This window comes from Phocoena phocoena, chromosome 4, assembly GCF_963924675.1.
Source record: "Phocoena phocoena chromosome 4, mPhoPho1.1, whole genome shotgun sequence".
NCBI lineage: Eukaryota > Metazoa > Chordata > Mammalia > Artiodactyla > Phocoenidae > Phocoena > Phocoena phocoena.
In genome coordinates this window covers 138,780,817-138,924,995 of record NC_089222.1, presented here as the reverse complement: position 1 = coordinate 138,924,995, position 144,179 = coordinate 138,780,817, and the positions used below count along the sequence as shown (strand labels likewise).

Below are 144,179 nucleotides of genomic sequence, written 5' to 3'. Positions count from 1 at the left end.
TGACCTCACCCATGCTGCTGCCACCCGAGGGGCTCTGGTCTCTTTAGCCCCAAGCTCTGGGCTCTGGGCTTTGCAGGGATGCATTTGTGCAAATCCCATTCATCGCACACCCGTCACTTCATGGGTAAGCACAGCATACGTGCCATGATAATCCACACCCAGAGCAGCTCACACGCATGTCCCGTGCAGAACCACTCTGGAATTCCATGAGACACAACTTTCAGAACAGAGCAAAGACTTGAAAACTGGCCTCTTGGATTTACGTCCAATAAAAAACGTCCAGCTCTCCAACCAAGAAGTTTAAGCCTAACTCCCCATTTCACACCTTATCAGCAGCCCCACGTCTGACACACGCCCCCCTGGATTCTTATCTTCGTAACTAGTTCTTAACCTATAGGAAAAGATCACAGCTACAATGCCTATATTTCCATAACAAAAAAAAAAGAAAGAAATTGAGTGATGACACACAGAGTGTTTGTTTGGATTTGTGAATTCATGTGTGTGTAGCAGTTGTACAACTCCGTAACAGTAAGTTGCATTTAGACATTTAACGGATCACCTTAACTGAAAAGAATCAAATTCCACAGAACGAACGCTGTCCTGGAGAAAGTGGGATGTGTGGTTGCCGTAGTAATCGATATCTTCCAGAACGAATCCGTGCTTGGCTAATTACAGCCTTCTATTTTTAAACTCATCTGCATTCTTCTCCCCCCAAGCCCAACATTTCTCACACGACTTCAGCAATAAAATACTATTACTGTTATCCGTACAGACTGTGCTGGTCTCAAAATAACTTGTTTCCAGTCGGCCTCCGCGTGCCATGTGAGGCAAGAGGCCCTTGTTCCCCGCACATGGAAGGCCAAACGGACACCTTTGAATGAGCCCAAATGCTTTACAAAATGGGAATAAAACAGCAGCATGGAATTCCAGGGCTCCAGCTGTCTTGTGAGCACCCGGGGCCCGGGGTCGGGATGCAGCCAGCTGGGCAGCTACCCTACCACTGCCCTGAGCCAAGGCCCAGGCCTCACACTGTCTCATGGGAAGCTCTCTGGTAACAACCACAGAGGTGATGGAACAGAAATACTGATGGTCAGTCCGGAGCCTATGGGACCGTCTCAGGTCATCCCCCGGGCTGTGCCAAGGCCCAGTACCCCTAGCCTGAGAAACGGCTTCTAGCAGCCTTCTACCCTTTGAAAGCCTGGCTGCCTGGGGTCCTGCTAACTCCATCTGAAGACCTGTCCTTCCCAGCAGGGATGTGGTGCTGTGGAAATAGATGAAGACCACCCAGTGACAGCAGGCAAAGGCTCTCGTTTCTTCCCAGCTTGCTATAGCAAGGAAGCTGCATTGGTTTGCTAAGCCTCCTGTAACAAGGCACCCACCACTGAGGGTCTGAAACAGCAGAAATGCGTTCTCTCACGGTTCTAGAGGCCAAGTCTGAGAGCATGGAATCAGAAGAGCCGTGCTCCCTCTGAAGGTGTTAGGGAGAAGGTCCCCAAGCATCTCTCCTGGCTTCCTGTGGCTTGCTGGCAACCTTTGGTGTTCCTTGATTAGTAAATGCACCCCCGGGTCTCGGTGCAGATCTCTACGCAGATCCATTTCCAAACGTCTCTGTTTTCTAAGGACACCAGTCGTATTGTGTTAGGGCCCACCCTGTTCCAGTGTGATGTCCTCTTAACTAATTGCATCTGCAATGATCCTATCTCCAAATAAGGTCACGTTCTGAGCTGCTGAGTGCCAGGTCTACAACATACGAATTTCTGGGAGTTCCCTGGCAGTCCAGTGGTTAGGACTCAGCACTTTCATTGTCGAGGGCCCGGGGTTCAATCCCTGGTCGGGGAACTAAGATCCCGCAAGCCATGCGGCAAGGCAAAAAAAAAAAAAAAAAAAAAAAGTGAATTTCTCGGGGACACAACTCAACCCATAACACTTGCCTCTGGCAGAGACTCAAAGGCAAGCAAAGCAGGAAGTGGGAAAGCTTTAGCGTGAACGAGAGGGGAGGCTTCAGGGGGGCCCTGATGGGAGGCTGCTGGCACAGGGAAGCTGGAAGCAGCTGACTAGAAGTGCGCATCTTATGTGGTTGGTTAAGAAAAGCGCACGTTTAGCTTTCTCTGGCTGGTCCTGAGCTGGAAGTCAGGGCAAAATTTAGAGAAGTTGGCAGTCACTGACCAAGTCCTGGGCGTTTTGGGCCCATAGCCACAGAGGTTCTATTTATATCTACATGGTCTCTCCATGCTATATTCAGTCTCTCAGTGCAAATGACACCTCCTGAGGTTCTCAGGATGCTTCTGGGGCCAGAGTGGGAGGCAGGTGGTCTGGAAGGCCCAGCACTGGAAAGGCTCAGTGCCTACGAGAGCAGACCCACGATGGGCAATCCCACAGGGCAGACCGGCTCAGACCCTTGTCCAGAGAAGAGGCAAAATGCCCAGGGGCCCCATCTGCAACCTTCTCTTTTTATTCCCACAAGGCTGAGCACAGATGTGTACTGAGGAAGTGTACATACTCTGACCCTAGAGCAGCGGTCCTCTGGCTTTTGGGTTTAGCTCCTCCCTTTAAGGACCCCAAAGAGCTTTTGCTGATGTGGAGAATAGCTGTCAATATTCATCACATTAGAACTAAGAGATTTTTAAAACATTAAGCCCATTACATGTTCATGGAAATAACATTTTATGAAAAATAATTATATTTTCATAAAAGAAAAACACTGCAAGAGTGGCATTCTTTTAAATTTTTGCAAATCTCTTAAATGTCAGCTGGAATCTCATGTCCGCTTCTGTGTTCAATCTGTTGGGATATCACACATCATGTGACCTCTGGAAAACCCCACATTACATTCATGAGAATGAACAAAAGCTGATGTGGTAGGATCATCATGAAAAATAGTTTTGACCTTGCAGGCCCTCTGCAGTATCTTGGGGACCCCCCAGGAGTCCCCAGACCACAGCCATAGATTCACACGTGTGGACCAAAGTAGAAATCAGACACGCAGCAAGCCCGGGCACACTGTGATGTGGGAGAGGAGGATTATAACCCACCGTAGTCAAACAGACTCATCTCACAAGTGAGGAAAATGCCCCAAGCCTGAGCAGAAGGTATGAAGTGTAAGACGGGTCAAAGTCAATGACTTCCAGCATCTTCACCTCCCACCTGAAGATGCAAAGTCAAAAAAGCAGAAATGAAAAATGAATAACCCCTCATTGCTTGTTAGTTCCATTTTTCCTCCACTACTTCCAAGATTACAGTTGTCGCTCAGGGTCCAAGGGGGATTGGTTCTAGGACGACACCCCACCCCCAGGATACCAAAACCCGAGGATGCTCAAGTCTCATACAAAACAAAACGGCATGGTATTTGCACGTAACCTACACATATCCTCCCATATACTTTAAATCGGCTCTAGATTACTTATAAAACTGAGTACAACGTAAACGTGATGTAAATAGTTGTAAATACAGCATAAATGCGATGTAAATAGTTGCCGGTGTGTGGCAAATTCAAGTTTTACTTTTTGTAACTTTCTGGAATTTTTTTCCAAATATTTTTGATCTGCGGTTGGTTGAATCCAAGGGTGCAAAACCCTTGGATGCTGCACGTGCAATTAGAAACTGATTGAACTGATGGATGTTGGGGAGCATTCGTGCCCCCACCCTCCCCACCACACACACACACACACACACACACACACACACACACACACACACGAGTCCTTATTAGACCCACCCCAGCCAGGGAACCCAGGCCAGGAGCAGAAGGGCAGTGAGGATGCAGGAGCTCCTCTCTTTTCCAGTCTTCTGCCTCAGCCCCACCCCCTTTCTCTCTAACTGCTCTGGGCTCCTTCCTCCTCCTTCCCCTTCTGACTCTGGCATAGCCTGAATTACACTTTACCATAACATTTAAGATGAAAGAAGTAGCTGGCTAGCCACTTACTAGAGTAGATTAAGACTAGTGGATGGGGCTTCCCTGGTGGCGCAGTGGTTGAGAGACCGCCGGCCGATGCAGGGGACGCGAGTTCATTCCCTGATCCGGGAAGATCCCACATGCCACGTAACGGCTGGGCCCGTGAGCCATGGCCGCTGAGCCTGCACGTCCGGAGCTGTGCTCCGCAACGGGAGAGGCCACAACAGTGAGAGGCCCGCGTACCGTGAAAAAAAAAAAAAAAAAACTAGTGGATGAAAAGGTAAAGAGAAAAAAAAATTAGAACATTTTTGATAAAATGCAGTTGCTGGAATTCTAATCCTTACCTCATACTGTTCCATCCAGTGGAAGAGAGAGGGTCTCTCCTACTGGATTTACAGAACGAGGAGAGACTGCCTCCAAGCCCACCAGCCCCAGGAAGACCTCTTTGCATCTCCTTGCCTCTGACTAGTTTCTGTGTCCTTCCTTGAACTAGTTATTGATGGCCAGAGGCTTGGGATTCCCTGATTGACTTAGGGATCCTTTCCTGGAGCTGGGGATGGGTTTCAACCTCTTCAAATCTTGTGGCTAAGAATGGGGAGGGAAACAAAGGGTTCTGTTCATGAAAGGAGGGGGCTTAAAGAAAAAGAAGACTAACACCCTTCTTTAAAGTGGTTGATTTTATGTAATGTGAATTTTGCTTCATTTTAGTAATAATAATACCTTTATTTTAAGTCTTAATTTTTAACTTTTTTAAATCCCATTTTAAATGTTTATTTCAGCCATTGATTTAATAAGGAGGAGGAACCTGGAAATTCTGATTCCATAAAATGTGATAAAAAAATATGTGCGAATTTTTAAAGAAAATTTAGTGAATCATGTAGTTTCCTTACATTATACTCCAAATGTAAAGAACAACAAATTAAATATGGACACAATGATAGAGAATCAGAGATACTCAGCTCAGTTCTCAAAATGAAGGCTTGAAACTCCAGAAGTCCCCTGCTTGATGGACCTGTATCTACTGAAAAGTAGACGTCCAAGCAGCACTTCTAGCTCTATCCCCAAAGGCACAAAGACAGGCATGATGGAGAAGTTGGGGGAAAGTAAACCATACAAGGACGAAAGAAATTGGAAGTATTGTTTGTTAACCAAAATTTCAGAAACGGGGATCTGATTGAAATAAAGAGGTATTTATTTGGGGTTTCTTAGGATTGCAGCCAGGAGACACGGATTCCAGGGGCACCTGAACTGTGTTCCACAGGACCACAAAATGGAGAAAGCTTGTAAAGGCAAAAACTGCAAGGCCATTGTTAGTTTCATGAGTTGTTTATCAAGAATTATAATGGGAGCTGGCAGGAAGGATTGGTTGGGGTCCAAGGTGGTTACATAGTTATAAGGGAGAACAGCCTTGAGACCACAAGGGTGCAGTTGGCAGGTGTTGTTTTAAAAATGACTGATGGTGTCCTTGAGTTTGGTACAGTTCACAGAAAGTCCAAGTTCCCAGGGGGGCAAGGACGTGTCTGAGACCAGATCCTCATGGCCGCTGACTCCTTTTTGTATGCCTGAGCTATAATTACTCCATTATGACGTCAATCTGTCATCAAGGTCCTATTGCTGCAATACCGTTGCCTAACACACAACCCCAGCACTCTGTATCTTGTCGACCTTTAGAGGTTGTGGCAGGTTGATTGCACTTTGGTGGATCTAGGCTGCAGTGTGGCTTCTGGTCTATTCCCCATGTTCTTTTTATGATAAATAGCAGAGCACCAGAGGCGAGGAAAAGCATACATTCAAGACCTCTGCTTGCAAGGGGTGGAGTCAAGATGGCGGCATGGGAAGACGTGGAGTTTGGATCTCCCCACAACTAGGGCACCTGCCAGATGCTGGTGGGGGACCTCGGTGCCCAAGGAGATGGGAAGAACCCCCAAGCAATCGGGTAGGAGGTCGGGGGACCGAGAGGGGAGGAGAAGTGGAAGTCAGACAGGACTGGCGCCCCTGAGGGGTGGTTGGGTGGGGGGAGGGGTCCCCATGCCTAAAGGGACCCTCGGGGGCTCGGATCAGGGGGTAGCAAGCCTAGCATTTCCCCTGCTCAATCAGTGTGGGAAGTCTTCCCAGCTCTTGAGCGAGGTCCTACACCCTCAGAGGCCCACTCTGGGCCATGTTGGTCCTGGGGGCGTAGGAGAGGAGAGGCAGGCAGGAGGGGCCCTCCAGGACCGGAGGAGTGGGAGAGGAACAGAGGGCATATGCCTCGCCCACTCAAGCCTGGGAAGCCTGGTGGGCTCCCAGGCCGGGTCCCCCCACCCTCGGAGACCAGAGGCACACCTGGGTCCCTTCTGTCGGGTTAAGCCTAAGCCCCAACCCCCACCCCCCCAGGGCCTTTTCCAGCCCTGTGGGTCCTAAGCATAGGCCCAACCCACTGCCTAAACCCCACTCCTCCTAAGCTCCACCCCCTTGCAGCCAAAGCCTTTTCCACCTTTTTTTTCTTTTCTCCTCTTTTTTACTATTGTGGTTCTGTTTTACCTTCCAGTTGTTGTTTCATCTATATTTTTATTTTTATATTCTTTCTAACATATCTGTTAGTTTCCTATCTAATTTTATTTTTTACTCTTTATTATTGTTCTGCTCCTTTTTTTCTTATTTATTTTTTCTTTTTTTTGTTTTGCCACCCTGCACAGCTTGTGGGATATTGGTTCATGAGCCAGGGGTCGGGCTGAAGCTCCTGTGGTGGGAGCTCTGAGTTCAAAACACTGGACCCCAGGGAATATTCATCGGAGTGAGGTCTCCCAGAAGTCCTCATCTTGGCACCAAGAACCAGCTCTACCCAACAGCCTACAAACTCCAGTGCTGGAAGCCTCAAGCCAAACAACCAATAAGACAGGAACACAATCCCACCCATCAAAAAAAAAAAAAAAATGAGACGGCAAAAAAATATGTCACAGATGAAGGAGCAAGGTAAAAACCTAGAAGACCAAATAAATAAAGAGGAAATAGGCAACCTACCTGAAAAGAATTCAGAGTAATGATAGTAAAGGTGATCCAGAATCTCAGAAATAAAATGATGGCACAGATTGAGAAAGTACAAGAAATGTTTAACAAAGATCTAGAAGAACTAAAGAACAAACAAACAGAGATGAACAACACAATAACTGAAATGAAAAATATGCTAGAATGAATCAATAACTGAGGCAGAAGAACGAATAAGTGAGCTGGAAGACAGAATGGTGGAAATAACTGCTGAGGAGCAGAATAAAGAAAAAAGAATGAAAAGAATTGAAGACAATCTCAGAGACCTCTGGGACAACACTAAATGTATCAACATTTGAACTATAGGGGTCCCAGAAGAAGAAGAGAAAAAGAAAGGGTCTGAAAAAATATTTGAAGAGATTATAGTGGAAAAATTCCCTAACATGGGAAAGGAAATACTCACCCAAGTCCAGGAAATGCAGAGAGTCCCATACAGGATAAACCCTAGGAGAAACACACCAAGGCACATATTTATCAAACTAACAAAAATTAAATTCAAAGAAAAAATATTAAAAATATTTCATATTAAAAAATTAAAAGAAAAAATAACATACAAAGGAATCCCCATAAGGTTATCAGCTGATTTTTCAGCAGAAACTCTGCAGGCCAGAAGGGAGTGGCATGATATACTTAAAATGATGAAAGAGAAAAACCTACAACCAAGATTACTCTACCCAGCAAGAATCTCATTCAGATTCAATGGAGAAATCAAAAGCTTTTTCAAACAAGCAAAAGCTAAGAGAATTCAGCACCACCATAACAGCTTTACAACAAATGCTAAAGGAACTTCTCTAGGCAGGAAACACAAGAAAAAAACCCACAAAAACAAAGCCAAAACAATTAAGAAAATGGTAATAGGAACATGCATATCAATAATAACCTTAAATGTAAATGTTAAATGCCCCAAGTAAAACACACAGATTGGCCGAAGAGAAACAAAAACAAGACCCATATATATGCTGTCTACAAGAGACCCACTCCAGACTTAGGGACACATACAGACTGAAAGTGAGGGGATGGAAAAAGATATTCCGTGAAACTGGAAATCAAAAGAAAGCTGGAGTAGCAATACTCATATCGGATAAAATAGACTTTAAAATAAAGACTGTTACAAGAGATAAGGGAGGACACTACATAATGATCAAGGGATCAATCCAAGAAGAAGATATAGCAAGTAGAAATGTTTATGCACCCAACATAGGAGCACCTCAATACATAAGGCAAATGCTAACAACCATGAAAGGGGAAATCGACAGTAACACAATAATGGTAGGGACTTTAACACCCCACTTACACCAATGGACAGATCATCCAAACAGCATATAAATAAGGAAACACAAGCTTTAAATGACACAATAGACCAGATAGATTTAATTGACATTTATAGGACATTCCACCCAAAAGTGGCAAAATATACTTTCTTCTCAAGTGCACACAGAACATTCTCCAGGATAGGTCACATCTTGAGTCACAAATCCAGCCTCGGTAAATTTAAGAAAATTGAAATCGTATCAAGCATCTTTTTTGACCAAAACGCTTTGAGATTGGGAATCAATTACAGGAAAAAATAAACTGTAAAAACCACAAATACATGGAGGCTAAACAGTGTGCTACTAAATAACCAAGAGATCACTGAAGAAATCAAAGAAGAAATTTTAAAAATACATAGAAACAAATGACAATGAAAACACGGCAACTCAAAACTTTTGGGATGCAGCAAAAGCAGTTCTAAGAGGGAATAGCAATTCAGTCTCACCTCAAGAAACAAGAAAAATCTCAAATAAACCATCTAACCCTACACTTAAAGCAACTAGATAAAGAAGAACAAAGAAAACCCAAAACAGTAGAAGGAAAGAAATCATAAAAGTAAGAGCATAAATAAATGAAAGAGAAATGAAGAAAACAATAGCAGAGATCAATAAAACTAAAAGTTGGTTCTTTGAGAAGATAAAATTGATAAACCCTTAGCCAAACTCATCAAGATAAAAAGGGAGAGGACACAAATCAGTAAAATGAGAAATGAAAAAGGAGAAATCAAAACTGACACCGCAGAAATACAAAGGATTATAGGCGACTACTACAAAGAACTATGTGCCAATAAAATGGACAACCATGAAGAAATGGACAAATTCTTGGAAAGGTACAATTTTCCAAGACTGAAACAGGAAGAATTAGAAAATACAAACAGACCTATCACAAGTAATGAAATTGAAACTGTAATTTAAAATCTTCCAACAAACAAAAGTCCAGGACCAGATGGCTTCACAGGCAAATTTTATCAAACATTAAGAGAAGAGCTAACACCCATCCTTCTCAAACTCTTCCAAAATATTGCAGAGGGAGGAACACTCCTAAATTCGTTCTACAAAGCAACCATCACCCTGATACCAAAACCAGAAAAAGATATCACAAAAAAAGAAAATTATAGACCAATATCACTGATGAGCATAGATGCAAAAATCCTGAACAAAATACTAGCAAACAGAATCCAGCAACATATTTAAATGATCGTACAACATGATCAAGTGGGATTTATCCCAGGAATGCAAGGATTCTTCAATATACACAAAACAATCAACGTGATACACCATATTAGCAAATTAAGGAATTAAAAACAACATGATCATCTCAATAGATGCAGAAAGAACTTTTGACAAAATTCAACACCCATTTATGATAAAAAACTCTCCAGAAAGTGGGCATAGAGAGAACCTACCTCAACATAATAAAGGCCATATATGACAAACCCACAGCAAACATCATACTCAATTGTGAAAAACTGAAAACATTTCCACTAAGATCAGGAACAAGACAATGTTGTCCACTCTCTCCACTCTTATTCATCATAGTTTTGGAAGTCCTAGCCATGGCAATCAGAGTAGAAAAAGAAACAAAAGGAATACAAACTGGAAAAGAAGAAGTAAAACTGTCACTGTTTGCAGATGACAGGATACTATACATAGGAAGCCCTAAAGATGCCACCAGAAAACAACTAGAACTAATCAATGAATTTGGTAAGGTTGCAGGACACAAAGTTAATGCACAGAAATCTCTGGCATCCCTATACACTAAGAACAAAAAATCAAAAAGAGAATTTAAGGAAACAATCCCATTTACCATTGCAACAAAAAGAATAAAATACCTAGGAATAAACCTACCTAAGGAGGTGAAAGACTTGTACTCAGAAAACTATAAAACACTGATGAAAGAAATCAAGATGACATAAACAGATGGAGAAATATACCATGTTCTTGGATTGGAAGAATCAATATCGTAAAAATGACTATACTACCCAAAGCAATCTACAGATTCAATGCAATCCCTATCAAACTACTAATGGCATTCTTCAAAGAATTAGAACAAAAAATTTTACACTTTATATAGAAACACAAAACACCCTGAATAGCCAAAGCAATCCTGAGAAAGAAAAATGGAGCTGGAGGAATCAGGCTCCCTAACTTCAAACTATACTAAAAAGCTACAGTAATCAAGACAGTATGGTACTGGCACAAAAACAGGAATATAGATCAATGGTACAGGATAGAAAGCCCAGAGATAAACTTATGCACATATGAGCACCTAATTTACAACAAAGGAGGAAAGAACATACAATGGAGAAAAGGCAGCCTCTTCAATAAGTGGTGCTGGGAAAACTGGACAGCAACATGTGAAAGAATGAAATTAGAACACTACCTACTACCATACACAAAAATAAACTCCAAATGGATTAAAGACCTAAATGTAAGACCAGACACTATAAAACTCTTAGAGGAAAACATAGGAAAAACACCCTTTGACATAAACCACAGCAAAATCTTTTTTGACCCACCTCCTAGAGTAACAGAAATAAAAACAAAAATAAACAAATGGGACCTAATTAAACTTCAAAGCTTTTGCACAACAAAGGAAACCATAAACAAGACCAAAAGACAATGCTTAGGATGGGAGAAAATATTTGCAAATGAAACAACTGACCAAGGATTAATCTCCAAAATATACAAAACAGCTCATGGAGCTCAATATCAAAAAAAAAAAAAAAAAAAAACCCAATTTAAAAATGGGCGGGGGCTTCCCTGGTGGCGCAGTGCTTGCAAGTCTGCCTGCCAATACAGGGGACACAGGTTTATGCCCCAGTCCGGGAAGATCCCACATGCCGCGGAGTGGCTAGGCCCATGAGCCATGGCCTCTGAGCCTGCGTGTCCGGAGCCTGTGCTCCACAACGGGAGAGGTCACAATGGTGAGAGGCCCACGTACCGCAAATAAATAAATAAATAAATGGGCAGAAGACCTAAATAGACATTTCATCAAAGAAGACTTACAGGTGGCCAAGAAGCATATGAAAATACGCTCAGCATCACTAATTATTAGAGAAATGCAAATTAAAACTACAATGAGGGAGGAGGAACCAAGATGGTGGAGTAGAAGGATGTGCTCTCACTCCCTCTTGCAAGAACACCAGAATCACCACTAGCTGCTGGACAATCATAGACAGGAAGACACTGGAACTCACCAAAAAAGATATCCCACATCCAAAGACCAAGGAGAAGCCACAATGAGACGGCAGGAGGGGCACAATCACAGTAAAATCAAATCCCATAACTGCTGGGTGGGTGACTCACTGACTGGAGAACACTTATACCACAGAAGTCCACCCACTGGAGTGAAGGTTCTAAGCCCCACGTCAGGCCTCCCAACCTGGGGGTCTGGCAACGGGAGGAGGAATTCCTAGAGAATCAGACTTTGAAGCCTAGTGGGAATTGATTGCAGGACTTTGACAGGACTCGGGGAAACAGAGACTCCAATCTTAAAGGGCACACACAAAGTAGTGTGCAGATCAGGACCCAGGGGAAGGAGCAGTGACACCAGGGGAGACTGAACCAGACCTACCTGCTAGCGTTGGAGGGTCTCCTGAAGAGTTGGGGGGTGGCTATGGCTCACTGTGGGGACAAGGACACTGGGAGCAGAAGTTCTGGGAAGTACTCCTTGGCATAAGCCCTCCCAGAGTCTGTCATTAGCCCCACCAAAGAGCCCAGGTAGGCTCCAGAGTTGGGTTGCCTCAGGACAAACAACCAACAGGGAGGGAACCCAGCCCCACCCATCAGCAGTCAAGTGGATAAAAATTTTACTGAGCTCTGCCCACCAGAGCAACAGCCACCTCTACCCACCACCAGTCCCTCCCATCAGGAACCTTGCACAAGCCTCTTAGATAGCCTCATCCACCAGAGGGCAGACAGCAGAAGCAAGAAGACTACAATCCTGCAGCCTGTGGAACAAGAACCACATTCACAGAAAGATAGACAAGATGAAAAGGCAGAGGGCTATGTGCCAGATGAAGGAACAAGATAAAACCCCAGAAAAACAACTAAATGAAGTGGAGACAGGCAACCTTCCAGAAAAAGAATTCAGAATAATCATAGTGAAGATGACCCAGGACCTCGGAAAAACAATGGAGGCAAAGATCGAGAAGATGCAATAAATCTTTAACAAAGACCTAGAAGAATTAAAGAACAAACAGAGATGAACAATACAATAACTGAAATGAAAACTACACTAGAAGGAATCAACAGCAGAGTAACTGAGGCAGAAGAACGGATAAGTGACCTGGAAGCCAGAATAGTGGAATTCACTGCTGCAGAACAGAATAAAGAAAAGACAATGAAAAGAAATGAAGACATCCTAAGAGACCTCTGGGACAACATTAAACGCAACAACGTTCGCATTATAGGGGTCCCAGAAAGAGAAGAGAGAGAGAAAGGACCAGAGAAAATAGTTGAAGAGATTATAGAGGAAAACTTCCCTAACATGGGAAAGGAAATAGCCACCCAAGTCCAGGAAGCGCAGCGAGTCCCATATAGGATAAACCCAAGGAGAAACACACTGAGACACATAGTAATCAAATTGGCAAAAATTAAAGACAAAGAAAAATTATTGAAAGCAACAGGGAAAAATGACAAATAATATACAAGGGAACTCCCATGAGGTTAACAGATGATTTCTCAGCAGAAACTCTACAAGCCAGAAGGGAGTGGCATGATATACTTAAAGTGATGAAAGGGAAGAACCTACAACCAAGATTACTCTACGCAGCAAGGGTTCCATTCAGATTCGATGGAGAAATCAAAAGCTTTACAGACAAGCAAAAGCTAAGAGAATGCAGCGCCACCACACCAGCTCTACAACAAATGCTAAAGGAACTTCTCTAGGCAGGAAACACAAGAGAAGAAAAGGACCTACAAAAACAAACCCAAAACAGTTAAGAAAATGGTCATAGGAACATACATATCGATAATTACCTTAAATGTGAATGGATTAAATGCTCCAACCAAAAGACACAGGCTTGCTGAATGGATACAAAAACAAGACCCATCTATATGCTGTCTACAAGAGACCCACTTCAGACCTAGGGACACATTCAGACTGAAAGTGAGGGGATGGAAAAAGATATTCCATGCAAATGGAAATCAAATGATAGCTGCAATAGCAATACTCATGTCAGATTAAATAGACTTTAAAATAAAGAATATTACAAGAGACGAGGAAGGACACTACATAATGATCAAGGGATCAATCCAAGAAGAAGACATAACAATTATAAATGTATATGCACCCAACATAGGAGCACCTCAATACATAAGGCAACTGCTAACAGCTATAAAAGAGGAAATTGACAGTAACACAGTAAGAGTGGGGGACTTTAACACCTCACTTACACCAATGGACAGATCATCCAAAATGAAAATAAATAAGGAAACATAAGCTTTAAATGACACAATAGACCAGATAGATTTAATTGATATTTGTAGGACATTCCATCCAAAAACAGCAGATTACACTTTCTTCTCAAGTGTGCATGGAACATTCTTCAGGATAGATTACATCTTGGGTCACAAATCAAGCCTCAGTACACTTAAAAAAATTGAAATCATATCAAGCATCATTTCTGACCACAACGCTATGAGATTAGAAATGAATTACAGGGAAAAAAACGTAAAAAACACAAACACATGGAGGCTAAACAATACGTTACTAAATAACCAAGTGATCACTGAAGAAATCAAGGAGGAAATCAAAAAATACCTAGAGACAAATGACAATGAAAACACGACGATCCAAAACCTATGGGCTGAAACAAAAGCAGTTCTAAGAGGGAAGTTTATAGCTATACAAGCCTACCTCAAGAAACAAGAAAAATCTCAAATAAACAATCTAACCTTACACCTAAAGGAACTAGAGAAAGAAGAACAAACAAAACCCAAAGTTAGCAGAAGGAAAGAAATCATAAAGATCAGAGCAGAAATAAATGAAATAGAAACAAAGAAAACAATAACAAAGATCAATAAAACTAAAAGCTGGTTCTTTGAGAAGATAAACAAAATTGATAAACCACTAGCCAGACTCATCAAGAAAAAGAGGGAGAGGACTCAAATCAATAAAATTAGAAATGAAAAAGGAGAAGTTACAAGAGACACCGCAGAAATACAAAGCATCCTAAGAGACTACTACAAGCAGCTCTATGCCAATAAAATGGACAATCTGGAAGAAATGGACAAATTCTTAGAAAGGTATAACCTTCCAAGACTGAACCAGGAAGAAATAGAAAATATGGACAGACCAATCACAAGTAATGAAATTGTAACTGTGATTAAAAATCTTCCAACAAGCAAAAGTCCAGGACCAGATGACTTCACAGGTGAATTCTATCAAACATTTAGAGAACAGCTAACACCCACCCTTCTCAAACTCTTCCAAAAATTTTCAGAGGGAGGAACACTCCCAAACTCATTCTATGAGGCCACCATCACCCTGATAAGAAAACCAAAGATACTACAAAAAAAGAAAATTACAGACCAATATCACTGATGAATACAGATGCAAAAATCCTCAACAAAATACTAGCAAACAGAATCCAACAACACATTCAAAGGATCATATACCATGATCAAGTGGGGTTTATCCCAGGGATGCAAGGATTCTTCAATATATGCAAATCAATCAATGTGATACACCATATTAACAAATTGAAGAGTAAAAACCATATGATCATCTCAATAGATGCAGAAAAAGCTTTAGACAAAATTCAACGCCCATTTATGATAAAAACTCTCCAGAAAGTGGGCAGAGAAGGAACCTACCTCAACATAATAAAGGTCATATATGAAAAACCCACAGTAAACATCATTCTCTATGGTGAAAAACTGAAAGCATTTCCTCTGAAATCAGGAACAAGACAAGGATGTCCACTCTCACCACTATTATTCAACATAGTGGAGAAAAGGGAACCCTCTTGCACTGTTGGTGGGAATGTAAATTGATACAGCCACTATGGAGAACAGTATGGAGGTTCCTTAAAATACTAAGAATAGAATTACCATATGATCCAGCAATCCCACTACTGGGCATATACCCAGAGAAAACCATAATTCAAAAAGAAACATGCACCCCAATGTTCATTGCAGCACTATTTACAATATCCTGGTCATGGAAGCAACCTAAATGCCCATCGACAGAAGAATGGATAAAGAAGATGTGGTACATATATACAATGGAATATTACTCAGCCACCAAGAGGAACGAAATTGAGCCATTTGTTGAGACGTGAAGGGACCTAGAGACTGTCATACAGAGTGAAGTAAGTCAGAAAGAGAGAAACAAGTATCATATATTAACGCATGTATGTGGAACCTAGAAAAATGGTACAGATGAACCTGTTTGCAGGGCAGAAGTTGAGACACAGATGTAGAGAACAAACGTATGGACACCAATGGGGGAAAACCACGAGGGGGTGGGGATGGTGGTGTGCTGAATTGGGCGATTGGGATTGACATGTATACACTGATGTGTATAAAATTGATGACTAATAAGAACCTGCTGTATAAAAAAATAAATAAAATTCAAAATTTAAATAAATAAATAAATAAAAACTACAGTGAGGTATCACCTCACACCAGTCAGAATGGCCATCATCAAAAAATCTAGAAACAATAAATGCTGGAGAGGGTGTGGTGAAAAAGGGAATCCTCCTGCACTGTTGGCGGGAATGTAAATTGATACACCCACTGTGGAGAACAGTATGGAGGTTCCTTAAAAAACTAAAAATAGAACTACCACACGACCCAGCAATCCCACTACTGGGCATACACCCTGAGAAAGCCATAATTCAAAAAGAGTCATGTACCACAACGTTCATTGCACCTCTATCTACAATAGCCAGGACATGGAAGCAACCTAAATGTCCATTGACAGATGAATGGATAAAGAAGATGTGGCACATACATACAATGGAATATTACTCAGCCATCAAAAGAAACGAAATTGAGTTATTTGTAGCAAGGTGGATGGAGCTGGTCTGAATGAGGTAAGTCAGAAAGAGAAAAACAAATACCATATGCTAACACATATATATGGAATCTGAAAAAATAAATGATACTGATGAATCTGGTGGCAGGGCAGGAATAAACGAAGACATAGAGAATGGACTTGAGGACACGGTGGGGGTCGGGGAGGGTAAGCTGGGCCGAAGTGAGAGTGGCATGGACTTACATATACTACCAAATGTAAAATAGATAGCTAGTGGGAAGCAGCCGCATAGCACAGGGAGATCATCAGCTCGGTGTTTTGCAATGATCTAGAGGGGTGGGATAGGGAGGATGGTAGGGAGGCTCAAGGGGGAGGGGATATGGTGATATATGTATACATATGGCTGATTCACTTTGGTGTACCACAGAAACTAACACAGCATTGTGAAGCAATTACACTCCAATAAATGTGTATTTAAAAAAAAAAGACCTCTGCTTGTACCACGTTTGCTAACATTCCATTGCCAAAACCAGCCAACCTGGTCAGAGCCGATATCAATGGGTATATCGTGTCCACAGTGACAGGGGGAATTATTGCTCAACAATAATTCACGTGATCAATTTAGGGCGGAGGGGGGACAGTGGCCACCATGAAATTTGTGGAGCAGCATCTTCCAGAAAACACGAAAAATTTGGTGCTTTGATTTAAAGTCTGCAATAGAAAAGACTCATTTTAATGAGTCTTCTAAAATAATAGTATCTTACAAAAATGAAATGTGTTTCTAACTCTGCATTTTGAAATACACATATTAAAATTTATCAAATAGAAATAATGTACTTTTTATAAGAAAAACTCTAAATCAAGTTGATAGGGACAGAGTAAAGGAACAAAGCAGGTGATGAAATAGTTAATCCCACTAGGGGATTGTAAATAGAGAAAAAAGCATGGGAGACCCCTGTAAGTTAATGATCACTCCAGAAAGCAGGTTTGTTTAACCACAAAAACAAGCAGGCTCACTTAGCAACAAAACCGTGCAACAGAAGCATGAGACATGCCCCCAAACAATAAAACAATGGTGGCGTGAGACCCACATCCTGCCCAGTGAGCTCAGTAGTCAACGATTCCTAGGACATGGTCCTCTGGGCACGCTAAAAATAAAAATATAAGGAAAAAGTGGCATTATACTAAAACCTGAGATGATTTACCATTTTTAGCATATACCACCCTTCTGCGAATTTGAAGAGTACCATGATAAGCCCAGTTTGACCACGTAGGGACAAGAAAACTCCCCCACCCAACGTGGAGGAGGAGCTGATGATGAAAGCGTGGCGTCTACTCAAGAATGAGGAAAGGGCTTCCCTGGTGGCGCAGTGGTGGAGAGTCCGCCTGGCAATGCAGGGGACACGGGTTCGTGCCCCGGTCCGGGAAGATCCCACATGCCGCGGAGCAGCTGGGCCCGTGAGCCATGGCCGCTGAGCCTGCGCGTCCGGAGCCTGCGCTCCGCAACGGGAGAGGCCACAACAGTGAGAGGCCTGCGTACCGCAAAAAAAAAAAAAAAAAAAAAGAATGAGGAAGAAGGTGGTCTTCTCCCCCTCCCTGCTTTTCCTTGGATTATAAAACTGTAGCCCACTGTGTTCTGGTCACGGCATCCTCTTTCCCGCCGCTTGTATTTGTCACAAGTGTCCTATACTAATAAACTCTTTCCTTACCTGTCTCTCTGCCTCCCACTGAATTCTTTCTGAACCGAGAGAGGGGAACCTACACTCTTCTAAGTACCGAGATGCGTTCTGTCGGTTTCAAAGTCATCCGACCTCAGGACAAATAGTGAGTAGAGCCCGTCTGCAATTAGTCATTCATTTTCATTCACACCAGAGGGTTACTGGGTGACAGTGTGCCACTCGGGGGCTGGGAGGGGTCCAAGGGGGAAAAGACAGCTCGCCCGAAGCACTCAGAGTCCAGGCGGGGAGGGGAAAAAGGAAAGAAATGTCCATAAATAATTAGAACTTGAGATGAAAAGTGATAAACACTTAGAGAAAATGGTTCCGGGGGTTTAGCAGAGGGGGCGTGTTAATTCCAGATGCTGAATGATAATACTGTGGGTTGTCATGATTGCAAGAAATTCACAGAACTTTCAAACTAGGGAAGATGATGGGTCCAGACTCTTCGTTTGACAGAAAAGGAAACTGAGGCCCAGAGAGATGAAGTGGCCTCTCCAAACTCACGTAGTAAAAGGGCCAGGACTCACCGGGACTCTTCCACTCTGTCTTCTGTAGCTCTGTTTCCACAATCCCCAAACCCATTTTCCTGGCAGCATTTCAATTCTATTCAATGAAAAATTATTCGGCTCAGAGGGTGGCATTTACAAGGTGTGGGGAGAGTCATGAAGAGCAAGCACGTGGTTGAATAAATACCAAGCTGGTCAGAAAATAACAAAGGAAATAGCCAGAAATTTACGGCCTGTGAGTATTTCCCTTACTTTTTTCTGCTGTGTATATTCATCCAGACTCCCTGTTCTTTGACCGAAATACCCAGAAACACACCCATCTTTTTTGGCCCGAGGAGCAGAGATGTTTTCAATGATCCAACGTGTCTCTTGTTCTAAGAGCCCTTAAAGGATGTGAGTTATGAGGCCTTTCCTCCTGCCACGGTTCCTTTAAATTATGCTCGTAGCTTGGCAAAGCACTCTTAACTGCCTGGCCCATTAATCAGGCGGAGCCATAAATTTCTTGCTTCATTGCCCAGTGAAGAATCGTCCTGGAAGATGTTCATGCTGGAGTAGTTCGTGAAGCTCCCGCCAGATCAATGGCCTTGTCGGACCAGGGCCCCCGTGTGCTCTAAGAGAACACAGGACAGCCCCAGAATGCACTCCTGAGGAGTTCCCCAACCTGGGTTGAGCCTCGGTCCTCCTTGGCTGTGTGATCTAGCATCAGCCACTTCATCACTCTGGGCCCCTCATCTGTAAAGCGGGAATTATCTGACTTATCTCCCCGGATTGTTTTGAAGGTTAATGAGATTAAGTGTGTGTACCAGAGGCTATGAGATTAAAAGATTAGAAAATAACAATAGAACATCCTGGAACATAGCACAGGCTTTCCCCAAAGACTCCTTACTCTTGGGTCCAGTTCCGTGGGAGAAGCCCCTCCTTTCTTATCCCACCAACTACCCACAATTTCCCACCCTTGTCATTCAAAATACTGCTGGACCGGGAGCCCCTGCACTGCAATAGCAGAAGAAATAGGCCTGGAATTTGCTGTGGACCAAGCCTATTTTATTCTCTTCCTTTCTCTCTGAAATGCAAAACAGGCAGGACACACACCACTCATCCAAGTTGCCATCCAAGTTGCAAACCCCAGCGTGAGAAGCCCGGTCCTGGTTTCTTAGGGCACCTTCCTGCAGGAGCTCCAGGCCATCCTCACAGCCTGGGGCCACTGGTTTTCCTTTTATAATGCTTTTCCTCCCTTAATTTTGGCCACAGCCCAGGGTTTCTCCTTCCGGGGCACTTCTCAGGGTGAGTCGTCCACGGCTGTGGCATCTTTGCTCCGTTTGATTGTGAAATAGTAACACAAGGATGTCACTCCAGATGTAGAGTGTGTATGAGTTGAGACTTGAAATCTCAGTCCCAGCCACAGCTCCTGATGGGTAACCAACTACAAGAGCTGCCTTCTTCCAGGGAAGGCAATCACATCTATCAGGACGTGTAATTGGCTATTCTACAAGTAGATGGCTGGGGAAAGCAGGGCCAGAATCAGCAGTCATCATGCCCGCAGCCGACAGATTGGGGTTCACTGCATATATAATGTCTGTGCTTTCAGAGCCCCCCAGAACTTGCTTCCCTGCAGGAAGGCTGTGGTGGTCCCTGTACTCTCTGGACATTTGTAGGTCTAGTCTTTGGCCGGAAGCTCTGGATCTCTGAGGAGAGTCCTGGGACAGGATCCGACCCCCAGCATCCAATCTGATACAAAGTCATCCTGGAAAGAGACTCCATAAACGCCCATCTGAAGGTTAAGGTAATTTGGATTCTTAACCCTGCCTCAAAGAAAAGGGTGTGTGGTTTAAAAGAAAAAAAAAAAAGTTTAGTTGAGGTAGATTCATTTGATGTTTTACGTTTGTTGTGTTAGATAATTCTATAATAAATATAAGTAATGTGAAGACTCCCTTCACTTTATTACATGTCTGAAGTCAGTAGTGTGAACGTAATGTCGTTGGCTGTAGACCTTTGACTTCCGCAAATCTTTCTCGGAAACTACTCATAGCCCTATATCTTTTCTCAAGTTAACTCCTGCTTCCTCCCATAATCACTGTATAATTCAGTGGTAATGCTTTGTGAAAAGCATTTTAGGTGCCCCTTGCATCTCAAAGGTGGCCTTGTCAAGGATTGTACATTTGGGAATTAACCCTTCATCTTCTTTTAAATGTGTTAGGTCTGTTCCTTTAGCTTTTATTCCTTTTCTTTTTGTTTTGTTAAGGCAAAATTCACATAACATGGAATGAACAGAGCCTAAGTATACCATTCAACAAGTTTTGACAAATGGATAAACCCGTGTGACTCTAGCCCCAGTAGTAATACAGAGCATTTCCAGCACCACGGAAAGTTTACTCACGTCCTTCCTATTAATCTTTCTGCCCCAGAGAGAACCACGGTTGTGGTTTCTATCAGCATAGACTAGCCTGTCATGTCCTAGAACATCATATATAGGATCAAATAGTGTGTATTCTTTTCCATCTGGCTTGCCTTACTCGACATAATGTTCTTAAATGCTACGGTTTCATATATCAGTAGTTTGTTCTTTTCTGTAGTTGAGTAGTATTCCATCATATAAATACATCACAATCCACTCTCCTGGGGATGGAAATGTAGGTTGTTTTCAGTTTTTAACTTAGAAATAAAGCTGTTATGAAGATCCTTGCACGACTGTTTTAGTGGACATACGTTTTTTTTTTTTTTTTTTTTTTTTTTTTTTTTTTTTTTGTGGTACACGGGCCTCTCACTGTCGTGGCCTCTCCCGTTGCGGAGCACAGGCTCCGGACGCGCAGGCTCAGCGGCCACGGCTCACGGGCCCAGCCGCTCCGCGGCATGTGGGATCTTCCCGGACCGGGGCACGAACCCGTGTCCCCTGCATCGGCAGGCGGACTCTCAACCACTGCGCCACCAGGGAAGCCCTGGACATACGTTTTTATTTCTTCTGGGTAAACAAGTGGAAATGCTTAGTCATAGGGGAGGTGAATGCTTCACTTGACAAGAAACTTCCATTTTCCCAAAGTGATTGTGCCGTTTTATACGCTCATGACAACATATGAGAGTTGTGGTGACTTCATGTCCTGAACGAGCATTTGGTGTTTTGGGTCTTTAATTTTAGCCATTCTCCTGGGGCGTAGGAGTATCTCATTATGATTTTAATTTGCATATTACTGATGAATACTGAACACTTTCTTATGAGCTTATTGGCAATTAATGTGTCCTTTGTGAAGTATATGTTCAAATATCTTGCCCCCTTTTCTTTTTTTTTTTTCTTTTTCTTTTTGGCTGCGTTGGGTCTTTGTTGCTGTGTGCAGGCTTTCTCTAGTTGTGGTGAGCAGAGGCTACTCTTCATTGTGGTGCGCAGGCTTCTCATTGTGGTGGCTTCTCTTGTTGTGGAGCACGGGCTCTAGACTCACAGGCTTCAGCAGTTGTGGCTCGCGGGCTCTAGAGTGCAAGCTCAGTAGTTGTGGCACACGGGTTTAGTTGCTCCGCGGCATGTGGGATCTTCCCCGACCGGGGCTTGAACCTGCGTCCCCTGCACTGGCAGGCGGATTCTTAACCACTGCACCACCAGGGAAGTCCCTGATTGGAATGTTTTAATGACCTTGAATTCCTAGAATAAATCTTAGTTGGTCATGATTACCCTTTTTATATGTTGTTGGATTCTAATAGCCAATATTTTGGTAAGAACTTTTACATCTGTGCTTTAAAGGACAACCTTCTGTAATTTTCCTTTCTTGAAATGTTCTTGCCTGGTTTGATGTCAGGGGATTCCTTGTCCATTTCCCAAACAATTTGCATAAGATGTACATTATTATCTCTTAAATACTTGGTAGAATTGACAAGTGAGCAATCTGGGCCCTGAGTTTCTTTGTGGGAAAAGTTTATAATTACAAATTCAATTTCTTCAACAGATATAGAGTGATTCAGACTTTCTCTTTTTCTTTGACGATTATAAATTTGCTTCATTCAAGAATTTGGCCATGTTAATTAAGTTACTGAATTTATTAGCAGAAAGCTGTTCATATTTCCTTATCCTTTTCATGCCTTTCAAATCTGTAGTGATGCCTCTCTTTTACTCCTGATATTAATAATTTGTGGTTTTTTTCTTCAGTCTTTTGAGGCCTTTATGAATTGTATTCATCTTTTTGTTTTATTTTCTGTACAGTCTCCATTTTTCATTTCACCAATTTCTGCTCACATTGCCTTCTTTCTGCTTTTTTGGATTTAATTTCTTTCTTCACTTTTAGCTTTCTGGATCATTGGTGCTAAACTTTTTCTTCTTATCTAATATATGTACTTAAAGCCGTAAGTTTCCTTCTATGAACTACTTTACCTGAATTTCACAAATTTTAAAATCCTATTTAAAGTATTTTTAAAATAGTTTCTAATTTTATTTTGATTTCTTCTTTAATCCGTGAGTTATTTAAAAGTATGCTGCTCAGCTTTCAAATATTTGGGGACTTTCTAAGTATTTCTTAATTAATCCTACTGAGACCAGAAAGTATTATTTCAATACTTTTTAAAGTGTTGAGTTTTATTCTGTGGTCTATTCTAGTGACTGTTCAATATGTATTTAAAAATAAGAAGTGTTTTGCTTTTGTTAGGTGTAGAATTTTGTTAATGATAAACAGGTTAAGTGGATCAAAAGGATTATTTAAATCTTTTTTACCTTTACTAAAATTTTTTTTTTCTTACGGTACGCGGGCCTCTCACTGCTGCGGCCTCTCCCGTTGCGGAGCACAGGCTCCGGACGCGCAGGCTCAGCGGCCATGGCTCACGGGCCCAGCCGCTCCGCGGCATGTGGGATCTTCCCGGACATTTTACATTTTCTCCTTCCCTTCGTGTCATACTGTTTCAGAAAATTTACATCCACATTTGTTATAAGCCCTACAAGATGTTAATATTGTTACTTTTAATCAAATTGGCTTTCAAAGAAATTAGGAAATGGGGAAAATATTTTATACTTTTCCCATATTCACCATTCTTGTACTTTTCATTTTTGTGTGTTAATTCAAATTTCCTTCAGTACAATTTCCCTTGAGCCTAAAGAATTTTCTTAACATTTCTTGTAGAGCAAGCATGCTGTCTACAAATTTTCCTAACTTTTTTGTTTCTGAATATGAATCATTTCATTTTTTAAAAAAATTTTATTTCTTTATTTTTGGCTGTGTTAGGTCTTCATTTCTGTGCAAGGGCTTTCTCTAGTTGTAGTGAGCGGGTGCCACTCTTCATCACGGTGTGTAGGCCTCTCACTATCGCTGCCTCTCTTGTTGCGGAGCACAGGCTCCAGATGTGCAGGCTCAGTAGCTGTGGCTCACGGGCCCAGTTGTTCCACGGCATGTGCGATCTCCCCAGACCAGGGCTTGAACCCGTGTCCCCTGCATTGGCAGGCAGATTCTCAACCACTGCGCCACGAGGGAAGCCCCATTTTTATTTTTAAAGGCTATTTTCTCTGAAAATGGGACTCTAGATTCACAATTTTGCCTTTTAGCACTTACAAAAAATGTGCCATATGCTGCCTCACATTGTTTCTAATGAGAAGTCAGAATCATTCTTATTGTTCCTGTGTATGTAATATAAGGAGTTTTTCTAGCTACTTTTAATATTTTTCTCTCCATCTTTGAGTTTTAGCAATTTAAATATGGTACACCTAGATGTGGTTTTTCTTTGTGTTTATCCTACTTAGGTTTTGTTGAACTTTTTGGGAGGATATTTCTCATCAAGACTGGAAAATGTGGGGACTTCCCTGGAGGTCCAGTGGTTAGGACTCTGAGCTTCTATTGCAGGAAGCACAGATTCAATTTCCGGTCAAGAAACTAAGATACCACAAGCCGTGTGGCATGGCCAAAATAAACCCTTCATCTTCTATTTCTCTTGCACAATTTTTCCTCTTAGGTATGGAACATATTTTCCTGATTTTTAAAAAATATTTGTATTTGGGCTTTTGTTAATATTTACTTATTTATTTGGCTACACTGGGTCTTAGTTGCAACACATGGGATCTTTAGTTGTGGCACGTGGGATCTTTTTTAGTTGCAGCATGTGGGATCTTTTTTTAGTTGCGGCATGCAGGATCTTTTTTAGTTGCTGCATGCAGGATCTTTTAGTTCAGGCATGCAAACTCTTAGTTGTGGTATGCGGGATCTAGTTCCCTGACTAGGGATCGAACCTGGGCCCCCTGCATTGGGAGCATGGAGCATCTTAGCCACTGGACCACCAGGGAAGTCCCTCCTGCCTTTTTTGGATGCCTCGTAATTTTTTATTGTTTGCTGGATATTGTTCATGTTGTTATTGAGACTCTGAGTTTTATTGTCTCTCTTTAGAATGTGTTGTACTTTGTCTGACTTAGCAGTTAATTACTGGTGAATCATATATCCACCTGGTGGAACCAATAAGACATATCTAGAACACACAAATAACTCTTACAGCTCAGTAATGAGAAAACAAACAACCCAATAAAAAAAAAACACAATATTTTAATAGACACTGCACTAAAGAAGGTACACAAATAACAAGTAAGCACTTGAAAAGTTGTTCCACATCATTAGTCATCAGGGAAGTGAAAATTAAAACCACAATGAGGGACTTCTCTGGCATTCCAGTGGTTAAGACTCCACACTTCCACTTCAGGGGGAATGGGTTCAATCCCTGGTCAGGGAACTAAGATCCCACATGCCACATGGCGCAGCCAAAAACAAACAAACAAAAAAACAATGAAATACTATTATATGCCTAGTAGAATAGCTAAAATCAAAGGACTGGGGCTTCCCTGGTGGCGCAGTGGTTGAGAGTCCGCCTGCCGATGCAGGGGACGCGGGTTCGTGTCCCGGTCCGGGAGGATCCCACATGCTTCGGAGCGGCTGGGCCTGTGGGCCATGGCCGCTGGGCCTGCACGTCCGAAGCCAACAGGAGAGGCCACAACAGTGAGAGGCCCGCGTACCGCAAAAAAAAAAAAAAAAAATCAAAGGACTGAAAATTCCAAACATTAGTGAGGATGTGAAGAAACTGGAACACTCGTATATTGCTGGTGGGAATGTAAAATGGTACTGCCACTTTCGAAAACCACCTGGCAATTTCCTGAAATGTTAAACAAACATTTATCATATGACCTAGTAATTGTACTCCATTTCCTATGAGAAATGAAAATATATGTCCACACAAAGACTTGCACACAAACGTTCACAGCAGCATTCATGATGGCCAAATCCATCAACTGATGAAGCAACAAATAAAATTTGGTATATCTATAAACAGAATACAACTTAGTAATAAAAAAGAATTAACTACTGATATGTGTAACAACATAAATGGACATTAAAACCACTGAAGACATTAAACAACAAAGATATACTGTATAGCACAAGGAATTATACCCATTATCTTGTAATAACCTAAAGTGGAGTATAATCTGCAAAAATACTGAATCACTATGCTGTACACCTGAAATTACACAATATTATAAATCAACTATACTTCCATAAAAAATAGATAAATAAAAGACATATACCAAAATAAAATATAGCTATGTATACACATTTGAAATCACGTTAAAAAAAGAGATACGTCGATCTGAAAAAAAAAAACTTAAGTGGAAGAATCCAGACACATATGTCTCTACAACTATAGAGACAGAAGGAAGACCAATGGTTGCCTGGAATGAAAGTAGGGATGGATCGCAAATGGGCAAGAGGGAACTTTTGAGGGTAATGGAAGTGTTCTAAAAGCTGGATTCTGAACTTACGGACTCATCAAACTAGGCACTTAAAATCAGTGAAATTCATGGTAAAGCCAAATTACACCTAAAAAAAGCTATTAAAATGTATTATGTTGAGTGAAAGAAAATTTAATTAAAAGAAAGTATTCAATATAAACTGTATTATTCTATTATATGAGGTTTCAGAAGAAGTAAAGTTAATCTGTAGTGAAATATCACAACAATAGTTACCTCTGAGTATTGCAGGTGGGGATTGATTAGAAGGGGTAATCAGGGACCTTTCTGGAGTGATGGTGATTTCCATAACTTGACAGATGTTTGGTTACACAGTTATATGCATTTGTCAAATCTCATTAAATATGCATTTAATATTTGTGCATTTCACTCTATATAAATTTTACCTAAAAATAAAGACTATAAATAAATATTGAACGCTAATTAATATTATGCATGTTGCAGCTCCCACGCCTGGCTGTGCATTTGAGGCACCTGGGCCCCCTTCCCCTACAAGAAACGCCAATGCCTGAAGGAAACTCCAAACCATCGTAGGTTTACATTGACTTGTAACCTACCAGAGTCTACCTAACACATAACATCAAATGAAGGAAGGGTTCTTAATACCAAGGATCCTTATTTTTATTGCTCGTCTTAATGTTTTTTCTCCCCCGTCACACTTGACTTATTCCCTCAGTTTGAAACAAGCTCACTATTTATTTGCATTACAATGATTCAAATATTAGAACAAATCCCACAGTCAGTGGGTCCCTTTATGTCATGGTGCTTCCTCCCATTCTTCCCGCGTGGCTGTTATAAATGAACCGTCCATCTTACCATTGACAACATCTGACACTCAGAGACATATGGCAGTAGGCACTAAATCATTGTTTGCTGTACTAAACAAGATCATTACCCTGAAATCATAAACAGCTAATACTTTTGAGTAAGGAAGCAAATAAAAAGCCGATCCCAATGAACTCAGTTTCTCAGTGTCCCCTTTCTAACAGCCTTGTCATTGCTCACCAAACTCCTGAAGCCACGTCTTCACCTTCCCTTCAAAGGCAAACTGGCTGCAAGTCTGGTCTGTGTTGAACCAAAGGCAACAAGTCAATGAGCCTTTGGGAAGGATGCTCGGTCCCCCCAGCACCCTGAGAACAGGGTGGGGAGGTGATGGACTACAGGCTCGACAGGAGAGTACGGTTTAGAGGACCAGAGAGGAGGCCTTTATACACACCTCTGTGTTCACAGTGTACCCAGGACAACACTGATGACGGTAACACTTAGTAAAAATGAGGTCCCACTACCTTGTCCACTGACATGGAAGGGCTTTGTTAACCTTGTTTTGCCTGTTTATTTCTCAGCTTCCCTCCCAGGTACTCAGGATGACAGGACAGAGCCTCAGGCTGCCCGTGAAAACATCCTGCCCGCACGGGGACCCTCAGCCCGTACGCATGAGCAAACCATCCCCACCTACAGCCCCTTCCTGTGCCTTCAGTTTCTCCCCCCTTTTCACCTCCACCCCCCAGTTCTAACTACTCATGACGGGAATGACTCACAGGCCACAGAGGTTGACACAAAATCCTCAATTCTTGCATTTTCTCAAAAGACACCCAGAAACGCATTGGGAGGAAGGGAAATGTACATTCTTGATCATCTACCAGATCACAGATGGCAACACAGAAATCCTAATTTGTTATCTTATAACTGCTTTTCCCTTCTCATCTATCAAGAGAATCTGAAGGTCTGGGCGGCACAGGCTCAGTTTCCCCACCACGCGCTTCAGAACCTACAAGGACACCGCTGCGCCCGTCTCAGTGCCCGGCTGTCACCAAGGCTGCATGGAGGGCGTCAGGAGGGGCAGGGTGGGAGCACCTCGTGTCCTGTGGACTCAGATCTCACCATGCACAGGGGAGCGTCGTGGGAATTTGGCTTCGCTTAAAGACGGCAACCTCTTAACAAGTGTGGTTCCTCGTCCAGCACGACTGAGCGAATGACCCTTGTGCAAAACAGCCACTCCTGAAAGTGACAGGGCTTTTAATTGAGCTCCATTTGTCACCAAATAGCAAACACTCATGTTGCTTGCCATCTGCAAGAAACACCCTTTTGAGCAAACACAAAAATAACCACGCGTTGACCTGAATCCTGGAATTAATTAAACTGGGTCAGATGAACTTTAGATGAGAGATTTACAAATAATGATTATTATAACAATAATAACTAACGATAATCAGAATGTTTTCAGCTCTTTTGGTCACAAGACCCCCTGGGCTACCTCAGTAAAGGGGTTTCCATGCACAGAAACCCTGGACGACAGTAGAGGTGATGGCCAAAGAGCAGCCCCCAGAGGAGCCAGGCGTGGCCTTCCGACCAAGATGGGCAGCAAGTGTCACAGATGATGTGTCTAGGGGCCCCTCAGTCCCTCCTGCGTGGCCTCTGCTGTTCCCGGTGTCACCCTCCACCTGAATCCTCCTCTCCACCTGGAGGCCTGACTCACCTGGAGCTCCCGCTTGTCCACAGCTCTTCTGCCTCGTGACACCTGAATGACTCAACCAGCCTGTCAAAGGGGGAGGTCAAGAGAAACTTGGCAGAAACCCTGAAACAGAAAAACACACGTGACCTTTCGCGCACCGTGACAGCGATATCCACTCACACGTCCCCTGAGAGGCTGTTCTCAAGAGTGAGGTCACCAAGATGAAAACATCATCTGTGCAGAACAGAGAGTACAACCCCTCGCTGCGTGCCTCCAAACCCTCCTGCCAGCGTGATGATCCGAAAACAGGAGTCACTGCCACCCTGTCACGTAAGCCCCTTGGTCTTGCCCCAAACCCCAGTCTGCCTTTCCGTCTCCATCTTCCCCTCAGACTTGAGGCTCCACCAACCTGAGCTACTTGGCCTGCGTGGGCTCCTGTGGCTACTGTAACGTATGACCACAACTTCACTGGCTTTAACAAACACAGGTGGATCATCTTACGGTTCTGGAGGTCAGAAGTCCAAAACGAGACTTCCTTGTCCCCGGAACAAACTCGTTTCTCATTCAAAATCCTCCTGAAGTGTTATATCCTCTGTTACCCACTTTGTTCCTCCTCTGATCCTGTAAATCCTTGAAGCGTGTCCATGTTGTGTTAAAATAACTACGTATGTCAGCCCCTGAGACTGAGAACACGCACGCTCCAGGAAACGTTTTCCACGGGAGCGAACTGCCTTTGTCACGTCTTAAATTCCATCCATAGACGGTGGGCCGTATTTCAGGCTTGTCTGCTCTTCCTCGGATCTCGTGGTCTGTTCCTAGACCCTGATTTGGTTGCAGTGGCTTTACAGAACCTTCTGACATCTGGTAAAGCAAGTCCCTGCAGCCCCTATCACTCTTCCTCATTGTGTCTTTCTTGTCTGTCCTCTCAGGAAATGATTCTCCTATATACATCTTTTTTTTTTTTTTAAACATCTTTATTGGGGTATAATTGCTTTACAATGGTGTGTTAGTTTCTGCTTTATAACAAAGTGAATCAGTTATACATATACATATGTTCCCATATGTCTTCCCTCTTGCATCTCCCTCCTTCCCACTCTCCCTATTCCACCCCTCCAGGCTGTCACAAAGCACCGAGCTAATATCCCTGTGCCTTGCGGCTGCTTCCCCCTAGCTATCTACCTTACTACGTTTGTTAGTGTGTATATGTCCATGACTCGCTCTCCTATATACATCTTAAGGTTGTTTTAACCGATTAAACGCTCTGGGCAAATCGGCGGTTGAGGCAGATGAAAGGAGGGATCGCACTGGGAATTGGGGTTTTGGAGGAGATGGAACTGTTATCCGACAACGGTGGTGGTTACACGTGTGTATACATACATTGAAACTAATCAAACCGTACGCTTATTTTTTTAAAATCTTTGGCCATGCTGTGAGGCATGCAGCATCTTAGTTCCCCGACCAGGGGTAGAACCCACGCCCCCTGCATTGGGAGCACGGAGTCTTTACCGCTGGACCACCAGGGAGGTCCCAAACCCTTTAACTGTATCCATCCATACCCCGGGGCTGTTGCTGAGAGTTTATGCTGAAGGCAGCTAGGACCTTGGCAACTTGGCAAATGAGGGGGCGGTTAGATTGGAACTAAGAAGTTTTGTTTTCGCTCCTTACAAAAGGAAATAAAGGCTTGACCTCAAATTAGTCATTTAGTTCCGTCGGTATGAATTAGTGCTGCTGGCTAGTCACGTCTCCTTGATGGCTGGCAGCAAGTCACCCACGGATGGCTTCCGCGGGTGGCTCAGGGCAGAGTGCCGGCAGGTGAGGCCGCTGGGAGCCCGTGCCCTGGACACACCGCTCGGCGCTTCGCAGAGGTGCCTTCGCTCAGGATGGCGGCCAGCCAGACCCTCTTCTTGCGGGGCCTCTGCAGCACCTCCTGAGGCAGCCGCTAGGGTTCCGAGACGTGGTACCTCCTTTTGCAGGGTGGAATGCAAGCAAATCCTGCCTGGGGAAGTCCCTGTAATCCCCTGAACTGTGCCTGCACGGCGGGGTCTGGATCTCAGCCCTGGCAGGGGCCTGTCTCAGTCCCAGGTGTGGTGCCGGCTCCCCGTGCCTGTTCTTATTTTATTTCTTTTTTTTCTATATTTGGCCCCAGTGCACGGCATGCAGGATCTTAGCTCCCTGACCAGGGCCTGAACCCTCGCTCCCTGCATTCGGAGGGTGGAGTCTTACCCACTGGTCCTCCAGGGAAGTCTCTGTGCCTGTATTCTTTAGCGGCCTCTTATTAGCCAGCTCCCCGGTACTCCTGTTCATACTTCTTTATACTAGGCTTTCCCTGTACAAACTTCTGTGTGGTTTCTGTCTTCTGGATGGACCCTGACTGACACACAGGCTAAGCTAACAATTCCGCAGCAAACGTCAGCTGTCTCATGGAGAAGGAAGGATGCCTGAGAAGGTGGGGTCAAAAGCCCAGAGGAACCGAGGTCCATGGAGATGGCCGACCATGATCCCCAGGCCCCAGTACTCCTGCTGCTAATGTAGACCCCTCCCTATTTAGGGACGACCAATAAGATACTGAGGAAATGACAGAGCGAGGAGATAAGTCATAGAGACTTTGTAGCTTCTACCTAAAGCTCTTGGCATACTGGACTTGGTGGAAGCTAGGTGCTATGTGAGGATGCTATAGGGGTCATACACAGAGATCCCCATGGTGAGGAAATGAAGCTTCTGCATGAATTCAGTGACTACCTAAAGCCTCTTACCAACAGTCTGGAAGGGAGATATCTTGGCAGGAGACCCTCCAGGCCCAGTCAAACCTTCAGATGACTGCAGCCCTGATGGACATCTTGACTACAACCTCAGCTCTAGTGACCCCAAGCGAAACTATCCCACTGCGCTTCTCCCAAATCCCTCACCCAAGGAGACTGTGAGATAATAAATGGTTATTACTTTAAAGCCACTAACTTTGGGGGTAACTTGTTATACAGTATTAAATAATGTATACACATAGTCTCAAAGTATCTCCCATCAAATGCTTATGACTTACAAAGGGAAAGCTAATAACTTTACAGTGGAGAAAACTGAAAAATACCACTTTAACCAAGGGATCAAAGTTAACATCACCAGTAATAAGATATAACAAAAGCCCATGCCTCCTGGTGTGATGTAATGAGAAGAGCACAGTATCACTTCTTGGTATTCTTACCAAAAATGTATAACCCTAATTTAATCACAAAAAAATCAGAAAAGACAAATCCAACAGAAATTCTATAAAATACCGGGGTGGAACTCTTCAGAAGTGTGAAGGTCCTGAAAGACAAAGACTGGGGAATTGTCCTAGAGTATAGGAGACAGAAGGGACATGACAACTAAATGAGACGCGTTATTCTGGTCCCGAAAAACAACGTTAGTGGGACAGCTGATGAAATCTGCATAAGGACTGTAGATCAGTGAATAGTATAGTATCAGTGTTAACCTCCTGACTTTCATAATTGTATTGTGGCTACAGAACATGGTTACTTTAGAGGAAACTGGATGCAAAGTATCCGGGAACCCTCTGCACTATGCTTTTAACGTTTTAATAATCCTGAAATTATTTAAAAATTAAAAGTTAAAACTAAAATTCCTTAAAAATGAAAGTAAGGAGGGCTTCCCTGGTGGTGCAGTGGTTAAGAATCTGCCTGCCAATGCAGGGGACACGGGTTCGAGCCCTGGTCCGGGAAGATCCCACATGCGGCGGAGCAACTAAGCCTGTGAGCCACAACTACTGAGCCTGCACCTCTGGAGCCTGCGCCTCTGGAGCCTGTGCTCCACAACGGGAGAGGCCGTGACAGTGAGAGGCCCGCGCACCGCGATGAAGAGTGGCCTCCGCTCGCCGCAACTGGAGAAAGCCCTCGCACAGAAACAAAGACCCAACACAGCAAAAATAAATAAATAAATTTATTTTTAAAAAAATGAACGTAAGGAATAGTTTCAAATATCAAAAACTAAAGTAATTCACTACCAGTAGACTGCAATTTTAAAAAAACAAAAACTTGGGCTTCCCTGGTGGCGCAGTGGTTGAGAGTCTGCCTGCCGATGCAAGGGACACGGGTTCGTGCCCTGGTCCGGGAGGATCCCACATGCCGCGGGGCGGCTGGGCCCGTGAGCCATGGCCGCTGAGCCTGCGTGTCCGGAGCCTGTTCTCCGCAACGGGAGAGGCCACAACAGTGAGAGGCCCGCGTACCAAAAAAAAAAAACAAAAAAATAAACCTTAAAAGGTGTCCTTCAAGCAGAATGAAAACAATCCTAGTTGGAAGCTCAGAGATGCAGGAAGGAATGAAGAGTATGAAAAAGGGTGAATCTTACTGTGGGTAAATCCTACCGACTGCTGACTTCATAGAAAGCAATAAAATCTACCGTGGGCTAAAAATAGAGTTCAGATATAATAGTCATATCATGTAAATTGAGAAGTATGTACAGTTAAAAATATTCTAAGATCCTTGCATTGTCTAGAAAGAGGGTGAAGTGCTTTAATAATAGTAACCTTAGATAAATGAGTGTCACACTTTTTAATCTCTAGGGTTACCACTAAAAGACAAGTGGAGTGTTGGATAACTTCCAGACTAATGGGGAAAATAGAATGATAATTGAAAAATATACTATCAACCCAAAAGAAGAAGAAAATTACATAGAAATAGAAATCACTGGGGACAAGAAGAGTAGGTAATATAATTCTAAATAATGTATAATTCCAAATATATTCTTACTTATATTAAATCTAACATATAATTAATATGGAATCAATGTACAATTCCAAATACATCAGCAATTATATTAAATCTAAGTGGATTAAAAGTCCAATTAAAAACAAAAAGACTTTCAGAGTGGATAAAAATATGTCCAGTCCGACTCTACGCTGTTGGCAAAAGACAGATAGAAAACAAAAGGATACAGAAAGCCTGAAAGTAAAAGGACAGTAAAAGATCTATTATGCAAACACGAATCCAAAGATAACTGGTACAACTGTACAAATTATAAAGAAAGTCAGGAGTAAGACAAGGAGGCCCACGATGCTTTCTACCACTCCAATAACTGCACTGGAATTATTAGCTAATGTCGTTAGATGAGAGAACAGCAAAATGATAGCCACTGGCAGGAAAATATAAAGCATCCCTGTTTGCAGATGATTTTATTGCATAGTAGAAAAGTACAAGAGTCCATGGACAATATACTAAAAAAAAAAAAAAAATGAGAGAATTTAGTAAGGATATAAAATCAACATTAAAATACCATAAAATAAACGGCCTTCCTATATTCATATAATAACCAATTAGAAGATATAAGGGAAGAGAAAAATCCCACTTACAGTACAAACAGAAAAGGAAAAATACCTCAGCGTAAAATTTAAAAGAATTGTGTAAAACTTTTATGAGAAAATTTTACAACACTCCTGAAGGACACAAAGGTGGATTTAACCAATGAAAAGACAGACCATGTTCTTGGATAAGATGACTCAACATCAAAGGGAACCAATTCTTCCCAAGTCAATTCATCGTTCACAGAATTTTCTTCTGAAATTAGATATATTTATTTGAAAAGTCACATGGAAAAAAATAAACTAGCAAGAATAACCGGGAAAACTGTGAGGAAAAGAGTGATAAATTGGGGGTACTGGTCTGCCAGATACTAAAACGTGCCACAGAACCTCTGCAGTGAAAACAGTGTGCTTGTGGCATATGGGTAGGCTCACACACCATGCAACACGTTAGAAGGTACGAAAGACCCAAGCAATTATGACAGTTAACATATGACAAAGGATACATGTGAAATCTTTAATTAACGGGAGAAACATGGACTTTTTAATAAAAGGTGCTGGAACACCCACATAGCCATTTGGGGAAATACAAAATCGAATCCTTGCCTCACAAGATAACAATAGAATAAATTACAAATGGATCAAAGATTTAAATGTAAAAAATGAAACTATTAAACATATTAGAGTGGGGAAAACTGTTCTATCACCCAAAATATAGAGAACAAACTTCTGGATCTAAGGAGATTTAAGAAACACAACAAGTAAATGCAATGTCTGGACCTTGATTGAATCCTAGTTTGAACAAATCAGCAGTGAAATATATTGGGGGGACAATGGGGAAACTTGACTGTGGACCTGGTGCTAGATATGACAGTAAGGAATTACTGTTAATTTTGCTTGGTCAAGCAGGAAATTGTCATTTTTTTAGAGATGCAAATTACTGAAGTAATTTGGGTGCAATATCACGTTTTCAGCAAAAGAAAAAAAAAGGTAAGTTGAAGTGATTTTTGGCATATTATCATAGAAACTCAAAAAGTCTCTGAATGCTTCTAGTTTGGGAAGCTCATTGCCTTTTTGTCCTTACCGCAGTTAGAAACTATAGCTGGAATTTTGTCATAAAAAATATCATTCTAGAAAATGCCCCAAATGGCACCCAAATCAAACTCTAACCAGTGGACGTTCACATTCAGCTGTGCCTGATGTGGCTTAGTACCTAAGGATTGCCGCGGCCCCGAAGGCCAGCCAGGGCAGCTGCCAGGGGGGGTTGCAAAAGGGAAAGAGGAAATAATTCCTCCCAAGGACACAGAGGCCCAGAAGCCAGATCTGAGGACAGCAAACCAGTGGAATTGTCTGGAAGGAGTCCTGCAGTGGGGCGTGCCCAGAGCTTTCCCAGCCCCCCAGCACTGGGGGCCCAGGGCAGCCCTGGGAAAATGAGCGCTGGGGTGAAGGGGCTGCCCCACTTTCTCAGCTCTGCAGATCTGAGACCAGGCCGCCAGGGAAGTGATGCGCAGACAGTGTTTTCAGGGCCCGCTGGAGATTAGCCCAGGATGCCTGGAGACGGGTCATTCCAGCAGCAGGAGGACTGTGACATCACGCTCCACAGGTCTTGGGGAGAGCTAGGGCTGGGCGTGGACAGGTAAGGGGGGGGCGGGGGCGGAGCTAGGGAGATTCTGTCTTCTCACCACAGTTCCTCTTTCATCCCAAGGCTGCTGTGTCTTGGGAGAACTTGGTCACACAAGAACAAACCCTTGGGCTTCCCTGGCGGCGAAGTGGTTGGGAGTCCGCCTGCCAATGCCTGCCAATGCTAGGGGACGCGGGTTCGTGCCCCGGTCCGGGAAGATCCCACATATCGCAGAGCGGGTGGGCCCGTGAGCTATGGCCGCTGAGCCTGCGCGTCCGGAGCCTGTGCTCTGCAATGGGAGAGGCCACAACAGTGAGAGGCCCGCGTACCGCAAAAAACAAAAACAACAACAAAAACCCTTTCTCTGTGCTGAAAGTTAGTCCGAGAAAGGAGAGAAGATGCAGACTCACCCTTTCCAGGGCAAAAGTCACCACTCTGCTTGACCGGAAGCATCACAGATGGGCAGTTAGCTGGTCCCCTGCAGCCATGGGCCTTTCTAGAAAGACTGAGCCGTCAATGCTCTAGAGGTAGTTTTAAGGTCCAAGAAGTTTCCTTTGACAGTATGTTAACACTTGCTGTCACCTCCCAACCCGAGGTTTATATATCTAATCTTGAAGAGGGTTTATTTTCATCTTATAAAACCCTGATGCTACTCTTGTGACTCTGGTCTATGTGGTGACATTGGGCTTCTGTCCCATGTCTCTCAACGGAAGAGTATCACCTGGGACCCAGATGGGCACACTTCTCAAGCCCAGACTTTTCATCACCACAGATTTTCTGCAATTTAGGCTTATAAAACATATAACCATTTATTAAATACTCAGAGACCCAAAGAAACTTGTCTATTTTTTAAAAATTGTCTTCAGGTTCAAAAAACAAAATTCCCTTGGTGCAATTCTTACCTGTTTTTTTTTGTTTTCCTTCACCCGTTTCCCGGGCTTTGGTTGTGGTCCAGTGCCTGTTCCAGCCTCCTTCAAACCACCTGCACCCCTACCCTGGCCTCTTGATAGCTGGCATGTCACTCCAGCCCCACCCAGGCCTGCTCAGCCTGGATACTGGATGCACAAAGGACACCTTCGATGGCCCCCAGCCCCAAGCTTCCGATCTGTGCAAACGAAACAAAAAGAATCTGCCCCAGGGTGGTATCCACTGTAAAAAACAAAGAATGTTACCTACCATTCAGTTCTACAAGGATTAAGTCCTAGTTCACCCTGAAAGAAATTCAGGACAGAAAACAGGAAGAGGCACTCTGTGCTTTGGAAAAAACATACCCCTCAGACAGTTGGATGTATATCTCAGAAAGAACCCAGATTTAATGAACCCAGATTCTTGCATCTTCCCCTACACAGAAAAGCACTAAAATCATTAACTGAGATACCTACTCCTTGTGACTAGCAGTAGTGTTTTACCAAGATGTGTGCTTGACTGCATGTATTCCTGAGCCAAAAACCATGTATATTCTGGTTCTCCCCCCACCTCTTTGGAGCAGTCCCCTCAGAGCTACTGAGAGGCTGTTTCCGGGGCTATACAGTCCTCAGTCAGATCCTTGAATAAAACTTAACTCATAATTCTTACATTGTGTGTTTTTCCTTCAGTCAACACCATGAATGGAGGTGTAGCACCCCTCTGTTTCCCTAAAGCCAGAGGGGTAGAGGTAGCTGATTCCTCTCTCTGGCCTGAGAATGTTCTGCCAGGTACAAGAGTGAGACATGGTGTCTCTGCATCCGTGATTCTGTGAGCAACTTCCCGCTTCAGGGAGTCCCAAACACACAAACTTCAAAAAGCTTTTGGAAAGAGACTTAACGGGTCCGGCCATATTCTCTTCCTTTCCAGGAAGCACATGCTCCCATTCATTCTTTTACTCCACATGCATCCCGCATCCTGTATTGACTTTACCCCAAGCATTGGAGAGAGAGGAGGAAGGAGAAGCAGGCCCTGCCCTCCAGGTGCTGGCCAGAGAGACATTGTTAACTTTGACACATTGGTCGATGTCTGCGGGTGCACACAGGGGCTGTGGAACACAGGCAGGAGGACCCTGGGTCATGGAGGGAGGGGGCACTGGCAAGGACCAGGAAGGCATCACAGATGATCAGGCTGGGAGCAAAGGCTGATGGAGGCACATTTGAGAGGCTGGTGAAGCTGGAACACAGGAGGCTGCGGCTCAGTGGGGCAGGTGGGTGTCAGCTCTTGAATGAATTTTCTAGAACCTTAAATTACATCCTGGCGGTGATGGGGTAGGATTTTAAATGGAGAAGGTCAATGTTTGTCTGTGAGAATGCTATCAGGTAAGTGATGGACCGGGGGCATAGGAGGCAAGAGACAGAGCTGGAGTCGGGGTGGAGGCTTGGATGGGAGGCTGTTTGGGGTAATGGTGAGTGAACCCGCTCAGTCTGAAAACCTAGGCTTGAAAACTGACTCCAAAATTAATAGCTCTGTGACATTAGGCCAGTTACTGAGCTGCAGGTAACAGTCCTTACCTTCTGGGAAGCTAGAACAACTAATAAGAACTGACAGTTACTAAGCTCTGCTATGTGCCAGGCACAGTTCTAAGATTATTTATAATATAAATGTATTTAATCCCACAATAACCTACAGGGTGGGTAATAGTCTCATCCCATTTTACAGATGAAGAAACTGAGACCCAGAGAAGTTGAGTACCCTGGTCGATCAGAAGCACAGGAGTCTGAGAACTTGTGGTTGGCATCTGAAGTGGGGGCAGTCTTGCGGGACTGAACCCTTTTACATGCAGAATCTGATGCTAACTCCAGGTAGATAGTGTCAGAATTGAATTGAATTGTTGGACACCCGGCTGCAGTCTGCATCAGAAGGAAAAGGTAAACCTTTCAACGCCTTTGTACGGGCAAACTGATGAGTGGAGGTCAGGCATCCGAGGACAGACCTTGTCAGTAGACAAGCTTTGAGCCACAAACTGGTCTATCACTCCCTGCTGCTGGACACGGGGCTGTCCCGTTGGTGGTTCTCTGCATCATGGCCTGGTCCTATACCAACAGACCATGGCCCAAAGACTCTTTGGGGAGCAGAGATTGTTTCTGGGAGTAGGGCCAGAGGGTCCTGGACCTCTGTCCCAAACTTGCCTTTGGGTGTACTCATCTGGAGACTGAATTCACTTACTCTTTCTTTGCTCCATCTATTGTAGGAGAAGGCCGATTTTTATTTATTTATTTATTTTTGGCTGCATTGGTCTTTGTTGCTGCGTGCGGGCTTTCTCTAGTTGCGGCCAGTGGGGTATACTCTTCATTGTGGTGCGCGGGCTTCTCGTTGTGGTGGCTTCTCTTGTTGCAGAGCATGAGCTCTAGGCGTGAGGGCTCAGTAGTTGTGGCTCGTGGGCTCTAGAGCACAGGCTCAGTAGTTGTGGTGCATGGGCTTAGCTGCCCCGCAGCATGTGGGATCTTCCTGGACCAGGGCTTGAACCCATGTCCCCTGCATTGGCAGGTGGATTCTTTAGCACCGCACCACCAGGGAATTCCCAAAGGCAGACTTTTTAAGAGACCAGATATTAAATGTCTTAGGTTTTCTGGGCCAAGAAGCAAAACTCTAGGATATTGTGTAGGAATTTATATAATAAACAAAAAAAATTTAATTGGTGAAAGCCAAATATAATTGAGTATAATTTTTGTGTACTACAGGTCTAGTAATAAGAATAACTTGAATTCTTTGGGGGAGATAACATTTCACTTAATTGAAGTTCAAAGCTAGTGATTAGTATCAAAATTAATTGCATACCTTTATATGCTAATGCTGATTTGTAATGAGATTTTACATATTTCATGTTTGAAAATGTCTTCCCACGGATAGGTACTTCCCAATACTGGTATCAGTCGATGAGCACAAGATTTTTAACTGCACATATTTATCGCCTGAAAGACATTTATAGGGAATTCCCTGGTGGTCCAGTGGTTAGGACTCCACGTTTCCACTGCCGGGGACATGGGTTGGACCCCTGGTTGGGGAACTAAGATCCAACACGTTGCGCGGAGAGGCAAAAAAAAAAAAAAAAGAAAAGAAAAGAAAAGAAAGAAAGAAAGACATTTATAGAATTCTATTAGATTTTTCTCTTGATGTTTGCTTTTTAGCAGATTAATCACTTCAATTGAAGGTTACGTGGAAGCTCCTCAGTTGCAGTTAATGGATTTTGAAATGTGCACATATCTTTTGGGTTTACATTAAGGTCTAAAAATGGCTCCTGGAACTGTAGTGTGAGCTCAGATAATATACCTGCCGCAAACGTGTGTGGGAATGATGGAACTCTTCCTTCTTGTTTCAACTTTTGACAACATGTTAACATTAGTTGTGATCCCAACAACGTTAGTTCTTGTTGAAATGACTTTACCATAGTGTGAATTCCATGTATAAACAGTTTTCCCTTGTGATTTTAGATAGAATTCATTAGGAAACATTATCAATCTGCAGCAAAAGCTAATTTCCAAAGCTGTTCAGCGTTTGACAATAGTGGTTGAGGGCAGTTCTTCTTATTCAGAAAAGCTTCAGTCTTGGTCCTGAGGTCAAAAATTGAAATAAACTTTACGACTACTAAACCACTGAACTGTTGTGTTATAGACCAGGTCAGGACTTTCAGCTACTATTTCTGACAAGAATTCATGGAACTGTTGCCAGGTAAGTCCACAACAGCAACTGAAGTTCACTGTTGACAATATTGGTTCAATAACACATGATTCAAATATTTTCCACAACATACCCAGTGATTTAAATAATACAACAAATAACCCTACACTTTAACACCTTATATTATCACAAGCATGGTAAGTTTGTCCCGTTAATCCCTTTTCTACTCTTCACATATTTTTTCCACCATCAGTTGTAGCACATCTTAGCAGATTCCACTCCAGGTTGTACTCAGTTTCTCAACTTTGAAAATATTTCTGTCTGTAGTTGTTACACCACAGGGTGTGCACAAAGGCTAATTTCCAACTTAGCACAGGCTCCTCAAGTAAGCTAACATACATCAACTCTTGTAAAAAAGAGTCACAGAAAAACACTCAAAATCATTTGCTTTGTGTTTTAATTGACTATTGATGTTACTCCTGTTGTCTGCAAAATTTTGGAGCAACTCTTACCGTCGAAAGGCTGGTAGTTCTAAACAGGCTTACTTTCTCTGGTGCTGTTTCTTCAGCTGCTCCATCGCACACGATTGAAATAACCCACCATAGGTAAGTGGCTTTCCTTGCTTGCCTAATAAATGAGCCAATCAGAAACTGACTTTGGTTGCAGCCTCCTTTTCAATTTTTATTTCTGTGAAGGAATTCTGTGACGAGATGTTCAATTTAAAATTTTCTAATTTTCCTGACCATTGCTTTCTTGTGAGTTAGAAGTCATTTGTTGGACGTTTCGACTGGTAATGCCAACATATATTGTATTCTTTGTAATGTGACAGCTACCGTATCATTGCGTGTTGCCACTTAATTCAGGAACAAAATAACCCATACTCCCATCAAAGCTGTGATATTTGAAATCCACTTTCCCCTTCTCTTGTTTTGACATAATGACCACACGGGTAATAAAAAAATAAATGCGTGGCATGGTAAAATATGCAGCACTGAAAGTAGTGTTGATTGATAACTGTCACTGCCACGTGTAGGGCACCAAACAGCAGGGCAAAATGAGTGCGCCACGCATGCTCTCTGTGGCAACTCCTCAACGCTGCCAGTGTAGCAAAAAGCAACCACAGGCAATATGCAAATTTTAAAATGTGGTGGTGTTCCAATAAGACTTCATTTATGGGTACTGAAATTTAAATTTCATATAATTTCCACAACATGAAATGTTATTCATTTGATGTTTTTCAACCATTTAAAATATAAGAACCATTCTTAGCTGGTCAGGCCATACCAAAGCAGGAGGGTGGCTGTAATTTGCCAACACCTAACCTTTGGTGACAGACAGGAAGCAGAGGCCAAAGTCATCCCTGCTTTTCCGGAGCCTCCTGTTCCTGAGGGGCCCACCGCCCTGGAAATATGTGCTGAGGGCTTGCTGCCAGCCGCATGTGGGCAAACGTGAGTAACGGCAGCAAGGAGCGAGCAAGCTGAAATGCTTCAGAGAGAAGAAAAAAGGGAAGGCTTCCCTGATAATCACTAAAACAGAATGAATCTCCTTATCTTTTCTTCCTTTTACAACTCTATTTTTACCTTTGTTCAGAGAGTCCTCAAGAGCCTCACTTAATCCAGAGGCATGGGCTAGGGGCCTGAACTAACAGTCTGGATTTGCACAATTTGTCTGGACTTGGCGGACAGGTGGGAGAGATAAAAGGGGCCTATGGCTGCCACGTGGCAGAAACAGTCTGGGTGAAGGGCTCCCGACTTTGTCACACGACACCCCAGACACCAGCCTGAAACATCTCCAGGGAAGAGGTGAAGCCGGAAGAAGAATGCTGGACCCTGGAAACCAGAAGGAACAAAAATGACCTTGGGAGAAAGGAAGGGGGACCAGGGACAGCATTTAGAGGAGGAGAAGGGGAAGCAGCAGAGTCTCCGTGTTCACTCTTCAGAGTCTCCCGGGAGCTATTTTAGTTACATGGTTAAATGAAAAGACAATCAGAGACAAACCTGTTCAACATTTCCAGGTTCAGGAAAGCCATGTCTATCGTGGTTCATGAGAACAAGGCAGTCCTTCCAGAATCACTAAGCTTACTCAGCCCACATGCCAAGAGTCTACATGAATTGATGTTAGTCTCACCCATAACTCCGCTTCGGGTGGTCACAGCAGCTGGAGGGATCGTCCGGCGGCAGGTTGTGGTATGTGATCCCAAAAGTCGTCATCGTGGCGGTCAGAGCCTGGCCTGGAAGTTGGAGGCTGTCACTGGTCAGGTGTGGCACCTTGAACAAGCTGCTTCAACTCTTAGGTTTCCTCCAAGGTTTCTCTTAGGTTTTCACCTCACCCAGTGAGGTGCCAGCAAGTGATTCTCACCCTTGCACGTGCATATGAATTACCCACAGCCGTTGTTAATACGCAGGTTCTGAGTAGGTCTGGGCCGGGCCTGAGGATCTGCGCTTCTAACAGGCAGAACGGGCGATGCTGATGCTGCAAGTCCCGACTACGCCAGGTGGCGAGGGCCTAGATGACCTCTGCCCTCGCTAGTCCTAAATCACCGGGAGGCTCAAGGCAGGCGTGGGCTCTTACTTTTCCGACTGTACAGGTTTCTCTGGTGAAAGTGACCAGGCTCTCCTCCCACCTCCCTTTACGTCATCTCAGTCACCATCACCTGCTTAACAGAAGGACCAAAATCTACCACCCCAGGCCTCACCTTCACCCCTTCAACCTGTCCTTTTATATCAAACGATCTACTTGACATGCCCACTTAAATGTCCTGGAAGCCCTTAGCACTCAAAGTCCTGAACTGCAGGGAGACGGTGTAGGAGACCTGCTCTACCTCAAACGCTCCCAATACCAGTGACAGCACGGCTGCCACCAAGCTGCTCAGGCCAACGCCTCCGCTCCTGCTCCCCCCCGCCCCGCCACTCACTTGGTCCGATCCACACCCCAGGCCTGCCAGCTCTCCTTCCTAAGCGGCTCTGGACTCCATCTGCTTAGGAACAGATACCTGCAAGGCCTCTCACTTCCTCATTTCGTCAGGCTCTGAATATACTCTTTCTTTGAGATTCTAGAACATTCCCACCACCACCTGGCTAACTCCCATTCACCCATTAGGCTAGCAGCCTAACCCTCAATTCCTCAGGGAAACCCCCTCCAGTCCCTGGACCAGAAGAGGGTCCCTGTTCACACCCTGACCCTAATAACACTCGGCTCAGCTGGAGTTGAGCCCCACCCCCAGGAACAGTGATGGACTTGGCGTCAGCCCTAGGACGTAGCCAAGTGCCTCGCACATGACAGGTAGTCATGACACATTTCTCTCAGGTAGTCCTCATGTCACCTGCCTCAAGACACACCCCATCCCTCCAGCTAGTAAGACATTTTACTTCAGAGTAGGGCCTTCCATTTATAAATTCTACTTCCAGGGTTAGTACTGATTGCTTCCTTTGATTCGGAGTGTCTTCTGCAGGCAGCAGGGGAGATGTTTCAAGTTCACTCCGGTTTTATCTGACCAGTGAGGGGAGTCACCGCTAGCGCCCCGCTCCTAGTGAAAGCCAGGCAGGGCCCTCACCCACAGAGCAAGCTGAGCTGCGGAGAAGGACCGCAGCTGGTGACTACGGGGGAAGCCGCACGGGACAAGCCCTAACTTGACTCCTCCTGGACCAGTACAGATGTGAAATCATTGCCCTTACACGTGGGCAGGAGGCACCTTCAGAAAAGTGTCCACGGTCTCAGCAGCGCCCACCTCCCCACGCCGGGGGTAGGACCTGGGCGACAGTCGTACTGAGTCAGAGAGTGGCGGTGATGAAGACCGTGTGAGCCCCCCTGCAAACGGCAGAGCATCTCTCAGGTCTGACAGCAGTTTTAGATTCACCCCCATCCTACTCTGATCCGAGGTGTGCAGTCAGCACCAGGTCTCCTGCTGGCCAGGCCCTCACGCCCAAGGCATGTCCAGACGGCAGAGATGTGCCAGCAGGTCAGGGAAAGACGGAGAGCTATTAAGAGGCACAAAAGCAGCCCAGTTTGGTTTACAACAAGAAGGAGGCTGTCCATTGTATGTGAAATTTAGGATCATGGGGAACTCTTGTCTCCCCAAAGCATTTTATCTACCTCAGGGAAACATTTAAATCCATTATTAGATCCTACCTAAGGGAAACATTTAAATCCATTATTAGATCCATCGTGAACTCCATCCAGCTGCAGCCACAGGCCACGTGCTCCTGTGCGGTAACGTCAACCACACACATATGTTCTAACTCGAAGGAACAGACTTTCTGTCTTAAGACATTTTTGTCCTTATGCTTGCTCTGAGGAAAGGAGGATGCCTTAGGAATGAAAAGGGAGTCAAATTACAGGCCCCCAAACTGGTGGAGGTACAGAGTCCTCTAACATATGAACAAAATAAAGAATAAAAACAAAAAAAACCAAGCAGCAGCTAGCTCCTTAAAGCTTTTAACGTGTGGGTTATAACTAAGTTCTGAAAGCTTCCCCAATTATATCGCTGTTTATGAACTTGGGAACTGATTTTTTTACTTATCCTCCTTTCTCCCTAAGTCAAATCTCTGAAGGCTAAAAATGTAACATATGCCTTCAAGTGGGAAAAGGGACGTGGGGAGAGGCCACCGGACACATGACGGCCAGGTTGAGTGACAGTGCTTGTTAAAAAATGGGCCCTTTCCATAGTTAGGCCTCCAAAGAGCTTCCTTTAAGTTACAGAGAAAACTCCTTTATAAAACATTTAATATCACACATTATATCAAAGTCAACTACAAAACACACCACCTCAAAACCCTAAAATAGATGTAGGTACCGTGCAGTAGCAAACTCAAGTAGGAAGGGAATAACGTCCAGTTACAGCCTCCAGAAATGAAAGGAAACTGGAGAATAATCCTGTTTAATCCTTCACAGAGAACACCACTCGGTTTCCCACAGGATGCTTGTTAAATTGATACCGAAGGAGATCCGTTCATACTGTGGACCCAAGCTCTCTGGTTACAGATTATACTTATTGAGCACCGCCTACATTGTGCTGAGATTCTTGTGTACATTATCTCAGTGAAGCTGCGTAAAATCCCAGAGTGGGTACCACAGTTATTCCCATTTTACCAAAAAAAAAAAAAAGGAAAGTGAGGCTTAGAGAAGTAAAACAACTTGCCCAGGATAAGAGCACGGATAGCAAGGACTTGAACCCGATTCTGGAGTTGAAAATTGCGGCCACTGCATTGCGGAGCCCTCCGGAACGTCTGCACGCTCAGACCAGGTGGCCCATGCCCTGGAGAATCCGCCACTGGGCCAACAAAGACCACGCGAGACTGAGGTGTGAAGCAGCACGGCCCAGCCCCATCTCTGGGAAATAAACGTAACACGTGCCATTCCCATGGGACATCTGAGAGCTACCGATAGGTTGTCACACCAACCCCTTCCAAAAGGGAAGATGACAAGAAACAAACTGTGAAAGGTTTACACACTTACATCTGCTATTTTTGCCTTTCTTGGAGGCTTGTTTATAATATTTTATAATGCAGGCTAAGTTGTGAATTTTAATTACCCGTTGATATATATTTAATTATATACACTTCAATAATGAAACTATTTTAAAACGTTCTTCAATTCAGACTCCTGTCCGGTTAGCCAAGCCAATCTCTGGGCCCTCCAAGTCATCCTATGCAAGGGCACAGTCACCGGTAAAGCCACTTAAAAAGCAGAGACCCAGGCCCCACTCCCAACTCTCTGAATCAAAAATTCTGGGAGGGTGATGAGCACATCTGTGATTTTATAAAATCCTACGGGTGAGGCAGACGTGTGGCAGAGTTGAAAGCTCGTTTTAAATTGATGAGCACTGATTTAACGGTTTGGTAAGATCACCTAGGGTTCACCAAACACACCGTTTCTTTTCCCTAGATCTTGCTTACGGATTTGCTGGGCAATTAATGGAGCAGCGCCTGAAGTCAACTACTTCACCCAGCTCAGGATCCCGTGTGTCACGTCACCTCTTCAACAGACGGGGGCTTGCGATGTACGTGAAGACTTTCTCCTTAGGGTCACTATTTCACTATATCGTGCTTTAGACCTTTAAAAACATAAATAATCCTTTGACACCATCAGGAGTCATCTTAGTGTCCAGGGAGGTGACAAGCCCCATCCTCACCCAGCCTGCTATTGCATTCCTATGCAACAGTGAGTCAAGGGTGACTCACAAACTCACCACCCTGGGCTCTATTTTAACCAATTCAACACTCTCCTGGCAAAGCTGCTCCTTGACAGACCTCCCTGGGCCCCAGCCCTGGGCCCAGCTACTCGGCTGGTGGCAATGGCCCTGCCTGAGGAAGAACCGCCACACATCCAGGGCCTGCCCCTCTATCTTACCTTTGGCTCGGAATCCTCCCCCTTTGACTGCAGCTTCAGCTAAAGACCTGAGGCAACTATAGTGATTAATGAGGAAATATTGGGAGTAAAATTTACAAGAATAAAATAAAATTTTACAGAAGTATCTTAAATAAACTGTGGTCTTTAAAACAGACAAATGAATATAATTCCTACATGGCCTTTCTACATGTTGCAACCTGAAAAGTCCTCAAGTATCTTTCTAGATCTGAGAGCACACGGTTGACCACACCCGAGCCTGCAACACCCAAGGGCACCACCTTCACCCGGAACGGGTGTACGCTCACTTACGGCCCACCTCCTCCAACCTTCACCAGGAGCTTTGTCACCCATTTTTCCTGCCGCACATTTAAACTGCGTTTTACCAGCCAACAAGATTCCTACCGCAGTACCTCTGTTCCTTCAGAACCCAGCTGAGACTGGACACTGACATCCAGTTAAGGCACAAGGAAGCGAACTGGAGCTCCATCTTCCCTCCTCGCTGCTCTGAAGCAGCGTCCCCAAGTCCTGCTGCAGGTGGCAGGGAATTCATGACATGCCAAGCCTGAAACTTAAGTCATTCCCACCGCTCTCTTTAATAAAAGGTCATACCCTCAAGGTGTGAAATTATGTAAAAAAACAAAAACCCTGTGTTTTGGGCTTCCCTGGTGGCGCAGTGGTTGAGAGTCCACCTGCCGATGCAGGGGACACGGGTTCATGCCCCGGTCCGGGAAGATCTCACATGCCGTGGAGCGGGTGGGCCCGTGAGCCACGGCCTCTGAGCCTGCACATCCGGAGCCTGTGCTCCGCAACGGGAGAGGCCACAACACTGAGAGGCCCGCGTACTGCAAAACATAAATAAATAAATAAATAAACCCCGTGTTTTCATGTAAAGAAGCTGATACTGAAACCTGTGGGGCTCTACCTAGTTATCTGGTACACATTTAAATCATTGTGTTTTAGTTGGAGAAATACTTTCGTCTTTGAAGATCTAAGGTAAGAAAACTGATGACAAATACCTCGGGCCCTCTCTGTGTTAAGGTGAATGGTATCCCCAAAAATTACGATGCAAGAACACCTTAGCTCTTTTATCATGTTTTCCTGTGAGCAGCTGAAACCAGAGACCTTGGCTGTACATAATGCCAAAGAGAAAGAAAAACGCACAAACCGACAAGACCACTTAACCATCCTAAATGAGTCTTCCACAAAAAAATAACGAGAGCTTTAAACACAGGGATATGTAGGAATTAATACTAGAGTGTGAAAGCCCAGGTGATACCCACAAGATGGTTCTTAGGGGACGGGGAGACAGGTTACTGCTATGCATTATGAGGGATGATGAAGAATACGATAAGCTATGTTCTTAGGGTTTTCTTCTTAGTACTAAAAATTACTTGATGTATGTTTTCACCCTAGGAAACAAGTCTAGGGAAAGAGATCCATGGTTAAGAAAATGAGACCTTCTACTCTGCACTTCCTGACACCAAAGGCTTCCCAATGTCGAGCAATCCCAAGGATTCTAAGAAATCTGAATAGACTCAGTATACCGATCGGTTTTTCTCCTAACCCTAATCTTAAAATTTCAAACCTTTTTTTTCATATATGGCACTAAGACCAAGTTCTGTATCTGGAATGAACCGTCTGATCTGTTAGCTTTGGTCACCACTACAAAAATGGATATAAAAATGAGTACTGAACTTGTATTCTGAGAGCTAACAGAGTAAAGGCAGGCCAAAAGGAAACTGGGGAACTAATCTAGAAGAAATTTAGCATTTACTATCTCATCTTTGTATTGCCTTATTATAAGACTTATTACAACAATAAGTTTAACAACATAGGAGCTGGGAAAGACGATACAGTAGCAAACAGAGTCGTCATCTTGTGGGCCTTATATAATTATTGTAGCCCTAATGATTTTTCACATGTATCAACAGTTCTAATATTCATTAAATAAAAATAAGCCTAAGTTTTTTGGATACTGATTCTGATATACAAAATGTGCCACTTACCTATAAAATGCTCATTACCCTAAGAAAAACACTAAAGGAAGTTTCTTTCATACAGGTGGTAAGTGCACTTTATGTAGACAATCTGAATTTTACAAAATCACATTTAAATTTACAGTAAGTTTTTTGCCTTCTGAAAGCCACCTTAATGTATACTTATGCAGGCTAACTTATAAAAAACAGGAGACTTCAGGTTAGGATTAATTCACTGTGGCAGGAATTCTAGACTTTCTTGTATAAAGTCCCTGATAGGCCCCCATCAAGGATCTGGGGAAAGAAGAACAATATTATTTGTATTTCCTCTTGCTTCCAAGCAGGTCAAATCCTAGAGAAAATCATCTAACTCTCACATCCATCCTAAACATTACGGCCTATGAGCACTTTGAATCAAAGAGAAACTGTGAATATCAAGTAAAGAAACAATTTTAAAAAATCAAAATGGTCTGTTAAACCTCCAATGTTTACTTTCCAAGATTTCTGAAGCCTACGTTGATGCAACTACTGTTTTCCTTTCTACACGTCTGACTAAACTTATAGTCAGTATACCTACCAGACCATTCGTTACCTGGACCAGGTTAATTGCATAGAAAGATTTCGACTATGTTTACATTTTTCTTAAATTAATTTTAAAAAAGCATAGTAAAGAGTCTGAGGACAAATTATTCAACTGTTTATCATACATAAGACCGCATGACTATAATACAAAGGGGAGTTCTTTTTCATTTAACGTTACAATATACACAGCAAGTCCGGACCAGATCTTACAATCTGCACACAGGTATTTAACCTTTTCCATGCTGTTTATGTTTACAATGCACAGAAGTCCTGTAACCAAACCGTGTAGTAAAGCACACAAAACTGGACTGTAACATAACACAGTATGCAGAAGCATTGGATTTTATGACTTCCTTTATGTAAATAGCGGTTTAAAAACTGCTTTCGGTTTTTGGTGCTTGCTAAGATGTGGCAACCAGCACAGAAAATGACCTGACCCATGTATCTTCACCTTATATTCCTAAACAGCAGTAACTACTGAATTCCTTTTGATATTGCTAGACTCAAGATGATGTCCTTTTATTCACTGTAAACTTTATGAACTACTGAGTTCAAAAATCCATCCACAGGCTTGACATTTAATTACAAAATAAATACGGATTTCCTGATTAACAACAAAAAAAATTTTTGTGGTTTATAAAAACTGATATTCCCAAGTTTCCATTCACATAGTTTTAAGCCTTTTTTCTTTTGTCACTGATTACATATAAAAACCTGCTCTTGTTCAGAAAAAATTGATCTAGTCAGCCACATGGAATTGACCCATAAAAAGTAATGTGGTGTTTCTGCTGAGTTGTTTTGAACAGGGTTATCGGCAGAGGTAGATTACTGCTTCTTTTCTAGGCTTCTTTGATTCCGGACAGGTAAATTCCTTAATCTTCATTCTCCCAACTCAACCGCTCAAAAGTTTAACACCATAGAATTGGTCAATTTAAAATGGGAACACAAATTTAGCAACTGCCAGACTGTGTTACATTAAGGCAGCACAATCTCAAAACTAGGCACCTGTTAGACACCAGCCTGTTCCCTTCCGGGTCATGCATGCAAGTTTTGCTTTACTCGTGCTCATAGTTTGGACCTGTTGGTGCAATCAAGGTCTTGCTTTCAAGTTTACAAGTAGGTTAATCAGGAATACAAGAATCAACTGCTGGTTCCACAGCTTCTGGATCCAGTGTCCCTTTACCTTCAGAAGCCTGAACACATTTAGGATGTAACAGCTGTTGTAATCTTGAGTTAGATGTCAATCTATTATGTTCAGTACACAGATTGCTGTAAATGTATTGGCTATGGATTCAACAACAGTTCCAGTTTTGTTTAAGCAATAGTACAGCCATAATTTTCAACTGACATTTAAAAATGGTCTAGTTACACCTTGTGTCAAAGTGCAGAACTGCTACATTATTGGTTACAGACATCTATGTGCTATAAAAACAGCTTTGGTACAATAAATTATCAAAAAAGAAAATAAATTTTTGTAAAATTCACAGCATAATTGTGAGGCAAAAAAGCAGTCACATAAAATTCTGCATTTTTTTAAAAATGTTCAGGATGAACAGAAGACATCTTTGTGCAGAAGAAATGGTGGAGATACCACGTGCCGAGAAAAAGCAAAAGAAAAAGTAAAAAGCAGGAAGGGACACAGCTGTAGCTATTTCCATCAAAGCAAACCACTACTTCTGTGACCTTCAACCAATAAGGAAGTCAACTTTATGACACACGCAAAGTGACCTTGCAATACCTTACAATTAGTGGGTCACAAAAGTCTATTTTAAAAGAAAGGCCTCTTGAATTACCCATTCTCTGTGTTTTCAGCATTAAGGACTGTCTGCAAAAGCATGTCCAAAAGTGATTGCATCTGAAATGGTAGGCTCTTCTAACTTCGAGTCCAAATCCATAAGGCCAAAGGTTATCCCAAAGACCACCACTCAGACCTCCCCAGGACTGGCCACAACTGACCCGTTGATTGCTTCTCAGTGCACCTTGGTTAGGAGACCAGTCACGTTCCATTACTAGCTCACTGTGGCCTCAACAACGGGAGACCCACAGGATCCCAGGCAATTGCTGCTTTGCTCCTCAGTAGGTTCAGACAGGAGAGTTCTGATCCCGCCACTTAGCATGCTTACTGTGCCTTACAAACTCCAATACAACCGTCCCTTCCATACAGCTGAAGGTGATGTTTGTGTGAGCTGGAGGTCCCTCTTCCTTACAGTACTGCATTTCCGTGCCCAAGTGTGTTTAGAGGACTTAAAACCCCAAATATCCCACCCCCCACCCTAAACAAAATGAAAACAAAACAAAAACGGGAAGGAAAAAAGGAAAAACAAAAATGGAAGGAAAAACACCCTCATGGGGCCCTTTAAAATGCAAATTATGTGCAGTGCCTTTTATTTTAAAATTAGTTGGCAAATGATTAAGACCAACATCTGAACAACAACTTCTGTGGAATAGAAAGACAAAAACCCCACTATGACTGGGATGTGGCGAGTTAAAATGGGGGAGGCAAAAAGAGGACACCTCTGAGCTATCCGTGAAGATGGGTTTGGACATGGCTCTTTTAAAAACTTCACTGTCCCTTTGCAATCTTTTCAAGTTAAAAAAAAAAAAAAGTCAGCTTTGCCCTCTTGTAGCGGTTCAGTGTGTTAATCTCCTTCTGATTCAAGCAGCTTTGCACTTTGTTTTTTGGAAAAAAACACCACTTCTATAAAAACACACAAGAAACAAACTCAAGTTTCAATTTAGTCACGAGCTAGCTACAGGACTCTGTTGCACACAAACTCCTGTCATGGGGGACTCTTCTCTATCAGCCCCTTGCCTCATTGTCAGATGTCCTTCAGTCATGTAATGTGCAGGACCTGTATTAGCAGAAAATTGGTATGTTGGATGTCCAGCTATGCCAGTCTCTTGGCGGGGATTGGAGTAGACGGTTAAATTAACGTCCATAGCTCCATTCTGTCCAAAGTCCAAGGTATTAGCAGCCACTGGGCGATTCTGGTAGGCCTGATTGCCTTGATTACCAGTAGAGGAGGAAGATGTAGAGGAAGAAGTAGTTGAGGAAGACAGGGATGTCATGGAGTGGTGACTATGGCCAACCTCCATAGAATCCTGGGTAGAGGAGCTATTTGTTGGAGAATTGTAGACCCTTGGCCTGGTCCGGTTGCCCAAGGCTTGTTGTCCATGGTGGTGGTGGTGATGGTGGTGGTGGTGATGGTGATGGGAACTGTTTCCATGGTGATGATGCAATGCATTCTGTTGAGGGGCTACATGAAAGGTCGTTTCTTGAACAGGATGAGTTTCAACAGTGACTTGTGTAGGAGCTTCAGTGCCTGACCAACCAATGGGAGCAGGAAATTGCTGACGCACCTGTAAGAACAGATTTTAAAACGATTAAGAGTACCATTTCCAAGCTTTAATCTTCGATAAAAAGCTACAACACTAGCATCTACATTAGTTAGAGAGAGGGTTTTGAAACTTTAATGTGTTAGACAGTTCTATAACACAAACTTCCAAATGTGTTCAAGAGTGAAAAATATTTTATTATGAAAGCTTCAATTTTTAGCAAGTTACACCCATACTCATGTATTTTACTCGCCACTTTCTTTCCTTGGGAGCACTGTTTATGCCAGGGGTCAGCAAACTTCTTCTGGAAAGGGCCAGATAGCAAATATTTCTGACAGGTCCAAAAGGCATTCTTTACTTTCCCCCTAAAGCTCCTCCTCTCTCCAATCTTTCCTGTTTTAATAGAACCACTAGTACCCATCTAGCTGCTCAACCATTCCTCCATCCAACCATCAGCAAGTACTACTAAAGCTACCTCCAAAATAGAACCCAAATCTGGCCTCTTTTCTCCATCTCCACCAAGACTGCTCTATCCTAGGTCACTATCATCTCTTGCCTACACTAATGTAACAGCCTCCTAAATCAACTCCCATCTTCCATCTTTGCCTTTTTCCAAACCATTCTCCAAAGAGTAGCAAGAACAGTTTTTTTAAAACACAAATCCAAATTAGGCAAGAAAAAGAAAAGTCATTCACATTGGAAATAAAGAAGTAAAATGGTCACTACCTGCAGATGACGTAACATTACATTATATGGAAAACCCTAAAGACTCCGTAAGAAAACTGTTAGAACTAATAAATGAACTCAATAAGGTTGCAGGATATAAAATCAATACACAAAAATCGACTGCATTTCTATACACTAATAATGAAACAGAAAAAGAAAACAATCCCATGTACAACTGTATCAAAAAGAATAAAATATCAAGAAATAACTTTAACCAAGGAAGTAAAGGACCTGTAGAAGAAGAAGGTCTGGAAGAAGAAGACACAAATAAATGGAAAGATAGTCCATGCTCACAGACTGGAAGAGTGTAAGAATCAATGTTGTTAAAATGTCCCAACTACCCAAAGCAATCTACAGATTCAATGCAATCCCCCACAAAATTCCAACGTCATTTAAAAAAAAAAAAAAAAAAAAAGAATAATCCTAAAATTTGTAATCCACAAAGAAACCCAAATAGCAAAAGCAATCTTGAGAAAGAAGAACAAAGATGGAGGCATCATGCTCCCTGGTATCTAACTATACTACAAAGCTATAGCAATTAAAACAGTATGGTACTGACATAAAAAAAGGCACATAGATCAATGGAATGGAAGAGAGAGCCCAGAAATAAATCTACGCATATATGGTCAATTAATTTATGACAAAGGAACGAAGAATATACAATGGAGAAAGGACAGTCTCTTCAATAAATGGTGTTGGTAAAACTAGACAGCCACATACCAAAGAATGAAACTCAACCACACTATCTTACACAAAACACAAACATTAACTCAAAATGGATTAAAGACTTGAATGCAAGACCTGAAACCATAAAACTCCTAGAAGAAAACATAGGCAGTAACAAGCTCCTTCACAAAGGTCTTGGTGATAATTTTTTGAATCTGACACCAAAGCAAAAGCAACAAAAGCAAAAATAAATAAATGGGATGACAACATACTAAAAAGCTACTGCCCAGTAAAGGAAACCATCAACAAAATGAAAAGGCAACTTACTGAATGGGAGAAAATATTTGTCAATCACATTATCTGATAACAGGCTAATATACAAAATATATAAAGAACTGATAAAACTCAACAGCAAAAATCCAAACAATCTGATTGAAAAATGGGCAGAAGATCTGACTAGACATGTTTCCAAAGAAGACATACAGATGGCCAATAGGTACAGGAAAAGAAGCTCAACATCATGAACCATCAGGGAAATTCAAATCAAAACCACAACGAGATATCACTTCACACCCATGAGAATGGCTATTATCAAAAAGACAACAAATAGCAAGTGTTGGTGAGGATGTGGAAAAAAGGGAACCCTCATGCACTGCTTGGTGGGAATATAAATTAGTGCAGCCACTATGGAAAACAGTATGGAGGAGGTTCTTCAAAAAATTAAAAACAGAACTACCATATGATCCTGCAATTCCACTTCTGGGTATTTATATGAAGAAAACAACAACAGTATCTTGAAAAGATATATGTACCCCCATGTTCATTCACTTCAGCATTATTTACAATAGCCAAAATATGGAAACAACCCAAGTAAGTGCCCACTGATGGATGAATAGATGAAGAAAATAATCCAAAATCCATAAACAATCTGGCCAATGCTCATTTCTCCAACCTTTTCCTCTAGCCATCCTTCCTCTTGCTGCCTAAGTTCCTACTACACAGGATCTTCCTTCTATTCCTCTACCTAGTCAACATCTTTCAGAAGCCTCAGGGTGTTTGTACTTACTGTTCCCTTCTGCCTAGAATGCTCTGATTTCTAATTTCTGCTTGGATGATTCTTTCTCATCATTTCAGTTCCAGAGTCTTCCCTCACCACTCTGGCTAATGCTCCCCCAATTTCTGTGGCAGAGGTTCCAAATTGTCCTCAAAAAACATACTCTTCTTCCTGAGCATAAGGCTGCACTATGCTTACTCCCCAGCCTCCCCTGTACTTAGACATGGCCATATGACTGTTTTAGTCAATGGAATATGAATGAAGGTTCCTATGTTACAGCCAGATCTGGCCCACAAAATACATCCCAAGTCCTTCTGTCTGCCAGATGCAGCAGACAACTAGGCCCTTGGGGATGGGGCAGTCATAAGATGGTAGGAACCCAGGATGTGGGAGAGAGCCAACGCCACTAACCTGAATACCCACTCTGGACTATTACATAAAAAAGAAACTTCACATTCTTTCAGCTACCATATTTTGGGGGGTCTACCTGTTATCAGTTCGGCCTATCTGAATTAATACCTCCCACCCAACAAATCACTACTCTCTATTACATTATCCTGTCTTATTTTCTTTTTAACAGTTAATAGTACTTGAAATTTCTATTCATTTGATTCGTTTTATTTATTTTCTGTGTCACGGCAAAGCCTGTGTCTTTATCACCAGTGGCTAGCACAGATCATTAAGACCACTCACCTAAGGTGGTCTCAGAATCAAAATTCAAGAAAAACTATTGAAAATAATCCAGTAGAAAAATAGGCAGAAAGTTCTCAGAAAATATTAATGGTTCTTAAACTATGAAGCTACTTAAATTCACGGAAAGAAGAAATAAGTGAAATGTAACTATACTCTGTCCAATACCAGGTTTTTCAGTTCAGACTGATCCAAAGGTGATCACACTGACTGCTTCTCCAAACTCTGTTAGTGGGAGGCTAAACTGGTAAAACTATATGGAGAGCAATCTGGCAACAGCTATCAAAATGACAAACCACGTTACTCTTTGACCCAGCAATTTCACATCCAGGAACTCATATCACATATAAACTGCATGTGTGTGGATGATTTATATGTAGGGTTATTTATTACAGCATTATTTGCAGTAGTGAAAAAGATTGGAAATAAGCTAAATGTCCATTAATAGGGAACTACTGCAATGACTTGGAATATCTAAACAATGGAATACTGTGTGACTGTTAAAAACACAACAAAAAGAATGAAAAAGCTCCCCTATATGATACAGAAAGAGCTCCATAATATATATTTTAAAATATATGTAGGGCTTCCCTGGTGGCGCAGTGGTTGAGAGTCCGCCTGCCGATGCAGGGGACACGGGTTCGTGCCCCAGTCCGGGAAGATCCCACATGCCGCAGAGCGGCTGGGCCCGTGAGCCATGGCCACTGAGCCTGCACGTCCAGAGCCTGTGCTCTGCAACGGGAGAGGCCACAACAGTGAGAGCCCCGCGTACAGCAAAAATAAATAAATGAATAAATAAATAAAAATATATGTAAAACATGTTAAAATAAAAAAAACAAGATGTGAAACAGTGTGCACGGTATGCTACCATTTGTGTACAAAGGTTAGGTGAAGGATATACATTTGTATTTGCTTGCATATGTATAAAACATCGCAGAAAGACTACATAAAACTAATAACATTAATTTAGAAACTGGGAGAAAGGGATGGAAGAAGGAAGGTCGTTCTAAAGAATTAGGGAAAGCCTCTGGCCGTGATATTTGAGACCTGAAGGATATATAGTAGTCACCAAAGCAAAGACAGAGGAAAAGCTTATTCCAGGCTGAGCACGGTCAATGTGAGAAATGTGAAAGGGAACATGGTATACAGTCTGAAAAATGAAAAAAAAAAAAAAAATTCCAGGAAGACCAGGATGAATGAAGAGGAGGAAGGATGCCTGGGTAGGAGCCAGATGACAGAAATCACTGAATCCTGTGTAAGAAGTCGCAATTTTTTTTTTAAGTACAAGAGAAAGCCAGAAACTGGTTGAAAGCAGGGGAAAGAGCTGGATCAGACTGCTCTACTGAACATTCACTAGGCTGCAGAGAAGAGAACAGAGGCGAACTGGTGAATGAAACTGGACGCTGGAAGTCCAGTTGGAATAATCTTTATAGCAAGATAAGCTAGAGATGATTGTACCAAGGGGGTGAAGTAGAGAGAACAGACACATATGTAGGATATTCAGAATCCATACTATTTACCATTGGATTCAAGGTGGGGGGTGAGGGAGAGAGGAGTCAAGAATGAACTCCCCAGGTGCCAGGTGTACGACCTGAGCAAATGGGTACATTCAGGGCCACTTGTATTGATACAGATAAAAGGAGATGAGCTTTGGCGGAGGAGAAAATGATGACATCAGTTTATAGGATGCATCTGTAGTGTTATGCTGTAGGGACTTCCAAAACGGTATTTATAGTCAATGATTAGAAATAAAGGTGTGGGGCTCAGGAGTGAAGTCTAGATCAGAAATAAAGACGTAAAGTGACCGACATCGAGATGGTAGCTGCAGTCATTGGTAAGAGCAGGTGAGGTCACTAGGAAGTGTTTAAGGTGAGAGACAGGACACAGACCACCCACGTTTACATGGCCGAGGGGGAGCAGAGAATCCGAAAAGGAGACAGTGAAGGAAGGGGGTGGGCTGGGATGAGGGCCATCCTGTCCGGGAAGGCAGAGGAGAGTGCTACAAAAAGCATGGAGAGGGGCTTCCCTGGTGGCGCAGTGGTGGAGAGTCTGCCAGCCGATGCAGGGGACACGGGGTTTGTGCCCCGGTCCGGGAAAATCCCACATGCCGTGGAGCGGCGGGGCCCATAAGCCATGGCCGCTGAGCCTGCGCGTCCGGAGCCTGAGCTCCGCAACGGGAGAGGCCACAACAGTGAGAGGCCCGCGTACTGCAAAAAAAAAAAAGGCACAGAGAGGCCAGGGCTGTGTCAACGTGAGTGAGGACGAGAGAGAGACAAGTGACTGAGTGTCTGCCGGGCTCCTCAGTAATGACCACTGTGACTCCACAGGAACAGTTTCCTGAGTTGGGAAGCAGCCCAACTGGAGCAGCTGAAGACTTCTTAAAGGGTGAAGTAATAGTAGCAGAAATGTGGGGCGAGGAAGACAAGGGCCAGGGAAAGGTTCTGCTTCAGATGGGGGAGAGCTGGGGATGATCAGGTGCTGACGGGAAGAAGGCGAGCAGAGGACACAGGGGCCAGTGGCTGAGCAGGGCCAAGTCCTGTGCAGGTGGGAGGAGAGGGGCAGGGCCCGAGGTGGCTGACCCCAGGCAGGAGCTGCTGCCCCTGCTGACAAGGGGCGGGAGAAAGGGGACAAGCACACATGGCGGTGGGGCGAGGTGGCTGGTGACACGCAGTGAGGCGCTCCTTTCTGAGGACTGTTCCTTACACAGTGAGGAGTGAGGGAGAGCAGAGAAGGCGAGGCAAAGGTTTCTAGCAAGAGTAGGAGAGGGTGAAGCATTTATTAAAGAGAATGGGAGCACGATGTGATGACCTGAGAAACATGCAAGCTTGCCCAAGTAGATGCTGGTGACTACGAATTAACAGGGGTAACAATGCATCTACAGGTTTGCCTTTCTCCACCAGCACTCAGCTGCCCCAGTCCCAAGAATGGGCAGTGATATTCATCAATGTCCATTTTATTTCTCATTAGATGATATCCTTGCCTCTCACTGTAAACGTCATAATGCAGTACTCAGTATGAATTTACTTATTGTTTTACAAAGAGTATTTAATAAATATTCTGACTACCATCATCTGCTTCACCCCTTAATTAGATCCTCTTTAACAAAACACCTTCAAAACAAAAAATGGAGGTGAAAATCAAACCACAATCTGATTCAGAATCTAGGACTATCAGTGACAGCAGATCACAAGAGGCAGCGGAGTGCAGTAATTAAGATCACGCACCTCGGAAAGTTCCCTAAACCTTGAAGTCACAGTTCCCAAAGTAAAATGAAAATCCAAACAGGGCAAGGCTCAAAATGCTGCCGGAGTAAACAAGATAAACACCTGGAGCAGCTGCTGGTATGCACTCAATAAACGGGAGCTATCTCTAAACACGGAGGGAAAATGTTGCAAGGATGTGTAAGTTAGAATTCCTTACAACCAAGGAAGCTATGAACCTTTTAGAGTAAATGACGTTATCATTCTAAAACCACTTGGCATCCAACACTGGTACGCCTGGGCGCAGTGGAGGGCGTGAATGAAGGGCTGTGTGACCGCTCACCTGGGGACTGTGTGTCTCACAGTCCATGGCCTGGACAGCAGCTGTGAAGTGCCCGCCGCTGTGCCGATGCTGGTGCGTTGGGTCCGACCTGGCTCTCCCACTGTTGCTCGTCCCCGATGACCCACCTGAAGCATCACAACACGGTACAGCTTGTGAGTGTAAAGTTAATTTTGTTCAAGTATATACCCTAAAACTATAACATTAAAACGGGAAGTGAGTCACCAAAACAGTCTATTAACCTGAAGTATACCAGGAAGGCTTCCAATTCTGTGTTCTTTCACATCAACCCCTGAACTGAAATACGACCAAGTTTGGTTAAGTCAGGGGAAAACTCAAGCATGTGAACCAAGTATTTCCATCTTAAAAACAATTTTAAAATTTGGCTAATAAGGAGTATTGTTCCCAAGCAGAATTTATTACACGCATAATTAAGTGTCAGAGCTTTGGGGGAGGTGAATTTTTTTACTAGCCACAAAGAACAGGTTCGGGAAAAATAATTCCTCCCACCCATTAACAAACTTTAAAAAACTTTAAAATAACCCCCACTTTGTAAAGAAAAGAGGAAACATTTCAAAGCCTAATATAATATCAAAAGAACAGACCTGAGCTTGAAGATGTACTGGAGGTGGTGCCCGAAGACTGTGACTGCTCCATGGCAGGACTCGTGGATACGCTATTACTTGTATTTGTACCTTCATCAGCTGTTTTCTTGAAAAAACTGTGCTGCAGGGCATAGTAAGGTTGAATTCGAGTTTTGGGGTCATAATCAAGCATCCTTAAAATGAGGTCTTTGAACTTCAAGTAGTCAGCTACTGTATGACCCGATTCCCCAGCACGACGCCCACCAGGTCCTCCTGTTTCTACTCCGAGAATATTATGAAGTTTGCGGGTTCCTGGTGGTTTATACTCCTAAAGAGAAAAAAGATAAAAAGGCTTTCTCTAAATCTGATGGAATATGTAAAAGCCTACATAATGTCAAATATGCTTACATGTATGATAATGTTGAGGCCTTTATTAAAAAGAATGCTTTATAGTTAGAGCCTCTGTATTTTCACACATACTATTCCGAACACACTGTACTTAGGAGAAATTCAATTTTGAGACCAGAAATGACTATAAAGATCATCTAGCCCAGAGATCAGCAAACTATGGCCTGGCTCAGAGCCTATTTTTATATAGCCTCCACTATGAATGGTTTTCATATTTTTAAAGGTTGTAAAAAAAAAAAAAACCAAGTAAGAATACTCAACAGAAGCCCACAAAGCCGAAACCTTTACTATGGGGTCCTTTACAAAGGAAGTGTGCCAACCAGTGGTTGTGAACCTCTTTTCTGCCCAATACACCTGTGAACTCAGGGGCACTTACTCAGTAACAGTGGCTCATTAAAGCTTTAAAGATCACTCCTAATAAAGAATCATGGGTCTAACCCTACCTGCTCATATGCAGATAAAAGAATCAGAAGTAAATTATTTATGCCTCATTTTATTGATAGAAAATATGTCTAATAATAAATTGCCTCAACATGTGCTGAGATTTTCTGGGAACTCATTTTAACAGATAACAGTATAACCTTTAAAATCCCTATGAATACTGAATTTATTCAGAATAGTATCACTGGATTTTTGCTTCTAGGTACAATGTAGAAATTCGCAAGAGACCATCGCTCTTACTCTAAAATCAAGAACAAGCCAGGCAGGCACACAACAAAATCACTGCTTTTTAAAAACCTATCAGAGAGCTGAGGACTAAAGAAACCAGATTGACTAAATTCTAGAAAATGAAGAGTCTTTCCTAGGAAAGAAGAGACTTATGGTGGGAGAAGGAGCAAATGCCACAAATGTGACTAAGAAGAGTCCAGCCCAACTCCCAAACAACTTCTAACAGCCACGTGTGGCTGGGCCACAGGACGGGACAAGCAGACGACCCAGGGAGGGTCCCCCAGGGCGCTGCAGAGCTGGGTCCAGAGCAGCATTATGGACACAGATCACCCCGAGGCACCAAGAGTTAGCAGCGGGTTGCTGGCTGGGCAACAATGCATAAAAGATCTCTGCAGTTTCCAAACACCGCTTAAAACCTATGAAGACAGTGGAGAATAGAATCTAAGTCAAGCAAACAAACAAAACACAGCCCAGATTCAGCTAAACTACAAATGAAACTGACTCAGTCTCATCACACCAGTAGCCTGACAGAGTAAGCAGCATGCCTCTTTCTAAAGGGAAATAAGATTTACTTCCATCTCAACTGTTCTTAAATACAGCAAGTCCAACATACATATAAAAAATTATAGACACATGAAACAAACAAACAAAAAGGGTCCATAATCAAGTGAAAAAAATAGTAGAAAACTCACATATATAAATGATCCAAATGTTGAAACTGACAGATAGGTATTTTAAAATAACTATGGGGCTTCCCTGGTAGCGCAGTGGTTAAGAAACTGCCTGCCAACGCAGGGGACATGGGTTCGAGCCCTGGTCCAGGAAGATCCCACATGCCGCGGAGCAACTAAGCCCGTGCGCCACAACTACTGAGCCTGCGCTCTAGAGCCCATGAGCCACAACTACTGAGCCCATGTGCCACAGCTACTGAAGCCCGTGTGCCTAGAGCCTGTGCTCCACAACAAGAGAAGCCACTGCAACGAGAAACCCGCACACCACGACAAGGAGTAGCTCCTGCTTGCCACGACCAGAGAAAGCCTGCACGCAGCAACAAAGATCCAACGCAGCCAAAATAAATTAATTAATTTTTTAAAAATAACTATGATAAAAAGAATTTAGTTCAAAAGTTAGGTAACGTGTGGATAGACTGGGGGGGTGTTATTTAAAACTAGTTTTTTTTCTTTTTTTTTTTTTGCAGTATGCAGGCCTCTCACTGTTGTGGCCTCTCCCGTTGCGGAGCACAGGCTCCGGATGCACAGGCTCAGTGGCCATGGCTCACGGGCCCAGCCGCTCCACAGCACGTGGGATCTTCCCGGACCGGGGCACGAACCCGTGTCCCCTGCATCGGCAGGCAGACTCTCAACCACTGCGCCACCAGGGAAGCCCAAAAGTATTTTTTTTTTAAAAAGATAAATTAAGTGAAAACACTAGAACTAAAAGAAATGCAGAGAATCCATTTAATGGTTTTAACAGCAGACTGGGCTCAAGAGAAGAAACGCAATCAGTGAACTAGAAAGACAGAGCAAAGAAATTATCTAAACTAACACACAAAAAGAAAACAAAATGAATAAACCAGAGACCTCTAATAGTAAGCACTATAACATATATTTAATTGAATAATTAGCAGGAGAAGAGAGAGTGAAGCAGAACAAATATTTGAAAGGATGATGTCTGAGCACTTTCAAAAATTGATGTAAGAGATTAATCCACAGATCTAACAAACTCAGCAAACTCCATGGAGAATAAATACAAGGAAAAGTATACGTAAGAACCTAATAGTCAAACTGCTGAAAAATCAAACATTAAAAAAAGCAAAAAAAAAAGAGGTTGAACGAAAAGATCTACAAAATTCATACCAGCTTTTATATGTCATGTTTGAGCGTGTTACCCAAATTGCTTGCTTCTTTACTCTTCTCTTCCACAGAAGATCCCTGTGCTAAAGGCATTTTCCTTCTTCGTTATATCCCCAAGTTCCTTTCTCAGCGTGAGAGCGTGCTAAGCACAGCTTGAGAAGACCTGAGCTTGCTTTCTAGCCCTACCATTCCTTGCTGTGGTCACCAAAGAATTTAATTAACACTCTTGAATCTCAGTTTTTTGATGTGTAAAAATGGAACTGAGAATATCTATTATTACTATCTATCATCATCTTCTTATTGTGAGAATCAAATAAAAACATCTTAAGTTATAATAATAAAAAAAAAAGCATCAAAATCAGCCAGGGGGAAGACAGAGAAATATTTCATAAACAATGCTTAGAAAAACCACTGACTTTTCTTCAGAAACAATGTAATACAGAAAACAATGTCATTAATATATTTAAACAACTAAATTTGTTTAGGTTTACGTAAACCTAAAATTCTATATCAATTTGTAAATTTCCATATCCATGGAAAATATCTTCCCAAAAATGAAGGTGAATAAAGATATTTTCAGATAAACAACTGCTGAGAGAATTCATCAGCAGAAGTTATTCACTATAAAATAAAAAGTTAAAGGAAGTTCTTCAAGCTGAAGGAACATAATACAAGATTGAAGTCAGGAACTGCAAAAGGAAATGAAAAATTCTATGGGTAAAAAGAAAAGAACTTTTTTTTTCTTTTGGGCTTGCAGGATCTTAGTTCCCCAACCAGGGACTGAACTCGGGGCCGCAGTAGTGAAAGTTCCAAGTCCTAACCACTGGACCACCAGGGAATTCCCAAAAAGAACTTTTTATTTTCTTTATTTTTTATGTACTTTTAAATCTCTTTTAAAAATCATTTTTAATTTAAGTAGTCAATGTGTTGTGAGGGTTATAACATATGTGTAAGTGATATATGATGACAAGAGACAGAAGGACTTAGATAAAAGCACGTGGTTATCACACGGTTTATAAAGTGATATAACATTTTGTTAAGTTCAACTGGTAAGTTAAAGATGCATATAGTAAAAGCAACACTAAAAATTACACACAGAAGAACAGCTAAACAGTCACTTAAGAAAAGGTGAAATAAAATACCAAAAAGTACTCAACTCAAAAGAAGGCAGTAAAGAAGGAACAGGGAACAAAGAACAGATAAAACAAATAGAATACAAATAAGACAAAAGTCTAAAACTCAAACCCCTGAATAATTAAATAGGTTAAATATTCATTGTGAAAGGAAGATACTATTTGACTAGATTAAAAAGGATGACTCAACTACATTTTGTATACAGAAATCATATTTCACATACAAAAGTATGAACAGGTTTACTACAGTAAAAGGGTAAAAAAACCACTATAAAAATGTTAAGAATTAAAAAGCTGGTATAGCTAGCGTAATATTAGACAAAGTAGACTCAAAGACAAAAATATTATTAGAGATAAAGAGGAATATTTCATGGTAATGAAAGACTGAATTTATCACCAAGTCCTAAAAATACTAAATAGGTATACCTATTAAGAGAGCTTCAAAAAACATAAAGCAACTAAAGGAGATGAAGACAAATCCAGTATCATCACTAAAAATGAACACTCCTCTCAGTTATTGATAAAACAAATATACACAGACAGACACAAAGTAAGGATGTAAAGACTCTCCAAGAAAGATAAGGCCAACAGGCCCATGAAAAGATGCTCAACATCGCTGATTATTAGAGAAACGCAAATCAAAACTACAACGAGGTATCACCTCACACCAGTCAGAATGGCCATTATGGAAAAGTCTATAAATAATAAATGCTGGAGAGGGTGTGGTGAAAAGGGAACCCTCCTGCACTGTTGGTGGGAATGTAAATCGGTACAACCACTATGGAGAACAGTACGGAGGTTCCTTAAAAACTAAAAATAGAGTTACCATATGATCCTGCAATCTGACTCCTGGACATATATCCAGAGAAAACTAATTCGGAAAGATACAAGCACCCCGATGTTCACTGCAGGACTATTTATTGGGTTGGCCAAAAAGTTCGTTCGCGTTTTCCCATAACATCTTGCAGAAAAACCCGAACTTGTTGGCCAACCCAATACAATAGCCAATACATGGAAGCAACCTAAATGTCCACCGACAGATGAGTGGATAAAGAAGACGTGGGGTGTATGTGTATATATATAGCGAAATATTACTCAGCCATAGAAAAGAATGAAATAATGCCATCTGCAGCAACATGGATGGACCTAGAGATCATCATACTAAGTGAAATAAGCCAAACAAAGAAAAATAGATCACTTATATGTGGAATCTAAAAAAAAAAAAGGAAAAGAAAAGAAAGATGCAAATGAACTTACTTTCAGAACAGAAACAGACCTACAGACATAGAAAACAAATTTATGGTTACCAAAGGGGAAAGGGATGGGAGGGATAAATTAGGAGTTTGGGATTAACATATACACACTAGTATATATAAAACAGATAACCAACAGGGACATACAGGGACATACTAGATATTTTGCAATAACCTAGAAGGGAAAAGAATCTGAAAAAGAATATATATATGTATGTATAACTGAATTACTATGCTGTACATCTGAAACTAATACAACATTGTAAATCAACTACATATACTTCAATTTAAAAAAAACTTTTAAAGGAGAGTATCTTCATAAACTTGAGGAAGGTAAAGATTTCTTAGAATACAAAAAACACTATTCATTAAAAAAAAGATTAAATTTCCTGCTCATTAAAAACTACTACTAAGAAAAGAAATAGGCGAGCTGCAGTCTGAGAATACTGACATACATGTGACAAAGGACTTATATCCATTACATGTTAAAAAAAAGGAACTCCTACAGCTCAACAATTAAACATCCCAATAACAAACAGGCAAAAGACTGGAAAGATTATCACAAAAAAAGAAGATACATGAATGGCTAATGAGCACATGAAAAGGTGGTCACTATCATCAGTCATGGGGAAATGCAAATGAAAACCACTATATATACCCACTAGAATGGCTAAAATCAAGAAGACCAACCACATCAAATGGTGAGGATGTCATGCAACTGCAACTCTCATACCTGTGGGGATGCAAAATGATAAAACTGTGGGAAACTGTTTGCTCTTTTCTTATGAAGGTAAACACACACACACCCTATAATCTGGTAATTCTACTTCTAAGTAGTGAACCCAGAGAAATGAAAATTTAAGTGTACAAAAGTTGATACAAGAATGTTCCCAGTAGCCTTATTCATAATAGTCCTAAACTGGAAACAACCCAAACATCCACTGACAGGTAAATATAAATACAGTATTTCCATTCAATGAAATACTATGAAGCAATAAGAGGGAGTAACTTCTGAGACACAATATGGATGAATCTCCAAAAACAATGTCTGTTAAGTGAAAGAAACAAAGTAACAAATACTATACAGATCCCATTTACATGAATTTTTCCTATGAATAGTCAAAACTAACCTATGATGACAGAAATCAGAAACTGAGGGTGAGATGAGAGAAAAGGATATAAGAGGTGGTGGAAGTACTTACTCTATGCCTTGTTTTAGGTAGTGGATATATACTGTTGTATTTAAAAGTTAAAAAGTTAGGACACTTGAAATACTCATCTTACTGTATATAAATTATACTTCAACAAAACAGTATCATTTATACTCTTAATTCTTCATCCCCCTTCCCCACCAAAGGAAAAAAATAGATAGTAGGTATGGATTTCGTTACTAGGAAGCTAAAATGGGCCCTTGAAACATAAAATGAGAAATTAAAAATAAAATCACTAAGGAAATAAAGCAAACAAATATACCCAATGATAGTGCATGCACACCTGTTTATACTTATGGTTAAAATCCCTAGTGCATTGTTACAATGTAACCATTTGGTTATGGATTTGATTTTTTTGTTGCTGAAAATTTATTTCTATTCAAAGAGAAGTAATTATCTTACACTTTAAAAAATAAAGTTTCTTAAGTCAGCTGCTTAATTGCAGCTAAAGAAAACCTCAAATAATCTATGGTTAATTAATATGTATTAAATGTGGGTCAAGATACTCACTTTCAATTTTAAAGGAAAAGATTTAACTACTCTTTTCTGAAATGTCCCCCCTAAACAATTTAAAATAATTATACCTGAATTTTGGAGAAATGATAGGTTACAACTCATTGTGACTTAACTGTGGTTTTATAAGGCAGAGATTAGGGAAATGGAATGAGATGAATGTTTCATTTAGAAAAAGGAAAAAAAACAGCAGCAGAAGAAGAAAAAAAAAACTTCAAAGTGGAAAAAGAAGTGGTAGCCTGTACTGCAGAGAGATAAAAACATAAAGAAGGCTTCACATCCTCCATGCTAATGAAAATCAACTGGTAGGAGCAACCTTGAATGCTGCAGAAGCTAAGGACTCCTAGGCTGTGTTTTGGTTCAATGGGAAAAGGGGCCATGACTGATAAAGGTATGTGGACAAAGGCAAAAGGATTCAGGATGTCTGCTTGGTATTTTCCATCCCTTCCTTATGGGGAGTAGGCATAATTTAGCTGCCAGATATTACAATGCCTGGAACTTCAGAGAATAAGGCAAAATGCAGTAAGTTACAAATCAGTTGTGAAAGATAGTTTTATATATATTATTTTTTTTAATATTCTTAAAAAGAAAACCCATTTGATATTAATAGTTAAGACTCCATAGCTGAAGGTGAATTACAGCACATAAGCGTCATCTTCAGTTCACTGGAAATGACACCTGGTGGCAGCATCGCTAAAACGCAAGGGCAAAATAAAAAGTGGAGCAAAAATAAAATCTAAGTGTTGAAAATGCAAAAACTACAATCACAAGGTGTCTGGTATATGTATCACATACAATCACAGATTTATAGATTATTTTCATCTTATACTAGAAACAAGCTAGATTACAAAACATATGATTATTTTCAGATATATAAAAGATGGAAATCAAGATGCAAAACTGTTATCATTTACTCTATTAATAAACTGACACAGTTTAGGTCTCTTAAAAAAGTTCTCAGATAAAAGAAAATTACTAAAACGTACCTAACGTGTTTAAAAACCTCACTTAAATTTTAAAGATTTTGGAGATGTGAAACTCCTGTTACCCAAGCTAGGAATCTGAAATCTATCAAAGGACCATTTAGTCAGTTCATATTCTTGTCACAAACTGCTTAAGTCAAGAATCCTTTTCTCTCATCTGAACTTAAAAAAAAAAAAAAAAAAGCCATTTACTGCAATTATGACTTCCACTGTTCACAGCTGCAGTATTGTTAACTGTGTGACTTCACTACGTACTCAAACTATGAGAAACAAAGGTCAAACTTACTAATTCTACTGTGGAAACAAGGCATGGTGATTTGATCAGCTACCTCAAAAGGCAGACATACAGTTTCAAAATGAAGCCTTAAAGAGCACTAAGCAAACACTGGTCCATACAGATAGTTCAGGTCAAACTCTATAAGCAACTTATGAAGAAAATATATACCTAAGTTATCAATGGAACTACTGTTAATAACTGACTTCAGCAACACTGATTTCAAGTAAATACAAAATGCGCTATATAAAGACAGCTCAGTAAAAGAAATAACATAGGCTCAAAAAAATTATTTCCCTATTTTACCCGTTTTCCATCTTTGGTCTTCTTTAAGTTCCAAGTGCCATCTGGCAACTTCTCAAAGAACTTTCTTGCTTTTGGTGCTTGGTCAAGAATATGAGCAGGTGGAATACCCAGAACTTCCACTATTTTATTCATCTGATCTACCTGTATTAAAAATAAAAACAAAACACCTGTAATTTCTACTGTAGGACACCCTATCTGTGTTCATCCATCCATTCATTCATTCATAAATTAGAAATAAATAAATCGAGCATCTCCTGTGTGCTGGGCACTCCTCGGGGCAGTAAGCATAGAATAATGAACAAAAGAGATAAAGTCCCTGCCCTCCTTGAGCCCCACACTCCACAGAGGGGAGGGCACACAATGAAGCAAACACGTACCTCCGTGGGATGGCAGGTGGTCATGGATACAATGGAGAGTAAGGAAATGACTGGAGGGAGTTTTAAAGTTTAAGTTTTGGGAGAATTTTAGTTAAATAATCACACACAGAGAAAAAAAAACCCAAAGGCTTAAAAGTGTGGACCCAATAAAAGTATTTTTTAAGTGCAGTTTGATTCACTCAAATACTGAGTCTACTATATGCTGGAATCCATGCCCACTAGAACACAGCAATAAACAAAACAAAAATCCCTGCCCCGGAGTTTGTGTTGTAGAGGAGGAGATCACCAAGAAGCAAATACATAATAAGCAAATACATACCAGGTGGCCACTAAGAACCATGGAGAAAATTAAAAGGGGATGGAGAGTGAGAAGGGCACTGCAACTTAAAATAGGGTGTCACGAAAGGCTTCCCCAGGAAGGTGACGTGAGAGCAAAAACATGAAGGCCGCAAGGGCAGGAGCAAGAGCACTCCAGGCACTGAGCAAAGAATGAACGTAAGGGCCCTGGTACAAGCCTGCGGTTCCTTCGTAGGGACCTGAGAGAGCTGTGTGTGCTGGGCCGGGAGACGGCGGGGGCGGGGCGGGGCAGGACAGCAGGGAGAGGTGGAGAGAGAACAGGAGGCAGAGGGAGTAAGGGATCTTCAAGCTACTCAAAAGGACTCTGGCTTTCACCATGAGTGAGATGGAAGCCACTGAAGTTTCAGATGCTCCTAATATTGTTTAAGCCCATGAAGAAGGTACTATTACCTTTATATTATTTATTATTAAAAGAAAACTAAAGACACACTTATGGCAGCTCTGCCAAAGAGTAGCTCACTGGCTAGAGTGAAGTGAATTAAAAGGAAGGAGGAAGGGACACGTTTCTGGCACTATTTATTGACAGTTGTATAACCCAGTTCAAGTCATGAAATTTCATTAATCTTTCTTTTCTCACGTATAAATGAATGGACTGATCACGATCTGCAATGGTTAACTTTTCTTTAAAAAACAAAACACAACAGGATCCCACAAGCAAATAGTTTTAAAACCAATGAAAGCCCATTCCTGACTGTAAGAGAGCTTGGCCTCCCTCTCCCTTGCCCTCCCTCCTCCCAGGCACTGCCTCTGACCTTCAAAAATCTTCTACGAACACAGAATAAACACCTGTGGACTCGCTCTGAAATTCTATAGTCCTAATTTACCCTGAATTATTCAGATCAAATATTCATCAACCCTACTAGTCATCATTCACTTTAATTTCAAATCATACTCTCAAAATTTACAGTCACGTTTACACTGTTTTTAGGGTGGTCCTCATTTCTTCATTATCATCTTTTTCTGTTCTTATACTTAAAATCTGTAAAATTTATACCAAAATACTTAACATTTTCTAATCTAATTTACTGCTCTCCTCCACTGGCAGATTGAAAGATCTCGCTTCCCGTCTCACAATTCTAAACTCACCGTTACATAATTGAAAAAAAAATTTAAATGGATAAAATAAGTTCAAAACTGACCTAACACTTGAATGATTAAAGTTGGTAAATAGACATCTTTTCCTAAAAACAACTTTCAGATTATACTGTCAGAGACTGAAAACAAAAACAGAATTTTTAAAGCGATCCATCATATACCTCATTGGCTCCACTGAACAGAGGTTCTCCAGTGTGCATTTCAACCAAAATACACCCAAGGGACCACATGTCGATAGCAAGGTCATAAGGCATTCCCAGTAGCACCTCTGGAGACCGATAAAAGCGACTCTGAATATATTGGTATATCTGAAATATATTTCAAAATAGTATTAATTCCAAAACAAGTTTTGTTTAACTGTGGTCAACAATGAATTAAGAACACAAGTCTAATATTAACAGCAAAAAATAACTGGGTTATTAGAGTTCCATTTACTGATTTCAACATTAGATTATGAATACCGTTTAAAGAACTAAACGTTTCAAGGGAGTGGTAAATCTGACTGTGAAATGAAAAAAAAAAAAAAAATATATATATATATATATATATATATAAAAATAATTCAAGCCCTTTCATTTAGTTCAATCCTAACCGGTAACCAAGATATATCTTAAACAATTATGCCTTATTAGAAGAAAATAGTATTGAGAACAATTTATCTCCCTATTAATTATTCTTTCCTGCTATGGCTGGTACTTGGTTTACCATTAATTTAACAGCTAAATTGTAGCTAAATTAACCTGAAAGACTTTTTTCAGGTTAATTCAAAGCATTAAGAAAGACTCAAACTCAGTACAATGTAATTGAAATTTCAGACATCTGTACTGTACTAGTCTCACAGATAAATCTAGAAACACTGCCACATAAAGATTCAATTGGGAGTCGTTTCTGACTAATCACTTCTCTACCCTATCTCCTCCATCTCATTCTAAGACTTCTTAGAAAAAGAAATCTTGAAATGGACCATTTTCGATGAAATAATCTGAGATGTCTTCAGAGACCAATTCATCTTCACCTGGCCATTTAAAATTTATATCTAGAAATACTACAAAAGCAAAGATAGCTTTACTTAAAAAAGGGAGAGAAACAAACAAAATCCTCCCACCCAAACTCCCTAACTTAACAATCAAACAAGGCAGCCAGCAGCATGGAGCCGCTTCTCACGAAAGCTTCTGTGACCTCCACAACTCCAGCCAAATCTGAGAACCATCCCATGCCTCCACTAGCAGGTCAGCTCAACCTTAAGGCCTGTTCAGAGTGAAGAAAGCCTAACTGAAAGGGACCAGGAAGAAGTATTACATTTCCAAGTTTTTATAAGCCAATGGCATCGTGAAGCCCCAAAGACTCCCTACTACTGAGACTTATTTCCCAGCTTAGGAAAGGAAGTTTGTCACCTACCTATCCAGCTGCTTAAAGCAGTAGTTGGGTTATCTATAAGCCTGTGTGTGCCAGGATCGCCTGAGAAACTTTTTTTGAAACATACTTGCCCTGCCACCTTCTAACACTGAGCCAGCAGACCTAGAATAGGGCCACTGCATGTCTGTTTTGGAAATGACTTCCCATGGGATTCTGATACACTCACATAGTTAAAAAACTCACTGAGCTAGAGGTATAGCTGTTTCACTTTGGCTGGAGAGAGATAGTAGTGCTTGATATCAGGGCGGCATATATGATTTGGTTTAAATAGGAAAAAATTTTACAAGTCTAAAATCTATTCAAATGACTCTCAAGATGGGCACATATTTTCCATTTACAATATACTTGATCCCTATTAACAACTATGAGCATCTTTTGATTTTCAGAGGCATCCGAAACTGCAAACTTTGCTTCCTATTCCTTCCATTTTTAAAAAGTATTTCAATGTAGCATTGCTACATAAGATAATTTTCAGAAAATAACAAAAAGACAATCTTGTTAACTGACCATAAACCTTCATGATTAAATTAACCTACTGTATTTAAAAGCTGGAATAAAGTTGGATAGGAAATTTCACTAATTTGGAAAAACAAGAAATGGAAAGCCAATATGAAACAGGAATATCTCCATGTTAGTTTTTACCTTTTTTTTTTTTTTAAGAAATGCAGTTTCAATACTTAAAAGTAAATAGGAACAACATTTTAAATGAATAAAGTATTATCAAATGGTGACCCTAGTTGGTTTCAAGAAGAGAACATCCTATAACTTCTATTTTATATGCAAAACACTGTTAGAGTAGCTTTCGTAATGCTAGAAAGATCTGTAGGAAAAATTTGCTTTCCTAAAATCAGCTAAACCTAAATCTACTTACTGCTATGGATATGTCTGTTTTTAGCACTCTAAAGAAAACTAGTTCGGCGTCATAATTTATAAAACAAAAAAAAAGATTTAAACTTATTTATCAAAACAATTATGTCTATCAACCTAGTAATTTACACTGTATCACTGTGTGTAATGTAAAATTACCTGCATTTTTTTTTACCCATCAGCTTTTGAGGAAAAACATTTATCTCGACCTATATTTAGAGAAATATTTTACAGCAAGGAGTCAATGTTCTATTATTGGAATTTCCCCAAATTTATACTAAAGACCTCTATTTGGGAAATATAGTTACAACAAATCACCTAATATTTAATATATCCATCCCCTCTTTTCTCTTAGACTTTTAGTATACACATAATTTTTTAAGTTAAACTTTAAAAAACGAATACCTTCTAATTCAAAGTTTACTATTGGCATTTTAAAAGGTATTTCCCAAAATAGGTATCAACACAAGGTGATTCAAGTGCTGCATTTTAAAGAGAACCATCCTGTAATTACCTCCAAATTGTATACAGATTAATAACATTTCAAGTATCTACTTACACTCTTTTAACCTAATTCTAATTTTAATTCACAAGTCCTAATTTTAATTCACAAGTCCTGAAATATACTTACCCTCTGCCCCAACTGACAAGAACTGCCAAAGTCAACAATCTTGATTGCACTGCGTTTGGGGTTACAAAGAAGGATATTCTCAGGTTTTAGGTCACAGTGAATGATACTAAGTTCTGGAGTCGCAAGGAAAAGCAGTGCAGTGCACATTTGCTGTGCAAACTTTCGTGTTAGGTTCAAAGAGACACCTCGAAAATTGGTGTTCCTCAACAAGTCATAGAGGTTGTAGGACAGCATTTCAAAAACTAAACAGAGGTGGTTTCGAAACATAAAGTGGCGTTTTAAATGCACTGAAAGAGAAAAAAGTTTCATTTTAAATTATACATACCAATAAAATGAGAATAACATGCACATGAACTCTCCAACAATCTGTCACATGACAATGTCAAATGCAGAGTGAAAATCAAGTTAAAATCCGGAGATCAGCGTTCTGCACTAAACAGCACACTCTTCAATCAGTTAAGAGTATCTAAATTGTTCATCTGCTGAATTAACATATTCGTGCATAGAGTCTGCCAATATGCAATATAATGCAAGAAGTACCACCAAGATGCCTTGCTTAAAAAAATAAGTCAGGTATGAAAACGCAAGTAGCAAACTGACAAAGAGTACTGAGAATACTTTGATAATTTTAACGTCACTGGTAAGAGAAAACACGTTGTACTCCCTGAAAGCCCTACCTCACAACTTCATCTAAGCTCCATCCGCTGGGATGTCCAGCTTGTGACGATGCTGTACTTGGCAGCCCTCTCTGGGAAGGCTTTGATACACACACACAATCTGCTTTGCTGAGCCTTAGATTTCACTAGTAATGTTCTGAAACAATTGTCAAAGGAAGACAGATTTTTTTTTCTTTTGGGCAAATACAGCAAAGGCTCGAAAATCACATTGTAAGGTACTAGAGTTCATAATCAAGGCATCTGATTATGTTCATCAAACTGGTACATGGGACATCCTGTCCAAGACTGAAGGTTTGGGAAAACTTCAAAATAAAGCTCAATCACAAGAAATTGTGAGTAGGCTTATGAATGGGGAAAGTCTAATAGAATACATTACTTGGTATCACTACTGATCCTCTAAAAAGGCTTAATAGTCGCCAAACTGTTTCGAAAAGTTGTGCTTTACGTATTAACACTACTGACTTCACATCAGATGAAGTCATTCAATAAAGAACTGCCCTTCAGTATAAAAATTCTTACACACACCAAACTGAGCACCTATAACTCAACTGGAACGACATAAAACAACCATTTGTCAAGGCTACCTTCATTTTGGTCTTTTAGTATCATTTAAAACAGAGGTTTCTCTACAGAGTTATCTGGAATAACTAGGACAGTATTCAATGTCTGGTCCCTGAGAAAAGGGATACATTGTGTTGTCCTGGTAGGAGCCCTGAACTGTCTCCCTGGAAGCAGTGCATGTCAATATAGCTTTTAGATCATTCCTGATACACGTGATCTAAAATTACGATAAATAAATAATACTACATGGCTCTATAGGAGTCCATAGTACAACTCAACTCTCACCAACAGTTACGTAAGAATGTATAACATCTGCTCTTAATCACTGAGTTCATAGGTTTAAAATTAAGAACATAGCTCCATGTGACATAAGACACCCCAGAGACATGGTCCAAACAAGAGTTCTGACCTGGTTAAGCAGCAGCCGCAAAAGGAATGCAAAAGGTAACTGATGTCAGAATTCAAACGTGATTATGACAATCCCTCTAAGAAGCTGTGATTAGAATGTTCTTCCAAAGGAAGATCAATCCACTCAATTCCACTAATTCATCATTCATTTACTAAGTATCTATAATGTGCTGAGCACTAAAGACACTGTCAAAGAAAGCTCAAACACAAGTATATACATTCAGTTTTTTTAAACTGAACTCTGGGGAGAACAGATGGTTGGCAAGACTTTGCTCTACACTTAAACTGAATGTTCTTTTAACTAGACCGTGGCAGGTACCAAATAATCCAGATAAGAAATTATGCTATGTGGTAAAAAAAAGTAAGAGTTTTTAGAAGTTCAAAGACTTAAAAGACTATACAACTCATGAGACTAAATTATATTGATCAAATCACTTCAAAATTAAGTTATTTACGTTATAAAAGAGCAATACAACTTCCAGACACCTTAAATTTAATGTACCAACTCTACTGCCATGGCTGTGTCTAAATCTAAAGTTCTTTTTGCTTGTTTTCCAATATAGAAACTCAGTTTCTTAAGACACTGTGCATGAATTCACCTTCTTCCTAAATAAGAACCTTTAAAAACAAAAAAAACTCATCCAAAAGAATATCTGTAATAACTGATGCAATTAATCATTAAAGTCAGTTTATCAGAAACAAAAATGACAGCCATTATTATAACATAACCAAGTAGCTAACATTGCGTGTTTTCTTTCAACAAGGCAGAAATAAATTGTTGTAGTAATGCTATCAACGTTTTCTCTACTACTTAAGCAAAAATTCAAAATAAAACAAGAGTGAGAAAGAAGAAAAAGGGAGGTATGTTTAGAGACTGTAAGTCAAGCATCCTTAGAATGTCCTTCTTGGCCTCCTAAGCCCCTTGAATGGAAATGTGCTCACCTTACACTAAGTTGTAACTGAAAGTAAACAGCAAACATGCAGTAAGTGTGAAAAGACTTGAAATACAAATGTTATTACTGTGGGTTATATCAGATATCTACAGAGAAGGCACTAAGGAAGAAAAATTAATAGTATAAGCTCATTTTATTGCAACAATGAGGAATGAAGGGTGTTTCATAAATGAAATTTAATATGAATATGTGAACCTTACACCTTTAAACATCAATTTTTTTTGTTTCTGTTATTTTGAGGGGACTAAAGAACCATAATGCCCTCCCCTCATTTTTTTTTTAAATAAATTTATTTATTTTTGGCTGTGTTAGGTTCTTCGTTGCTGCGCGCCAGATTTTTCTCTAGTTGTGGAGAGGAGGGGCCACCCTTTGTTGCGATGCACGGGCTTCTCATTACCGTGGCTTCTCTTGCTGCGGAGCACGGGCCCTAGGCACACATGCTTCAGCAGTTGCAGCATGCGGGCTCAGGAGCTGTGACTCACGGGCTCTAGAGCACAGGCTCAGTAGTTGTGGCGCACGGGCTTAGTTGCTCCACGGCATGTGGGATCTTCCCGGACCAGGGCTTGAACCCGGGTCCCCTGCATCGGCAGGCGGACTCTCAACCACTGTGCCATCAGGGAAGCCCTCTCCTCATTTCTTAAAAAGGAGTTTGCTAATAAAACTTAACCTCATATGTTTTTCAGGTAAAGTCAGCATTTCTGAAGGTGAGCTGCTAATACATGCCTATAAAAAGTCTGTAGTTAGTTGATCCTAAGGTCTCTATCCTGAAATTGACATCATGTTGTTTTTAGAGTTGGCAGCAATTTGTTTCTTGGTGGCACATAAAATTATGGTGTCTTAGATCTGATTAAGAATAGTATTAAAGGCTTCCCTGGTGGCGCAGTGGTTAAGAATCCGCCTGCCAATGCAGGGGACACGGGTTCGAGCCCTGGTCCGGGAAGATCCCACATGCCGCGGGGCAACTGGGCCCGTGAGCCACAACTACTGAGCCTGCGCGTCTGGAGCCTGCGCTCCACAACGAGAGGCCGCGACAGTGAGAGGCCCGCGCACCGCGATGAAGAGTGGGCCCTGCTCGCTGCAACTAGCGAAAGCCCTCGCATAGAAACGAAGACCCAACACAGCCAAAAATAAATAAATAAATAAATGTTTAAAAAAAAAAAAAAAAAAGAATAGTATTAAAGAGTGTATAATCAGAAGATGTTTTATCCATATATCAATTGGCCCTAGCCTTAACTATTTTCATAATCCTTCTGTCTCCTCTTTTTGTATTCAGAAGAAACACCATACGACGATGAAATAAACACAAGCTCTGGAGTCAGGCGGAGGTAGGTTCAGACCCTAGCTCCAAGAGCCCTGGGACCTTGGGTATGTTACTCTTTGTACAAACTACCTGTAATATAAGGATTTACCACCTTCCTTTCAGGACTGCTATGATTACAGATGATGGAAGAAAACCACAAGGAATATGGTAGGAGTTCAAGAAATGTTGGCTATTATTTCTTGAGGAAGAACCTGAGATCTTGGCTCAGACATTCCAAAAATGGTTCTGTAACCATTAACAACATATTAGCTCACTTCTAATTTCTGAGCTATATTAGAAATGGTTAAAGTTAACACAAAGTGGACTCTCTATATAAACATGCACCATTAAAGCAAACAAATGACACTTGTAAGTTTGAAAAACAAAAAAAAACCAACAAAAAACAAAAAGACACTATTCTCATTTGTTTTTATACAATATACCACCTAGAATGCATGTCACCAAAGATGTAAAATATTACTGCCAGATCAAGTAACGTGTATAAACCTATGCCCTCCAACAGAAATAACTGAATTTTTACCCAATCACTTTAAGATAAAATCAACATATATTCATACAAAAATAACTCAAATTTGTGGTCTGGGTTAGGGCACACTGCTTTCTTTGCCTGTCTGTTTGTTTACCTATGTAGTATTTCATTTCAGTGTCATGTTTGTTCATGAGCTCAAGAAGTCGCACTTCTATCTGGGCTTGATTCAGAAAAGCCTTCTTGTTCTTTATTATTTTAATGGCGACCCATTCTTGCTCCACACGATCATACGCCTTTACAACCTAAAAGAGAAAAAAGACAGATGATATCTATTTCATTAATGAACAATTTAACAACAGTTTACAGTTCAGCTTAATTGTACATTTATCTAATTCCCCTTTTTCTGACTTTCCTAATTAAAAGAGATCCTATTCGTTTCCATTCAACAGCATCCATTTACTACTTTATTGTCACTTTAAGTCATTTTTCAAATGGATTTCTTCTGCATCCTTACAGTATTTCTAAACATCCACAAAATAGATAACTTTCTTAAAATCAGATTAACTATTTTCCTCCTTCAGAAATAAATTATGAATCTTGACAAGTGCTTTGGGGTTTTTTACCTTTCTTACTAAATAACATTATAAAACAATTCTTCTAACTATTCTTTTAGTAAGAGAAAAACCTGGTTTAAATCCCAAGCATATGTGTGAGATACTTAAAAGGTTCTAAGTCATCTGAAAAATGTAGATAACTTTCTAAATGTGACTTAGATTTTCACAGATAAAAACTTAGGCATATACCAGAAGAATTCGTTTACAGTTATTCAATTAAAAAAATACCAAAAACAAATAACCAGGAAAAAAGTTTTAAAATGCCATAATTAGGGGATTTTGAGTTTTAAAATGAGAAGGAAACTGAAACATTCATGTGCAAATCACCATGCACACCTCTCAATTAAAATTTTACTCATTTAAAACAAGTTTCACACTATTAATAAATTTATACAAAAATTAGGAAATACACAGATAAAACTATATCTCTACAAATCAGAAACTGCTATAAGTGATTAAATATTATATTTATAATATTACAAATAGTCTGAATAGATAATAGTTTTAGATACATCTTCTAGCATATTCAGAAAGTACAGAGATGCAGGTAGAACTCCAAGTGATTCCAATGTGTTGGCTGAGTACCACTGGATTAGAGGAAGAGAATGGAACGCATGGTCCAAGATCACATCAGTCAAGGTTACTGTCAATCATAGATCATAAATCGTTCAGCTGAAATCAAACTTGGAATGAAATGTGCAGTATCTCTGGTTTCACCCAATTCTAAAAAGTACTACCTATTGTCTTTTAAATCAGAGGCGACCCATGTAAACATCTGACCAAGTGCTTCTGATATTCTTCTGTTTCACTGACCATATTGACTGTACCAAGAGTTGCAGTTCAGTGCCCAGATCCTAACGGTCTCCAGGACAAAGGCCACTAACATGGACTCAACTATTTACTGACCTAGCAAATAGTTAACTTGCTCAATGCTAAAGCAATGATTTGCAACCCTGAATATCACACATTCAGTAGGGTATTTTCAAAAATACCCATGCCCAGAATCCAGTCACAGAGATTCTGATTTAATTGCTTGGAGCCTAAGTATCCATCCTCCCCTCCCCACCCCACCCCACCCCCAATCCCCAAAGCTCCCTGGAAACTTTCAAAGTGCAATCAGGATTGATGACCACTGGCTTAAGAAATGAAGGAGCTGCTTCTTTGACAAAGACAAGGCAGAGGATTTGGAGGATGGCTTTGACAAGGCAGAGGATTTAGAGGATGTCTGACCAAGTCGGTAAGGAAGACTTTATCTGGTGAGTGACAGGTCCTGACCCTGAATACACCTCAGCCTAGGAGAAAGGCATCAGTCAGTCTGATCTGGTAAAATGGATTTTGATGTCAAATAGGCCTATGTTTTCACAGGTTTACTATGCTGACTTGCTCTTAGGAATCAGAGTATGAGAAAATTAAAGGGGAGGGGGAAAGATCACGGTGAGCTCAAAGACTGAGTATTTAAGGAAAACTAATTTTAGAGAACAGGCCGTACAGCCACAGTTTTCATGGTGGACATCACAGAAGTTTGAAAAGTGTCCTGTTGAGAGCAACTGCCTAAACGCTGGTGTAATTCTGAAGGTGGACATGACAATCACTCTATCCAGGGTGTTCACGGCCTTACTTAAAAGGTAGAGGCCTCAGAAATGCCTTTCCTTAAAAAGCTCTCAAAGAGAAGCAGAAGCTGCTTCTGACAAAAAGTAATCCTTTCTTAAAGAGGGACTCCCCACACACTGAGAATCCCCTGACTCAGGAGAAAAAGAGGTTACAAATCAAGGGGAAAGGCCCTGAATTACGTATAATTACAAAAATTCTGTGAAATCATGGACAGGGGCAAATGTATTATACATGGGACACCAGGGCCTGGTAGAGCCACACCAGAGTCAGGGGTCTTCTAAGAAGCTTGTTCATATTTCCCTATAGGTTTAATAGCTTGATCTGTCTGGGTCTAGAGCTGTAGCTGCTACTGGCCTGTAGTATACTTTTTGTCCTAAGCATGATTAGACTGACACATGATGAATTTTTCCTCACAGGTTGAAAAGAGGCATGCTTTGCTTTCACTCAGGGCAGGAACAGGTAAGTAAGAGTGTATGCAGGTTCCACAGTTTTAGACAAACCAAAAACAACCTCCAAAATCCAAAGTATTGTCCAAGTCAAAAGAAGTATTTGGATTAGAAGTTATTATAGTAACTGACTTGCTGCACAAAAGCTACGAGGCAAAGGAGGCTGGGATTAACAGTAAATCATACCTTAAACAAAAAGGCTCTGTGACTTGATGAGATAAGATAGGGAGATTTACACATGGGAACAGCTGGGGGATCCACTGCCAGAGAAAAGCTTTTTAAAAGTGCAAGGAAGAAGGTCTGACAGCTCTTAGTCTGGGCACAGCTGATGTAAGAGGCTAATGTAGTTAGCGTTTGTGCTTTGTATTGGGATAGGGTGGGCAAGTGAGGAGAAGAGAGCTGTGGGTGGAGAGAAGAGGCTAGGAACGAACAAAAAACCAGGTCCACTGGAGTTCCTCCTTCACTCTTCCGGAAGCGGCCTGAACGACCCCACCCATCGGAACAATGCCAATCACAATATTAGCAACGCTGATGTCATGAGGACTTAAGAGGAGACCCTGGAGACCCTCTGCCCATTTAGAGGCCTGACGGAGCTAGAAGAGGAGCTGAGGAAAAACTTAGGGCACAGCCCCTGGTGTCCCAAGTCTCCAAAGAAGTGAGAGGACATGTGCTGTGCCAGCTGAAAATGGTAATTTTGTTCTCTGTGAGGAGGAGTATCCGACAGGAAGGTAATTATCTCTCTCATACATAACGACGAACCATCCAGAGACTAAAAACCCCACATGAAAGAGGCAATACTGTCTATTAGTGATTAAAATCAACCACTTAGTATTAGTAAAATAAATACTTGATAGCTATAGAAAGTTTTTTTTTAAAAAGTCTAATGGAGTTTTTATAGCTGATGCAGTTTTCTTACCTTTACAGAAAACTATAATAACCCAAATACTTACATATCCGTTGTTTAGATCTATTTACAAATATTAAAAGTGTACTACTGAGAAAAGGCTATAGTAACATGATTCACTAAGAAGTTCTTTCTAATTTATGAAATTCAGCATCTTCCATTAAATTACCTGTCCAAAGGAACCTTTGCCTATCAAGGAGTCAATTTCGTAACGATCCATCCACTTTTCTCCGTTTTTTACAATATAATCATAGTTATCATCATCATAACCATCATTGTAAACCTTCCGCTCCTTCTTATGACTAGAATCGTCTCCCTGGCCCTGCTGGTGTCTTCGCTTCTTTTTTGCATAGTAAACCTGAAATGAGAAAATAGTGTTAGCTGTGCAAAAATTACTGGGGACGGGGAGCAGTGAGGGCACCATATGTCGAGTACATACAAGACACATCTGCTATCAGTAGGAAACTGATGAATTTTTATTCTTTATAACACACACAAAAATGAAATAAATAATTTTCTATAGTTGCTACTGGAGTTACAGAATAACACTGATATGTAACAAATGAAAAATATCTACAGTAAAATTCACTTTAGAATTACATTGTTTATACATTTTTTAAATAGGAGATGTTACATGACCACGCCAAAGTCTCCCACTCAAGAAGAGTAACAGGACCTGATTCATATTTATTTTCTAAACTAAGGTATAATTTATATACAGTGAGATGGTATAGATCTTAGAGAAATGCAAATCAAAACCACAATGAGGTATCACCTCCCACCATCATCAAAATGGCCATCATCAGAAAATCTACAAACAGCAAATGCTGGAGAGGGTGTGGAGAAAAGGGAACCCTCTTGCACCGTTGGTGGGAATGTAAACTGATACAGCCACTATGGAGGACAGTATGTAGGTTCCTTAAAAAACTAAAAATAGAACTACCATATGACCCAGCAATCCCACTACTGGGCATATACCCAGAGAAAACCATAATTCAAAAAGACACATGCACCCCAATGTTCATTGCAGCACTCTTTGCAATAGCCAGGTCATGGAAGCAACCTAAATGCCCATCGACAGACAAATGGATAAAGATGACGTGGCACATATATACAATGGAATATTACTCAGCCATAAAAAGGAACGAAGTTGGGTCATTTGTAGGGACGTGGATGGACCTAGAGACTGTCACGCAGAGTGAAGAAAGTCAGAAAGAGAAAGACTAATACTGTATATTAACGCGTATTTGTGGAACCTAGAAAAATGGTACAGATGAACCAGTTTGCAGGGCAGAAACAGACACAGATGTAGAGAACAAACGTATGGACACCAAGGGGGGAAGTGGCGGCGGGTGGGGGTGGGGGTGGTGGGATGAATTGGGCTATTGGGACTGACAATGTATACACTGATGTGTATAAAATGGATGACTAATAAGAACCTGCTGTATAAAAAAATTAATTAAATCTAAAATTCAAAAAAAAGAGAGTGTATAATATGAAGGACTTTGGGGAAAATGTATATGCTGATGTAATCAACATATGCTAAACGAAATAAAGAACATTTTCATCCTCCTTATATTCGAGTTCCCTCATGCCCCCTTCTAGTCAATCCCAATTTTATATTTGATCCTAGAGCAAAAGATTTTAAAAATGAAAGTTTAAATGTATAATATATGAACTGATGTTTTGCTAATATAAAAAGGGCCTCTGAGACATGCCTAGTTCTTAAGCCTGTAATAACATATTAATGAAAAACAGCCATGTCCCTCCCCCGCCGACTAAAGGCCGTAAACCTTGTGGTTGGTCACAGATTCAGTTATTTTCCTTGTATCTGTTTTTCTCATAAAATAGTTTCTAAGACTAGTAAAAAATAACAGGTGGACTAGGCAACAGTCCAGGTAACCGGTACCTAAGTTTCAGGAAATTATAAGTTACACTGCACAGAGCAACGTCGGAAAAACTAGTTTACAAGGTGGCAAAACAGTTAGAAACAAGCTTAACAAAGCTACTGTTAACAGCTTAACAATTTATCAGATATTAACAAACGGACATTCATCAGTTGTTAACAACAATTTATCAGATATTTTCAGATGACCGAAAGCTAGTTTGGAACATCTTTTATAACATATAAATTGTATACAAAATCCAACTTAGAAATGCTCCTCATCGAGTTCACTTCAATTTTATCCTGCCACATTGCCACAATAATATAATACTGGCATTAAAACAGCATCAAACTGCTATAAAATTTATACACACATAAGAACATCTTTTTAGTTAAATGGCTCTAAAGCTGGTAGAAGGTAAGTCTTTAACGTGAAAGGATGTAAGGCCCCATTGGAAGAGGAAAGAAAGCACAGGGGGTCCACCCTCCTCCAAAAAAGCTCATTTAATAATTCATTACAGAGCTAGAGTTGGGATTAGAAGCAAGTAACAACCAAGCCAAAGGTCTAAAACACAAGAAAAATAAGTTTTGAAAGTCAAGTTGAAAGGTGAGTAATTCAAAGGGCTGTCCATGTTTTTTATCCTACTTACTTCCACCAAAAAGGCTTTCAGATATCTTACAATGAAAAAGATACAGATAAAAGAACACACATTAATTTAAAAAGAAAACTTTAAACCACATAAATATAGATAGATCAGACAGACTAGAGCAAATGCCTGTTAACTGGGCATTAAATACATCTCAGAGCTTCCTGACATCCATGGTAAAAGTAGAAACAGATATGTAAAAATTTAAGCAAAATTCTGTAACATTTTCATACTTTTATATTATCATTATTACCTTCCTTTCCCCTTAAGTTTTGGAGATGAGATTATTAAAAAATGACAACTCAGCATATATTAAATATAACTTTAAAAAGAGGGGAAGTTAGCCACAATTATCTTAACTCCTTGCAGTCCTTGTTAATATATCTTGTTTTACACAATTATAATTTTATTATCTATAAATCACTAACTTACCAGTCTTCATGATAATCATCAATACGACAATCCCTGGGAGTTAAAAATAATTTTAGTATGCTTAAATATGCTACAAAATAACTTTATTCCCTTGCTCTATTGCAAAATAGATGCTGTTATAACAAATCAATAGTCTTACCTCATTAATATGCTTATATGTTTTGATCAAGTCAACAGAAAGTTTTCTCAGGGGAGCAGTAGCTGGATCACGGAAGGTTTGGGGCATCCGCCTCTGTAACATGACAATATCAGGCATCACCTTAAATAGACAGAAAAGACTAGCACTTTAACTATACTGTACTGGTATGAATTCCCTCTTCTGTAACCTGTGTATACGTATTTAAAAAAGAAAAAAAAAAGACATCTACGTTAGAATAGTACACATGCTCTCTTGGTCATATCTCTTTCATCCGGAATCCACTGAAGACAACCACTGGAACAAATAAACCGAATTAGAAGATAATATGCCCAGTTACCAAGGCTTCAATTTTGTTCCCCAAATTCAACAAGAGGAATACAGATACACCCCTGGTCCAGGAGACATGCATGATGCTGCCCAAGAGGGCTTCTCCACCATACAGTTAGCCTAAGGAAAAACTTCTTCTAAATTATTCCTAAAGCCTGACCTGGTTCACAACAGGCAGATGAAGACTAACCCACCTTTCAGCTTCCTAACACGGGAGTTTAAGACCCAGTTGGCACCACGAAGCAAGCTGCTCATGGAGCAGAGATGGAGCTTGGTGCTGCAGAACTGCAGCTCCTAACAACCCCAGACCCTGCCCTCTGACCAGCACCTGTAAGCGAGGCTGAAATCTTCACTCACTTCTTTAACATGACTGAGTAAAACATGCCCTCCACCTTAACACATCCGACCTCACCCTCCACGTTCCCTGTGCCCCCAGCCAGCAGCACTTTTCAGCACCTGACGTACTGGTATACATTTACTCATTTACTGGTTTTAGTTTTTTCTCCTTCTCCTTCCACTACAAGGAAAACTCCATATGGGGCAGGGATTCTTTTCTTCAATGTTGTATTCCCTTTGCCTAAAACATAGCAGGCATAGTGCCTGAAACACAGTAGGTACTTAATAAGTATTTGTTGAATAAACAAGTGAAGCCATAATACCGATATCCCTACCTATGATTACACTAGGAGCTGACCACAAATAAGTTCCAGAGAACACCTTAAAGCTAATGAAACTTTCTTTTAAAAAACTCATTTCAACCATACTCCCACCCCAAAACTAACCCATGTCTCCTTCATCGTTCAATAAGCAGTCAGGGTTCAACTGTGAGCTTCCTGCTAGACGGGGGATAAAGCAGGAAACACAAACGTCCTCCAAACATAAATACGCCCAGGAATGCTGCAACTAGCACACTAATGATCCTGGATGGCTGTTCTCGCCCCACTCCTCAAGCCTCAGCAAAGGAGTTCCCAGAGGGGCTTCTTGCAACCAACAGATCCTCAAAACCAATTAATGACATCAAGGTACCTTCGGTCACTACGCTAGTCATCCTTGGGCTCCTGTCTAGCTCTCCTGCAGACATTTACACCAGCAAAACAACTGAGCCAGAAGCCCCTGATGCAGCCCCTTCCAAAGGCACCGTGGTCAGTCAATCTGAGGGGCAGAGAGACAGAAAAGACATCATACTAAGGCCTCACAGAAATGTCTGAAGTCTTGGGAAAATTAACCAAGTTAACCCACAGTAACAAAAAAAGAAGACAGAAGGGTTGTAAGGACAGAACAGAAAAGAATCCCCATCCCTGTGGTATGAAAAGATGGTGTTACCTAGTTACAGTTACCTAGCTGTACTCTCTCTCCCTCTCTTTGTTCTATGAAAGAAGTGGAAATTTGAGCCAAATTTGAGGATTATAACCTGGGAATAGTAACTCAGCTCCGAGAACTGTTCCGACCCTGCACTTTCTCTTAAACTGGTATTAACATTAGTTTCTTCTGAATCTATACTCAAACTCTAAAAAGTTGTTATCCGGATGGCAAATTCACTGAATTACTGAATTAAGTTAATAATTATTACCTCTTCCCATGATCCTCTCCTTCTTAAAGTTCCAAATAAGGTTTAAGGGAAAGAAAAACCTTCAATGATTATAACTATTTGTCTGAAAATATAGTAAGACTTAATAATATCACCTGAATTAATTTATTAAATATATAGTTTTATTTTTCTAAATATGAACAGGTACAGTTAGGTTCACAGAATATTTGGTTCTTATACCTGTCCTTGGAGACTTAATTTAATGAACAGACAATATCAGTAATAAGCATGTCAAATACTTTTATGTGAATGAATGCTATAAGCATTTAAGGTAATGAAAGAGGTTTCTCTTAATGTATTTCCTTTTTTTATTTTTTAAGACCCTGACCGTCTTCAAGCAGGTAACGTACCTGGCAAGACCATTCTTGGACTATTGGAGTGTAGCCTCACCGTGAGGTTTCACGAAACCTGAACCAGTGAAATACTTGTTTACCTTTGCCACAAGAGTTGACAGAAGGTATAACTACTGCTAGAAACAACTGAATTACTTAAGTAGTTAATAATAAAATAATAATTATAGCAGCAAATATTTGCTATACACTATGCTTTGAGTATGCAGATTTTTACTCTCTCATGTAATCCTCTCAACAATCTCATGAGAATAAGTAACGTTAAGTTCCTGTCACTATTTTACAAATGAGAAATCTGAGTCTCTGATGTAAAGTTACTTGACCAAGGTCTTAGAGCCAGTAAATAACAGAGATGAGAACTGAGGCAGTCTCCCACCTAAGCCTATGATCTGAACCACAGCACTGGGCCAGGAGCTCCCTGTTAATTTTAGGTCTCTCGTCTATCCTCTCGTTGAATCATTTTTAGGCTATTTGTTGGACAAAATAATTGAGTCATGCATAATAAACACCAATAAAATAAACATATGCATTTATTACAATTAATTATGTTCAAAACTGTAAATATGCTTTTTTAACTTGCCCACTTACAATTCCACTGGTATTTCAAACATTGGAAAAAATGTGACTAGTGCCTACATCTTTCCATGAGTAATTATGCTCGCTTAAAACACCAAAATCCCACAATCAAAAAAAAAATTAAATGTACATAGGACATGCATGAAATTGGATATGAATGTAATTTTGCCTAACAATCTTTTTCTGCACTCAATATATGAGTGTGTGCTATGGCCTTGGCATGTCACACAATATTGCTAACCTCTTCCACAATTAGCCAAGCTACCTAAAAGGCCAAATCAATTAGCTAATTCTAAATACATTACTTTTCTTATATTCTTCTGGCAACAGAAGTTACTATTTCAGGGGCATCTGTATATATAAACCAGATGAATTCCACCCACAAAAAACTGGCCTTTAGATCAGGCTGTATTTCAGTGCTTCAAATAGTGCCTTGTGCAGGCTAGGCACTCAAAATATATGGAAAGAACAAATTAATTTCGACAAACTAAACAACTCTTCCTTCACAAACTTTCATTGTGATTTCATGTTAGGCAACCAAACTTTCTGTTTTTCATTATTGTGGTGCCATAAGCACCAGTCCAGAATTAGAAAATTAACTTGTCCAAATACACACTCAGTGACAAATCTATATACTAAGACTCAAGCTAGCCCTAAGCATTTGACACTTTGTCCACTTCCAACTTCTTATGGTCACACAGTCAGGAGAACGTAACATAGCAAGCTCCCTCCTTCCCTTGCGCAGCCGGGCAGAAGTCCCACAGCGTTCAGAGGACCCAGGGGCTCCCTGAGCCACTGCAGGTAGCCAGTCCCACCACGGCCTCCACACCGCCCCCAACGCCCTTGCTGAAAAGGCAAAGTTGTTGAGCTATTCTCCTGCCACCTCAGCCTTAAGGCTCCGGGAGCCAAAAAAAAGTCACATCCCCAACGCTCCTATCTCTTGACCTTTCTGTGTGATGATGACACAGATCACAAAGCCAAAAAAAAAAAAAAAAAAGGCAGTAGTTCACACCTCCTGCTTAGAGAAGTTACAAGAGCTAAAACAATCTTTTTTTCTTGAAAAGATTCCATAGTGTTAAGTACCAGGACTTTATTTAAAAATTGTTTTCTAGTTTAATAATACCTATTCCACCCATTTTATTTATGTTTACCTCATATTTTCATATATACAGTGGAGAATGAGAAACACCATGTCCTGCCATTCTTACTATTTTGAGAGCTATTAATAAAGTTGAATAGCATATGTAACACATATCCAGAGTACATAGCTTAAGAACCATGAAAGGTACTGTGAAAACTGTTAACAGCCCAGAGAGACTCAGCATTCTGAACATCAATCATACTTTTCTACATTTGCTTTTACTTCATTTATCTTTTGAACAAAACTGTATTTAAACTCACATGAAACACACACAAGAAAGATTAACTACCAGAAATAAAACGTTATCTCCTTTCAATTTACTTGTACAATAAACCTTACGTAAAAGGCACTGGATAGGATGATTATGGAAACTGAATAATGAAATTACAGAAGTTTAGAGCTAGAGAGTACTCTTCTGGAGGGTCTAGTCTAAGGTCTCAATCTTACATTCAAGGAACAGAGAGAAGGGTCCATGTGACCTGACTCAAGTCACACACCAGATCATGAGTCAAGACCTGGAGCCCATGTCTTATGACTGGCAGACCACGCCACATCAGTGCACAGTTTCAGTGCTTCACACTTCAGTTATAAGTAAGCTTTTAATCTGACTGCCTTATTAAGGTTCCAAAATTTCTGGAGTTTGGCAGAAGTATCTGGCTGAATACTATTACTTAAAAGACAGTCTTTTTACATCATATGAATCTTTTAAAATATTTTACAGCTTACAATGGAAATACTAAGTAACTTATCTTTTATTTGAAAATAACCCTCAAATAAGATGTTAGCTGTATCTAAAAATAGGTACTTTGTTAACTAAATTACCTACGACAATAATACAAACATAAAATAACTTGAGAGGACTGGATTTTTTTCCCTAGCCCTCCTTAGATGCCAGGTGTTACAACTGAAAAAGCACTGTATCTAAGAAGAAAGAAGCCTGGGCTGGGCCCCAGAGTCTACTGCCTACATACTTAGAGAAGTCACAAATGGGAGCTCAATCCCTTCAGCTGTAAAAACAGACTAAAAACAGACACCCTACCTGATAGGCTGCTTTTGAACAAGCGGGAAAATGAATCCAAACATACTTTGTTTCTTAAAAGTACAGTGCAAAGACTGTGCTATTACTACTTTTTGGATGTCCAGAGAATTTTCTTCTGGTACACAATTAAACACTTTCCAATTCTGACCAACTGCTCCAATTCTCAAACATACAACTTCTCCATTTACTGCATAAAACAAATTCTTATGTCCTGTCATAATTTATCTTACTATTTAACTGTGAATGTTATTCACATGCTATATAATTTTATAAATGTAAAGTCAGTTCAACTATTCACAAGATCTTATTATAACATATACAAGGGTGTCCTCAAATAATGATGTTACTTAACTGTAGCCAACAGCTCATTAAAACCAGGTATTACTGAATTAGAGAAAACACATTTCCTTCAAATAATCCAGTATAAGAAATACTTTGAAATTTTCTGTTTTTGTTCATATTGAAAGACCTAAACAGTGACAAACCAAATTCCTGAATACATGGAAAAACAGCCATTTTCAGCACTCATCACACACAGTCTCAGTGGAGAAAGAAACTTTACCACAACTATAGCTAGTAAAAAAAAAAAAAAAACTCCCGAAATCAAAAATCAACATGGTGGACGCAGTTAAATTCAGGAAGATATTAAAAATACACACATACACACATGCATATGTGTATGTACATCAAGAGATTTCAGCATTTATTCACTTTACACTATCCGTCTTACGGAAAACTGCTGAATCTCCAGTCTGAATATTAGAATGAGCAGCATGATTGATTTACATTTTTTTCTTTTTAATTTTAAGGAGTTTCATATTTATTTTTATAAATGTGTACTAAAGTAGTTTATAACAGTGTAGAATCACCTCTTTAAGTTTCCTATAATGGAATCCGACTTGTTTTCCTATAACTTATATTTTTCTACTTAACCGCCTTCCCATAAAAATAAGGTTTAAGTTCTTTTATTTTAACTAATATTCTTTAGAAGTAACTTTTCCCCCATCGCAGAATGAGAGAATGTGGTTATGTTTATAAGTGTTTTTCTAATTAAAGTGAAATACATAGAAAAAACCAAAAAAACCAACAAACTCTTAAACGCAAACTCCTTAATATCATATTCCGTCAACCCGGAATCCCATGTGACATGTAAACTGAAAACCATTAAGGCATTCTGCCTATTTACTACTTTACCATTTTAATGAATAAATTACCATCCCAACAAATCATTTCTGATATGTCATAAACTTACCTGGTTAGTTAGAGGCTGCTGAATCTGGTCAGAATAAGATAAGGCAGAAACCTGTTGGTCACTTATGTTTGGCTGGCGACGGTCACTGTACTGATGTGAATGGGGCATCTGTCCAGCCATCTGAAGGCCAGCAGCATGGAATGAAAATGACGGTGCAAGCCGAACAGATGAAGGTTTGCATGCTGAAGTCTCTCCTCCTACGAGAAGATAATAAGTGAGGTTTATAGGATGCATTCATATCCCAATGTTTGTATCTTTTGACTTATCTGATAGTTCTTTAAATAAGGACTTTAGGATGTTCAATAATATTAAAAACCTTTAAAACTGCAAACACGGGTATGACACTCAACACAACTGTTGTACAATAAACAGTATAAAATATAATAGTGATTTAAATGAATATCTACAAGTCTGTTTTAAGAGAAAATCTTAAGTAAATCTTTTTGTAAAGCAATGGAAACAACCTTTCATACTTATTTTTACATGAGATTTGCATCAATTGAGAACCACAAGTTGCAAAAGTAATCTCTGAATTCCTGTAAAGGGCCTGTTCAGTGGATCAGCTCTTCAAAAATCAATTCAAAGGAAAACTGCCAAGATGCCGCTTTGTCAGGTGTATGGCAATCAACAGCCCTAGCATCCCCCAAACCAGGTGAAAAATGTGTCCTAATGGTGCTCACCACTGACACAGGTAATTAAAAGTTGAGCGCACAATACATGGAAACAAATTCACAGGCTGTATTCCTCTGGACTCTTCTGACACAGTCCTAAGAGAGCCTAGACCAGGCAAGCTTGCCACAAAAACAAACAATCAATTATTATCCCACAGGAAGGCTGGGACCATGGTCATGATTTTCATAGTAGAAATGGAAAATTAACATTTTGGTCCTAAAAGTATTTGGTAGCTAGCTAATAAAAGTTAATTTTTCTTTAGGAAAAGAAAAAGGCTTTTCTTCTTACATTCAACCAAATCTGCAAATTTGCAATCACAGACTAAAGCCAGAAAACAAAGCACAAAACCCTGGTCAACCAACACTGGCCCAGAATACATGTGCCCGTCTTCCTGAGTAAACCAGCAAACTCTCACCACACAACACACTACACTGTTCAGCACGAGAGTAATTTTTCTAAAGTCAGCTTGTTTTGAAACACACAACGGCGCTGGCCCCAAAGTGAAGACCACAGATTCCTAGCCAGGCTGCTGTAGTTTGAAATTTCAGCTTCACGCTTACCAGCTGTGTGGCCTTGCACACCTAATTTCCTGATAATGATAATAATATCTACCTCAAACAGCTGTGGTGAAGGTTAAGTGCTTTAATACATGTAAAGTTCTCAGAACGGCTCCGGCAATTAGTAGATGGCTTAATATCAACTGCAATTACTGCACGGTACAGTAGATGGGGAAGGAAGATGGGGCGAGTACCCTTCTTCTGGAGCATACAATCTCTACCTGAATGTTGCACAGATTCTGCACACTAAAGAGAACAAAGCTCAATTCCCCCCCAAAAATATAAGTTCCACTTCTATATCCTACACAGCAAACGCCACTACGCCACTGTCTTCTACCCAGTCAACCAGAATCAAAGCTCTGAGAGTCACGTTCGAGTTCGTTTCCTCCACAGACGGCCTTGTGCAAATGGAAGCCCAATCTCACTGATTCTACTTCCCATAGAACGCTCAGTCTCCTCTTTTCATTTCCATAACCCCATGCCTCACTTAGATGGCTAAAATAGATTCCTAACAGATCTCTCTCTCTTTACTTTGCCCATGTGCAACTCCGCATTTCTTCAATAAGATGGCTAGAGTGACCTTTCTAAGGCGCAAATCTCAAGTCTTCACCCCCTACTTAGCGTTGTTTTTAGACCTTAGCTTCTATCTCCCTCCATTACAGCGTGCAGTCCTTACTGACCCAGAGTATATGATTCATAAATATCTGCTGGATAAGTACAATGTTCCTACGATGATAGATGGGATAACTTCTCTAAACATTTCATTATTCATAATTTAAAAATACATTCAGTTAATCCAATTCCATAGAGCGACTTTGTTCAGTGAAAAAAAAATGTATCCTAAGGAAATAATAAATGATGTGCACAAAAATAGTAAGGGAAGAATGTTTATTTTGGTATTGTTTACAACAGCAAAAAATTGGAAACCTGTCAAATAACTGTGTGTGTGTGTGTGTGTGAAATCTGCATGTTAAAAACACAAAAGACTGGGAAGGAATATAAATATAAATGTATATGAAAAGAATTGGGGTCCTTGATCTATAAATAACTTTTATAAATAAATAGTAAAAAGACTAAGGCTCTGAATGGCAAACGACTTAACCATTCTGGGTCCTAGTTTCCCTACCTATAGCAGAGGTATTATTACACTAACCCTGTTCCTTTCGGATTGTTATAAAGTTTAAACGAGATACCACAAGTTGACATGCAGAATAGAACCTGGTACATAACATGCACTTTTTAAAAAATACAAGCTTCTGTTTCTATCATCAATGTCATTATTACATATTGTGTTTAAACTTATTTGTTATAATACATAGAAAAAAGTCATTAGTATATAGCTTAATTATCATCAATTGAACCTGTGGGACAAGAAAAATAAAACTTGCCATCATTCCAGAAACCCCGCACCACTACTCTACGACGCCTCCCGATCAATACCTAACTCCCTCATCCCTAAAAGTCACTAGTATCTTGACCTCCAAAAACAGATTCGTTTTAACTTTATATAAATGAATTTGTTTGCTTAATGTTAGGCTTATGAGCTGTAGCTTGTTCATCATCATTACTTTATCCACCCTACTTTTGATTGACATGGGATTATTTCCAGTTCAGAGCTATTACGCATACTGCCACTAGGAAGATTCTTAAGTGATTTTCAGTATATACAGAGATGCTGTTCTGTTGGTTTTTTTCCAGTTTTTTGTTTAATCAACCTATTTCTTCCCTAGTAGTTTATGAAAATTCCCTGTGCTCCATTCCTTCGCTGACACTTGGAACCATCAGTATTTCTAATTTCAGCCACTGCAGTAGGTGTGTACTCCACTGTGATTTTAATGTGTATTTTCCTCGTGACTATGAGCATCTTTTCATTTATCAGCCACTTGGGTATCCACTTAGGTGAAATGCCCATTCAGACTGTTTTTCAATTTTTCTATCAACAGTCTTTTTCTTACAAATATCTAAAGCCAAAAACAATTAGATTTTTTAACATATTTTGGATATAAGCCCCTTATTGGTTATAGATGGTTTACACTGTTACTCTCTTAATGGTATTTCTTAAATTAACTAATTTATTTTATTTATTTTTTGGCTGTGTTGGGTCTTTGTTGCTGTGCACGGGCTTTCTCTAGTTGCAGCAAGCGGGGGCTACTCTTCATTGCGGTGCATGGGCTTCTCATTGCGGTGGCTCCTCTTGTTGCAGAGCATGGGCTTCAGCAGTTGTGGCTCACGGGCTCAGTAGTTGTGGCTCGTGGGCTTAGTTGCTCTGCAGCATGTGGGATCTTCCCGGACCAGGGCTCAAACCCATGTCCTCTGCATTGGCAGGTGGATTCTTAACCACTGCACCACCAGGGAAGTCCCTTAATGGTATTTTTTGATGAACACAATCTCTTAATGTTACCAACTTTTGGTTTAAAATTAGTACTTTTGGTGTCTCTGTTTAAGAAATCTTTCCTTTATACCAAAGTCATGAAGAAATTCTATGTTATCTTCCAGAAGTTGGGTTTTACCATTCACATCTAAAGATGGGCAGTGCTCTTGGATCTGATTTGTGTTTCCGATAGCAATCAAGTTTCATTTCCCCCCAAAATAGACATCCAGTTAACCCAGAACCAATTATTAAAAGGAAAGTTTCCCCAATGCCCTGTAATGTCAACTTTATCAAAAATCACATACTCATACATACTTGGATCTGTTTTCGGATTCTTTATTCTCTTATGCTGGATAAAGACTTACCTAGATTTCTTACATCTTTGTGTAAGAACCAAATATTGTCTAAATTATGAGAGCTTCAGAAAAGCTCTCATGAAAAGCTCTCATGTAGTAAAGAATTTTTTTCTTCTACAAGAATGTTTTGGCTATTCTTAGCCCTCTTTGTGTCTATGTTTTAGAATTAGCTCATCAAATTCACCAAGACAAACGCATGCTGGGATTTTGGTTGAAACTGCATTGTCTGGAACAGCGCTGTCCAACAGAAAGTTCTGCAATGATGGATTTATCTGCACTGTCTAGTAAGTAGCTACTAGCACAACCAGGCACTTGAACAGTCTTCTTTTTCCCCCTTCCCAATCTTTATTCTTCACTTTGCCTTATTCTACTTGCTGCCACCTTCAGTACAGCGGTGATTAGAGGAGGAGGTACAGGTTCTGCTGTCTCACACCCAATCTCAGAAGGAAAGCTTTCTGTGTTTCTCCAGTATTGTGGTTGCTCTAGGTATATAACTGATAACCACTCCCAGGTTAACGAAGTTCCCTTCTAGCCCCAGTGTGCTAAAACCTTTTTCTCATGAACTGATGCTGAATTTTATTAAATGCTTTTTCTGAACTCCACTGAAATGACATGCGTTTTCTTATTTATTTAGTTAATGTGGTGAAATACACTGATTGGTCTATGAATGTTAAATCAACTGCGGCATTCCTGGAATACAATTTGGTCATGATTATCCGTTTGTAGTAAATTCACTGGTGACATCATCTGGATGTGCAGCTTTCCTTGTGGGTAGGTTTTTCAATTAAATTTCTTAACTATGACTATTCAGATTTTACATTTTCTGGTGCGTCTATTTTGGTAGGCTATATGTTTCCAATACTATGTTTACTTTGTCTAAATTTCAAATGCATCGTTATCAACTTCCTCATAATACCCTCTCTTATAAGCTTTTCGATCAATGTAGACATAACTGTAGTGACAGCCCCTTCACCCAAGATTGGTTAAAAAGTCCTTCTCTTTTCTTCTTTGTGATCAGTCTAATCAAAGGTTTATTAATTTTATTAAGTATTCCTCTTTTACTTGTATTTTCTATTTCTGTACTTATCTTACTCCATCGGTTAGCCAGAGAGGTATATTAAAAATCTCCCATTTAGGTCATGTACTGCATTACATAAATTGAAAGTTTTTATACCTTCCTGATGAATAAGACCTTTTATCATTAAAAACTGCCCCTGTTTGTTTCCAATAATGCTTTTCACCTTGTCTGACATTAGCATGACTACACCAAGCCTACCTCTTAATCTTCGCATGGTATGTCTTTTGTTCATCCTTTTACTTTCAACCTTTGTTTCCTTATATTTTAGGTTTGTTTCTTGTTAAACAGTATGTAGTTGGGTTTAATTCATGTATGAACACTAATAACCTTTCTATACTTATTCCAACTGTTTTATGTTCCTTTCTTACCTTCTGCTGGATTAAACTTTATATGCCCTCCTTGCACGCAGATTATTTTTTTTAAGTTATCTTATACATTACAATATGGATTATATATCCTTGACTCACCAAAATCTAATTACTCCTTTAATTTGTATACTATTGTTGACTTGCGTATGTACACATACACACACACACACACACCACAAACACACAATCACAAGACAGTGACTAATCATCCAGCACCAGTAGAATCAGACTCAAGAATACATTTTGGGTGACGGATCAATAACTTTTTGATATCCAGACAGCCATGAAAGAAATACAATGAACTGGATAGCTGCTGCTTGATTATTACTGTTACAACTATCCTCCTAAAATACTTGTTTCATTTTCTGAATCTAGATCTAGTCAATTACATGCACTAAATTCAACAAGCACTCACTGAGGGGTAACTAAGGCATTGTTTTGTGGGGGTGACAATGCCACCCAAGATCTGTAACAGTGAGTCTCAAACTTTAACGTGCTTACAAATTGCCTTTGAATCTTGTTAAAACTGCAGACTGACTCAGTAGATCTAGAGTAGGGCTTGAGAGTCTAACAAGCCACCAAATGATGCCAATGCTGCTTTGAATAACATAAAAAAATTTAACTGCTCATCTTAAGAAAGCTACCTTCCAACTAATGCAAGTAGCACAGAGTCCAAAAACAGGCTATATTCTGACTACACAATACACCGTAAGGCTTTTCCCCCCACATTTTGGGGTTTGTAGGTTGTTTTTCTTTTAAAGACTAAAACACATTCCCATCCTAAGAGTGGTATGGTAGGTGACAAAGAATCTGATTTTCCTTTAAAATTTGCTGCAGGTAATCTAAATGTGGGTCAACAAGAAACAACTATGTTTTTCACTTGTGGGATGTTTTTTGGCTGCACTGGGTCTTCACTGCTGAGCGTGGGCTTTCTCTAGTTGCGGCGAGCGGGGGCTACTCTTTGTCGCGGTGCACAGGCTTCTCATTGCGGTGGCTTCTTTTGTTGCGGAGAACGGGGTCTAGGCGCGTGAGCTTCAGTAGTCCAGACACAGAGGCTCAGTAGTTGTGGCGCATGGGCTTAGTTGCTCCGTGGCCTGTAGGATCTTCCAGGACCAGGGCTCGAACCTGTGTCCCCTGCATCGGCAGGCAGATTCTTAACCACTGCGCCACCAGGGAAATCCCTGTGGGATTTTTTTTTTAAAGCTATTTACAATACCATCTGTTTACTATAAAATCTATTATAATCACTTAGTAACACTACCAGTTACTTAGCGAAGTGAAAGGAAGATTAAGCTTCTAGCACTAAGGCCTGGTGTATAGGTGGTGTCTGCCACATGCTCACTGCCTCCTTTCTTAGCTCAACTGCTGCGTGTGAAATCCAGAAAGAGACTCAAGTTTAGTTTCCTCCCACAATGCCAGAAAGTATTTAAGGTATTCACTCATTCATTCCTCTCCTATAATAAGACTCCAAGAAGACAAACTAATATGGGAATTTCTTGTCAACTTGATTTTATAATTAAGCAAATCACCATGGTTTTTATTCTTTCTAAAGTTTCCATCTTCCTTTTTTTTTTTTTTTTTTTTTGCAGTACAAGGGCCTCATGCCGTTGTGGCCTCTCCCATTGCGGAGCACAGGCTCCGGACGCGCTGGCTCAGCAGCCACGGCTCATGGGCCCAGCCGCTCCGCGGCATGTGGGATCTTCCCGGACCAGGGCACGAACCCGTGTCCCCTGCATCGGCAGGCAGACTCTCAACCACTGCGCCACCAGGGAAGCTCCCATCTTCCTTTTTAAATCTGAATGTTAATGAGGAAACAGACTCAGTTCATCCTATAACAGAGACGATGATAAAGAATTAGGCTGAACTATATGAAATTGCTGATATTAGACCTCCTTTGGCCTACAAAACAGCAATTACATATGGTTTAACCTGTATCTGCCATATTATATATAACCCTTATTCAACTAAATTAAAAATATTTTAGCCCAAGAATGTATCATAAATACATGTTGCAATAGCAGATATTTTAATTTAATGATAAACTTATAAAACTTAATTCAAAATTATTTTTTTTAAATATCTTTATTGGAGTATAATTGCTTTACAATGGTGTGTTAGTTTCTGCTTCAAAATCATTTCTTGGAGTTCAACTCCAATGTAATATTTTAAATTGCTGCCAAATAGTATAAAAGGCAAGTTGGAGAAGAGAAAAGGATGCATGTAAGGTCCTGTCTTCATTTTTTATATCCTTCTGAACTCTATGGATCTTTTAAACCATAAGCATATCTTCATAAATTTTAAAAGTTCATAAAAATGTTGGTAAATAGTTTACTTAAAAATGAAGCAGCGGGCTTCCTTGGTGGCGCAGTGGTTGAGAATCTGCCTGCCAATGCAGGGGACACGGGTTCGAGCACTGGTCTGGGAAGATCCCACATGCCGCGGAGCAACTGGGCCCGTGAGCCACTACTACTGAGCCTGCGTGTCTGGAGCCTGCGCTCTGCAACGAGAGGCTGCGACAGTGAGAGGCCCACGCACCGCAATGAAGAGTGGTCCCCGCTTGCTGCAACTGGAGAAAGCCCTCGCGCAGAAACGAAGACCCAACACAGCCAAAAATAACTAAATAATAAATAAATGAATAAATTTTTTAAAATGAAGCAGCTTCCTCACTATGTTCTAAACTTTAACAACTAGAGACCATAACACTAGTAGAGATTAGCATTGATTCTAGAGAGAAACATTCCATGAACAGATCTCAGAGACTGAGAGACGGCAAGACAGAGGCAGAAGTAGACACAGAGGAAATACCAAACAGAAAAGCCTGGGAGAAGACCCTGAGTGAAAATAACAATCATTTATCTCTGATATAAGACCCACATGTAGCGTCACTTGTAACTAACTTGAATTTTTTTTTTATTAATATACTGATAGGAGACCATCCTTGTGACAGTATTAATCCACATTAGATTTTAAAGAGACAGAACAATATTAAAGAACAAAGAAAAATGAGAATAATTCAAGTTAATTAAAACTAAGACATTCAAATGCAGAAACTTTTACGAAGCCAAGTTTCTGAGACAGAATCCCCTAAGAAATGACAGAAAGGCAACCAAGCTTAAGTGGGAAGAAACCTCCAAGGTCCCTAGCAACAATATATACCCATAGCAAAAGAGAAGAAAAACGTTAAAGGAGTAGCCAGTTGCACTTTTAATGATGGCTGGCAAGAAAAATACAAATTAAGAGGGTAACTGAATGGAAGTCCACGAGTAAGATATCATTAGTACTAAGAACAGTGCCTGGGACGTGGCCTGCATTCAATAAATACTTGTTCGGTGAAAGAATGAACTGAATCCATCAGGAATATTTAGAAGGTGAAGAAATGGTTCAAAAAGGGAGGGAGAAAGCTGAAGGGGGTAAGGATGAAAGAAGTATTTTTAAAATGCCACAGTGGTTAAGAATCCGCCTGCCAATGCAGGGGACATGGGTTTGAGCCCTGGTCCGGGAAGATCCCACATGCCGCGGAGCGGCTATGCCCGTGCGCCACAACTACTGAGCCTGCGCTCTAGAGCCCGCGTGCCGCAACTACTGAAGCCCGTGCACCTACAGCCTGTGCTCTGTAACAAGAGAAGCCACCACAGTGAGAAGCCCGCACACCACAACGAAGAGTAGCCCCCGCTCGCTGCAACTAGAGAAAGCCCGCACGCAGCAACAAAGACTCAACACAGCCATAAATAAAAATATAAATATATAAATAAATAAATAAAATCGGGGCTCATGAGCCAGAAGTAAAGAACAGTCTAATCACAGCACAGGCTACATCTATTGCTGACAGTCAATTTCTCTTACTCACTTTTATATCCCAAGCACATGACAGTGCCTGCCTCCACAGGTGTTAAATAAATATACATTAAGGTGAAACTATGTTATGATTCTATAAATTATCTAATTTTAAAAACAAATGAACTGATTTCTTATTACCCTCTAGTTAGTGGCCAATATGTATCACCACAGAATGCATGTGTACATGTGTACACACACACACACACACACACACACACACACACACACACACTTTAACCTAATAGCCAAAACAGCATATTCAATTGTCTACAAACAGGATGAAGTTGCTCATATAAGACCTAAACAAATGCTCGGTTTATCAATATGAGATGTTAAGTAAATCTGTGCATTAAATTGTTAAAAGTAACAATGGTATAGGAATAAAAATATTTCTCTTTAAAGCCTATAACATCAGACTTCCACTTCTGACCATTTTAGAGCACCTGGTACCGAACTACCTCACTCACAACAAACCACTACGAAGCTAGTCAAAACAGATGAAATGACTGTTTTCAGACACTGGACAACAGGCCGCACAGAACAGCTTCTTCGTGTGCCTAGTGATCACCGAGAGAAGGGAAACAAACTCGGTGAGCCCCATAGCCACCCTGGCTTTCCATCTGGAGACAATTTCCAGAGTGCAGTGCAGGGAGGGGCCCAGACAGAACACAGGGGTCTTACTGAACTGAGGAGACAGAGATGAGAGTTCGAGGCTGCTGAGCTAGCTGGAGTCTGTGGGGCAGGCAGTAGAAATAAGCGAGTTGCGCAGAGAAGGAGCTCCATCCATCTGTACCCGGGGATGCCCTTGACCGTGTGGCCCAATACTAAGCTGCATAACCGTCAGGTGAAGGTCCGCGAGGCCACGCAAAGAGCAACAGCAGGGAGCTGAAAGCTGAACAACTACTAGAACTCGCCCCGGACTGGGAGACAGTTAAGTGTTCTAATCACTTAGGGTGGAGAAACCGCGACAAACATCACAGACATTCAACAGAGACCCCAGAAAATCCACACTTTAGGAGGAAAGCTATACTGGCCCTATAAAAGGCAGCCTTCCACTTGTAACAGAGACTGAAACAAACCTCAAAGGATCAAGATGACCAACAAGTAAGCTAACAGCCCACCAGGACAGAATTCAACACTTCTTAAAAGGAGGGCAACAAAACCCAGTTGCTCAACAGCCTAGCATTCTTAACGCCCATATCCAGTCAAAAATCACTAGGCACACAAAGAAGCAGGAAAAGGAGATCTGTATTCAGGAAGAAAATACCTCATTAATAGACCCAGAAATGACAGAAATAGTGAAATGAGCAGACAAAAAATAGATTAGAAATCTTTTAAAATATAAAGGAAATTACGGACAAAATAAAAGAACAAACAGCAAATCTTAACAGATAAATGGAAAACATAAATAGGAACCAAAAAGAAATTCTAGAAATGAAAAATAATTGAAGTGAAAAATTCACTAAATGGACTAAATAGGAGACTAGACACTGTGGAAGGGGGGGAAAAATCAGCCAATTTAAAAACAAAGAAACAGGGCTTCCCTGGTGGTGCAGTGGTTAAGAATCCACCTGCCAATGCAGGGGACACGGGTTCGAGCCCTGGTCCGGGAAGATCCCACATGCCGCGGAGCAACTAAGCCGGTACGCCACAACTGCTGAGCCTGCGCTCTAGAGCCCGCGAGCCACAACTACAGAGCTCGTGTGCCACAACTACTGAAGCCCACATGCCTAGAGTACAAGACACTATAACTTAAGGATGCATGTGGTAAGCCCTCAAGCAACCACTGAGAAAGACTGGATGGATGGATGGATGGATGGACAGATGGACGGATTATCCTCAACTAGATCACAGAAAATCTTAATTAACCCTAAGTAAGACAGTAAACGGTCCTTTACCCTTTCAGTTACTAACGGCAAACCAAATTCTTATAGCTGAAGTAAAATGTCAAGCACTTATTTTTAATAATAGCATCTGGAACACAAAAAGGATTAAAATAATCACTCAAGAGACAGCTGCCAGACTCTATAATTATTATACTGTACATAGTATATATAATACATAATATGGGTAAATTTATATTTCTCTCAATATTCTAAAATTATAAAATATGTTTAAATAGAAAAAAATAAATAAAACAGATAATACTACCTGGTTATTTTATGGGTTATCAGCAGCTATGAAAAAATTCCAAGTGGAAAAAAAGAAATCCCTTTTTTCTTATACTGTCCATTAAATTAAAATGTTTAATCAGTCATAAGCCCATCTAAATAAAAAATTTCCCCCTTTAGTAGGAAACAAGGTGCCAAGCAGCCTTTGAGCCCTTAATTTTTAGGAATGGGGGGGTGGGGCTGAAACAAAAGACAAGTAAACATACACAATTTCCGTAGAGAAATTTTAGAAGCGAGATTAAACCTTTCAAGGGATCAATTCCAACCACTTGAAGAAAATGAAGATCAGTGATTTTCTTCCTTGGCCTGGTAGCTACTTAGTGACTGATATGGATGAGAAGCCAGTCCACCTCCCAGTGCAATAATGTTACTGAAACGGACACTCCCCCTGCCCTCCTCCAGCTTTGTACACTACTGAATCCCTAGGACTTAGAACAGTGCTCAACATTCAGTAGACATGCTGTAACTGCTGCCTAACCAATCACTGTACAGTACAGAACGAGCACAGACATTTACAAATTTATAAATATGAATCTGCCATTAGGAGAAGATTTAGAAATGCCAACACAAAAGATTACTATGTTACAATAAATCAAGCATACAAGCTGCTGAATTTTAGGTATGATTAACTGGTAACTGATTGTAAATGACTTCAACAAAACTTTTCTAAAACTTAAAACTAAAATTTTACTGGAAAAATTACATGCTAAAGAAAGCAACACACTTAACACAGCAACCAAAATAATGGCCACTTGAACAAAATGTTCACAAACACGCTTTTGAGGCAAATTAAGTTTGAGGGAAATACGATTAAAAAAACGGTTTATCTTCATGATGGTAGCTGCATGATCCTTGTTGGCTCATAACTGTTTCAAAGTTGTATAGCCTCTAACCCATCCACCCAACCCTACTCCAGTCCTTTTGGGAAACAAAAAGCAAACTTGTTTCTGATGGTTTAATTTTAGATGCTGTTTCACCGGACAGCCCTGCAGAGGGACAGAAAAAAGATGCCTTCTGAACGAGCAAAATCCAGCTCTCAACACAAGGGAACAGCAATGAGACAACAGCTGCTGCAGCAGCCTTTTCCGGCAATATCAGTGTCTCAGTACAGAAACAGTGTCACCTATAAATATAGGACCTAATTTACATAAATTTCTTTCTAGCCATAGTATGAGAATAACATGATTTATTCAACAGGTAACTAATCAGGCTAAAGGAGACCAAGATTCGAAAAAAAGAAAAAAATCTACTACCACTGTGAGAATAAAAGTATTTTCAAGAATCTAGAAGATCTACACAGGACAGTGCTGGTTGCTCTACCAGGCATCCAGGTTAATAACAAAGAAAATGAGCAAATAACTGGGGTCCTGACTAGAATGCTTGTATAAATGCTAAACGCTTGTTTAACTGAAGGATTCACATGTTCACTGCAGTCATCTGGCCTTCAGTAAGTTTAACTTTCATAAATAAATAACGATACCGAAAGTATTACAAAAATGATGTAAGTCATTCAAACTGACAAACTATACTGGTTAAAATCAAGAAACAATTCTTTCAAGCAAGCTAAGGAACTATCATCATTCAATTAGACGGTAAGCCAGATCTGAGAGTCTAGCGTGCCTTTCAACGAGAAGGGACGACAGTGATCATGTAGCTCAAGGCTATCAGACAGCTGTCCCTCATACTAGTATTTGTCAGATGACACATACCCTTATTTATGGTTTAGCAAATACAATCACCTGAGACAGGGTTAGCGGTAGTTGACAACGCATGAAACAGTTAAAGTCAGCCTAACCAGCAGTAACGTGACATGTGCATTCAATGAACGCCACTTCCTATTTTCAGTCGGAAGATGGGGGTTTTCATTCACCTCCTCTCAGGTCAGAGTCATCTGTGGGACAGTTAAGGAAAAGCACTGGAACCATCCAGATGGGATAACTGTAGATCTCAAGCTGCTCATAACCACCTTTGTGAAGCTCTGCTTTCCGTATCTCAGATTCCTCTGTAACAGGCAAATTTAGCATATTCATTTACAAAACAGGTAAAATGAGAAATACACCAGGAAAGTTCAAGCTTGCTACATAGAAATACACTGAACTAGGATTTAAGACTTCCTCTCGCTTGCTGTAACACCTGCATAAATGCAGCATGGTAACAAATAAGTCAGTTTCCTCATACATGAAATGAGATGGTTCATCATCTTGTCCAGTCACATAAACACAAAGTATTCCTTCCTTTGTAAAATGCCATGGATTTGAAATGTTACACAGATCATTGCCAGAGGAAAGGAAAGGTTGTGCTCAAAAGTCTCTGTTTAGAGCTTAAACGACACATTTTAATAAATGGTGGTTAGATTCTAATTTATTTCCTTTTTAAAAAAATCTATACAAAAACATAGTAAAATACTATTTATCTAAAAAAAACTTTAAATGTTTTATATATACATATATATACACACACATAAAGTATATACACGTATATACATACACACACACATAATGTATGAATATGTTCATACATATAAAACCTGAATTACCCAAAGATGCTCCCTCCCCAACCCCATTCCAGGATTTTTCTTCAGATCTCTTGAACCACGACTTTGCTAGGGCCCATAAACACTACAGTTGCCTTCCAGAAACCTGGAAGTACAAAAGGAAGAGAAACCACATATTACAACACAACTAAAAGCTAAAATATTATGAAGCTATTAAAAAGCTGAACACTGCCTGCTTAGCTGCCTTCCCCTCCAGGAAGAAGAATCAGAACACAGAGAGAGGCCGCTAGGAATACAACACAGGCGGAAATGTCACCTACCACAGGCTGCCATCACTTCAGCTATGCCACAACCATGCCACTTTAACAAGTGTCTGGAGATGCTACTAAGTTTCAGGCACATAAAGTTTCTTTGGAAAGAAAGTTGCCCCATACGTTCCCTCATCTTTGCCTCTGCCTTCTCCCAAAGCAGGCACAGCAACAGCAGCTGAGAAAGAAAAAAACACTTTTAAAACTCTCTCCTTCTCTGATCCCAGGTGGAAAAGAGGAGAACATACACATAACTCCTCTCCTCACTCTTTTTTCGTTCTAGCTAGACAGCTGTTAAACATACAAGATATTTTTAAATCTAGTTAAGTGCTTAGTTGGGTACCTATATTGAATTGCAGCATAACACTTAAAATTATCCAATGAGGCAATCATTTGGCTTTGTGATTCCAATTAGAACACTGTATATATACAGGGATTTTCCATTACAAAATGCCCCAAAGGCAAGATATTTATCTGACCAGAGACACTTTAAAAGTTAAGTACTGAGCAAACTGTTAACTGTTCACAGAGGTTATAAAATGTAATAATATTTTTAAAAGGAACACTTCATTAAAACTATATTTATGTAGCAAATAAATACATCATTTTAGAGCTCATCATTAGTTTTCCGTCTTCCATTTCTACTGTGCAAAAGTGTTTAAAATCTGCATCTGAGTTCCATGCCAAATGAAAACAGTCTGGAAAATGTTACTGTCCAAAGTGTTATACAATATCCTTAAATATATAAAGCTCTCTAACGATACAATTAAAAACACTAAGATCTGCCCCCACACCCCAAAAAAAGGCAAAAGATGCAATTCTCACAAACCAATAATAAGCATATGGGAAAACTTCCAAACCCACTGGAAGTCAAAAAGTAAGTCGACAGGTAAATAACAATGAGATTTCATTATTTACCTCTCAAACAAGCACATTTTTCTAAACCAAAGAGAATACCCTCAGTAGTAATAGTAAGAATAAAGCAGGTTTGTATGACCCTTTACCAGAATGCTCTGTCAATAGTTTTTCACAACTAAAGAAAAAGTAATAAAAGTAAAAAATAGTAACAACATTCATTAAACCCTTCTTCCATGCCAAGTTTGGTTCCAGTATGCCTCATATCCACAAAAGCTCCAAGAATTAGGTGGCATCATTACAGCATCTGTTACACTTTACATAGAAAGAAACTGAAGTCCAGCAGCTGCACAGGGGCCCTAAATGTGGTGGCCCCATGCTCATGGCTGGTCAGTGGTAACACAACCCAGGCTCTGCACAGTCCACTCTCCTCACCAGGGGACGCCTCAAAGATAGAAAGAGTGGGAAAGTGCTCAAGAGACACGAGAAACACCTCCTACAAGACGAGACTGCTAGGTCTTCCCTTGCAAGGAGTGAAGATAAACTGAACTAGCAGGGAAAAGAGATTGAGGCTGAGAAAGAGCACCCTGCTTGAGAATGTCCTTCCCAAGCACAACCTGCTTGAATTCAAGTGAAAATAAATGCAGCACGGATGCATCCAAATGGATGGCTGTGGCCAGAAGAGAGGGGAATTTAAAAAGGAATCTAGGAAAAACAGATAAACTTCACATCAAGCTTTACAAAAGTACCTTCCTAAAAAAGCCAGTTCTCAGTCTCCATGAATCTTGTGAAGAGCTCACGAAAATGTCCTGTGGAAAAAGACAAGACCGGGAAGTGGGCCACAGTCCAGACCGACCTTCACCTGCAGCCTCACCCTGTGCAGGCCCTCCCTCGGGCTCCAGCCCCAGCTCTCCCAGGCGCACCCTCCGCTCCCTCCTTACTCCGCTACTTTGCCCGACCAACTCCCACTTCTCTTCCAGACAGCGGTGCAAATGTCACTTCAAGTTTGGCTGGAGAACATAGACAGAGGAGTAGGTTACAGATAGAAAGGCAGGCTGGACCAAAGAGTCTTTCTGCCAGGATAAGAGATTTGGATTTTGTAAAATAGGTAAGAGGGTGCCAGAGAAAGGGTGCCAGGAGTGACACCACTCCAGCTGTGTTTTCAACTATAGAAACACACACTCTGGAGTGTCTGGATTCAATTTTGCCACTTACTACCTAGCTACTGAGTGACTGGATAATTCAATCTCTGCCTCCCTTTCCATCTGCAGAATGGGTTAATAACAGTGCTTGAACCTCAAGACTATTATGAAAGTTAAAGACAATGTTTTAAACCAGGGGTCCCTAACCACCAGGCCACGGACCATTATCGGTCCGCAGCCTGTTAGGAACAGGGCCGCACGGCCGCGGGTGAGCGGCAGGCCAGCGAGCAAAGCTTCATCTGCCTCTCCCCATCGCTGCATTACCACCTGAACCATGTCCCCCGCATCCGTGGAAAAACTGTCTTCCACGAAATCGGTCCCTAGTGCCAAAAAGGTTGGGGACTGCTGTTTTAAACAATATCTGGCACATGGTAAGTGCTCAATAGATGTTCTATTATTTAAGCTTATCATAATTGATGTGTAATACGGATTGAAACAGAGAGAAACCTCAAGCAGAGATCAATTAGGGGCTTATTTCAACAGTCCGAGCAAAGGACTGTGAGAGGCTTTACGAGATTAATGTTGGAGAAAAAAAAGGAGGATGTATGAAGAGACACCACGGGATAGAAATGACAGGACTTAAAAACTTGTTTAAAGATGGAAGATGAGAGACAAGCTAGTTTCAAAAATGGCTCAGTGGTTTTGAGCCTAGGAGACTTAGGAAACAGTGGTGACAACGAGAAAGTCTGAAAAGGGCACTAGGTTGAATGAACACATGTTCTTAAATGTAATGACTTGGTCAAAGACTGCTTCCTAGTACATCTCAGCAGTTTTCATGCTATCAAGCACATGACAGTTAAACCTTTATTGAGAATAGAAAGGAGAAAAGGGTACAAAAACAATAAAAGGAGAAGGAAAAGAGTGTGGCAGAGAAAAACAAAAATTGGCCTGGGGAGGAGAAGCCCACAGTGCTGGTCCAAATTCAGAGGTTAACTACGTGACATTGGGGAAAACATGCCACCTGTACCAACAGCCCTACCCCGTCACATACCCTACTGCGTCACATACAGAGGAAGTATCACCATCTATTTGGGGCTTCTTCAAAATATACACATCACCCTCCTTTCTTCCCCATCTCTGAAGCATTTTCCTAGAAAGCCTCTGTTTTGACAGGTGTTAACCTGCTCTGGATGCTTGGGCAGAAAAAAGGTTGAACACCCATGAACAACCATCTCCCCTGTCACTTCCAGCCTTGACATCATCATATTTGCCTGAGCATACCTCCGTCAGGAATATACGACTGTCCCCAAAGCAAGAAGAGTTCACATTTCCCAATCGGACCACGACTACAGGTGTGCCTTGTTCTACTGTGCTTCACTTTATTGAACTTCGCAAATATTGTGATTTTTACAAACTGAAGGTTTGTGGCAACCCCGAGTCAAGCAAGTCTATCGGCACCATTTTTCCAACAGCATTTGCTCACTTCATGTCTCTGTGTCACATTTTCGTAATTCTTGCAATATTCCGAACTTTTTCATTATTACTACGTTTGTTATGGTGATGTGTGATCAGTGATCTCTGATGTTACTATTGTAATTGGGGTTTTTTTGGAATTTTTTAAATCAAGGTATGTACTTTTTTAAAAGACATAATGCTATTATTGAACACTTAACAGACGACGGTATAGTGTAAACATAACTTTTATATGCACTGAGAAACCAAAAACTTCATGTGATTCACTTTATTGTGGTGGCCTGGAATCGAACCCACAGTATCTCTGAGGTGTGCCTGAGCATATCTATCTAAATATATGGGAGGTGTCCATCACGATATAGTCAAAAGCCTACTTCCAATCTTCAATACCAGTTTCTTGTCCTCATTGGATTTCCTTTAAAGTCACCTAGGTTTCCCAGAGCACACAATCTTAACTTCTAAACTGTTTTAAAGGCAACATTTTTTGAATGACCGTATGACACTATAACTGGATATATTATCCCAAGTAACAGTAAGATTAAAAACTTTTTAAATTAGAAGAGTTGATGTTTTCCATTAATTCTACGGGTATATTCACGATTTCTACTTATTACAATACTTTAAAAAATGATCTTCAAAAGTTTTATTTACAACATCAACACCTGAAAACATGAGATCATGACCTTAAAAATCTGTGTTAAATTTCTCTGCCTCACTTTGAACAGATTCGTTACCTCAAACGATCTCCATAAGCATCCCAAACTACTGAAAGCAGTTCCCCATGCTTACACATCATCCTCAAACAGACCTGTATTATTCAAATAAAGTAATGAACAGTAATAGTATACCCCCTAACAGAAGAGACAATACAAAAGACTGTTTAAGAACTCAAGTATGTAAGGACTGAGGAATAATTTGGGGGAAATAACCTTATTTTATATTCAGACATGTACAATGCAGATAAATATAATCACAATGCTAAAAACTAGATTTGATTAATTTTAACACAGAAAATACTTCTTTTTCTAGTCGAATGACATCAAAGAAAGAATGTCGATACATGTCAATAACACTTCTTCCCACTTCCCACGTGAAAAGATGTTTTTCTTTTCCTTTCTTTTTTTGTTTGTGTGTTTGTTTGTTTTGTGGTACGCGGGCCTCTCACTGTTGCGGCCTCTCCCGTTGCGGAGCACAGGCTCCGGACGCGCAGGCTCAGCGGCCATGGCTCACGGAACCAGCCGCTCCGCGGCATGTGGGATCCTCCCGGACCGGGGCACGAACCCACGTCCCCTGCATCGGCAGGCGGACTCTCAACCACTGTGCCACCAGGGAAGCCCTCCTTTCTTTTTTTAATTAAAAAAAATTTTAATTGAGGTATAATTGACATACAGCATTATATTAGTTTCAGGCGTACAACATAATGATTCAATTTTTTTAAGTCATTAGGGAAACCACTTTTAAGATTTTTTAAAATAACTCTCAACTATCTAATATCTAAAATGAGGGGAAGAAATAGCTATAACACAATTCCAATTAGAAATTTATGCTAAACAAACTGGATTTGGGTTTCCTAAAATATAACTGAAGAACATACCTCTTCAAAAGAGGTAAGATAGCAGAACATCTCTCATCCTTCCTACCTGGGCTGCTAGACCCCATTTCCAACCACCTCCTCAGGGGCCTTCCTCCAGGGAACTTCCTCCATCAAACTGCCCCTCTATTATCATCTACCTCTCCCTTCCAGTTCTGTCAAACATATAAATATGCTCTATTTCCTTACTGTTAAAACCAAATCCTTCCTGGATTCTACATGCCCCCTTAACCACCAATCTATCTTCTAATTCATTCATTCAACAAATATTTACTGAGCGGGCTTCCCTGGTGGCGCAGTGGTTTAGAGTCCGCCTGCCGATGCAGGGGACGCAGGTTCATGCCCCAGTCCAGGAGGATCCCACATGCCACGGAGCGGCTGGGCCCGTGAGCCATGGCCGCTGAGCCTGAGCATCCAGAGCCTGTGCTCTGCAATGGGAGAGGCCACAACAGTGAGAGGCCCGCATACCGCAAAAAAAAAAAAAAAAAAAAAAAAAAAATTTACTGAGCCCCTACTATGCTCTAGACCTAAGCTGTCCAATATGGCAGCCACTAATCACAGGTAGGGCTACTCAGTGCTTGAAATGCATCTGGCTGGAACTGAGATGGGCTCTAAATGTACAACAAATGTAAAACATACAAGATTTCAAGGACTTAGTACAAAATAACAGAATGTAAACTCTCTCAATAATTTTTAACTTTAAAATAGTATTTTTAAATAAATAATATATATTGGGTAAATAATAATAATATTGGGTAAAATAAAATATATTACCAAAATTAATGTTGATTCTTTTTTCTATTTTTTAAACTGTGACTCCTAGAAAGTTAAATTACGTAGGTGGCTTACATTATATTCTATTGGACAGTGCTGTTCTAGATAAAGTTCTCAGCATTAAGGCCAAAAATGTGAAGATGAAGGGCAAAGTCTCTGTCTTCCTGGAGTTTGTATTTTATTGCTGGTGGGGGGAGGGCAGGATCCCTGAGACAATAAGTGAACTTGATAATATCAGAAAAAATGTCCAATTAGTGTTCTGAAGAAAATAAGACAAGGAAAAGAGAAACTGGGTGTGGAGGGGAGCTGTGTCTTCTCTTCACTTCCCATCCCTCACAACAGAGAAAAAAGGCAGCCAGGTTTCAAACCCCTCTAGTACAAACTCAAACAGACTGGCAGTGGCCGTCTGGAGCGCATACTGTTACAGATTCCAAGGCTAACTTGAACCTCGGTTTAGAAAGCACGGCATGCTGTGTCTGCCCAGGCTGGAGCAGAGAGGAATGCCAAGTGCAACCCACTTCTATAAACTGCATCCCCCCTTTCCATCCACTCAAGCTAGAGACCACAGAGCCTTATTCACTGTCTCATTTCCCCCCCTCCCTGTGCACGCACATGCGCGCGCGCGCGCACACACACACACACACACACACACACACACACACTCACACAATCCAACTACATTCTATGACTTTGGCCTAGGAATGTCTCACAAATCCATCTGCTTATTTCTGTACTCTTCGTCAAGATCTCAATTCAGAAGAAAGGGTTGAGGAGTCTACAGTACCTGCACCTTCTCCCCACTGCTGTCAAAGTTTGCTTCCTTAAAAGTTTCAAGATCCCCAACACCTTGCGACATTCAGAGCTTCCAGGTTTAAGTGTTTACAGCTCTCATCTCATTGCCCACCATTCCCTCCATCCTGTCCCCCCATCACACATCTTTTCTCTCAGGTGCACTGACAGTGTCTGAGCAGAAGTTTTCCCTCTATCTAGAATACACCCTTTTCTTTTTTCTGCTCCTAGAAATCTTGAACTAAAACTTCAAAACCCAGATGTAATGTCATCTTCTCTTAGAAACCTTCCCAGAATCTTACAGTGAGCTGCTCCCTGCTCCATTTCTTTTCCTACTATTCTGCTGTTAGCACAGCAAGCATGTTCTGTGCGGGAGTAATCAGCATGCCCTCACAGTTAGCACCCTTGAGGGAAGGACTGGTCTTATTTGTTCACGTATTCTCAAAAATACAACAATGCAAAGGCTTAAAGCAGACACTTTAATAAATGAATGAGTGAATGAAGCAGAGAGAGATACAGGAATCCCCTGCCCACAACCCTCTAATCTGGATAAGGGACTCCTCACGAGCTGCCATCCCACCCTAACTGCATTGGAATGATTTCTGTGCTCATCCACTGAACTACGAGAAGGCCAGGATGTCTCTCTCACTCACCTCTTTTAAGCCAGCACATAAAGGCACTCAATAAATATTTTATTCAGTGAGTGAGTGGATGAACCAATATTAACAGGCATCAAGTTCCCAACCTCAATTTATAAAGGGGGCACCTGCAACCCAGAGTTTTAACGACTTGTCCAAAAAGGTCAGTGGCAAAATCAAGACTGGAACAGTCTCCTATATTACACCAAAATATGGGACATTTTCTCCTGATGAAAAGGTGCTAAAGTAGGGGTTTGTCACTTTTTGGTCACTTGGTCTCTGGACACCCACCACGGTTTGTGGGAATCACAGAAGACAAAGAAAGCCATGCCTCCTACTGTAAAAGCTGAACAGTAACAAAACTTTGCTCTTCCTCACTCCTTGGTAACTAGGGCTTCGCTAGCAACCCAAGTTTGAACAGTCAGAGCGAGCATCTTGAGGAGTCACTTCTGAAGATGCACCAACAGTGAGAGCACACTCACTGTGGGGACGGGACAGACAAAGCTCACGCGGCGACTGACTGCAAGGTGCCAGGAGAGGCATCCTGTGGCCTGACCTGGCTGTGTCCTCTGCTGCCGGCCACTTTGGTTCCTACTTATTTTTCCAGCACAGTCTCCAGCTTTCCAATCAATTCTGCGAGCTAACTTATAGCCTTCCATTAAATTCATTTTCTTCCCAAATTAGGAAAGGATGAGTTTTTCTGCATCCAAGAACCCTGTCACACATAAAGGAACAATGAAGGACAATCACCCAAAATGGGGGGGGGGGGGGGGGGCCCCGCCATGTGGGGGAAGTAATTTAGCAGAATCATGGGGGGATGAGAAAAGGAACAATGAAAGAAAAAATTACACAGACTAAATCAAGGTCTTGCTGGTCATATTTATGGTGGCTGCATTTGCCACGTGGACAAGACTACTAATCGGTAACTAAAGGTACTTTTTTTTTCCTTACTGAGGCAACTAGTCATTTCCCAGCTTCTCTTGCAGCAATCATGGCCCTGTGACTAACCTCTGACCAATGGAATGTCAACAGAAGTGATGTGTGGTACTACCAGGTCTGACCCATAAAAATCTCCCATGTAAACCTCCACGCTCCTTCCCAACCCAATGACTGAATGCCAAAGCCCAGGGTGACCTTTAGACACCACATGTAAGATAGGAAAATGTCCACAGTTTGGTCCCTGAATAACTGTACAGAGCAGAACAGTTATCCCCTGATTCAACAGTCAGTAGGCTACTACATGAACAAGAAATAAACTTCTAATTTAAAATCACTGAGGGCTTCCCCGGTGGCACAGTGGTTAAGAATCCACCTGCCAATGCAGAGAACACGGGTTCGAGCCCTAGTCCGGGAAGATCCCACATGCCGCAGAGCATCTAAGCCCGCTCACCACAACTACTGAACCTGTGCTCTAGAGCCCAAGAGCCACAGCTACTGAGTCCGCGTGCCACAACTACTGAAGCCCACGCGCCTACAGCCTGTGCTCCGCAACAAGAGAAGCCACCGCAATGAGAAGCCCACGCACCACAACAAAGAGTAGCCCCCGCCTGCCACTAGAGAAAGTCCGTGTGCAGCAACCAAGACCCAATGCAGCCTGAAATAAATAAAAATATATATTTTTTAATTATAATAAAAAAATGGGGCTTCCCTGGTGGCACAGTGGTTGAGAGTCCGCCTGCCGATGCAGGGGACACGGGTTCGTGCCCGGGTCCGGGAAGATCCCATATGCCGCGGAGCAGCTAGGCCCGTAAGCCATGGCCGCTGAGCCTGCGTGTCCGGAGCCTGCGCGTCCGGAGCCTGTGCTCCGCAACGGGAGACAACACAACAGTGAGAGGCCTGCATACCGCAAAAAAAAAAAAAAAAAAAATTATATATATATATATATATATATATATAAAAATAAAATCACTGAAATGTTCGGTATGTTTGTTATACCAGTTAGCCTACCATAATGAATACATAAAGTAAAATCTACCCAGAAAGGTTAGTAAATACGTAAAGAAATGTTATTTCCCAGTTTGAAAACAGTGATCAGATGTATGCCACCTCCCATTAGTAAGGATCTGGGCTAATACAAAGCTACCACCCAAAGGTTAAGAAATGTGTTTTTGGTTTTGAGAAGGTAGACTTTTTCTTGATGAATAAGTACAAAAGCAGAGGGTGGGAGGGAGTGAATTAATGTGAATCTTCAAATCAAATGAAATAATCCCTGTCTTATATGTATTTCCCTCCTTTGTTCAATATTTGAATTCAAAGAAACTCAGTATACAGATTTTTTTTCCAGGATAAACCATGAACTATATATACCAGAAGCATGTAAAACCTTACCATTTTCCTATAAATTTTCATTATGAAAACAAAGTTGTATTATACAAAGTGCTACCTACTCAATAGCTCGCTTGGGGGACATCTCAACCTCTAAAGATCTGGAGTCATTTAGGTCTGAAATGGGGACCAGACATCAATATTTTTCAAAGATTTCCCAGGTGATCAGATTATGGGGCCCCTCTACTAGAACGAGAATTTTCATTAAAATTTGTGAGATTTAGAACAGTGATGATATAGTACAAAGTACTTTAATATTTGACATGAAAGCATAATTTTAAAAATCTACAATGTCAACTCATCAACTGATGGGGAGGCTTCTATTAAAATCCTTTCTAATTCTTTGCAGTTTGAGGTGCCAAGTCAACTAAGGGGTCACAATGTACAAGAAGATTATCAGAAAATCAATTTTTTAAAAACTCTTGGGTAGAAGGGAATATTTAGACAGAGGTTAAAATCCATGTCTTAACAGCCCTTAAGGGACTTCCCTGGTGGTCCAGTGGTTAAGGCTTCACCTTCCAATGCAGGGGGTGTGGGTTTGATCCCTGGTCCGGGAGGTAAGACCCCACCATCCCTCACGGCCAGAAAACCAAAACATGAGACAGAAGCAGTATTATAACAAATTGAATAAAGACTTTACAAATGGTCCACATCAAAATAGATCTTAAAAAAAAACAGCCCTTAATAACGAATATTTCTGAAGAATGGGACTCTAGGGTAACAGGAGCAACTCCCATCATCTAATTTATATATACTTTCATTACATCATTTTTATTTATTCATTAATTAATTAATTTATTTTTGGCTGCATTGGGTCTTCGTTGCTGCGTGCAGGCTTTCTCTAGTTGCAGCAACCGGGGGCTACTCTTCATTGCGGTTAGCGGGCTTCTCATTGCGGTGGCTTCTCTTGTCGTGGAGCATGGGCTCTAGGCACACGGGCTTCAGTAGTTGCAGCACGTGGGCTCAGTAGTTGTGGTTCATGAGCTCTAGAGCGCAGGCTCAGTAGCTGCGACACACGGGCTCAGCTGCTCCGCGGCATGTGGGATCTTCCCGGACCAGGGCTCGAACCCACATCCCCTTCACTGGCAGGCGGATTCTTAACCCCTGCGCCACCAGGGAAGTCCTTATTACATCATTTTAATACACATTTTTTAAATCACCACATACCATTCACACTTACTAGAAAACAACAATAAATGCTCTTCTGCAAGCATAATAGGTTCCCTACTTCAAAACAAGTTATTCAGTCACCTCCATCTTTGGAGCTACCACAGTGATCCCGCACCTAGAGAATGGAAACTACCCTCTCGGCCCCAAAGTTCCAACCATCTATCATCTCTGTCGGCTTCCCAATCAAGCTTTATTTTCTAGCTCTGAAGCTGAACCAGTACCTTCGAGCACAATGGCTGGCAAGATCTTGAGCAAGCAGCGAGCCAACTTTTTCTTCAAGCCAGAGTGTGAATATTTTAGGCTTTATCAAGCACACAATCTCTGCTGCAATTAATCAACTCTGCCCTCACAGCACAAAAGCAGCCACAGACAATACAAAACCCATGAGTGTGGCTGTGTATTTATAAGAAAGAGGCAATAGGCTGGATTTGGGGTCTTGCGACTTCAGAGGCAGCAATGTTAGTGTGAGGCACCCTCAAGTTATACACACACACATGCTTATATATCTGTATGTTATGTATCTACATGTATAATATAAAATATTGTGTATTTATGTATTTATTTATATAGTATATGTGTTTGTTATTATCTGTTTTACCCCAACTATAACACAAGGCCCTGAAGGATGGAACTGCTGCTGCTTCATTCACTGACGTATCTTCAGTGAATGGGTACATAATGGCACTCAAAAAACATCACTGCCTGGCTCAACTAACTCACCTCATGAGACTCAAACACAGATTAACAGGAAGGAAGGGGATACAAAAGAACCAGTTTCTCCTACTAGGAGAGTAGAGAAATGGTAAGTGCCCTCTGGTCCCCTCTCAAGCTGTCACTGTCACCGACAAGGAGGACAAGTGCTAACAAAGAGGGACAGTCATAAGACTAGTATCAACCAGAGGAGCAGTGACTTGTATCACGAACTCCATGCAGCAGAGCTATCAAGGGGGCACCGAGGGACAACTCCCTCTGCCCATCCTGGGCACGGTGCTTCAACAGGGAGGAGGAGGAGAGCCAGCCGGGCCTTCCTAGTTGTGACGTCTACAGTGCCTGTTCCATACGACAGGCACTGAGCAAACACTGCACTAAAAAGAGTAAGTGGATTCTAGCCTCAGCTCTACTATCTCTCAGTGTGACCCTGGCCGTCTTCAAGGCTCGGCTGCCCTTCCTTCAAGTGGGGATGATAAGTCATTCCAACACCTATGAGAGGGTCATGTGAGCTAACACATATGAACACACACTTTGTAAACTCTAAAACACCACCCAAATTCAAAGATGAAGGATTTGAAAGCTGCCTTCATGCTATGAATTCTCAAACTCCAGGATACTAATATTTTTAATAGCTAGGAAATAGTACCAATTTTCCTATTAACTACTTTATTGAAAAGAAAACTAATGTCGATTAAAATGTTTTTTAAAAGTCCCCCATGGACCTGAATAGGCTATTTTCATTTCGAATTTTTGAAAAATGCAACCTGTCTGCTTTGTTTCCTGAGTTGCACCCGCTACAGTGAGTATTTAATAGTAATGCACTTAGTTCAACATGTTTTAGAAAAAAAGTTCTTATGCCTACGTTTTCAGAGCTATTACAATACTTAGTAGACGGTTATAATAAGTGCAGTATAATCCATTTTATGCAAAATTGAGTGAATTGAGAGGCCTAGTGCTCAGGAAAACTTTTTCAAACTTTCAGTTATAAAATGTTCTTCCACATTAACTATCAAGAAATATCGATGGTATGCACGGGCACTAGCAAGGATTTTCCTGCACAGTGCTACATTATTTTCTTAATGCTGAAGACATTTGTGGTAGCAGAGTCTACTCACTGTTTTCCAAGCAGGGAAGTCCTTACCCCCAAATGAATGATGTTACGACTGCTAGACACGAGCAGGATGCTAAGTTCCCTCCCCTTCCCCGGCTCCATAAGGAGATAGATGGTGATTACGAATGACCGCTCCTTTACACAGAGCTTCCTGGGCTTTCATATGGACAACTATCATTCCTCTACTACAACTGGGAAAAAATATTAAGTTGTTCTAGATACAAGAATACGTTTGCAAGATCTTATGCAGGACTGTGGTTGGAACGATAAACTAGACTATCCCACAGGCACATGTTCATTTGAAACAAGTCAAATGAAACTGAAGTAAAGCACTCCCTTGGAGAGACCATCCCTGGCCTTTCTAGCAAAAACTGTACCTCCCCCAACCATCTACTTGTTTAGATGTTTACTGCGTATCTCTCTAGCCATTAGAACATAAGCTCCATGACAGCAAGGACTCTGTCTTATCCACTAGTATATATTCAACACCAAGAGGAAATGTTTGGCACAATAAATGCCCAAAAACGTATGTTGCTTACCTCACTGTTTTTTTAAACTACCTGACATCCAGCAGAATATCCCTTACCTACTAACTGATCATAAATAGTTCCATTATTTTCAGGTATGCATTCTGTAAGTTGTATAAATTTAACAGAATTGCTGGGACTTCCCTGGTGGTCCAGTGGTAAAGAATCCGCCTTACAATGCAGGGGACGAGGGTTTGACCCCAGGTCAGGGAACTAAGATCCCACATCCCGCGGGGCAACTAAGCCCGCGCGCCACAACTACTGAGCTTGCGCACCTCAACCAGAGAGCCCGCGTGCCGCAAACTACAGAGCCCACGCATTCTGGAGCCCATGCGCCGCAACTACAGAGCCTATGTGCCCTGGAGTCTGCACGCCACAACTAGAAACAAGGCTATGCACCGCAATGAAGAGCCCGGGCACCATAATGAAAGATCCCGCACACCTCAACGAAGAGCCCGTGCACCACAACTACGACCCAACGCAGCCAAAAAAAAATTTTTTTAATAAATAAATCTTAAAAAAAAAACAGAATTGCTTTGGTTTCCCTATATTTATTTTTACTCCCACCTTCATTAAGTGACAAGTGAGGCTGATGTTCTAACTTTGTAACAGTATTATAGTTTCCTTACGAAAAACTTTAATGTGTTAAATAAAGTGAGTACATTTAAAGAAAAATATTAGAGGCAGCATGGAGGAGTGCCTAGAAGCACAGACCCTTGAGCCGCGACACCCAGTTTGAATTCCAGCTCCACCACTTACTAGTTGTGTCCTTGAGCACCTTTCAACTTCCTGTGCCCCAGCTTCCTCATTAGTAAAGTAGAAATGATCATCACATTATCACGTCCCAGTTCTCCAGCCCTTCCACTCTTCCTCCAAACATTTTCAGAGTATCACCTACCCAGGAAAGCCCCGCTGTCGACCCCGTCAGCCCCTCCCTTAACTAGCTACTCATGCTGTCTCTCCTTTTCATGGTAAAGCAGGACCAACATCTATGAATTCACTATTCATTTCTGAATTTTCTGCAATCTGCAATTTCTACTTAGAAGTTCTATTTAACCAGAAGCAAACTAACTTATCTTTTCCCCTGAGAAAAGAATGTCCTTGCCTGACTTGAAATTTCCACTAACAATACTCTCCCACTCATCCAGGCTTCACATCATGCTGCTCTAACTCTTCTTCATCCTCCACCTTCGTGACTAATCATTCTTTAAGTTCTGTCTAGGGTTCCTTAGGAAATTCCTTCATATCCATCTTCTCTGTTCTTTTACCTCGTAACTGTTCATAGACAGTAAGTTCCATGAGAATAGTGGCAGATTCTGTAATTTTCACAGGTCTATCAATTCCTAACACCTAGTAAAGTGTTCTGTACCTAGTAGGCTCCGTAAGTATTTGTTTAATAAACTAATGCATGGCTGGCTTACTATAACCACCTCCTAAATGGCTTCCATGAGTCCAGACTTCAATCCTTCCTAAAGTTATTAATCTTTTGTAAAATGCCTCGTACCTACAACTTGTCTGCTCAGACACACTCATTAATATACTCAATTCAAGTAACCACTAATTATAAGGTACTACAGGCGGTACTGGGGAGGAAAGAAAGAACTGGGGCACAATTCCAAAAATGAGTCCTCTCCAGTTCTTCAAAAATGTTGCAAGTATATGCAAGAAACAGCCATGTAAACGCTTATAACAAAGGGTAAATAGATGTTAATTCTGATTAGTAGGTAGTTTTTAATTAAGATAAGCAAAGGAAAGGAAAAGGAGACATTCCAATGAGGGAAGAACATAGATAAGAATGTAAGAGCATAAAAGTGGTATGTTCAGGGACTTCCCTGGTGTTCCAGTGGCTAAGACTCTGCGCTCCCAATGAAGGGGGCCTGGGTTGGATCCCTGGTCAGGGAACTAGATGCCAAGTGCCACAACAAAAGATCCCACATGCTGCAACTAAAAGATCCCACGTGCCACCAGGAAGATCTCACATGTTACAACTAAAAGATCTCGCGTGCCACAAAAAAGGTTCCACGTGTCGCAACTAAGACCCAGCGCAGCCAAATAAATAAATATTTTTTAAAAAAAATTTTTAAAGGGGGTACATTCAAGGAAACACCACTAGGGGAGGGGGGCAGTTACAGGCTTAACTGTGTCCCCTCAAAATTCATGTTAAAGTCTAACCCCAAGCACCAGAGAATATGACTTTATTTGGAACTGACCTTATTTGAAAATAGGGTCACTGCAGACGTAGTTATTAAAGATAAGGTCATTAGGTTGGGCCCTAATCCAGTATGGCTGATGTCCTTATAAGAGGAGAAAATTTGGACAAAGAGACAGGCACACAGGGAGAACACCATGTGAAGATGAAGACAGAGATCAGGGTGATGCAGCAGAGGTCAAGGCGTGCCAAAGACTGACAGCAAACCACCAGAAGCTAGGCAACATACACACCAATCAGACTTGGGAAACATCAAGATTCACAGAGCATTAAATAAATTACACAGGGTACTATCTTCTCAGTAGTGAGGAACAATCAGACTAAACACTGTGCTGGTCCCACACACAAAACCTTAAGTACAACTCAAAAGATCAAATTATTTCTAAGAAATCTAACTGTCCCAGAAAAAAGATCACGGAAATTTATAGGTATGTAAAACTACCCAGCACTCAACGAAGTAAATATTCACAAATGTCTGGCACACAATCAAAATTACCAAGCATGTAAAGAAGCAGGAAATCATAACCTATGAAAAAAAAAAAAATCAATCAATGGAAACTGATCCAGAATTGACACAGCTGTTAAAGTTAGCAGGTAAGGACAATAAAAGAGGTATTATTATAACTACATTCCACATATTCAAATAGTTAAGGAGGGTTGTGCAAAATATTTTTTAAAAGACACAAATTGAACTTGTATAAATAAAACTACACTGTGTAAGATTAAAAACACATTAAAGGGACTTCCCTGGTGGCACAGTGGTTAAGAATCCGCCTGTCAATGCAGGAGACATGGGTTCGAGCCCTGGTCCAGGAAGATCCCACATGCCGCGGATCAACTAAGCCCATGTGCCACAGCTACTGAGCCTGTGCTCTGGAGCCTGCAAGTCACAACTACTGAGCCTGTACACCACAACTACTGAAGCCCGCGCTCCGCAACAAGAGGAGCCACTGCAATGAGAAGCCCACGCACCACAACGAAGAGTCGCCCCCGCTCACCGCAACTAGAGAAAGCCCCCGCGCAGCAACGAAGACCAAACACAACCAAAAATAAATATAAAATAATAAATAAATTTTTTTAAAAAACACATTAGACATTGTAGGAAAAAAAGATGAGTGAACTTGAAGACACAGCAATAAAAAGTATTTCAGAATTCCAACTGACTATTCAACACCTGAAACCGGCTGTCAAAACAGAAAAAAATAAAACAGATTTTTAAAAAGAGAGAAAATAAAATATAAAATTAACAGACATTCACTGAGTTCTGGGACAACCTCAAATATCATAATATACATGTAACTAAAGTTCCTGATAGGGAGGAGAGAATGAACAAAAACAATTTTGTAAAAGTAAGTCAGAAATTTTCCAAATTTGATTTAAAAAACCACAAATTCACAGATCCAGAAGTTCAACAAGCCCCAAGCACAAGAAACATATAGAAAACCACACCAAGGCACATCATAATCAACCTGCTCAAAACTAATGACAGAAAAAAATTCTTAAAAGCAGCCAGGAAAGAAAAAGGACATATTATACATAAAGGAACAAGGATAAGGATTAAAGAAGACTTCTTAGGAGAAACAATGCAAGTGAGTAGAGAGTGGAGTAACATCTTAAAATTGTTTTGCAAGAAAAAAGTATCACCTAGAATTTCTATACCCAATGAAAATATCTCTCAAAAACGAAATAAAATGCAAAAATTTTCAGATATACAAAAGGTGAGAAAATGTGTCACTAGTAGACCTGCACTACAAAAAATATTAAAGGAAGTACTGAGGATGGAGGAAAATGTGACCAGATGGAAACAGGACCTAGACAAAGAAATGAAAAGCATCAGAAAAGGTAATCCCATGGGCAAATGTATAGAATTTTTCTAATTAGTTAAGTCTCATTAAAAGATTATTAACTGTTTAAACAAAAATAATAATGTAGTGTGGGGTTTTAACATACATACAGATAGAATCTGTGAAAAAGCAGTAAAAAGACCAGTAAAAGATAAATGAAAGTATTCTATGGTACAGTCAATATGCCAAATGTGATGTGATATAAGTAGTAGTATTTGAAAGTAGACTGTTATCAGATAAAAAGCAATCACTGGAAAAAAAAAAAAAAAGCAATCACTGAATTAAAAAACAAAGGGTTAAAATGAATAAGCCAACAAAGGAGAAAAAAAATCAAATAATAAAATATATTCATTTAATCCAAAGAAGACAGGAAAAAAAGAGAAAAGGAGGAACAAAGAACAGAGGGGACAAATAGAAAATAAATAGCAGCCTGATTTAAACTGAAACATATCAATAATCAAGAGGCAGAGATTTGCAGACTTGGGGCGGGGGGAGCAAGACTCAACTATATGCTGCCTATAAAAACACATTTCAAATACAGACATTAACACATTAAAAGTAAAAGGCTGAAAAAGATATATCATACTAACACTAATCAAAATTAAGACAGAACAGCTATATTAATATGAAACAAAGTATTCTGTAACCCAAGGAATATATGACTAGGAATGAAGGTCATTTTATAATGATAAAGATGCCAAATCATCAACAGGATATATTCATTCTGAATACGTATGCACCTATTAAAAGAGTTTTAAAATACACGGAGCAAAAAAAGATAGAATTGCAAGAATAAATAGGCACAATTATATTAGAAAATTTCATATCCTTCTCTCAATAACTGATAGTACAAGTAGACAGAAAATCAGTAGGGATATAGCAACAACACTATACACAAACTTGACGTAACCGACACTTAGACAATACTCCACCAAAGAAGAGCTGAACACACACTCTTTTCTAGCAACACAGCACATTTACCAAGACAGACCATAATATGGGTCATAAAACAAATCTCAACAAATTAAAGGGAATCAAGTCACACAAAATATGTTTTCTGACGGCAATGAAATCTGAAAGCAGTAATAGATGTATGGAAAATCCCCAAATACTTAGAAACTAAATGACACCTGTGGCTCAAAGAAGAAATGGCTCTAAACACCTGTGGCTCAAAGAAGAAATCAAAGAGCAAATTAAAAGTATTTTTTTTGAACTGAAAGAAAATGAAGTACATTATATCAAAACTTGGGGGAAACAGCTAAAGCAACACTTAGGCAGAAAATTATAGCACTAAACACCTCTATTAAAAAAAAGAAGACATTGGATAATGGAATGGACAAAAACACAGTACTGTTTCTAATATAGCAAATAATGTCCAGTAGTACCTCTGTTGTGTGAATTATATATATAAATGGAAATAGAAAATATAATTTGAACTAAATATTAAATATTTTTTAAAAAGAAGTTCTGAAATCAATGGCTTCTGTTTTCTTGATATACAGTGAGCATGAATCTGAAGAATCAATATTGTTTAAGAAGTCAATCCTTCCTCCAAAACTATCTACAGATCCAACACAATTCCAACCCACATCCTAGTAGGCTTGTTTGCAGAAACTGACAAAATGATGTGACGATTCACATGGAAGCTCAAAGGACCTGGAGTGACCATGGCAATTCTGAAAAAGAAGAAAGTCGCAGGACTAACACTACTACTACCAGATTTCAATACTTATTATACGGCTACAGTAATAAAGGCAATATGGTATTGGTGTCAAGACAGACAAACAGGTTAATGGAACAGAAAGTCCATAAACAGACCCACACACATATGGAAGACTGATTTTCAACAAATATACAAAAGTAATTCGCTGGAGAAAGGATAGTCCTTTCTTCAAATGGCCCACTTGCAGAAAAAGTGATTTTTTTGGCTACACCTTGCAGCACCATTTACAAATATTAACTCCAAATGGATCACAGACTTAAATGTAAAACCCAAAACTATAAAATCTGGAGGGGGAGAAAAAAACATAGGAAACTTTTTAGACCTTGGGACAATCAGGCAAAAGTTTTCCAAAAGCATGATCCACAGACCAAATCAATGAATTAGACGTCATAAAAATGAAAAACATCTGTTCTTCAAGACACATTTAAGAGCATGAAAAAGTAAGCCATGGACTAGGATAAATTATTTGCAAATCATGTATCTGCTAAAGGACTTGAATCCAAAATAGGTCATTCTCAAAACTCAATAAAAAGGAGAAGAAAAAAAAAAAAAAGGTTGGACAAGGATTTGAACACTTCACCAAAGATGACATACGGAGCGCAAATAAGCATTCCTAAGACCATGTGAAACACCACTTCCACCAAGAATCTTTTCCTTGTCCCAATCGAAAAAGGATCACCCCTCTTCTGAATTTCCACCTCTCTTGTAGCACAGATATTTCACCACTTTGCATAACTATACCATACAGTTATATAAAGACATACCTCATCCACCTCCATTAAATTATAAACTCCCTGAGTGCAGGAGCCTATATATATCTCTCTGACTATGGGGACGAATAAAGCATTTCTATTCATTTGTTTTATTTTATTTATTTATTTTTCTTCCAGCTTTATTGAGATATAATTAACATAGAGCAATGTGTACATTTGTTTTAGAATACATCTTCAGTAAATATGCCTAGGAAAAACAGTAATCAGCTATTAAGGTTTAATTTTTGTTTACATTCTTTGCAAGGCTGTAAGATTGTCCAATTAGCCTGTCTAATTTAACCAGGCCCTTAAATAAAAGATATAACAATTAAAGGGGTAAACTTCTCAGAAAATTTGATATAGACATCTAAAACTCAAATGGATTATTTCTGGTGCCATCTTGTGTTTCAATGCTTTAGGGCCAAGGAAAAGGGAGGAAAGAAAGTTTAAAAGCCCTATGCTTTAAGCAACAGACACAAAAGGTGAAGAGCACTGGTTGCCACAAAACCAAGTGAAGAAAAGCCAAAGAAAATTAGAGCTAGAACAGTATAACAGCAGTTCTTATTTTAAGGGAATAACACCAGCTGGCTTAGAAACTCAGGCACTGAAACATCTAAGACGCTGAAGCCTTAATCACTGTGACCACCTATACTGGATAACAATAATATCAGAACGTTACTTTTGTTCAATTGTTATCTATTCTTCACACTAAAATGTTCTTCCTTCTTATTATTCTCCAGCTATTTGAATTAAGTCATACTTAAAACCTTAACAAAGTTCTGTGGGCTTTCTCAAAAGCCTTTCCCAGACCACTCAACCCATTTCCCATGTCCCTATCCTCAAAACGCTTGGTGATTTCTTTTTACCTGTACTCTTCCAGATAAGGCACGTTCTAAGTATGACTGTCTTATATTTTCATCTAACTTTGCATGTGTTTACTCTTCACCTCTTAAGTTCTTTGAACAAAGCACTGAGTTTTTAATTTCCTACAGAATATCTCACCTAACTACTCAATAAAAACTTAATGTAAACCTAAGGTAGTATAATACAAGCAACAGTTAAAGCATCTGACTTAAATCAGAAAGATAATAATAAGAGGTGGTGAATAACAACCTGATCTTCCAAGTGAACAGAAGAGCATGAACAGGGGGTTCCAGTTATGCTCCTATCTGCTAAGATTACATGAGCAGTACAAGGTAAATTCTGCCCCAGAGCTTGCACCAATTTATTAAAAACAAACATGTACCTTTATAAAAGGTCAAAATCATGAGAAGTATCAAATATGCTACTTTTTGCAATGGTACTATTTCTAATCTGAAAAGAAAGAGATCAATTTTACTGAATAGAGTCTTAGAAAACCTGTGCACAGCGCTGCTCCCTGGGTTATATTTTGGCAATGCTATTCCCTTTCTGTTATAAAGTATTTAATTAGATAAAGATTTTATACAATTTAACTTCTATAATTTAATACACATATTTTGGTTACAGGTATTTAACAAAGCAATTAAATCCTTATTTCCACTTCTGTTCTAAAATCCGCCTGCCCGCAGTGAGTGGGAACTGCTGCAGATCATTAAACGCTCATTTATCAATGTCTCTCACCAGGCAACACAACGCAGCAGAACAGCACATAGAAACCATCCTGAACCCCAGCAACAGCGGCTAATTAGCATAGCCTACCACTAAACCGACGCCATATGATTGGAACTGTTAGTCGGAATGCTAGCCAATCAAACTAGGTTATGCAAACAGCCTATTTTAGTTGCCAGGGCAGAGCTACTTCCAATTGTCCAATAGGAAAACAAGCAATAAACAAGAAATGAAATTGAGCTTTGTCACATTTTCAAGTTGCTGTTAACACTTTCAGGTTTAGAGCAAAATTAACAGCAACTGTAAAGGATTAGAATCATATTCTATTTTTCACTCCAAATGAAATCCAATGGCAATACACACAGAATACAGTTAATGTAGTGTATGTATTGTAATTTTAACTTTTTACTATATAGCTATGAGTTTTTCTATCAGAAGCTGCCATCAACATTTTAACTTTTTCCCCCACCTACTCAAAGGCAGGCATTATGTAAAGGTCTTTCTATATATTCAAACAGATTCTCATTTTAGAGAAATCCTATAAAGCATTTTTATTCTATTTCGGAAAGCCTGAACAAAAGGTCGGCATAACAGAACACACGGCTCAGTGGAAGTCTGAAACAAGCTTTATCAGACTGAAGAGAAATAACATTTTGGTTTTGGTTATGCTATGTGTTAATATATAGTTTCAAAATAATTTTAAAATAATAAAACCCACATTAATTGTTAACCTAGAGGGCTCAGAATACACAAATTGGGACCAAGAAAATAATACTCATATCTTGGAACCAAGATCAAGATATGAGCAAAATATAAACACATTATATTCATATGTAAACTTTCTAATAATGAATAAAACATTAAAAAAAAAACCTTCTACTCTGTCAGTACATACTAACAGCTACAAATATAGCCTTAAAGAGCATCAGTGTCCTGACAATTCTTAGTGGTTGAGAACATTTCTTTAATCTCACATATTCAGAGAAATGCTTTGAAACATGTCAAGGAGACACAGTTCCCATTTGTGCCTTGTAACTGTATCTTCATAAAAGATACAGTTTTATTTTAAAATAGATCAACTTGTCCCACCTATCCTAGCAATTATCTCCTTCTAAACGGGAGTACAGATTCATCCCACACCAAGAAGTCAGTGATTTTCAAATATATTTTCCCACAGAATGTCTGTAAATGTCTCCAGAAAGACTGCTAGCATTTGTAAAATACATTGAATTAAGACAAAGAGCAGATTTCAAGCACCAGATTCAAAGAAAACAGCATGCTGCTCCTATCTCTACCACTGCAAACTACCTTCCCCCTTAAGAAAACCGAAGCCACTTTTCCACCATCTCCAAGCATCCCGTCACCCATACCTGTCTCCTAATTTCTTCTCATGTTCTCTCTACTTAGCAGTTCTGGATGAAAATCATTTAAAAAGTCCAATAAAACCACAAACCAGAGTCAGCTTGTTAGAGGGAGGAACTTTAAAGCTGGAAGAGACCTGAAAGACTAACACTAACCCCTTGTTCCATAAACAAACTATACTTTTAGAAAAATAGTGCAAAAAATCCTACAGATGAAAATCAAAGCCCTCCCAAATAATCTTCTAACAGTATCTATAAATAATCAATATATCCGTGGGGTACCAGTAGTCTCATGGTTTGCTGTTCATATGAAAATATATTTAAATATAAATGTTCAAAAAAGATTAGCTCAGAATCATTCTCCATGCCATCATATGATAAAAGCATCTATTAACCAAGGCTTACTTAAGAAAGGGTTGAAAATCACTAACCCAAAGCATTTAATCCATTCCCTGAAAGATGCAATCTCATTTCACTTCAAACTTTAGATATCATTTGGTGTGTTTTTTAAATACTTGGAACCCTTTACAAGCCTCCTTTAATTCCTAAAGACAAGGGCAAAAAAGATTTTTAAGCCAATTTCATTCCTACTCTTGCTCTTGCCCATGAATCTTTAATATCTTGGTCATTTCTCCCAGGTTCAAGTTTTTCTTACTTCCATCACACTGATTAAGTGATCTTAATCCAGCCTGTCTTCCAATCTACAGCAGTTAAAAAAAAAAAGTATTTTCCATATAAACAAAGGCTGTTTCCTGGCCCACCTCTTAAACACTTTTCATAGGACAAAATTTTCCCATCCTTGAAGAAGAAAAAAAAATTAAAACCTTGGATTCTTATTTTCCTTTGGGGCCTAGAGACACAAGGAAATATCATCTGCCTGGTGACAGATGCTCTAGGATAAAACATCCTGAATTTAAATGTTGTTTAGTTATCAGCAGTTCTTTTAAAAGTTACTTAAATTGTGGAGTTTAGGAAAACGTCAATGACTACTACTTTTAGAATCAGAAATTAAACATTTAAAATGTTTAAAATTAGTTAACTCACTAAATTAGTATCTTCATTATATAAAATATGTATTTTAGAATTCCTAGTAAAGAAAATGGTAAGTTTTCTAAGTATACAATTAATCATTAACTTTTTAAAAATATACTATTCCAGTTATGTTTTCTCCCCTATATTCTAAGAAGAAACATATTTAGAATATATAACTAGTAACTTCTCATCTGCAATTAATGATGTTCAAGACATATATCCTCTCAATGTGTAAGAGACCATTATTATGCCATGTAACAAATCATCCAAGATTATCTCAAATGACAAATCACACCATACCAACAATTTTGCATTTTAGGGAGAAATACAATGTAGCTTTATAGTTTTGAAAAATGGCAAGTATTTTCCTTTTTTAATTTGAAGCCATCTAATCTGGAAAAATCTTCAAAAATTTTTGAGCAACTACTTTGGTCAAGTTTGTAATGCCTCATTCTATAAAGTGAGGCTGCCACCATATTGTTTAGCTGGACATCCTTTACAAAAGATTAAGTCCAGGGCTTCCCTGGTGGCGCAGTGGTTGAGAGTCCACCTGCCGATGCAGGGGACACGGGTTCATGCCCCGGTCCGGGAAGATCCCACATGCCACGGAGCGGCTAGGCCCATGAGCCATGGCCACTGAGCCTGCGCGTCCGGAGCCTGTGCTCTGCAACGGGAGAGACCACAACAGTGAGATGCCCGTGTACCGCAAAAAAAAAAAAAAAAAAATTAAGTCCAGTAGATTCTCTCCAACTTAAGAGCAATCCTGATGCTTTTTTTCCCCTCCTTCTCACGAGTCTGCTTGTAAAAATAGAAGGTAGGGCTTCCCTGGTGGCGCAGTGGTTGAGAGTCCGCCTGCCGATGCAGGGGACACGGGTTCGTGCCCCGGTCCGGGAAGATCCCACATGCCGCGGAGTGGCTAGGCTTGTAAGCCATGGCCGCTGAGCCTGCGCTCCGCAACAGGAGAGGCCCGCGTACAGAAAAAAAAAAAAAAAGAAGGTAAACTGTTATTTAAATCTGGATTATAGACATAAATTTTTAAATCTTGGACTATTCTCTACTCTTGTGGATCAACTAATTCACATTTGGGAAATGGCCCCATCTTCATCCTCCTTCCCCTCCCAAATCAAAAAAGCACCAAAACATTACGAATACTCACTGTTGTATATTAAATATACTTTTACTCCCTCATCAGGTATCATGGAAATATAAAAGCTGATCAAGCCTTTATTTAGCTAAATGTTATCATAATCAATGCACATTGCCAAAACAAACAACAACAAAAAAAGATTCTTGCAAATTAACTTTGGGGTTAAAATCTTTCTTTGTATTGTGTTTATCAAGACAATAAAATATAGTAAGTTTCATCTTTCTCAACCATCTTCACCTATACAAACTACATTAAGTATTTCCTTATCAATTCCCATGTCATATGAAAACAGATGGACAGATTTAATACATTTAGGGGTTATATTCAGTTTGACTTCAAAAATGAACAGTATGAAAATTTCACTTTCAAGATGGTTGTGTTCGAAGCACCTGAGATAAGCAGACATCCTCCCAAGCAGCTGAAATCTAGGTAACAAGGAGAGGCCACGTGGAGGTAATGGACAAAACATGGACAAAGAAAACAGTGCTTCCAAACAGAACCCAAACCAAAAGTCACAAAGGCAGAAACTGAAGTACAGGTATTGACTCTCAAGAGAGCTATTTCTCACATGGGCAACTTTAAGTGCTACACTACAGGTGGGTAGTAGAAGGAAAGTTTTACTGAGACCACGAATGCCACCTAGTTCTTAATATTTACTACCAAAACTCACTAGTAAATAGAGAACCAAGGACAGCCAAAATTGGAGTAATGCTTGAAAAATCCTTGAAGACTATCAGCAAGAGAAGGAACCGACGCCACACCCAGAAGCTCAGTTTCCTAAATTGAGGGTGGAAGGTGCTTTTAAAAAGAAAATCTACAGCACTAGATAGACTAATAAGCATACCGGTTCATATCCTCCATGATATCCACCAACACAGCAGTCAAGAGTCACAAAAATAAAATCAATTCATTAAAGCATGGGATGGAGAAATACCAGTGAGCCAAAGGTTCTGACAGACTTCTTCAAGATAAAAGGCCAACAGGATCATACCAATATCCAAAGAGTATCAGAAAGACCCAGAGCTGAAAGCTGACACCAAGAACCACAGCAAAAGTGGCAGGTGCCATTCTGAGTGGAAAAGGAAAACTGGAGGAGAAGGATGGGCTGAAGTGGGCTTGATTACCAGACAACTACCTGCTGCGTGGTCAGCCTGTCCCAACAGCTCCAAGAAGTGTCTAACACACAGTCAACACACTGAAACTCAGACACTCAAACACAGATGAACAGTCACCCCCGGGCTGAGGCCAAAGAAATGCCCCAGAAGACACTGAGCCACCTGCCTAGGAAGGGCTAGACAGGAGCAGCACAACTCCGTACTGCTCACTGTGGTCCCCCACCCTGGAAACCTCTTGCCAAGACCCCAATTCACAGCCACTGAACTGAGGTCATACGTCCAGTGTCTCACCACAAACGCCAAATCTGCACTCGTCCTCCCACTTGGGAGAAAAGATAATGGCAGAGGGAGTTCAGGTTCTTGAGTTGGGCAATAGGGGTTACAAATATTTTTTATTAAAATAAAAATTACAATTACTCTGCATCTGAGATTTTAAAAAAAATTTTTCCTAGTGAAAACTGAATGCACATCATACAGTTAAATCATTTTTAAAAATCATCATGACATCACACTACGCCTCCAATCTTTGTTAACATTTCTTCTGTGAGTGGAAGGAGCTCAGTGATATCGTATTACATCTTCCTCTCTATAGGTTCTAATACACTATGTGGTATTTCCAGTATAGCTTTTTCTGTTTTTAATTTTCAACAGAATCTCAAGACAAAATCATGGAACTGCAGTTAAAGAAAGATATCTAAGTGTATATTCTTATATACAATGTAAAAGTCATTGTCTGTGAGATAAAAAGAAAGGGTACTAAAGCCCTCATTTTATATCTTGGGAAAACAAGAGAAACTGTCTAAAACTGACAGGTCAAGAAAGAGAGGTTTAAATCAATTTTATAAAATTTTAATAATAACAGAAAAACTTTAAAATAGTAATAGAAATTGGCAGAAAGAAAGGTAGCATAGAGAGCTATTTGATTTCCTCTTTCTGGGACAACAGCCATTAGTTTCTTAAATAATAAAATAGGTCTATTACTCTATTTAAAGTGATGTAAGTAACGAAAGGAAGAAATTAAAAACTGAAGATTAAAAGGCATTTTACCACTAAGGAGGGAGAATGAGGAAAAGGAAAACTGATATTTCATTTTTTAGTTCCAGAATTGATTAAGGTTTATTAACATAAGCCCATTAAATTTAGTAATTAATGAGTAATTATGCTTAATATAGAAGAAAAGTACAAATATGATTTTAACATGTCAGTTAAGCATGGGCTAAAAGATACTACTACTAGTAGGGGAGAAAAAGGTTGGTTGTAACCAGGAGGTTATAGAAAAGGCAAGCATTCAACAAATTTTTTTTAGCTTTTATAACTTTATACAAAGCAGACCTAGGTTTCTATTAACAAGATAAATATTTACATTTTCAAGTGTCTGCTTTTTGAGTACTTGATCCCATGTATATTTTGTGGACAGTGTGTAAAAATGGAAGTAAACTTATATGTGCATCTCTCTAATCTCTAACATAGATCCATTTAATAATATGGACCTCTACACTTTTTAATAAGGCTAGTGTTTAAAGGACACCCCAGGCCTCAACCAAACTAAAGAGGGACCAGTAAATAGTAGCCTGATGTCAAACGAAAAGGGAGAAAAAGCACTTAGAAGTGCAATCTTAAATTATACCTTTGGAGTAGCTGATCTACATTGTCAAAACCTTTAGCATTAGCTTTTTACATCAGCTTTTTTACTTTGGGTGTTCCTTTTAAAGGATTTTACTGCTCAAAATAAACCAAAATTTATTCAAAAAGCCTTTTAAATAATGGCCAAGTCTATCCATTTTCTAAAACTACAAAAACCAAACTCCATCAAATTATTCCTACACTTAAAACAAATATTTCATTTCACTTGAATCTACAATTCAAATCCCTGTCGATAACATACATTCTTCACCACTCATATTTGCTTGTGTAAGAACACATGTTCCTTTTTAAAGCAGTAATTACTTCCACAGACTTTCCAGAAAAGCTAATACAGATAAGCTTATTGTATCTTATCAAAACCAAAGAGTAAATTATTTATGAAGCCCTTGGGAATCCCTGTAAAAGAGGATATACAATACACAAAATAAAAGGTCACCACCACCAACAGATTGTTAATTGGTCTATTCTCATTTGTTCAACAAATATTTGAGAATCGATTATGCAGGCATTGACACTAATAAATAAGACCTAGTCCTTCCATACAAAAACTTAGAGCTCCTGTATAAAATAATACTATGAATTAAATTAAAACACAAATATGAACTGCAAAATTATGAGAAGTAAGTAACAAAGCAGAAATATACTGGTTAAGAGTTGGGAGTCAAGCTCCTGGGTTTGCATCCAAGCTCCATCCCTAACTAGCTGTGTGACCTGGGGCAGGCTACCTAACTTCTGGCTGGGTTAATCATCATACCTATCTGAGAGTAATCATCATACCTATCTGAGAGTTATCATCAAGAAAAAATGAGTTAATAAATGTAAATCATTTAGAATGCTTCCTGGCATATATATCATCAGAGTCAGTGAGGAACTCTTAGAAAATGAAATTAAAAAAATATATACTCAAGAGAAATATCAGCAAAAAATATTAAAAGGAAATTCACAGAACATATAAAGACATATTCAATCTCACTATATTCAAATAAATGCAAATTAAAATATTAAGCGATGTTTTGTCTATTAAATTGGAATATTTTTAAATACTCAGAATTCTAGAATGTGGTAAAATTCTGCTGTGTAGCTGGGGAAAGCATAAACTGTCCCTTAAAAGGACATTTGAAAATATGTATCTTAAAAATGAACATATCCTTGGGGCTTCCCTGGCGGCGCAGTGGCTAAGAATCTGACTGCCAATGCAGGGGACACGGGTTTGAGCCCTGGTCTGGGAAGATCCCACATGCCGCGGAGCAACTAAGCCCTTGTGCCACTACTGAGCCTGCGCTCTAGAGCCGGCGAGCCACAACTACTGAGCCCGCGTGCTGCAACTACTGAAGCCCGCATGCCTAGAGCCCATGCTCCACAAGAGAAGCCACCGCAATGAGAAGCCCACGCACCGCAATGAAGAGTAGCCCCTGCTCACCGCAACTAGAGATAGCTGGCGCACCAGCAATGAACACCCAACACAGCCAAAAATAAACAATTTTTTTTTTTTAAAGTACATATCCTTTAACTCAATAAATGCAAGTTCTAGGAACTGGACCTAAGGCAATAAATCAAACATGAACACAAGGACTACCACAGTAACATTCACTTAAACATGAACTAATTAGCAACAATGGGGAATAGTTATCTGATTTGTAAAATACTAGTTACTCATTTAAAATGATGCTAATAAAAGAATATTGATGAGGAAATGTTTAAATTTTAAAAGAAGACTAAAATAAGTAAGTAAAATGTGACCCCATTTTGTTTCTTCAATACTGTTTGAAGGAGCCACATGTACATAAGGTATAACAGGCAAAAATATATCAACTAAAAAAATACAGTGATATTCTGATTATTTGGATTACTGCTGATTTTTGTTTTCTTCTTTACAGAAGTTCTATTTGAACTTGAATTATTTTTAATTAAAAATATACAAACTTGGGCTTCCCTGGTAGCTCAGTAGTTAAGAATCTGCCTGCCAATGCAGGGGACACAGGTTCGAGCCCCGGTCCGGGAAGGTCCCACGTGCCACAGAGCAACTAAGCCCGCGTGCCACAACTACTGAAGCCGGCGTGCCTAGAGCCCGTACTCCGCAACAAGAGAAGCCACCGCAATGAGAAGCCCATGCACCAAAACAAAGAGTAGCCCCTGCTTGCCGCAACCAGAGAAAAGCCCGCACGCAGCAACAAAGACCCAATGCAGCCAAAAATAAAAAAATTAATTAATGAATTATATATATATACACACACACACACAAACTGGACTGTGGTGGTAATAGCTGCACAACTGTATAAATTCACTCAAAACTCAAACTTACTCCTAAGATGAATCTTATGGTATGTAATTTGTGTCAGAGAATGTTTACACACACAAATACACACATACTTTACTTCTATAAAAGGTGAGGGATAGGAAAAAAGTCCTTGCCCTCAAAGAGAGAAAAAAACTACATTTTGTGTTTTATTGAATGGGGAAGAGGGAAAACTAAAGTAGCTCAGATCTCTTTTGACAATAAATTTTCGTTGTAACAAAATCTTTTTCTACTAGATTCATGTAAAAATGGATGTTAGGTAATCATGTCAAGTATATCACTATGAAAAAACAAAATGTTATTAGCTTTTCAGGTAACTTGGTTCCCAGAAAAAACCCTTTACCCCCATTACATTTTTTCCCTATCTACCTGCTCCTGCAAATAAATCCTTTCTGAATAATTCCAATAAGTAGGGAAAAATCAGCATTAATTCCAATGCCTAATAAATAAAACAGTCCTTCAACACAAATTTTAAATTATGTAAATGAGATGAATTTGAATTAACTGTAAGTCTGATAAAATTTGAGACATTAAACATGTAATTTGAGAAGACAGGCCCAATTCTCAAATAAGGGGGAAATTTTAGAAAATGCAAAACCTAAATATTCATAAATAGTATGGTAATAACGACTGAGAGGAGAGAGAATAATAATAATTAAAATAGAGCACATCTATCAGGCATGTGCTCGGCACTACATTGTGAGGTTTTATTCCCATTATTATGCCTCCTATTCCCCATATGAAGAAAGTGAGATTTGGAACTTTGTATTTTGTTCTCATGGTTACCCAAATCCCTTCTATTTTCCTTTCTTTTCACTATGTGTCTAGGGGTGAAAGAGTATGACCTACTGTTTCCCCTACTTAGAATACCACTGAAACTTAATTAGTAACTTTTCCCCCCTCCCCTCCCTCTTCTCCAACTTGAGGTAATATTCTTTTATTTCCCATTAGTAACAATGAAGCAATCAGAAACTTTATTCTACCTTTTTTTGTTGTTGTTTGTACTGTACCTTCATTGCAGAGAATCTAGCCATTACACATTACACTCACTCATAAGCATCCTTTAAGTTCCACAAGTACCTATTTAAAGCTCCCCTTATATCAACGTCCCTGCAATCTCTCTGGGTGCCAAAGTTTAGTCTCTGGTAGATTCCTTAAGAAGTGCTCAAAGAAAGAACAGCCTCCAAATTCATACTCACGTTCATAATATTTTCTCTGCTGTCTTTATACTTCAGTCAATTTAGCTAGGTATAAAACTCGTGGCTCTTATCTCCTTTCCTTGTGAATATGAGATGCTACTCCATTGCTTCCAGAATAAAGCATTGCTATCAAAATCAGATGATCTAATATTCTTCCTTTAAAGAACTGGGTCTTTACCTAGATACCCCGAAGAATTTTCAATAATGTTTGAAGAATATGTCTACATGTTGGTTGTTTCTGTATCGATTTATCCAAGTATACAACATACCCTTTTCAAATGTAGTGGCAACACTTTTTTTTAATTTCAGGAAATTTACTTGAGTTATTACTATTAAAACTTACTAAGTTTCATTGCTTTGGTTCCTCTTCAGAGACTCTTATTATTTGTATGTTGAAACTTCTTGCCTCTCTTTAGTAAATGTCACTTTCTCTAGAATGATTCTTTATTTTTCTTTAATTCGTTTTTATCAAAAAATTTTTTCTTCTATTTATCTTCTGTTTCTCCGAAGAAATTTTCTGTTTTTTCACTCTTGTGTACCTTCTGGTTTAGACTTCATTTTTTTTTTTTTTTTTTTTTTTTTTTTTGCGGTACACAGGCCTCTCACTGTTGTGGCCTCTCCCATTGCAGAGCACAGGCTCTGGATGCACAGGCTCAGCAGCCATGGCTCACGGGCCCAGCCGCTCCGCGGCATGTGGGATCTTCCCAGACCAGGGCATGAACCCGTGTCCCCTGCATCGGCAGGCGGACTCTCAACCACTGCGCCACCAGGGAAGCCCTAGACTTCATTTTTTAAATGATGTTTTCTTTTATTTCTCTTTCCTTAGTTATCACCACATTTCTAAGATTTCCTTATTCAGATTTATGTTGCTCTTCCATATTTGTACCATTTCCTAAATTTCTGGGTTCATTTAGAAACATTAGATTATATTTTTCATTTGTTTCATTAACATTTCTTTCTAGTAATATGTTTTTACTGTCTGCAGAAATATTATTCTCTCCTTATTCCTTTCTTCTTACAAAAGCTCTGTGGGGAATTTGACTGTGATCCTAGTCAGTTGCTCTATTTCATGTAAAATAAAAAACTTTTAGGAAACTGGAGTAGCTTTTCCGGTTTCAATAAGAGTCCTTTGCTGTTTTCATGAAGAGGAAATGAAGGACACTGAAATATAGTTTCATGAATGAGGTCTCCTGTACTTTCACCTTCCCCCAACTTTATATGTCCTTTTTTCCCTTTTCCCCACTGTCTTCATCCTCCTTAATTTGGATTCTATTACCAGCAGCGTCTCCATAGTGCAGGACTTTGACCAGCAAGGGAACTTCAACTGGTAAGTTTTGAAAATTCATAGGGACCATCTAACCCACAGAATTCACTGTGGGCCCCTGGTATCCTGAGAACTCAAAAACATCTCTTAATTCTAGCTTCTGTTCTCCAACTTGCTTGCCACACTTTCCAGGGACTTTTTGTTAGCTAGCCTGGGGTTCTCCTGTTCTCAGGTCCATCAGATTCCTGCTGCTCCCTTCTGCATCTGTCTGTACAAATGCTGACACCATGCAGGTCTTGTAGTTATTGGAGATTTGTCCCCACCTACTTCTATTAGGGTTTGTAGTGATACTGTTCACCTAGTCTTATAGAAAGTGTCCATGAATTTTTGGTTTTGCTGTGCTGGTTACTCTGTTTTTAGGGAAAACTACGAAGATTCAAAAAACTATGCCCTGCTGTCATCTTCCCAGAACTCAAAACGTTCTTTTGGAGGTACATTTAGTAAGTCCCTAAAATCTAAAATAATGAATATGAATCTATTTGCTTTCGCCTAGGTCTTGAATAAAGGCACTAGGGTCTAAGAAATTCAACTTTACAACATGGCTAACCTCAGGTTTCCCATCATCTTCTCTATAAATATCGTATGTTTTCTTATGAGATACATATATGATATAATCATTATTAATTGCTTTCACTTGGAAATCAGGAACTTAATAAAATATGAAACATAAAAGGATAAGGAAATGGAAAATAATGCAAAACTCTTAAAACCGTTTGAAGAAATTTATTAAAGCAGACATTCAGAGTAAAATACTTTTAGGCATTAGTAGAATGACAAAAAGTGTTTTTTTCCTAAGTGTTTGTTGAGCACTTTCTATGTCACAGGAACCCTGCGAGACACACACACAGCAAACACAAACAGGATAAGCCATGGTCCTCTGACTTTGAGAATCAGACTAGCTGGGACCAAAAAAACTGGTAAGCAAACATGTGCAAATGCCACAAAAGCATTAAATACAACCGTTTGCTAGAAAGAATCCTGGGAGGAGAATATTTACTGAACTATATTAGTTTTGTCACTTTATACATTTCTGAAGCAACTGAACTTTTTCCTCCATTGAGTACACACTATCACTTTTATATTTTCTAAAACAGAAGATTCTTCTTTTTGCCAGGTGAATTAGAAACTTGTTTTTAATTATAATACTCAATGCTCACAAATGTATATTAAAAGACCAACATTCATCTAATGCTAGTGAGTATAAACTGGTATATATTACCAAACACCATTCTAAAAGCCTGTATGAAGGGCCTTACAATTTTCTAAGCCCTGTGACCTAATACTTACGCTCATAGGAATAAATTACAAGGAAATAATTTAACATACAACCCAACACTCATGCACAGATGTCAGTACTTTAAAAAAAAGTGAAAAGGAAAAATTTTTTAAAAAGTCTAATAAGAGAGAAACCTAACTTAACTAGGAAATGAGCATACAAAGAAATGGTTTCAACTCAGCATACTTTAAAATAAATTTCTAAAATAATTCACCTGCAAAAAGTTATAGTTCTGAATGCTCTGAATTTGCTCCAAGTTCAAAGGAACAGCAGATCACTATAGTTAGTTTCTGATGACACAGGGAAATGTTCACAATATAATGCTAGGCAATAAAAGAGAAAATATAAACAACATAAAAATAGATTCTACCCAAGCACACCAACCTGAACAGATATTCAGATGATATTAATTAATCAGAAATGGCATTGCAAACAAAATACTAGAAGGGGAAGTGCCATAGTGCAATGGGCAGTAGAACTCTGGATATGTTTCCTTCCACTTACCTATATTCTCATAAATTTCCAAATTTTTTCACTGATGCTGTATTACTTGGTAAATACAAGTATTTATCAATTTTTTCTTGGGAGAAAAAATTAAAATCTGAGAGCAAAAATAAATCCACTAGATTTACCATTCACCAAAACCCATCAATTCATTGAATTATTAAGCACAAAATCAGACCGCTCAGGGTTAAGAAATGAATGACAGCTAAAGGAGGGAAAACACTTACAGAAAAAGACCAGATACACAGGACCACATGAAGAACAAGTCCAAAAGGAAGGAAATGGGCAATACACTCCCAAATATCAAAATGTACATATCCTTTTATTTCCCCCAGTGCACCCTGTACATGAATGGAATTACAGAAGTTGGTTTTATTTAAATATACAGATCTGATTTCTAATTGTTCTGTAATAGTATGCCATACTCTTGTGACCACTGAGGTATATAAACTTTGCCCTACAAAACCCACATTTTAATCTAGAATTAAAACTCTGCCATATCAAATGGTTTTAAGCACTTAAATTCATAGAAATATGGCAGACAATATGAACAAATGAGCGGAATTTAAAATAAATTTCTGGGACTTCCCTGGTGGCGCAGTTGTTAAGAATCCACCTGCCAATGCAGGGCACATGGGTTCGAGCCCTGGTCCGGGAAGATCCCACATGCTGTGGAGCAGCTAAGCTCACGACTACTGAGACTGCATGCTACAGCCCACGAGCCAAAACTACTGAAGCCCACGCACCTAGAGCCCGCGCTCTGCAACAAGAGAAGCCACCGCAATGAGAAGCCCACACACCGCAACAAAGAGTAGCCCCTGATCACTGCAACTAGAGAAACCCCGCGCGCAGCAACAAAAACCCAACGCAGCCAAAAATAAATAAATAAATTTATATATAAAAAAGAATTGATTTTCAAAATAAATAAACAAATTTCCAATGTTATTCATCCTCAAAGAGTTTCAGTTCTGTATGTTCTAGAACTATTTCAAGTTTTAAAACAACTAGCCTATCACTATTGTTAAAAAACAATTTCAGCTGTTAAAGAAGCCCAACAAATAAAGAACAGTATCAACTGCTGTATCCAACAGCTTTTCCCATTAATGTTCCCTTGGATGTTAACAGGTATAAATAAGAAATAAAACGAAGGTGAGGTCCTTTTATCAAATAAACTGGAAAAATGCAAATGCCTTTATGTTAATGTCCACAGTGATCTCTGAGGCAGTGCATTTTCCAAATTTAATCTCCTAAATGATTTCTACATTCTAAATAAACTGAATTTGGTTATCACTTAATTCAAAGCGGTAAAAAGTAGTTCCTAGGTTCCCAAGATGACAGTGTGCTTGGGAAGAACGGTTTCACTCATCGCTAACAAGGATAAATAGGAGAGGATGGAGTGTGTGCAGGAGAGACATGTAGGAGGCAGTTACATGAGTCTGGAGCTCAGAAGAGAAGAGTGGGACACAAAGGTAGATTTTGACAACATCGGCATGAAGGTATCAGGTGAAGCCATTACTGCAAATGGTATTAACCAGAGAGTGCTTTCTGTTTTTACTCTAGATGGCTTGAATTCAACAGACAAGTGTTTAAGATTTATCATAAACATCCACTGCAAAATTTGTTATATATCTGCCCCCTCTTCCAATTGAAATGTGCTCCTATGTGCTCCTTGATTCTAAGTACAGGGATCCTTACGAGCAGAACACTATTACAGTACCTGGTACAAAGCAAGTGTTAGCCAAATAAAATGCTTGGTCATAAATGATTTTTTTTCCAAAAATCAAAAAATAATCTAATTTTACCTAATGTACATTCTAACTATATTTTAAAATATGCAAAAATACCCTCAAATTAAGTAAGTACAGGAACACCTATATACACACGTACCAGAGATATATTGAAGTTTAACTTTGGTTTGCTGTTCAGTAAAAATCGATTATTAAGCTGTGGCTTTTGAAAGACAGTCAGTCAAAGCATACTTCAATGTCCTTTCTAGCATCCCTGAACCTGCACCTAAAATGAAATGGTATGAGAGAGTAAGGTATCATCACAGCTAACCAACATAAAGTCAGGACCATGAATGCCTGGGGAAACAATATTCACTTTCAAGTAGGCAAAAGCATTCTAGAAATAACTTTCAATGAAAAAACTCCTTACGAGCTTTTATGTGTTAAAATTCTATCCGTTGAAGAATAAATGTGTGCACAGTAAGACAAGAGCAAACTTCATTAATTAATGATGATTGTGAAAGCTGTTAATTTTACATTCAAAAACAATTATTAACTTTCAAACTGTTGAAAGGGAAATACGCCAACAGCTAATATGTATATTAGAGAGAGTCAGATCTTTCTTCTTGAGTTTTTTCCTTTATAAGCCAGTAAATTGGTAATTTTTAAAGACTATGAGGCTGAGTAAGAGACTAGATTATATCATAAATCTAGTATTTGTAATTTTTTTGTGTGTTCTAGCATTCATAAAATTAACTAGATAACCTTTAAAAACTGGATTTACAGATATTTCATTTCATCCATAAGCCTTTCAAGAAAAAGAGTTATTTAGAAACTCTTCATACCTTATGAAGGTAAACTAGAAACAAAACAGCAACTTTGCCACCTCAGAATTTCTTAAGGGAAAATCTCCAAAATCATTAATATTCATGGATAAATCTATGAGATACCCCCAAAATACTTTGTTCCTCTACTGACCTCAGGCGAAAGTGAGCATCTACTTGGTATAGCCAATGTGCAGTATAGTGCCCAAGGAGCAATCCGGGAGCTGACAGTGCTGAGCAACTGTTCCTGCACCAAAAGGTCAAACGTGTAAAATCTGACAACAAAATTTTCATAAAATTCTATAATTTTTTCTGTAAATATTTCTATTTATTCCTCTGTGACACTGACATTCAGCCTCAGCATCATGTTGCTTTTGTCAGCCACTCAGCCAGAATGTGTACATGGTGTACCTCTAATACGTACAGGCAAATACACATGTGTACCCGAGAGACAGATTACAGAGATAATTACTCAAAACCTTTTACTCAAAAAAGAATCATCATCAGATTCTTTGAGTCCCTCATGCATGTAAAGTATGATTTGATCTATAATTAAATTTAATATATATTCAAGCACATTTCTTCATACAAAATGGCACACCTGAGACATTATTTTTTAAAATCCCGAGCTGAAGTCAAAAAATGGTAATTTTTTTTCTTTTTAGAAAACAAAGATCACCCAACTAAAAAGCAATCACAAAATCCTTAACACCTTCACCAATAATGTAATTAAGCATCTATCCAAGATTTATGTGGTTACTTCTTTTCCAGTTAAAGATCACTCTTTTAAACAGTTTATAAATCAAATAAGACTATCTCTGACCAGGCCTGCAAATATAAGCCACTTGGTTCAACAAAATACCTCCTAATCGGCCTGATTTAAGAACATTCAAGTTTAAAAGTTAGTTAACACTTCATCCATTAGCTATACATTTTCAAGAGCTCAAACACAGCCACAGATGGAACAAGCCTCCATTTTTCCGTGTATAAGTTAAGATCACCTCAATTAATTATAAAGCAATCAAAAATATTCTTTCAAAAATGCCTTCTATACTGTTTCTCTTGTATAAATACAAATGACAAAAGGATAAAAGGGAAGGAGAAAAGAAAGAAAGAAAGGAGAAAGAGAGGAATGAAGGAAAGGATGGAGAGGCAGGAAAGAAAAAACAAAATCCCAGACCATATTTTTTAAGGAATCATACATATGGGTAATAATACCCTTAACTGAATTATCAGAGACTTAAGACACACTACTAACATCTACTCCCTATGCCTTTAAAAAATTTGCTCTCTTCTAACAGGGATCTGGGGGAACATGCATTCAACCATAAAGGTGAATATTTTATTTATTTTTAACAGAAATACTTCAATTCTCACCAAAGTATTAGCCAACACCCCTTTTGAAAAGGTGAAGTACTAGCAATCACTATGCTGTATTTGTATTAATAACACTATCTGTCACTGATTACCAAACTTGATTCCCAAAGTCAAGTTTAATAAATATCCCAACTATCTTTGCATTTATTGATCTAAGTAATTCTCCCCACTAATGCTGTTTATCAGAAAGCTCCCACATTCAAAATATACCACCAGTTCCCACATTCTCTCAGACAGCCACAGTTTTACTGTATTTCAAAACTTGAGTCACCTGTATGCATCGTCTTCTTTCAAGTCTCATATCATCCTGATGGGGTGGGGGAAGGGAGGGAAGAGTCCAGCAGCAAAACTATAACACTGTGTGAAGAAAAACAGATTATGATAAGAGATAAGGATGCAAGACAATTACCCCTAATTGAGGAACATCTAATGTAAATACAATCCCCAAAACATAGAGATAAAATTACTGCAAATTCATTTCCTCACATTTATTTAAGCTTACTTGAAAATAATTTTCATTAATGAAAAGCAATTATATATAAAATATAAAATATTTAATTGTCAGGGAGAAAAACAGTTTTAAAATCTGACTACTACCAACAAAAATGTCACACATTTCTAGGGATGAAATAAACTGTCAATATTACACTATTCTATGTAATTTTATCTGAATAAAAAAATCTACATTTTGTAATCTACATCAATTCACAAATCAGTAAATGTGAATTCACTTTTCACCATGGCTTACTATCAGAGGTAATGAAACTTACTCTATAGGAACGATCACGTCAATCTACCAATGTTACTGGTAAATTAAGTTCTGAGACACTGCTCACCAACTGTTCCCCTAAGCCCACAAGCCCTCTTTTGCTCTAGGAGTGGCTTCTTGTACTTATTGTAATTCTTTCACTTTACTTCCTACTTATTACTTCCACTGCTATTTTATGATTGGCCAGCAAATTCCATGACTGATGGGAAAGAAAAGCAACCTGGTAGCTATTGTCAACTGAGAGCACGTGATGACAGACAAGACAAAGACAAGCACAGGCTGAAACCTAACTTATAAATGAGTCTGGTCTAAAAATCTATTTTTCAAATTGATGCTGTGGAAGTAAGTATTATTCCTAATGAAACAATGTTGCTTATGTTGGCCAAGTTCCCAGACTAGCCAAGACATCTATTGAACCCAAAAGATAATTACACCAGCCATGGGCACTGGGGACCCTGCAGAAGAAACATAGAAACTTAACCAATTCTAGATCCTCTCTTTATCCAGACAAATTCTGAAATAGGTTGTTTTCCTTTGTTAGCACTCTCTCAACTCCTGATGCCTGTAATTCCCTAAATTTTATATTATGACATTCCAATCATCCTGCTAATAACAACGCTTTCCCCTAAGTATGTTCCTAAATTACCACCCAAAGCTCCTATGCCTCAGTGTAGTTCATTTCAGGTATGTGATAGGAAGAAATCAACAGGGCTGAAATAATTCACTTTAATATTTGCAGTTTTCAACAAGCATGCTAGCTAGTTAGCCCAAATAAACCCCTAAATGATAGAATTCTAACAGTGTTGCAAAATAATGTTAAAAACTACTGAGA

At 40.1% G+C, this 144,179-nt stretch overlaps 1 protein-coding gene across 4 annotated transcripts; it reads right to left on the bottom strand.

The window, feature by feature from the left end:
- Positions 1-49,134: 49,134 nt before the first annotated feature.
- DYRK1A (dual specificity tyrosine phosphorylation regulated kinase 1A) lies at positions 49,135-142,934 on the bottom strand. 4 transcript variants are annotated; one of them, XM_065876012.1, is made up of 11 exons: positions 142,850-142,934; positions 90,317-90,513; positions 84,044-84,163; positions 81,110-81,298; positions 77,520-77,667; positions 72,977-73,263; positions 70,224-70,370; positions 68,234-68,374; positions 59,652-59,958; positions 59,050-59,174; positions 49,135-52,394 (listed from the first exon to the last, which is right to left on the bottom strand). In XM_065876012.1, the coding sequence occupies exons 1-11, from the start codon at positions 142,857-142,859 to the stop codon at positions 51,774-51,776; spliced, it is 2,292 nt and encodes a 763-aa protein (XP_065732084.1). In that variant the 5' UTR covers positions 142,860-142,934; the 3' UTR covers positions 49,135-51,773. The 4 variants fall into 4 exon arrangements, with proteins under 4 accessions (XP_065732084.1, XP_065732086.1, XP_065732087.1 ...); XM_065876014.1 differs by lacking the exon at positions 142,850-142,934 and having other exon boundaries at positions 51,774-52,394; positions 90,317-90,517; XM_065876015.1 differs by lacking the exon at positions 142,850-142,934 and having other exon boundaries at positions 51,774-52,394; positions 84,044-84,136; positions 90,317-90,517.
- Between the last annotated feature and the right edge of the window lie 1,245 nt (positions 142,935-144,179).

Bases quoted from the DNA above. Each gene is read 5' to 3' on its own strand.
- DYRK1A (XM_065876012.1), bottom strand. The intron at 73,264-77,519 runs GTAAACAAACAG...TTTCTCTTTCAG, and splicing joins TGAAATGAAATACTACATAG to TGCATTTAAAACGCCACTTT. The intron at 68,375-70,223 runs GTATATGATGGA...TTTTTAATACAG, and splicing joins TGTTCAGTGGAGCCAATGAG to GTAGATCAGATGAATAAAAT.